This window comes from Balaenoptera musculus, chromosome 3, assembly GCF_009873245.2.
Source record: "Balaenoptera musculus isolate JJ_BM4_2016_0621 chromosome 3, mBalMus1.pri.v3, whole genome shotgun sequence".
In the NCBI taxonomy this organism is placed as follows: Eukaryota; Metazoa; Chordata; class Mammalia; order Artiodactyla; family Balaenopteridae; genus Balaenoptera; species Balaenoptera musculus.
The window spans coordinates 43,087,680-43,231,858 of record NC_045787.1 but is presented as its reverse complement, the minus strand read 5'-3'; the positions used below and the strand labels follow the sequence as shown (position 1 = coordinate 43,231,858).

General features: G+C 39.2%; 1 protein-coding gene across 3 annotated transcripts; it reads right to left on the bottom strand.

The window, feature by feature from the left end:
- Nucleotides 1–52,783: 52,783 nt before the first annotated feature.
- On the bottom strand, nt 52,784–125,917 carry GPBP1 (GC-rich promoter binding protein 1). 3 transcript variants are annotated; one of them, XM_036846307.1, is made up of 13 exons: nt 125,728–125,917; nt 123,524–124,489; nt 91,837–91,956; nt 79,559–79,682; nt 79,199–79,422; nt 77,614–77,680; nt 76,485–76,544; nt 68,471–68,655; nt 67,711–67,851; nt 66,156–66,323; nt 65,489–65,676; nt 60,791–60,893; nt 53,278–53,766 (listed from the first exon to the last, which is right to left on the bottom strand). In XM_036846307.1, exons 3-13 carry the CDS (start codon nt 91,897–91,899, stop codon nt 53,608–53,610), a joined length of 1,482 nt encoding a protein of 493 aa, XP_036702202.1. In that variant the 5' UTR covers nt 91,900–91,956; nt 123,524–124,489; nt 125,728–125,917; the 3' UTR covers nt 53,278–53,607. The 3 variants fall into 3 exon arrangements, with proteins under 3 accessions (XP_036702203.1, XP_036702202.1, XP_036702204.1); XM_036846309.1 differs by lacking the exon at nt 76,485–76,544 and adding an exon at nt 94,446–94,509 and having other exon boundaries at nt 125,728–125,912; XM_036846308.1 differs by lacking the exon at nt 76,485–76,544 and having other exon boundaries at nt 52,784–53,766; nt 125,728–125,911.
- Nucleotides 125,918–144,179: the final 18,262 nt, after the last annotated feature.

Sequence of the window (144,179 nt, the reverse complement as noted above, 5' to 3'; positions counted from 1 at the left end):
AAAGGAATGGATAAAGATGTGGTACATATATACAATGGAGTATTAGTCATAAAAAAACGAAATAATGCCATTTGCAGCAACGTGGATGGACCCAGAGATTGTCATACTGAGTAAAGTAAGTCAGACAAAGACAAATATCATATGATATTGCTTGTATATGGAATCTAAAAAAAGGGTACAAGTGAGCTTATCTACAAACAGAAATAGAGTTACAGATGTAGAAAACAAACATGGTTACCAGGGGGTAAGGGGAGGAAGGATAAATTGGGAGACTGAGATTGACATATACACACTACTATATATTAAAATACATAACTAATAAGGACCTGCTGTATAGCACAGGAAACTCTACTCAATACTCTGTAATGGCCTACGTGGGAAAAGAATCTAAAAAACAGTGGATATATGAATATAACTTTTTTTTTTTTTTTTTTTTTTTTCACACACACACACACTGTATTTTATTTTTACAAGACATAAATAGACTGACACCAAGCATTGTACATGGATGACCACAACAAAAGCAACAATGATTGCAATTACCAAACATGAAACACACTCATACTATGTCATAATATTGACATTCAGTCCAGTAATCCTCCACTGTAACAGCTCCTTTACTTTGCAGTGAAAATTGATTTGTTTGAATATAACTGACTCACTTTGCTGTACAGCAGAAACTAATGTAACATTGTAAATCAACTATACTCCATAAAAATTCTTTTAAAAATCAGATGTCTGCCACCTGTTACATAGAAAGCAGCAGTTGGGATCCTAGAAGTCTGTATTTTAACAACTCCCCAGGGCAGTCTTATGAACAGTAGTATACGCAAAACCCTGACAGACACACTCTGACCACCACCAGCCCATCTCTACCTGAACATCCTACTACAGACTGGGACGCAGAAGGCCATCGGAAACCTTCCCTAAACCCTTGCACTGAAAACGTGGTCCGTGCTCCAGCAGCATCACACCACTTGGGAGCTTGTTAGAAATGCAGAATCTCAGGCCCCAGCCAGACCTATAGCCACAGAGTGCATTTGTCCATTAGCGTTTGGAAACCATGTTCTGCTCCAGTGAACCCAGGCTGACCCCAAGCCTTGTGAATGCCTTCAGGATCTGCCTAGGAATTCCTACTGTCAAGATTTCAAAATCAAATTAAGGTACTCAGAAAAACACAGAGAAGAACCTAGCAGAGTGTAGCGTAGACAGTTAGAGAGGAAAATAATGTTTTCATCAGCTGGGTGACAAGGCTTGCCATTAAAGATCCCACCTATCCATTTTACCCCTATGGCAGAGACTACAAGTTGTCCCCTACTAACCATTCTCCTCTGCTTTCTTTTAATAGCACCCCTGGTGTTTAGCTGGTATTTAACTGCCCGAGATAGAAACCACATTACTCAGCCACCCCAAAGCTGATGGCGTGTGCATGGAAGTTCTGGTCAATGAGATGTAAGCAAAAGCGTCTTTTGCAACTTCTGGGAAGTGTCCTTATAGGAATGGGGCATGCCATTCTTCATCCTTTCTTTGCTTCTGGCTAGAATGTAGACATGATGGCTGGAGCTCAAGCAGCCATCTTGGAGCATGAGGTAGAAGCTACATGATGAGAATCATGGTTCCTAACATCATGAACTAGATATCTACTTCTGGACTTCTTAAATTTCTATTTTGTCCCATTTTCATTGGGGTTTTCTTTCACTCTCAGTTGAACCAATTCTTAACTGATTTGTACCCCCTTTATACTATAATATGGTTCAGGCAACATGAGTTTAGTGACCCCTGTGTCCTCAGACAGGCAGAGTATCTTGACTATAAGAAAAAAAATCCCGGGCTTCCGTGGTGGCGCAGTGGTTGAGAATCTGCCTGCCAATGCAGGGGACACGGGTTTGAGCCCTGCTCTGGGAAGATCCCACATGCCGCGGAACAACTGGGCCCGTGAGCCACAATTACTGAGCCTGCGCGTCTGGAGCCTGTGCTCCACAAGAGAGGCCGCGATAATGAGAGGCCCACGCACCGCGATGAAGAGTGGCCCCCACTTGCCACAACTAGAGAAAGCCCTCGCACAGAAACGAAGACCCAACACAGCCATAAATAAATTAACTAATTAATTAATTAATTAATTTTTAAAACAAAAGAAAAAAAAGAAAAAAAATCCCATTACTCAGGAGGAACTAGTACCATTCTGGGCTTGGCTGTGTCTCTTAGCAGGTAGCAAATGGAGGGGGGAAGGGGGAGTAGGGAGCAGAGCATCAAGGTCCTACCCCTTTCTTCTACAAGGGCTATGCTTAACCTTTCTGTTGCCATAGATATCTCCAGAAAGAACATTAACCCTCTTGAAGCTCTTACCAATATTTCTTTCTGCTTGCAGCTGGTAATTCTAACCTAAATTTCTCTTACTGCAATTCAGACAAGTCCCTCTTCACCTTTAGTGGAAAAAGAAGTACAGGGACTGCCTGCTACAAGCAACATTTCAATATAAAATCCTCTCCTCATTCATTAGACAAACGCTTATTTGAGGGCATGCTATGTGCAAGTCACTGTGGTAGGCTTGGGACAGAATAAAATCTTCCTGAAAGCTGTTTTTGGATAGCGTATTTGTCTCTAAAAACCAAACTCCTCACTCCAGGCAATAGGCCAATTAATTATCTCAAAGCCAAGTTTGGGCCTTGACCTTAAAAACATTATTCAAGGATTAGACCCTTCAGAAAATCAGGGAAAAAATGCCTTCTTTTGATACATAATTACCTTCTTTATGCTTCCTCTCAAACTCTTAAATGACTTTTCATAACACTCATATAAATTGCCCTTCTTTCAATGATACAGGATAAGTTCTCCAAAGGGATCTAATCTCTCTCTCTCTCTCTCTCACACACACACACACACACACACACACACACACACACACACACACTCACATACACACATCCTAAGGATACACGAAGAACTGAGTGCATTTCCTGGCACGTTGTAAGTGTTCAATAAATTTTCCCCAAATGTGACTTCTTCAGTTTTATGCTTTACGTTCTATATTCTATCTCTTGAATCATACCATGTAATAAGTATTTATATTTGTATAAATCATGACTATTTTTTTACTTCTGTGTTTCTGATACTACTGGAAATTACCAATTACACACACTGGTCTTCAGGAGATTCGTCCAGAAGGCACCATAATTCAAAGTACAAAGAAATCACATATAATGTCTATATGTCATTGAAATGTGTTTCTGTGGTTACATTTGAATGTGGAAATGTCTCTTCTGAAACCGTTGTAAGAAATCTCTTTGACTTAAGTGGAACCGTGAAACCATGAAGATCTGCACCAGAAGCAACTGGAAGGCTGGCTGGCTTCCCCGCGGCTGTGGTTTGGGTTGAAAGGAAGAAATCAGACAAACACTGTGTTAATGGGGTGTGAAATTGGTATGCTCGTGCCAACCAGGAGGCAACCTCCTTCCCAGACACAAGCCAATGGAACTGCCTTCTTCAGAGCTTGCCTCCCTAAGTCCCTGGCAGCTAACGAAATATTTTACTTCGAAAGGGCTTTTCCAGAGCAAAAGATGAAGCTGCTATAGAGCATTCACATGATGATAGGAAAGAGCATTAACTACGTGGGGCAGCCTGCATTCAGGAAAGGAGGAGTCCAAAATCACCCTTACCCCCAGCCCAGGGCCAAGCCCAACTCTCTTTTCTTGGAGTGGCTGAGCTGGGGTAGACCAACTTTTGTACCTTAAACTTGACCCACTCACCCTACTTTCCAGCCTGGGGCAGACAGGCACATGAGCCAGTAGTATAAGACGTCTCCATTTAAAGCCTGAAGGTAGAATTTCAGTGCAGGTCCCTGTATCTAAAAGGAAGCAACCAGGGTTAATTTCTAAAGGCTGCCCTTTGTATAAACAATTTAGCCACACTTAAGGGCATGTTCACTTAGACGGAAATTTTCTTACTCGTTTCTTTTTTACAATTCTGAAGTTATACACATAAAAAGAAACAGGGCTTTTTCCATTCATCTGGTTTCATGTACTATTTTTTCTTATCCCTTTCTCTCAACATCCTATTGGGCTTATGCTGCTAAGAAAGCCTCTTACATATTTGGGGTTTGTGGGGGGAGCAGGACACGGGGAAGGGAGGATGTAGGAAAGCTCTTGATGAATTTGAACAGGAAATGTCTTTAACAAATGAAGTCTCTCTTCCCTTGCCTAATTCTGAAATGCCTCTGGCTTGAAAATCCCCCATATGCTCGTTATTTATGTATACCACGCAAATTCTAAACAAAGAGTTCCATTCTAGGTCCCCCCTACATACCCTCGAGCTGTGAGGAAATTTTCCACCAGAGAGATATAGGGGGATCCGGAGCAGAACAAAACCAAGGGTCACTGCACAAAACATTCTGGGCAAAATCCAAATCTAAGGTTGTATGTACAATGTGCAGCTGATTAACCCTGCAGTGATGAATTTGTTTTCTTCCAGAAAGCCCAAACCTTCAAGTAGGTGCCTAGATTCATTTTCTAGGGCTACTGTAACAAAGTACCACAGACTGCATGGCTTAAACAACCGAAATTTCTTGCTTCACAGTTCTGGAGGCTGGAAGTCCGAGATCAAGGTGTTGGCAGGGCTGGTTCCTCCTAAGGCTGGGAGGGAAGATCTGTACTACGCCTCTTGCCTAGTTCCTGATGGTTTACTGTAATCTTTGGTATTTCTTGGCTTGCAGAAGCATCACCCTGATCTCTGCTTTCATGTTCACATGATGAATACTCCCTGTGTGCATGTCTATCACCAAATTTCCCCTTTAGATAAAGACATCAAGTCATATTGAATTAGGACCCACCCTAATGACCTAATCTTAATGAATTACACCTGCAAAGACCTTCTTTCCAAGTAAGAGCACATTCACAGGTACTGGGGGTTAGGACTCCAACATAAGAATTGGAGGGGGGGACCACAATTCAATCCTTAATGTTGCCCAGTGTAAAGCACCTGACCACAAGGCTGAAAACACTGCCCAGGGAACAGCCAGTGGGATGATTAGGTGTCAGCCTTTCAAAAAAAGCTGTGGCCTCCCTGGGCTGGGAAGAGCAGGTTTCTGGGCCGCAGGGATCCTCCGGGAAAAGCTAAGCGCTGAAAGGTTTTCTTGAAGAATAAGAAAGCGGACAACTCAAGAAGAGCAGCTCTCCCCGTGCCCTCTGGTTCTCAGAGTGCCGGTCCCATCTCTCCGCAAGCAGGTGGGCAAAAACTAGGCTACATCTGAGAGAGCTGCAGGTCTGCTGGGTGCTAGGCTTCCCCTGTTCAGAACCAGCCTTTCCCATTGCTTCTCAGAGATGCAAGGCAGGAGGGAAGGTAGAGATGGGGACTAATCACCAGCCTTTGTTGCCTGTCTGCATTCCACTCTGATTCCTCCCTCCCAGTCACTCCTTCCTGCTTCCTTCTCCTCCACTCTCTTCAACCCTGAATACCAAGAATGCTGACCATAGGAAATTCAAAGGAAAGTAACAATTCAAAGGAAATTCAAAGGAAAGTGAGACAGTAACAATGTTGCAGACAGCAACATGTTTGATGTCTCCAAGTCTCCTCTTGTTTGGATTCCACAGCCGTAGAGGCCCGTCTGTGCTGGCTGGTACGCAGGCACTGGGGACCTGAGGATTTTTTTCCTTCTCTGTTTTGATTGAACTTCCTCAGGACTTAAAGGAGTAGGCAAGCTATTTGTGGAGAATCCTTTTCCAAGTCATTTGTTTGTTTCCTTCGAAGCATCTGTGCCTCCCTCTGTTACGCAGTGCAAGAGGAGGGCTCTAGAGAAAGAAGGTGCAGGAGAGCCAGGGACAAGACGGAGAGGCCGGCCTCCTCTCCCATGGCCATGCCCGGGCCGGCTGAGCCCCAGCGGTCCCTGACCCGCCTTCACATCTAAGGAGAAAGCATTAAAACGGGGACGGGAGCTCTGGGGCACCAACACAGCTGGTCAACTGGTGGGCTTAGCTGTAGGGTAATCATGCCAAACCTCACTGTTTCATTGAGGGACCCCCAAATGCCAGTTTCCCCAGAGAGGATATCTCCCCTTCTCCTGGGGGATGCAAGCCTAGGATGGAGGATTCCAGGGGTCCAGAGGAGGAAGAGGGTAAAGCCCTCGCTGTCCAGGAGGTTGTGATAGAAGTGGGCATTAAAACACTCCACAGAGGCAGCAAATGCCCCTTCTCATGACTCCCCTTTCTCCACTGGATAGGTCAGTTGTCTGGTCTCTCCCATCACAGCTGACCATGAAGTTAGCCATGTCCTACAACTTAGGCCAGCTCCTGATTCTGCCCCTTCTATAGATCTTAACCACACCTTGACCCAGGCCCTGTCACCTCCTGCCTGAATTGCCGTAAATGCCTCCATATCAAAGGTACTGCAGGTTTTGTCCTCTGACATCCCAGGTTCCTGCTCCAGCAAAAATTCCATTTCACCCAATTTGCAGTTAGTCCAACACCATACACACCCAGTGGATGGAAAGGCAGACAATCAGTCTCACCTGATGAAAACCATCTGCTACTTTTTCCCAGGATATCTGGTAGCCTCAGCATGGGCACGCCTGAGAGGGTAGAACCCTTTGCCATCAATTAAAATCAGCCCTGGGGAAGCTGGGGGCTATTTAGTCAATACATATTAACTTTTAATATGTATTAAAAAGGAGTATATATGCTCCCTGTAATATGTTAGCTCCAGATTCCAAAATCTGTTAAGTTACAGTCTAATCCATGAATTTAGAGCTTCCGGTTTGTCAAACTGAAACTGAGCAGGACCCTGCGGGGAGCTTCCTAGAACAAACCCCCATGTCCCTAGCCTCTTGTTTATAGAAAAGCTTTAGCCTCCTAGGCCTTCCCGGAGTTCCAAAGAGCAAATATGATCAGAGAAGTGAGAAAATGCAGAAACAAAGGAAAACCATCCAGCAATACAAAATAATAATAGTATAGCCATAAAACAAAGTCAAGGACATTTAGTTCCTCATCAAGGGCTATAGATAATATCCTGAGCCATATCCTTGAGTTGTTTCGCAGGTACTAAAATCCCCGCCAGGTGGAAGAAGTTAACTGCATTGCTGACCACAAGCACGTAGACCCCAGACCAGCTGAAACCAGAAGGCTGATGACGTGGACTCCCAATTACCTCACCACCAATCAATTAGAAGAATGATCAGGCACCCTAAAACCCTCTCCCTCACCCTGTCTTTAAAAACCTTTCCCTGAAAGCCATCAGGGAGTTCGGGTCTTTTGAGCATTACCACCTTTATGCCTCGCTTGGCCTTGCAATAAACACTGCACCTTCCCTTACCATAACCCAGTGTCATTTGATTGGCTTTACTGCAAACGAGCCAGTGGACCCAAGTTTGGTTTGGTAACAAAAAGTCATTTTATTTATTTAGCAAATATGGTAAATAAATTTATTTAGCTAGCAAGTAACAGAGTCAGGATTTGAACCTGCTCCATCTAATATAGAGAGTCCAGGGTCTTAACCACCGCATGGAGGACCAACTGTAACTTTAATATGTCAAACGGAGCAAAAGACAGGAGGAAATAATTGAAAAGGTGTAGCCGAAATGGGGCCCTGTGGACAATGGGGCACTTGTGTTTCCCTGTGAAGCGTCTACTGCTCTTCAACACAACCTTTCTCTAGCTCAACAGGCTGGCCAGAGATTGCATAAAATGCGGCCCATTTCAGCACTGCAGTATAGCTACAACTATCAAAAGTGGTGCCTTTGCTCCTAAGTAGGATAGTACTGGACCCCTGAGGGGTGCTGGGCCACGTTGTATATCCTCTCACCGCTGAGAGCTTTTCCCCTGCTCTTCTTTAGAGGGGAAATCCAATGTGGCAAACAGAAAAAGTCTGGTACAATTTCTATTAAATGGTGTTTTCTCCACCTAGAAGGAGAAAAATAATATCCAAATCGTCCGTATTTCATTTTCAACTCAGTCAGTGACTCGTGGATTCCCCGCTGTAGCAGGGCCCTCCAGAGGCCGTTTCCACTCCCGCCCTCAGAGAGGGAGAGCCTTTAGACTTGCTTCCTTCGCTTGTAGGTTGGCTCTTCCCTGTCAGGGAGGGAGCCTGTCATCGATAAGTTCATCGTTCTCATCCTTCACCTGGAAAAAGGCCCTGCAAAGTGCTCCTCAGCATTTGGCAAATCCAGATTATAGCATCTGTCAGATGTGCCCACACATTTGTTGCTTCTCAACAATGGAAGAACCCCGGGGATTACGGCTGCGGACTAAAACCTAACAACCCAGTTTATTCCAGCAGGTTCCTGGTAAACAGCACTGCAGCTGAAAAGGCTTATCCTGTTTATGTTAGCGTGAAATAGTCTGGGTTAGGGCTCCCAGAGCAGGGCAGAGGCTGAGCTCCCTGAATGTCAGCTGTTTGAAGGCTTTGTGTTTAGACAAATGGTGTTTAGGTAAGAAAGCCGCTGTTGATGTGATCTTTTCTATGCACTTCGAGCATCTGACGTAGATGGAAGCTGTTCCGTTTCAGTACGTGCCAGACCTTCTCCGAGAGGGGAACCATCAGTGTGTGTGTTGCTTGAAAACTCTGTTGACTAAACCTACGTACACAGTTTGACCTTCTTGAGGTTCCGCCTCCGTGTCAGGCTTTCCCAACATGGGCACTATTAACATTCGGACCGGATCATTCTCTGTTGTGGCAGCTGTCTGTGCATCATAGAACGTTTGGCAGCAACCCTGGCCTCTACCTGCCGTATGCCAGTAGCACCCCTCCCCCAAGTCATGACATCCAAAAATGCCTACAGATGATGCCAAATGTGCCCTGGAGGAGGGCAGAATCACGCCCTGCCTGAGTTCAGACCACCACTCAAAGTTAAAAAGAAAGTTTTTCCTTATAAAGGCCAGCAAGGGAAGAGACCATTTGGGGACCATTCAGGAATTCTCACAGCATTTCAGCCTGGTCCCCTCCTTCACCACCATCCATGTCCATGAGGAATTCTAACTGGTCCTGCTTATTGGAACTTGGAAACACAAATACCTAAGAGACTTTAGGAAACGTTACCAGAAAAATAGGAATCATCCAATGAGTATTGAGTGCCCTCTATGTGCCCAGCTAATGTGGTCTGCTCTCTAGAATCTTTAAAAAACGTCTGTCCCATCAGCAGCAAAAAGGAAATTCTGACACATGTCACAACATGGGTGACCCTTGAAAACACTATGCCAAGTGAGGTAAGCCAGACACAAAAGGACAAATACTGTATGCTTCCACTCATATGACTATCTAGTGTAGTCAAATTCAGAGACAGAAAATAGAATGGGAGTTACCAGGGATCTAAGGGCAAGGGAAATGGGGAGTTGTTGTTTAATGTATACAGAGTTTCAGTTTCGCAAGATGGAAAGATTTCTGAAGATTGGTTGCACAATGATGTGAAGGCACTTAACTCTACTGAACCGTACATTTAGAAATGGTTAAAATGGAAAATCTTTTGTGGTTTTTACCACAATAAATAAATAACAGTAATACTGAAGTAAAATAGCAATAAATGGGGGTGGGGAGAAACGTTTGTCACTAACTATCCTCCTTATCTTCTAAGAGGGCCAGAACAGATGCTCCAGAATCCCGTAGATACTCGGGCGCAGCATGTTTCACACACTTCTAAGCCCCAATCTGAATCCTGATAATCACGTGAAGTCAGCCAACATCCTAACATACAGTTGATGAAAACTTCTCTTCATCAATTGTAACTTGCTTCTCCAATAAATCTTTTCAAGAGTAGTCAAATTCAGAGACAGAAAATAGATATGTACATTTAAAACCATGTCCTTTCCCTCTTTGGGCCAAATTTCTGCAGGAAGTTCTAATGAAGCTTGTAACACCTGAAAGCCTGAGGGTTGAGGGAATGGGAATTGATACTTTTCCAAATTGTTAATCAGGCCGCAAAGAAGCTGTGATTGAAGAAAGTGTGGCGCTATATTGAGAAACCCCCCTGCCCCTGGCAAGGCAGATTCCACACAGGAACAGAGCAGCAAGGGCACCTTGGGTTGAGAGGGATGGGGCCAGGGAAAGAGGGAGAGAGGCCACTGATTGGACTGGGTGCCACGAGAATCTGGCCCCTCCCAAAAGTTGCCCCAATGGCCAGGAAAGGGCTCCCAAATCTCAAAATTTGTGTGACCAATGGCCACCTGCAGCTTCCCGTTCTCAGATAAGCAGAAACAAACATGGTAAACAACACAAGATTCAGATACTCTTTTGTGGTGTTCAAAACAATTGCCCAAATTTTACACTAATTTCCTTTCGTAGGAACATTCCATAGGAGCAGAGTGGGCTATGCTTTCATACTGCTTACAGGGCCTTGAATATTTCAAACCTGCCTTCCTCGCCAACTTGGGTTCTTTGGCCAGTACCACTTTTATGAGGGTTATTTTGTTTGTTCCCTTTTAACTTACAGTGGTGTTTCTGAACTATGTTCCAAATAAATAAACAATAAATAAAATGTGTATAGATAAATAGGTAGATAGATAGACATAGAGATATATAAAGGCAATATTTTTCTTTTAGATATATAAAAATTAGAAAATGCTAAATACATGTGTATATATAGCTTTATCTTAGTTGTCTGAGATGAAGAATTTTTTTTGCATTTTAATGCTTCTGAAATCAGCCTGTACTTAGTAATTGACACGTGGCACTTAATTTTTTTCCTGAAAAGCTATTATTAAATCAATGGTGTGGCCACAGGAGTCTCAAAGCAATGAAATACTGTATCATGTAACCATATGAGAGGTCACATGAGCTGACCTCCAGGCAGCTAGGACTCTAGGCACCAGGCATTCATGAAAACTGTGAGCCCACAGGGCACTTCTTGGTGATCCTGGGCAGGGCAAATCATATCTCCAAGGCAGGTTGTCCCACCAACACTTGTCTCTTAAATTATGGCTGGTCTGGAATATTGATTTGATCTTAAAATACCAACAGATATTTTTCATTTTATTGGATACTGAACATGTATACCTTACACACTCATTTCCCACGGTGCTTTTTCTGAAAGAAAGATATTTTGCATAAAATGTAGAGGTTTGTGGCTCTCAAACTGTGTCTAAATCAAACACGTAAAAGTTCGAAATTCTCCAAAGTAAAAATGAAAATTTTCTGTCTTTGATTTGTAAGAAACAGAGATAGGTTGTCCAAGACAAAATAATTCATGAATTTTAAAGTAGTCTAGTTCATATTGACCTGAATATTATAAAACATACAAATGAAGTTCATCTTCCTTTTGCTACAACATTCCTAATGCAAATGGAATTTCCAAATTAGACTGTAATTTTAAAATATGTAAGAATGGACTCTATACTGCTTTTGATATGAGAATCTGACTCAGCAACATCAATATAAAATTTGGCAGACATGGAAAAATGGTCATAAACACTGCTCTCATACAGACTTAAAATTCTAATGCATTTGTTTACAAAGATAGAACAAACAATCCTAAAATTTGTGTGGAACCACAAAAGTCCAAATACCCAAAGCAATCTTGGGAAAGAAAAACAAAGCAAGAGGCATCATGATTTCTGATTTCAAACTATATTACAAAGCTATAGTAATCAAAACAGTATGGTGTTGGCATAAAAACAGACACACAGATCAATGGAACAGGATAGAGAGAACAGAAATAAACCCATGCACATATGATCACTAAATTTACAATAAAGAATCCAAGAATACACAATGGGGAAAGGACAGTCTCTTCAACAAATGGTGTTGAGAAAACTGGACAGCCACATGCAAATGGATAAAACTGGACCACTGCCTTATATCATATACAAAAATTAACTCAAAATGGATTAAAGACTTGCATGTAAGACTTAAAACCAAAAACTCCTAGAAAAGAACATAGACATAAGCTCCTTGACATGTGTGTTGGCAATGGTCTTTGGATTTGACAAAAGCAAAAATAAACAAGTGGTACTACAACAAAGTAAAAAGCTTCTGCACAGCAAAGGAAACCATCAACAAAATGAACAGGCAACCTATTGAATGGGAGAAAATACTTGCAAATAATATATTTGATAAATATACAAAGAACTCATAAACTCAATAGCAAAAATTCAAGCAATCCAATTAAAAAAATAGACAAAAGATATAAATAGACATTTTTCCAAAGACGACATACAAATAGACAACAAGTACACGAAAACATGCTCAGTATCACTAATTATCAGGGAAATGCAAATCAAAACCACAATGAGATATCACCTCATACCTATTAGAATGGCTATCATTAAAAAGACAAGAAATAACAAGTGTTGGCAAGAAAATGGAATCCTTGTGCACTGTTGGTGGGAAGGTAATTTGGTGCGGCTACCATGGAAAACAGTATGGAGGTTTCTCAAAAAATTAAAAATATAACTACCATATCATCCAGCAATTCCACCTCTGGGTATTTATCTGAAAACACTAATTCAAAAAGATCTATGCATCCCCATGTTCATAGCAGCATGATTCACAATAATCAAGACATGGAAATAACCTAAATGTCCATCGATGGATAAACAGATAAAGAAGATATTTTATATATATGTATGTATATATATATATACATATATATATATATATAGGAATATTATTCCATCATAAAAAAGAATGAAATCCTGACATTTGTGACAACATGGATGGACCTTGAAGGCATTATGCTAAGTTAAATAAGTCAGGTAGAAAAAGACAAATATCATATGATCTCTAATATGTGGAACCTTAAAAAAAGATGGAGCCCATGGAAATAGAGAACAGATTGGCAGTTGCCTGAGGTGAGAGGTTGGGGGTGAACAAAATGGGTGAAGGATGTCAAAAGGTACAAGTTTCCAGTTATAAAATGAATAAATCATGAGGATGTAATATATAGCATGGTGACTATAGTTAATAATACTGTATTACAGATTTGAAAGTAGCTAGGAGAGTGGATCTTGAAAATTCACATCATAAGAAAAAAAAATTGTAACTATGTATGACAATGGATGTTAACTGGACTTCTGTGGTGATCATTTTGCAAATATACAAATATTGAATCATTACATTGTACACCTGAAATTAATATAATGCTATGTTGGGACTTCCCTGGTTGTCCAGTGGTAAAGAATCTGCCTTCCAATGCAGGGTTTTATCCCTGGATGGGGAACTAAGATCCCACGTGCTGCAGGGCAACTAAGCCCACACGCCACAACTAGAGAGAAGCCTGAGCACTGCAACGAAAGGTCCCGTGTGCCGCAACTAAGACCCAACGCAGCTAAGCAAATAAATAAAATAAATAAATAAAATATTTTAAAATTCTTAAAATATATATAATGTCAATTATACTTCAAAAAAATACTTCTCTCAGTAAAAAATGCGAAATAAAATTTTGCTTAATCTTAATATAGTTTATTTTTTATTCTTAAAATTTTCATTTATCTAATTTTGTCCCATTATAAAAACTTTTTAAATTTGATTATTTCTTGCAGGAATTTATTCATATTGATTCCATATTTGCTGTCTACTATAATTCACATGCAAATTTTATTTAATAAGTTCTTTAGGTGCTTTTACAGTTCACTATAATTTGAAAAGTATCCTTTAGCCAAATGAGTTCAGAAACCCCACCTCAATATGAACTGTACAGTCTCTTGTTGATAGAACAGGCAGCCTCAGTATTTACAGTTATTTGTTAACATCAGGCATTGTAAAGGGTCATCCTGGTGGCAAGATGTTGGGAGTACCCACGTCTATTTGAGGACTTTTCTGTTGAAAGCAACTAGTAGCTATGTGACACCAGATACCAAGAATCCTAAAAATGGAAGGTAAGTTGAAACCCTAACAAAAACTTTTTTTAATGGAGGAGGAAGATCATATTACCATGTTGGTTTTCAATATTTCATGACAGGTCAGTGGTTTACAATAGGATATGAAGTGTTCTGATGATGTTGGGTGGTAGGTTGGAGAGTACACTTGAGAAGGGTTTGGAAAAGTGTTATAATTTGGAAAGGAGATTCTCCCATATAAACTTTAGTCAAATTTGAATGCTTTGAGCTGGTCCTATTCCCAGAAGGCCAGTAGCTCTTGTGAACCCCATAGATCATCCTATGAGATCTTGAGCTGTACAAATCACCCTCTTCGGTATTTTTAGAGAGGGGTATACATGGGTGTGTGTGTACATGATGCTCACATATGAGGGAAGTAGTTGTGGTACAGTAGCATCAACTTATGATTTCTGACATCCACTTTATAAGGAAGGGGAGCCAGATGGGGAAACTGGAACTCCATGAGTCTAAGAAAGATGGTTACCGAATGGTGATCACCAAATCCCAGAAGGTCCACAGAGGCCACCTGGATGGGGTGAGGGGGATCAGAGGAAAGGATGAGGGGGCAGCATTCCTAGGAGGAAGCCAACCCCACTTCCACCAGAGCAGCACCATGCCCCCATGCTTTACATACAGGCCTCCACCTAAAATCTCACTTTGAGGAAAGGTTTCAGCTTCTAGAATTTGAAAACCACTAGACTAACTCTAGGTCCCTTTCCCGCTTAAACATCCTGAGATCCCATTAGAGCTGGTTCATTATTCATTTGATGATTTAGCTGGCTATTCCCCCCCAAATTGGGGTCCCAGATATAATCCAGGCACAGCACTAAGAAATAAAAACCAATAAGACACAGCCTCTGTTCTCAAGAAATTTATGGTCCAACGGGATCCAACAACATATAAACCAAAAAAAACTTCTGTCCAGTACTCTAATAAAAGGACTTATAAGTTGAAATGGAAGCAAAAGGAAGGAAGTCTTTCTCTGTGAGGAGGAAAAGGAGGAGATTCAGGAAAGGTCTTCAGGTGGGGCTAGGTTGTTATAAACAACAAGAAGGAATTCTAGCTAGCTCAAGCAGAAATGGGATGTAGTGCATCTCGGAGCTAGGAAGAGGTCGAGGGTAGCTCACCAGATGGAGATCAGAACTGCAGGAGGCGGAGCCTGGGGATGAGACCCAGGGACTCAGAAACACGGCTTCCAGGGTTCACTCACTGAAAAGCAGGCCCTCTGTACTACAGAAAAAATATACAGTCATCCCTCTGTTACCCGCAGGGGATTGGTTCCAGGACTCCGGCGGGTATCAAAATGCTCAGATGCTCAAGTCCCTGACAGTCAGCCCTCCCTCTGTCTCTGCGGGTGCAGAACCTCAGATACAGAGGGTTTACTGTATATGGGTGCCTGCAGTCCCAGCTTAGCGGCCAGAGGGGAGAAAGCACCACCCCCCTCTGCTTAGTGCTTCCCTATCAATTACAAGGAAGGATCCTTTTTGCCTCTAAGTTATGTGCCGCTGTGCTGGGGGATGCAGTACAATGACTGGCCATGTCAGGGTCATGAGTACTTTGCCCATCCCCCCACCCATCATCAAAGGGGTTAAAACCAAGACAAAGGGAGATGGGAAAGCCTCTGAGCAGAACAGTCAGCACTGCAGGAGGCTTAAAACAATCCAGGCAAAGGAATCCACTGTGTGAAGGATGGCTGTCCCACCCTCCTACCAGCCCTCTTTCTATCACACCTATTATACCATCCAGGTCACCTAGAGCCATTTCTGTGAGTGACGCTTCCAAAGGAGGGAACCGCAGGCCCAGACATCATTAGCCATCAGTTTTCTAAGGCTACCATAACAAAGTTCCACAAACTGGGTGGCTTTATTATTTTTTTAAGGTTGTTTTTATTTTTATGTTTTATTTATTTATTTTTAAATTTGTATTTATTTATTTTTTGGCTGCGTTGGGCCTTCGTTGCTGTGTGCGGGCTTTCTCTAGTCGTGGTGAGCAGGGGCTACTCTTTGTTGCAGTGAATGGGCTTCTCATTGCAGTGGCTTCTCTTGTTGTGGAGCACAGACTCTAGGCTGTGGGCTCAGTAGTTGCGGCTCGCGGGCTCTAGAGCGCAGGCTCTGTAGTTGTGGCACACGGGCTTAGTTGCTCCATGGCATGTGGGATCTTCCCGTACCAGGGCTCGGACCCATGTCCCCTGCATTGGCAGGCGGATTCTTAATCACTGTGCCACCAGGGAAGCCCTGGGTGGCTTTAAACAACAGAAATTTGTGGTCTCGCAGTTCTGGAGGCTCGAAGTCCAAGGTGTTAGAAGGGCCATGCTCCCTCTGAAACCTCTGGGGGAATCCTAGCTTCTGGTGGTTTGCCAGCAATCTTTGGCACTCCTTGGCTTGTAGATGCATCACTCCAACCCTCCGTCTTCACAGGGCATCCTCCCTGTGTGTCTGTGTCTTCACATGGCCGTCTTCTTGTAAGGACACCAGTCATATTGGATTAGGAGCCCAGCCTACTCCAGTATGACCTCATCTGAACTACTTCCATCTGCAAGGACCCTATAATCAGATAAGGTCACATTCTGAGTTATTGGGGGTCAAGACTTCAACATATCTTTGGCGGGGGACACAATTCAAACCATAACCACCATCTACCTAACCAGACACTGGACTTTAGGGCAAAAACTCTGAAAGGAAAACCTTAAGCCTTTCCTATTTTGGGTGCACCCAAAAACATCTCTTGCCATAAGGTCCAAGACAGTAGACTGAGGTATAATCCAACCAGGGAAACAGAGTTCAGTCCTTACAAGAGTGAAAAAATGTTAAAAATACATAATGCAAAAAGCTCATATTAACATGAAACTCCAAGTTAGAATTCATGGTCTGTGCCTGCAGAGTCCACAGATTTGACTGCCGCATAAAATCAGTATTCTGCAATTTTCCTCATTATACAAGACCATACAGTAATTTATGGAAATATAAAATTGGAAACTCAGTCCTTAAACCATATGTTTTAATAAGTAGCAGCTAATCAGCCATCGTGTTTGCATGTCTGCTATTTTGGGACTGTTTCAACCTCTCCCAGGGACTGTAAATGTCCTTATTTGCAGCAAACTGCACCCAAAGTAGTAGCAAAATATAAGCCACAGCTCTGCAATTATGTTACTGTGAGAATGTGCTCTCAGCAGGTGAGAAAGTGAACCCAGGCAAGGCTTAGGAAAGAAACCTAGAAATGAAGTTAGCACTTGGGAGAGACCAGGTGAGGGACTGCAGCCTCTGAGTAGACATCACTTAGCTCTAATGCAAAGAATTTAGCTTTGTCTAAACATTGAGCTACATGATGAGATCAGCTGTCTCCTAGCCTGGGACTGCCCTTGTTACAACCTTGGCTGAAAGGTCAGCTTTACTTACTTCTTACTAAGAGAGAGAAAGAAGCATGGAAAGGATGAGGAAAGCGGGGGAGGGCAAGGTGCCTCTCCTTGTTTGTAAGAGCTCTGAGTGAATCAACTGACCTTTTATTTTTCTGAAATGAGGAACAGTGAACTATCAAGTGACTTTTGCTGCCCTGACAAATGATAATGCTTATTAAGCAAAGTAGGTCTAGTCACCCAAAGTAGTATAATTTGGAAGCTTTCACCCTATGCACTCACAGGGGTCATAGCACCCTAAATTCCACAAGCTAGCATTTGGGGGAAAGAGCTGCACCTTTTCCTGGGGTCCTGCTTTAAAACGCAAAAGTTCAGGACTTCCCTGCTGGTGCAGTGGTTAAGAATACGCCTGCCAATGCAGGGGACACGGGTTCAAGCCCTGGTCTGGGAAGATCCCACATGCCGCGGAGCAACTAAGCCCGGGCGCCACAACTACTGAGCCTGCGCTCTAGAGCCCGCGAGCCACAACTACTGAGCCCTCATGCCACAACTACTGATGCCCGCACTCCTAGAGCCCATACTCCACAACAAAGAGAAGCCACCGCAATGAGAAGCCCTCGTACCGCAACGAAGAGTAGCCCCCGCTCGCCACAACTAGAGAAAGCCCGCGGGCAGCAATGAAGACCCAATGCAGCCACAATTAAATAAATAAATAAATGTATTTAAAGAAAAAAATGCAAAAGTTCAGGCTTCAAGACACAACTCAAGCACAATCTCTTCGAAGTAACTATTTGGAATTCCACTCCAAGCCCCCACCCCTCAACCCACTGGCTAAGTTGGGCTAAACAGCCCCTTCTTGTTCCCATAGCCCCTTATAAGACAGGGTGACACACATCCTCTTTACACTTTTCCACTGTGACTTTTTACTGTCCCCTTTCACTGTCACAATTTGGATGAAGAAATACACAGTCAACTTACTCATTCTTGTCCCCTGCCTGCCCTGCCACAGTGCCCTGGCATCTCCCATTAGAATGAAAAGACAGAGTGTGTTGCATTTCCTTCTTTACTGCCAGTGGCTAGAGAAACCTGGCACTTTAAGAAATGCCAAAACACAAAAACAACAACAGCAACAACTCTGAATTTATTCAGTCTGTGAGTATTATATACACAGGCTCCACATGGGTCATAGCACTGAGCTAGTTGGGGAGAGAGACTAAGGAGGATAAGTTATAGTCTCCACCTTCAAGCGATGTATTGATATAATCTAGTTAAAGAATGAAGTAAACTAAGGGATTCTCAACGGGTGGTCCCCAAACCAGCAGCATCTGATGGAACCTCTGAGATATGCAAATTCTCAGGCTCCAGCCCAGACCCACTAAACCAAAAACTTTGGGGGAGGAGGGCAGGGGTGTGTCATAACAAGCTCTCCTTGTTAGCACCTCTGATGGCTCAGAGGATAGCTGGGCAAAAGGTAGAATGTAGACCCTGCCAAAAGGTGGCTCCACTGAACTGTCCAGTGCTTGGTGTTGGTATCTATCCTGCAACCTGCAATCTAGAAATAAGTGCAAACTGCAAATAAACCTGCTCGCATTTGCAGTGGAACTACAAGTCATTTGGGTGCCCACGGAGTCTCAAGTCCTGCGATTAAATCAACAGGATCCTGGGTTGCACCTCCAGGCACCTAGCAGAAACAAAAGAAAACTGGAGAAAGATATCATTCTAGGCCTCAAATTGTTTTTACGAATAATGTTTTCAAATACAGTGTCCAGCATACAATCAAATATAACCAGGCCTCAAGAATGCAGGACCAAGAGACAACTAATGAGAACATACTGTACAGCTCAGGGAACTCTACTCCATGCTCTGCGGTGACCTAAATGGGAAGGAAATCCAAAAAAAGTGGGGATATATGTATATGTATAGCTGATTCATTTTGCTGTACACTAGAAACTAACACAGCATTGTAAAGCAACTATACTCCAATAACAACTCATTTTTACAAATGCAGGACAATATGAACAACCAGCACAAAATGACAACAGAAATGAACACACGGGCAGTCCAGATGATGAAACTGCCAGACACAGACTCTAAAACTACTATGATTACCGTGCTCAGAGAGAGAAACACATAACTAAACAGTTTCAGCAAGGAATTGGAAAAGAGAAAAAGTGACATTGCAGATTTAAAAAGGAAACAAGTTGAAATTCAGGAACTTAAAAACACAGTAACCAAAATTAAAAACAATATACTGGTTTACCAGCAGATTAGAGGAAGCCGAATAAAGAATGAGTGGACTGGACGATATGTCAGAAGAAAACAGAATTAAACAAAAATAGTAAAAGGAATGGGATACAGAAAGGAGTGCGGAAGAGACAAAAAATCACAGTGAGAAGATCAAGCCTGTGTTTAGCTGGAGACCCAGAAAAAGGGGAGCGAGAAAGGGCCAGAAGCAGATAGGATGTCCTATTCTGTCAGGTGGAGTGAATCTCTCTCATGGGCTCCTGGAACAGACCCTATGATCAACCACTAAGTGACAGACACTGTGCCCGGGAAGGGGAGGGGGTGGGATAGAGAGGAACCAATCGCATTTATCCATTTCAAATAAATACTTTTTCAACCATTACAATTTAAATATTTCAATTATTTAAATAATTCCCTCATGCTTACTTTAAATAACAAATTCAACACCAGTGGTTGGTTATCACATTATCCAAAAAGGAAACACTCTAGTTTGGAAGAAAGGTTCTGAAGGGGTTGATTTGAACGTGGGTTAGCAGCTGAATGAGTACATCTAAGGCTGTGCCTGAGGGAAAAGACAGAAGAGGGGCCGTCAGCGCAGTCTGACACCCAAGACTCAGGGCTGGACCCCAGTCAGGGCCTCTGGGCAGAAGCTGAAGGAAGTGCTTTCAGGAAAGGCACAGCAGACTGCTCTGTACACATGGATGGCGGATAGCTCAGAGTTGGCGATGGAGCAGGCCCCAGTTCATCAAGGAACACAACTTGACATTTCCTCAGGCAGGACTTCAAAGAATGGGGTAGTCAGTCAGCAACTCGGAAACAGCAAACAAAGAGCTCAGGGTACAGCCCTCTGCAGCAGGGGCAGTGGCCATGGTGAAGCAAGTGCCCTCCTGCATTTGCAGCGGACACTCAACCCTGGGAATTGTGAATTGGTACCATTCACGTGGCTCCTTTATAGCTCGAGAGCAGGTGAGGCGAGCAATGCACAGGTGAGGTCCTCAGGAATCACCACGGAAAAAGGAGATCCCCGAGAATTAGCTTGCTGTGGTTTATCTACTCTGGTGTATTGACTCTGTTAGGTGTACAGAGAGCCAAAGACCAATTGTTCATCTGACCAACTTTCCTTCCAAGGACTGAATGGAACATTTCAATACAGAAATACTGTACAGCCTTTATTTTGTGCTCACGTCAAAACACTTCCTGTGAGAAGGCAACTGGTAAACAGAACAGAAGCCAGTGGAGAAAGAGGATTCACAATGTAAACAGAAATTTCTCACCCAGTTTTTTGGTTGTATTTTAGGGAAAATCCAATGCAAACCTGAGGCCAAGTTCTGATGGAATACAGTAAGATGGTCATGTTAGAGTGTTTCGGTTATAGATTTCAGCTTCAGGCTGATGACTTGATAAGAATGACTCAGTTGTTTGAAACATCTCACTAATATGTTCCACCTTCAGAACATGTCAAAACCTCAAATGTCACCAGAAATAAGATGATCTATGCTAATTAAAAGAAATAGTGTTCTTAGTCTAAGGGAAAATTTGGGATCGCTAGGGAAAAGGTACACGGATTAAATGAGTGTTTGCTGTTTTTTAGTTCTGACAAAACAGTTTATTTTAGATCTAAACATCCCCCTGCTGTACTGTGAGCCTAAAAATTGATGTATATTTTAACTGGAAAGAGAAACTAACCAGAAATAAAGAAGATAAACACATTGGCTCAACAGATTCTCAGTTTCCAAGCAAAGCTCCAGGCAAACTGTAAAAAAAGGCAGGAAAAGCAAAGGCCTGAAATGTTGCGGTTCCAGTGCACCTAAATGAGTCTGTATGAGAAAAGGAATGTCTTGCTGTCTAGTGAGGACAGCACGAGGCATGTGTCTCTGCCCTTACTCCCAGCTCGGCTCCCTTCCCAGGGACACGAACAGCCTCCAGCGTAAGGAGGTGGCTGCCAATTGAGACTGATCACACTGGGCTCATACGTTAATAGTAAGAGCGATGTTCCAGTCTGAGAACCCACTTCATCATCACAGCAGCTCCACGAGGCACCACCGTCGTACCCATATTCTATCTCCAGGTGAGGGCACCGAGGCACAGAGTGGGCTCCCTGTCACGCTCACTCGGTGGTCAGCCCAGGATGGCAGGCTGCCAGCCAAGCCCTCCAACAGCGCTTCCCAAAGCGTGGTCCACACACCTGTCCCAGGTGGAGGACTGTTTGTTATGGTTCCACTTCAGATAGCAACTGAATGTAAGTCTTCTGAGAATTTTATAGAAATGTGCCACAGAGTAATATTATTATTGTTTAAATTGAATCATTTTTTAAATGGGGCTTGTACTGGGTTTTTAAATTTTTTTTTTTATTTATTTGTTTGTTTGTTTGTTTATTTTTGGCTGCATTGGGTCTTTGTTGCTGCGCACGGGCTTTCTCTAGTTGCAGTGAGCGGGGGCTACTCTTCGTTGCGGTGCGCAGGCTTCTCATTGTGGTGGCTTCTCTTGTTGCAGAGCACAGGCTCTAGGCTTGCAGGCTCAGTAGTTGCGGCGCACGGGCTTAGTTGCTCCTCGGCATGTGGGATCTTCCCGGACCAGGGCTCGAACCCGTGTCCCCTGCATTGGCAGGCAGATTCTTAACCACTGCGCCACCAGGGAAGCCCAGTACTGGGTTTTTAATATCACTTTTCGCAAAGGTAAAAATTCCTTGTTACACAAGTATCAGTCTGTGGTAGACTGGGAAAGATAAATATCATATGATATCATTTATATGTGGCATCTGAAAAAAGGCTACAGAGGAACTTATCTACAAAACAGAAATAGAGTTACAGATGTAGAAAATGAACTTATGGTTACTGGGGGGTAAGGGGGGGAGGGATAAATTGGAAGATTGGGATTGACACATACACACTATATATAAAATACATAACTAATAAGAACCTACTGTATAGCACAGGGAACTCCACTCAATACTCTGTAATGGCCTATGTGGGAAAAGAATCTAAAAAAGAGTGGATGTATGTATATGTATAACAGATTCACTTTGCTGTACACCTAAAATTAACACAACATTGTAAATCAATTATACCTTGATAAAAATTTTTAAAAAATAAAGATAAATATCTATTTGCTTTAAAAAAAAAAAAGCAGGTTCTTCACCACATAGAGTGTGAGGAAGACTGGCCCCAAAGCTCAGGGACCCTTCAAGTTCAGGGCTGATGAGCAGGACCCTGCCTTCCCATCTGTCTCCAGCAGGGGTCGCTGTTAGTGGCAGAGCTCGTGTCCTGTGAAGGGGCCACCTGCCCACTGAGAATGACCACAGAGAAGACATGGGAGCCAGGGATGTTGGGGGTGCACGGGTTCAAGGCTGGCCATCTCTTAAGTTCTCTTTGGTGATCCCAGAACTCTCCTGCTGCAGTAGGTATGTAATTTTAGGAAGAAATTGTGTTTCAGTGTCCTGCAGAGATCCGTAAAAATGTTAGCGCTATAAGTGACCCTAAACAAGGTCGTCTAATGCCTCTCCTTTCCCTTGGGGAATGAAACTATGAGGGGGCAGGGCACCGTGTTCCTCAGGAACAACAGCAGTCGCTGTGGCACCTGCAAGCCCATTTCCTTGGCTCCTCTGATCCCAAAATGCCTCTCCCAATAAATATGATGTTTGTGTTCCCTCCTCCTTGTAAAACAGGACACAAATGCACCAACCCCTCTCCTCAGTCTAGAAAGAAAGAAAGGAGCGTGGAAAAGGACCCTCAACATCTAAAGCAAGAAAGGAGTAACTGGAAGCCCCAGATGGGTAGATGAAAGCCCCCCTGCCCCATGGGGGAGGGATGAGGAGGACAGTACAGGACACACTGGGGTCAGTGTCCCTCAGATTCACGGGTTTGTTTTCTTGGAAAACCTATCCCAAATAAACCAGGATGGAGCTTTTGTATCTCCAAAGCCATAAAACCTAACATTTACAGAGAAAGTAAACAACTGAAATGGGGAAGGCTTCAGCTGAGGTACTTTGGACCACAGGGTACATATTTTGGAAGATGAACAACATGCGTGTGAAGGGAGCTTTGGAGAGGAGGCAGCTGAGGCCAAGCATATAAAGACGTGGGTTGTTATGGTTCATGGAAAGTGAAAGAGAAAACCCAGAGAGGTCATTCACCATGGACAAACTAAAATCCAAACTAGTCTGTTGCTACCTTTAAGAGATGCAGCCTGAAAGGAAAAATCCCAACGCTTCTGCTCAATAGAATTTGTGATAGCAATAATGGCAATGTTAACATTAAGGTTTTATGGGTTTTTATAATTTACAAAGTCACATTATCTCATTTGATCCTAATCTTCATCCCGAGCAATAACCAGTAGAGTTTTTATAATCCCCTTTGGAAAGTAATAATGAGCAAAGATGAAGAAACTCAAGACACCTTGCCAAGATCACACTGAAGAGTCAGTGGCAGAGTAGCTTCTGGCACTAGAACTTCAGATTCTCTCTCCAGAGCTCTTCATGCATCAGCTACTTGATTCAATGTCACTCATTTCTCGGTTCATGTGTCCTAGGGGGTTTCATTTTGTCAGCTACTTACCAGGTCAGTGAGACTTAGAAAGTAAAATAATGATATTAATGTAACCTAACCAAGTGTCTATTACTATACGAATTGGAACAGTGGTTTGTGTGTGTGTGTGTTTGGCATAGTCGGTATAATCTTCCTAGCCATTTTTTAACTGGATCTGAATTGCAAATGGACTCATAAAGACCTCTACATCAACACATTTTTACTAAGTTTTTGATGAATAAACGAATGAGTGAATGAATGAATGAATGTCAGTTAGAAGGAATACTTGCTATGTTCTAGCCTGGATGTTCACACCCCGGGGAGCTGACCAGAATCACCTGTAGTGGGTTGAGTTCCCCTTCTCCCTCACCCCCACCACCCAAGTACACATGCCAGGGGCCCAGCCCCAGAGACTATCATTCTGTGGGAGAGGACAAGGGCCTGGGGATCTACATGCTTCAAGTCAGATTCAGAGGTATGCTTCTGATTAAGAGCCACTATCTAGGCCAACGCCTTCATTTTACAAATGAGGAAATAGAGGTTACATGACCTGTCAACATCACACAGCTCATGGGGGTGCAACACCATAGCCCACCCCTCCAGTTTATGCTGGAACCACCATTAGAAGCACTTATGAGAAAACATCACATGGTACCAAGGCCTCTATGAGTCCCAGATGAAGACCTCCACTCTCTTGCCAAAAACAACTACACCTGGCCACTTGAACAATCAGAATGCAGCACACCCCTTTTTTTCCTCCAGTTTGGATGAACTATGGAAAGTTCTAGTTAAGAAGATATCTTGGGTAATAATTCCCAGACTTAGCAGAGAAAACAGACTTAGGTGATTCAGAACAAAATATCTAGCCAAACGCAATTTAGCCTTTGACTAAACAGAATGTCCCTCAGGACAGTGCAGCACCTCCTGCTTGCCGCTGTGAACACACAGTGGACTTGGTCTCCTGGAGTCCCGTCACCTGTGAGGTCTTAGCAGACACTGTACTAACTGAGACACCCACGGGTGGAGACCAGCCCCTCATCCCTCAAGATACAGGAAATGTACTAGTCAAGCTGATTCTTTCCAGAAGAGGTGATGTGCCCTTGAGGATCAACTCTAGGAGTTTTTGGGAAAGGAACCAGGAGTTTCCTGAAAGGAAACAATTGAGTGTAGTGTGTGAATGTACTTCATGGGAAGATATGCGGATACTGAGATGATGTGGTGGGAAATGTTGAAAAGATTGAAACTGTAAGTCAGCTGAGAGCAGCTCTGACATCAGGGCTGCCCTTTATAGAAGACAGTTAACAAACACATCACATTTTTCAAGAAAACAATTTTTGTGTGTTTTTTTTTTGCCCTACTGAATTTGTGCAGCCCATCCTCTGAACGGTGATTTGCTGCCCCCTAGTGTTCATTTTCTTTTATTAAAAGTTTCACAAATTAGTCTTTTTTCCTTTCCCTCCCAGTCTCTCCAAAGAAAATCATCCCTTGACTGTCAGTGCAATAGCCAAATTAAATGATGACAAAGTTAACTTAAAGACAAGAGCCCTCTTATCACACACATGACAGTTGCTCAGCACAGAAACATGCTCTGTCTGCCTCTCCTCCTGTCGCCACTCACCAACCTGAGTCATCACAGATGGGAAGGAATCCAAGGACCCACACGACAAAGCCAGAACTACAAAGTCACCAGCATGTCACTCTGACTCGGTCTCTTTAAGGAGAGTGTAATTCTCTCCCTGAGGGAAGGCATCAGCCACCCCAGTGGTTCCCAAACCAAGCTGGGCATCTCAGGAACAGTGTTTAAAATACCGAGTCCTGCAAGGGATTAATCTCCAAAATATACAAAGAGCTCATGCAGCTCTATGTCAAAAAAATCAACCCAATCAAACAGTGGACAGATCTAAATAGACATTTCTCCAAAGAAGACATACAGATGGCCAAAAAGCACATGAAAAGATGCTCAACACCACTAATTATCAGAGAAATGCAAATCAAAACTGCAATGAGGTGTCACCTCACACCGGTCAGAATGGCCATCATCAAAAAGTCAATAAACAATAAATGTTAAAGAGGGTGTAGAGAAAAGGGAACCCTCCTGCACTGTTGGTGAAAATGTAAATTGGTACAGCCACTACGGAGAACAGTATGGAGGTTCCTTAAAAAACTAAAAATAGAGTTATCATATGATCCAGCAATACCACTCCTGGGCATATGTCCAGAGAAAAACAATTCGAAAAGATACATGCACCCCAATGTTCACTGCAGCACTATTGACAATAGCCAAGACATGGAAGAAGTCTAAATGTGCATCAACAGATGAATGGATAAAGAAGATGTGGTACATACATACAATGGAATGTTGCTCAGCCATAAAAAAGAATGAAATAATGCCATTTGCAGCATCATGGATGGACCTAGAGATTATCATACTAAGTGAAGTAAATCGGACAGAGAAAGACAAATTATCATATGATATCACTCATATGTGGAATCTAATTTTAAAAAATGATACAAATGAACATTTACAAAACAGAAACAGACTTTACAGATAACGAAAACAAACTTATGGTTAGCAAAGGGGAAATGTTGGGAGGGAAGGATAAATCAGGAGCTTGGGATTAACATACACACACTACTGTATATAAGATAGATAACCAACAAGAACCTACTGTATAGCACAGGGAACTCTACTCAATATTCTGTAATGACCTATATGAGAAAAGACTCTGAAAAAGAATGAATATATGTATATGTATAACTGAATCACTTTGCCGTATACCTGAAACTAACACAACATTGTATATCAATATACTCCAATAAAATTTTTAAAAATAAAAAATAAAAGGAAAATAAAATAAAATACCGAGTCCTGGGGCTTGGCCACAGGTCTTCTGAGTAAGTAGGGCTGGGACAGCTGTATTTTTTAAAACTCCCCAACTATCAATAACTCCACTACACTTTCTGGTTTGAGAAACACTGAACCACTACATGAGCAAGAACTGATGTGTACAGAACAGGCCTAAGAGAGAGGATATAAAAATCTAAGTCAAGTTTTGATGGCAGAGAAGGGTAAGGAAGCCTACTGGAGTTTGGGACTTTGTCTGGGACCAAGAAGGGGCCACATAGGGTAACACTTGGATTTGGGAGATGGCACCCAGGTGAAAGGAACTCCCTTATGGGAGGGGTGGAGGGCTCTGAAGAAAGAGGACTCATGCTGCTTGTCTGCCCCAAGCTGGTCCAGGCCCCAAGGCGCACACCCCTCACAGTTTGCTCTTCCGTCTTCTCCTCCACAGCTTGGCATCACCAAGTCCTGTTAGTTCTTCCTCATCCATCTCTCTGAAATGTGACTCTTCTGTGTCTACAGCTGCCACTTTAATTCTGGTATCAAGGCAGGAGCTAGGGTCAAAAGAGGAGCTTATTCTAAAGCTTTTCCCTTACAAAGCCATTTACTTAAAGATATTCTGCTGTTTCTGAGTATTTCAAAAGATACTTCCCACAGACTTACACTGGACTCCTCTTCCAATAAACCTTCACAAAGTGATGACATAAAGACACCTGGTTTACTATGGCCAACCGAGCACCCATATTACCTCCTCAACCCATCTGCAACTTTGCTAAAGTAATAGGAGAGGCATATGAGAGGTATAAACCAGCAGGGACAAAGTTACAGGGGAGGACATGACAGCAGATGTCCTGCTGGAGGGAAGAAAGTACAGAAACACAAGAAAATTTTCAAGAACTGAAAAGACCGCCTCACTGACCAGCAGAATTAAGTGAAAGAGATCCACACAAAGTAATATCTCAGAAAATTCCACGGGCCTAAAGATAAATAAAGCTTCTGGAAAGAATTAAAGCAGGTCGCATACTGAGGATCATAAATCAGAACTTCAAACTTCTCAGTTACAACGAGAGACTGGAAGGCAATGGAGAAATTCTGCAGGAAGAAGATTACCAACCTGGAAATACATATCCCACCAAAGTATATATCAAGAAGTAAGACATGTTCAGACTTGTGAGGAACTCAAAATAGTAACCACGCACGCTCTCTTGAGAAGTTCCTGGAAGATGTGCTCCAGCAAATGAGGGAATAAGCCAAGAAAAGGAAAACGTGTGGTAGAAGAGAAACTGAGGCCTATTAACAATTTTAAGTGTTGATTTGAGCAAAAACCTATTCAAATTGAGCAGCGCCAAACCAGAAGTGGTTAGGAGCACTCTGCCAACAGGAGCCAGGAGGAGACTGACACGGAGAAGGTGCAGAAGCAAAGCAAGATTATTGATTGGCTATAGCTGAAAGCCTGGTCAGCTGTTTGTGAGGAGTTGTCCTTAGGTTTCAATTTCTTAACCTTGAGGCATTTACAGGCTTAGGTTTTGGTTTGTTCACGTAGGCTCCAAGGCATTAGAGCCCCTCCGTCTGGTGGACTCCTTGATACTTAAGTTAACACATGGGACCCAGACACGAGGAGATTCCACAGGGTAGGGGGCGAAGGCAAGTTGGAGGGTGAGAGCTCTGTACAGGTTCAGAGCACAGGCAGATCCGTTTAGAGCAAGAAGACAGAGAGTGGAAAAAGATATGCAGTACATTTGGTAATTTGGAAAATGTCATTGGCATTTGACAAATCTGATGATATGCATGGAAAAATCAGTGACAAGGGCGTAAAAAAAAGCTAAGCCAATGAAAAAGTGAAGCAATGAACTCCAGGAAAACCAAATATTTTATAAAAAAGGAAAAAAAATTACTCCAGTATTTAGCTCAGCAGTAAGAATACTGTCTATCAAAACAATGTGATTATTATGTTTATATCAGGAGGTGGGGGAAGGGAGTAGGATGGGGAGTACAAGAGCAAACTTTCATCTGACATGTTATCAAGCCAGTAGCTAAATTCTCAGGCTGATAAGTGGAGACATAGGACTTAGTATGTGGACTCTGAGAGACACAGATAGGAAGGAGACTTTTCTTTGAATTCCTATTGGAAGGTTTTGAATTTTGAACTATGTGAATGTATTGCCTTTCTGGAATTATTATGTTTGTTAAAAGACTCATCACATGGAATCTCTCTGGCAGGATATTCAATGAACTAATTACAGTGGTTGCCACTAGCGAAGGGATTTGTACTTTTTTTTTTTTGGAGGGGATCTGTACTTTTTAAATCTGTACTTTGTTACTGTATTATTAAAAAGATACATATTTTTCCCCAAGGCAAAAGAAATACGAGTTGAAAATGATGGCCTCTGGAGAGTAGGACTGGAGAGAATGAAGGGGTTGAAAGGGTAGGGATATTTTATATCATTTTGTGTTTTTATTATATACAAAAAGGTTTTTATATTAATTTTTGGTATTATATTTTAAACAGTGTACATGTTATTCTACATGTAAATTAAAATTAATTTTTTAAAATGAAAACTATGGCATTGTTTCTTGAACACCAAGTTTAAACACGGTATATTCTGCACCTTTAGGCAGGCAAAGGTGATTCTGAGCCTCTCTTCCTATAGCCAGGGTGTTTCTAAATCATGGAAAGCTCTTTGGGCCCCTCTGCTGGTAAGAGATACACTTGTAAAAGAGTATTAAAGTCTTAGCTAAGAACCTCAGGTAAGCTAACAAATTCATTAACTGAGTGGTTTCATTTCCATTAAAAATCCCATTAAGCTTTCTGAGTATGTTCCACATTCACTGGTGATGTCATAGAAGGAAAAGTTTCATACTTTTCTGTGAATTCCAAAAACCTTTTTTCCCCTCAGCCAATATTTTCACATATTCGAATAAAATCTTATTTTCTGATACTCAGAGATGCTTTCCTCTTGTGCTAGAACAGTAAAGAGAACAGCAAATTGTAAACTTATGAATTTTTCAACCTTGTCAGGTAAGTTCCAGATGCCAAGTGGACAGAAACAAGCTGTCTGAGGACTTGTTAGTCTTTGCTTTTTGAGGCAACTTTCTCCACCTCCTGCCTCAGGTGGGATGGCTCCCTGGAGAGAGCCCAGACAGGTGAAAATCTACCTAGTCTCACCCACATATCTGTAGGACATAGACAGTTAAAGAAAGAATACCTTTACAGAATACCTTTACCTCTTTATTTTTGAATACCTAAGTAATACATACTTGCTTTAAAAGTTAGACAATATTTTTTTAATTGGCAAGATTCTTTTAAAGGAAATTCCAGATCTATTTTAAAACTTTTTTTTAAATTTTATACCCTATGGATCCATCAATTTCACTATTTGGTGACTCTCCTATAGAAACAGGAACACATGTACAAGGCCACAAGAGTGGCCACTGTGACACTGTAATAGCTAAAAAATGGGAACAATCTAACTGCCCATCAGCAGGGGAATAGCTAAACAGATGGTTGATTACTTATGCTATGGCATCTTATTCAGCAATTTAGAAGAATAAGATAGTTTACATGTTCTAACATGGATTTTTTTTTAAACACTGTTGAATTAAATAGTGTATTGTAGAAAGAGCCACACAGCATGGTATCATGTATTTTTAATACTATAAATTCTCTCCCTGTACATATATAACCATGTAAATACACAGAAAATATCAGGAAGGCCACATACGAAACACATAACAAGGGAATGGGAAGGGAGGAGGGCCAGGAGTGGTATTCAAAAGGGGCAACTTACAAAATATGGATTCATTAATTACTTGAGTAATTAAAAAGTAATGTAAAGATAATCATCTCTCCATCCTCATCCAATCCCACCTCCCCAGAAGTAATCAACCTTAAGAGTCCTTCCATAACTTTCTCTATTTTCATGCAAAGATATACAAATATACATGCACATACAATGTTTTCTTTTTTTAATTTTCTAAAATAGGATCAGACTATACATAATATTCTACAATTTTCTTTTTTCACTTAGTAATATTTCAAAGACACCTTTTCAGGTAATATATAGATATATTTCATTCTTTCTTAATAGTTTCACTATAATCCATAGTATGAATGCATCATAATTTATTCAAAATTCCCTTATTTATGAACATTTCAGTTTTTTCTAGTGATTTCTTGCTACCGTATCGCTTAAGTATATGACATATACACATGTATCATTTAAATATAATATGGCAGCAAAAATACAGATGTATATATAGAAATATAAACTCATATGAAATAGAAAAAGAAAGAACCAGAACTATTTATCTCTGCACCCTGGCACTCACACACCCACCAGCAATACACGAGGGTTCCCATTTCCCCCACACATGCTCACCAGTTTAGATGTTATCAATCTGCTACCAAATACAAGATTTGGAAGAGCATCTAAAGCAAGATCATCTACTACAACCTCCTTGCTTTACAAGTGCAGAAGCTAAGACCTAAAGCCATTAAATTATTTACCCAAATCACACAGCACCTAAATAAATGAACTGGAAACTAGATCCCAAGTCACTTGCCTGGCATTCACTCCGCCTTCACCTAGTAACAGCTCCCTGATCTGGCAGAGGGTGGTGGGCAGAATATTACCCACCCCGCTGCCACCAAAGATATTCATGTTCTAATCCCCAAAACCATAAATGTGTTACCTCACATGGCAAAGGGACTTTTCTGGTGTGATTAAGTTAAGGATTTTGAGATGGGGAGATGATCCTGGATTTATCTGGGCTGGAGTGATACGATTGCTGGCTTTGAAGACAGAAGAGGGCCATGAGCCAAGGAATGCATGTGGCCTCTAGAAGCTGGAAAAGGCAAGAAATGGATTCTCCCCTAGAACCTCTGGAAGGAATGCAGCCCTGCTGATACCCTGATTTTAGCTCAGTGAAACCCATTTCATAATTCTGACCTCCAGAACTGTAAGATAATAAATTGGTGTTGTTTTAAGCCACTTCGTTTACGCTAATTTGTTACAGCAGCAAAAGAAACTAGTATGGGGAAAGCACCAGCTTCCTACTCCATAGTTTGGATGGGGAATACAGAAAAATCAGCCAAGGGCATATGACCCAGGCTTGGGTAGTCAGCATATGCCATGCCCCAGGCCTATGTGACTCATGGATCGGCAGGTCAACAGTATTGGCCTATGAAAGTCAGACCTAAAATTTGTATTGGAACTGTTTGCTAAACAGAATTTCGATTTTTCACTGGACTTTACCTGAAAGCATAGAAGTTTGGCATTTCCCAGGACTACCATGAGGGGAAAGCCAGCCTGAGAACAGAATAACACAGAGATGGACAGAGCTAAGAGATGGATAGAAACAGCTCCCTCCTCAATGCTGTTTACACGCTTGATCAATCTGAGTCTGAAGACAATTTCAGTCTGTTTTTCATCATTAGTAGCCTAAAACAAATTCTGCCTAATTCACCAAATTCCCAGTCATATACTTTTGTCATTATGGTTCTTTCTGAAGATAATTTTAAGTTATATTTTTAAGGCAACTGATATACTAGAAAACTATACAAAACCATAGAGCTAACTAAAGGCACAAGATTAATAATGACCTGATAAAGCATTAGCCAAGATCCCAGGCTAGTGGGGTCCTTTCCTTAAGTACAATAAGGAGCATCACGTTTCAGTTAAAAGCAGAATGAATTTAAGTTTGACATGGAAAAAAAAGACCTATGGCCTTCATAGGTTGTAAGATATAAACATATTCTAAGGGACTTCCCTGGTGGTGCAGTGGTTGAGAGTCCCACCTGCCAGTGCAGGGGACACCGGTTTGATCCCTGGTCCGGGAATATCCCACATGCCACAGAGCAACTATGCCCGTGCACCACAACTACTGAGCCTGTGCTCTAGAGCCCATGTGCCACAACTACTGAGCCTGCATGCCACAACTACTGAAGCCCACATGCCTAGAGCCTGTGCTCTGCAACAAGAGAAGCCACCGCAATGAGAAGCCCACGCACCGCAATGAAGAGTAGCCCCCGCTCGCCGCAACTAGAGAAAGCCCACACGCAGCAACAAAGACCCAATGCAGCCAAAAATAAAAAATAAATAAAATAAATAATTTTTTTTAAAGAGCCTATTATTAATATTTTTTAAAAACATATTCTAAAATTACAGTGTTTTCCAGAAATCTTTGGGAATATGCAAGCCACTTGGGGACAAATACCAGGAGGAATAGTAAGTACCTCTGGCCTTTTGCTCTGACCCTTGGAAAGAAAATGCATGTTCTGTTGGTTGCAGATATAAGCCTAGTTGTCTAGAGCAGGGGTAGCCACTTGGTTTTGTAAATAAAGTTTTACTGGAAAATATCCGCACTCACTTGTTTACATATTGTCTATGGCTGCTTTCCCACTACAAAAGTAGAGTTGAGTAGCTGCCCACAAAGCCAAAAACATTTACATTTCTCTGGACCTTCAGAGAAAACATTTGCCAACCTTTGAACTAGAGAGTTGCCTTATTCTGGGTCAGGCTGGGGAATAATGGCTCCATGAGAAGCATGGTTAAAGGTATGAAAGCAACCTAAATGTCCATCAAAAGATGAATGAATAAAGAAGCTGTGGTATGTATATACAATGGAATACTACTCAGCCAGAAAAAAGAATGGAATTTTGCTCTTTGCAACAGCATGGATGGACATGGAGGGTATTATGCTAAGTAAAATAAGTCAGAGAAAGACAAATACTGTATGTTATCACTTATATGTGGAACCTAAATTATAAAACAAATTAATGAATATAACAAAATAGAAAAAAGAAGAAGGATTAAACCAGTCTACCAGGAGGGTTAGACTTCACATCAAACCAAACACTCCCTAATGCAGTAGTGCCTGTTACGTGCAGGCACGGGGCTAGGTGCTGGGAGTATAAAGATGAAGAGCATCCAGGCCCTGACCTCTAGGAGCTTTCTGTCTCTGGGGAAACAGATACATAAACAAACAGAGCACAGCACATATGGGATTTGTGCATTTAAACAAAGGTGCATTTAAACAAAACAATAAGCAGAGAATGCTTGGCACAGTGCCTAATACATAGTAAGCAATTAATAGATGTAGCTCTTAACTTTTAACAATGTAATTCCCCAAATGCTTTGAGAGCCACCTAACCCTAGCGGAGGTCAGAGGTATTTCACCAGATTAGGCACTGAAGCAATGGAGCAAGGAGGAACAGCATGACTCCAGGCATGCGGGATTAGGCTGTGAGTGTGAAAAATATCTATTTTGTCAGAGTGCAGTGAGTAATTTCGAAGTCTTGGGCTTAGCAGTTGCAGAACGGAAGAATCTCTTAAAGCATCTGAGACTCAATCGTGAAAGATTCCTCGTGTCGCTAACATACAAAGAGCAAAAGGAAGAAGAGAAAGACAGGTTCAAGGAAGAGTTTGTTTTAGGATAAAAAAGCACTAAAAGGCTTGTAGGCACAGCGGAGGGAAAAGAAGGGAGGGAAAAGGAGACCAAAAGCCCAGGCCTTGGGAAGTAGGTGTCTTCCTTGGAGAAAGCAAAGAAGAAGGGTGTTGCTTTGAAAACTAGCCCTGTACACTGAGGGTAAGGAGAGACGGAAGCAAGAGGCAGGCCCCTCATTCCAGATGGGCAGGTGGCAGGTTTAATAAGCAGGGAACTTACATACCAGGCTTGTCTTGGGCGCCACAAGATGGAGCAGACCTGCGCACAGGCCACCAGAACCTTAAAATGTATATAAAGGCTTTAATGGGGTTCAGTCACGTATACGGACCATCCGGATGGTCTCAGCCACCCGTCGTACTCTCAAGGCTGCGTCCTTGGGGCAGCTCCTAGTGCGAGGAAGGCAAGCGGATGCATATTCCAAGGACAGGGGAGAAGGGAGGGGCCGCCAGTTGCCCGGGTCCAGCGCAAGGGTCAACCCGCAGTCACGTCCTCTCCATGACCTCCTCCAACACTCCACCCCTCAGACAGGCTCTTAAAACCTTACACCCGCCCTCTTCCGTAGCAATCGATCCTTCAGCAGGGGGTCCGTCAGCATGGAGGCAGCTGTCAGGCAGCTGGGCCGGCAGCTCTCGGGCTACACTGGAGGCAGATCCCACAGCAGCAATAGAGGCACAAGCAAGAGAAAACACAGATCAAGATAACGATTTTGAAATAAGTAATTTTTTCCACCAACAGCTCCATGATCTGAAGCACTGATCACTTAGTCCACAGGGCTGGGGGTCAGATCAACCAGGGCAATCACTTGTGTCCTCATGTGATTGAATAAAGACGATACATTAGCAGACCCATCAGGTATGAACACATAACACTTCATGTGGATAATGGCACAGGTGTCTCCTTGTGAGGCCGTCATAGTGTCCAAGGCCATTCTGTTTTGAAGGACAGCTTTTCTCATTAGAGGCATTTCAGGGTTCAGTAAAAACAGGCTTTGATAGCTACAATTTAAGACTTGCTGCGAGAGTTTAGTAAGAGCTTCTGTGTGTGCTTTCACGTCCTCCAGGCCAATGGAGCAGCCAAATGATGGAACCAGTGGAAAACAGAACACCACCTGGCCTGAAGGAGAGCGAGGCTGGCGGTGTTAGGGGTCTGATCCGGTTGTGTCGATCATACGTGCTGTCCGGAGGAAGAGGCGGTGTCTGACGTGAGATATGCTGGGGGTGGGCAGAGTTAGGGTTCAAAGCAAAGCTTTCCCAACTCTAGTGTTAATTACCTTACCATTTCCCATAATGTTCTTCATGTGGTTAGCAATCATCTCCGGCCTTTGACAGCTTAACTCAAAACGTAGTCTTCTCTCTTCAGCCACTTGCCAGCATTTGACGCCATCGTCCACCTCCCTCCCCGGCTCCAGCATACCCTTCTAGTCTTCTTGCCTTCCTGCCCCGCCTGTTCACTGGCTTCATGTCCCCTGCACCTGGCCTTCCTCTGCTGGGCTACCCCTCTGCACATGCTCCTCTCCCAGCTCAGTCCTGTTGACACAGATCCTTGTTCATTTCTTGCTGATTTTAAATGAAATACTGACTTAAAGAAAATATATAATTTACATGTCATTATGACAAGAAAAATGACAACAACCTGGTTTATAAGTGTCACCCTTTTAAAGATTAAGATTAGTCACTGGGACTTCCCTGGCGGTCCAGTGGCTAAGACTCCACACTTCCACTGCAGAGGGCACAGGTTCAATCCCTGGTCAGGGAACTAAGATTCCGCATGCCAAGCAGTGCACCAAAAAAAAAAAAAAGATTAGCCACTGAACAAGAAAAATAGAAATGCCTAAAACCTAACAGTTCTCTGTGTGAAATGTGTGAAACACATTTGAGAGGTTTTCTCCAATTAACAATTCTAAAAATGTGTAAGTTATGAAACTAAAAGAAACTTTTCTAAACTATCAATAATGAAAGATAAATTTCAGTTAATGACATTAGGGGGAAGAGTAGATTCTCTTTCTATTCCACTTTAAAAAATAAGAAAATGGTGTCATATGAAAAAGAGATCAGAGAAAATGCAGCCAAAAACTGTACTGGAAAAAAGTATTATAGAGGTATGTCTGTGAACTAATTTTATTTTATTTTATTTTTTAACGTTTTTATTGGAGTATAATTGCTTTACAATGGTGTGTTAGTTTCTGCTTTATAACGAAGTGAATCAGTTATACATACACATATATCCCCATATCTCTTCCCTCTTGCGTCTCCCTCCCTCCTACCCTCCCTATCCCACCCTTCTAGCTGGTCACAAAGCACCGAGCTGATCTCCCTGTGCAATGCGACTGCTTCCCACTAGCTATCTATTTTACATTTGGTAGTGTATATATGTCCATATATACACTACCACTCTCTCACTTTGTCCCAGCTTACCCTTCCCCCTCCCCATGTCCTCAAGTCCATTTTCTAGTAGGTCTGCATCTTTATTCCCGTCTTGCCCCTAGGTTCTTCATGACCATTTTTTTTTTTTTTAGATTCCATATATATGTGTTAGCATACGGTATTTGTTTTTCTCTTTCTAACTTACTTCACTCTGTATGACAGACTCTAGGTCCATCCACCTCACTACAAATAACTCAATTTCGTTCCTTTTTATGGCTGAGTAATATTCCATTGTATATATGTGCCACATCCTCTTTATCCATTCATCTGTCGATGGACACTTAGGTTGCTTCCATGTCCTGGCTATTGTAAATAGAGCTGCAATGAACATTGTGGTACATGACTCGTTTTGAATTCTGGTTTTCTCAGGGTATATGCCCAGTAGTGGGATTGCTGGGTTGTATGGTAGTTCTATTTTTAGTTTTTTAAGGAACCTCCATACTGTTCTCCATTGTGGCTGTATCAATTTACATTCCCACCAACAGTGTATGAGGGTTCCCTTTTCTCCACAGCCTCTCCAGCATTTATTGTTTGTAGATTTTTTGATGATGGCCATTCTGACCAGTGTGAGATGATATCGCATTGTAGTTTTGATTTGCATTTCTCTAATGATTAATGATGTTGAGCATTCTTTCATGTGTTTGTTGGCACAATCTGTGTATCTTCTTTGGAGAAATGTCTATTTAGGTCTTCCACCCATTTTTGGATTGGGTTGTTTGTTTTTTTGATATGGAGCTGCATGAGCTGCTTGTAAATTTTGGAGATTAATCCTTTGTCAGTTGCTTCATTTGCAAATATTTTCTCCCATTCTGAGGGTTGTCATTTCGTCTTGTTTATGGTTTCCTTTGCTGTGCAAAAGCTTTTAAGTTTCATTAGGGCCCATTTGTCTATTTTTGTTTTTACTTCCATTTCTCTAGGAGGTGGGTCAAAAAGGATCTTGCTATGATTTATTTCATAGAGTGTTCTGCCTATGTTTTCCTCTAAGAGTTCTGTAGTGTCTGGCTTTACATTTAGGTCTCTAATCCATTTTGAGTTTATTTTTGTGTATGGTGTTAGGGAGTGTTCTAATTTCATTCTTTTACATGTAGCTGTCCAGTTTTCCCAGCACCGCTTATTGAAGAGGCTGTCTCTTCTCCATTGTATATTCTTGCCTCCTTTGTCAAAGATTAGGTGACCATATGTGCGTGGGTTTATCTCTGGGCTTTCTATCCTGTTCCATTGATCTATATTTCTGTTTTTGTGCCAGTACCATACTGTCTTGATCAGTGTAGCTTTGTAGTATAGTCTGAAGTCCAGGAGCCTGATTCCTCCAGCTCCGTTTTTCTTTCTCAAGATTACTTTGGCTATTCGGGGTCTTTTGTGTTTCCATACAAATTGTGAAATTTTTTGTTCTAGTTCTATGAAAAATGCCAGTGGTAGTTTGATAGGGATTGCATTGAATCTGTAGATTGCTTTGGGTAGTATAGTCATTTTGTGAACTAATTTTAAAATGCTATTTTTCTGGATTTTGTGAGTTTGTAGCACTTGTCATCTTTTTAAAATTTATAATTTGTTGTGATTTGTTCTCATTCTAAATAGTCTCTTCTGTAATTTTTAATTTTTCTTAAAGGAAGTCCCCCAAACTGCATAAGATTTAGATTCCACAAAGCCTGAATCACCTCAACTAAGCTGGGATGGTATATTAGTTTTGTACAGGCAAATTATCACACACTTAGAGGATTAAACAACACAAATTTATTACCTTACAATTGTGTAGATCAGAAGTCCGACATGGGTCTCACTGGGCTAAAATCAGTAGCGGGGCTGTATTCTTTCTGGAGGTTCTAGGGGAGAATCTGCTTCCTTGACTTTTCCAGCTTCTGAAGGCTGTCTGCCGTTCTTGGCTTGTGAGCCCTTCCTCCATCTTCAAAGCCAGTAATGACGGTCAAGTCCTTCTCACATCCCATCACTCTGACCTTCAGTATTCACAGCGCCCTGACTTACTCTCCTGCCTCCCTCTTCCACCTTTAAGGACCTCTGTGACTCCATTGGGCCAACCTGGATAATCCAAGATAGTCTCGCTATTTTAAGGTCAGTTGATTAACAATTGTAATTTCATCCGCAGTCTTAATTCCCTGTTGCTATGTAAGGTAACAAATTCACAGGTTCCTGGTCTCAGGACGTGGGCATCTTTGGGAGTTATTCTTCTGCCTTCCACAGAGGGTGTAAGCCTGGACCACTGTGCACCGGGCTTCTCCACACCCATACCCACACCCAAAGGCTGAAGCTATCAACAGAAGGGAGAATAAGGGTAAACCTCAGGAGATAGGCAAGGTGTGTACTGAAGAGAGGGAGAAGGAGAGGAGACAGGGAGAGAAAGAGAGAGAGGGAACACTCATAAGCCCTGGTAACACCGAGTTCCTGACTCCACCCCCTGTTCTTCCTTGCCCTTCTGCTTGAGCAAGCTAGAGTTCAGTTTCTGTCACTTGCCACCAGCAGAATCCTGATTAATAGTTCAGTCATTTATTGAGAGTCTACTATATGGCAAGCACTGCGAAACGCTTCACATGTACTTGGGCTTTTTTAATCCTCACAACCACCTGGCAAAATATTAGTTTTTTTGCATTTAAAAAATGAATAAGCTAAGGTTCTATGAGCTGAAGTTCCTTGCCCCAGGTCACACACCAAGGCTCAAACCTCAGTCTGTCCAAAGATTTAAACAGACTTCATAGATAGAATTTGGAGCTCCTCTTCTGTGGGTCTTTTCCTTCTGGAATTCGCCCCTAACTTTCTGTCCTGTGGTTATTCAGCCAGAAAAACTACAGGTTTTCTATTGGGGTTTTAGCTGTTCCTAACTAGGGCCTGACTCAAGACAGAAGCCATGAAAACAGGAAACTCAGACAGTGCCATTCATTTCTCCAGAGTCAAACTCCCTCCAGATTTTGCTGGCTGGTCTCTCTCCAGTGCCCCTCTTCTGCCTTCCAAATCTGTATGACTAGACATTGCCATTTGAACATCTCAAATCCAGCATCCAAGGCTGAATTCTTATTCCCAAGGTACAATGTTCCTTCTGTATTTCTTATCTTAATGGCTGACACAACCATCTAAGCCAAACACAAGGCAGGTATCTCTGACTTCTTCACTCCCTTACCTACCAAATTCTATTGACACTCACTCCTTAACACTTCAATTTCATTCCCATTGAATTGAATTGCCTGAGCTCCCTTCTTTTCCATTCTTTGCCAGTATTATTGTAACATCCCAAACTCACTCCCTATTCTTCAGTTTACCCCCTTCCCATCTTTTCTTTACACTGTAGCCAAAGTGATCTTTCTGAAATATATGTATCTGTTCATATGACTCCTCTGCTTAAAACCCTTTAGCAGTTCATTGCCTCCAGGAAAACATGCCAGACATTTAGTTGGATTGTCAAGATCTCTGCCTGCCACTTTAGCCTTTAGATATTCCTCCACACACAGTCCTCCGATACTGTCCACACACTAACCCCTCTGTTGAAACACCCTTTCCTCCACCATCCAGCTAACACCTAATTATTCCTCAAAAAAGGATCAGAATTTTACCTCTGCAGAGAATTTTCTGACATGCCTTTATGAAGAGCTTCATGAAGGATGAGACTCCCTTTTCAATATCTGTGTTCCCAGAGCCTAGGACAATGGCTGATATGTACTCGATTCTCCATAAATATTTGTCGAACAAAAAATGAAACAAAATGTTTAAATAATAGAAGGTAGTCATATTGTAAATATACTTTGTGGATGCTTCTACCCTAGACTTTTCCCTATCTAGATAAAGAATTTTAGTTCTTCCAAACTTTCAACACTTTGGTGAACCTCCACAAAAAAAAAAAAAAAAAGAAAAAAATCTCCAGCTTCATCATACTGCATTCAACCTGAAGTGAACAGCCCTAAAGCAAGTGTATTACTCTTGGTTCTTTCCACTACACTGACCATCAGCGTGATTGAGTGACCTGAAAGTTTTTTTTAATAGTTTGGGTAGGGGCTTCCCTGGTGGCGCAGTGGTTGAGAGTTTGCCTGCCAATGCAGGGGACACGGGTTCGGGCCCTGGTCTGGGAGGATCCCGCATGTCGCGGAGTGGCTGGGTCCGTAAGCCACAATTACTGAGCCTGCGCGTCTGGAGCCTGTGCTCCGCAACAAGAGAGGCCGTGACAGTGAGAGGCCTGCGCACCGCGATGAAGAGTGGCCCCCGCTTGCCACAGCTAGAGAGGGCCCTCGCACAGAGACGAAGACCCAACACAGCCATAAATAAAAAATAAAATAATTTGGGTAACAAAAGGAACTCAATACACCTAAGGCATGTCATCAGAATTGCCAAATTTCTTAATAATAACTGGGAAGAGCACCCACATTTTCCATTTACGTAAGAGTTCCCTGTGAATGTGGTCACCCTTGCTCTTTTGGTTAGAAGTATGCTAGTGAGAAACTATTCAGTAATGAATATTATCATTTCAACCTGTATCAACATGAAATGGCACGTAGGAATGGAATACATGCAAAGAATTTGTTTGACATTAGCAAGATAATTTGGAGTGGAAGAAAAGTCTTATTAATACAGAGAAGCAGCAACCCAAACACAAATTGGGCTCAAGATTAAAAAATAATGCATGCAGTATTTTTCCTAAGCTGCTTTGTAGTATTATGCCACTTGAGGGCACCAAAGATTTTAAAACATTTTCACGTTTTCTGATGAAATAAAAAGTTCTCAAATTTTTTCAATGAACATTTATTGAATTTACTGTTAATATATTTTATGGACAAGGAGCCGTAATAACGATACAAAGATAAACAAAACATGATCACTGGCCTTGGTGAGCGAGCTCAAGGTCTGGTGGGAGTGGCCTTAGCACTACAACGGATAATGTAATTTTTTGAATTAATTATTGGCATTAGGTATAAGCATATCTAATCTATCCTTGACAGTGGTTCTCTAAGTAGGGTCCAGACTCCTGAGACTCATCTGAGTCCCTTTCGGGGTTTGGGGAGGGCAGAACTACTTTCATTATAATACTAAGATGTTTTTGCTTTTGTAATTTCCATTTCCTGGTGCATGTACAGTGGAGTTTTCCAGAAGCTAAGTGACATGTGATAATGTTATTGCTCTGCTAACTAATGGAATGTGTGTTCGCATATTGTAATTTTTTTTTTTTTTTTTTTTTTTTAGAAATCTCTAAGGTGTAGTTGGTTTAGGGTATGAATTCATGCATTTTCTGAGATTAACTAAGTTTGTTCTCTATTCTCCTACTGGGCTCTTGCTAACTATCTTCAGTTATACTTACTGTGATCTCTGCAAACTCATTATCCAATAACATGGTTTTGAAGCCCACAAGTTTTTCTTGTACCTCTATGGAAACAACACTACTAAGTATACCTTGATATTTTTATATTAATATTGAATATAAAATTCAATATTTTTAAATTCCTGAAACTTTTAGATTTTTTTACCTAAAATATTATTTCATAACAATATTTTTATATGAAAATTAACTAACTATATGTTATGTTTCTTACGTTTAAGAATAGATGGCTTAAAATAGGGAGATTGAAAGACTGGTTTTTTTCAGTGCACAGTTGTGCCAGGGAGGCTCAAGAGGGAGGGGATATGCGGATATATGCATGTATAAGGCTGATTCACTTTGTTGTACAACAGAAACTAACACAGTATTGTGAAGCAATTATACTCCAATAAAGATCTATTCAAAAAAAAAAAAAAGAAAAGATGTTGAAAGAGCTGAAACCGACACCCAAGTGTTTTCTATCTCACTGAAGGGAGGAATTTACTCCAAAGAAACTGGGTAGGGACTTCCCTGGTGGCACAGTGGTTAAGAATCTGCCTCCCAATGCAGGGGACACAGGTTCAAGCCCTGGGCCGGGAAGATCCCACATGCTGCAGAGCAACTAAGCCCATGTGCCAGAACTACTGAGCCTGTGCTCTAGAGCCCGCAAGCCACAACTACTGAGCCCGTGTGCCACAACTACTGAAGCCTGCGCACCCTAGAGCCTGTGCTCTGCAACAAGAGAAGCCACCGCAATGAGAAGCCCACGCACCACAACGAAAAGTAGCCCCCGTTCGCCGCAACTAGCGAAAGCCCATGTGCAGCAACGAAGACCCAACAAAGCCAAAAATAAATAAATAAGAAAGTATGAGGCAAATAAATTATACAGAATATCTGAGAAGCAGTTGAAGTTATTTATGACCTTGTAATAAGTCACAAGGAAAAATGACACTTTAAAAAGCATGAGTTAACAAATTTCATCTATGTAAGAGCATACAATCTAAGCCAAAAGGGCCATTTCAGTTATCTAGGTCAAGCTTTTCCCAAATACAAAAAGTCCTTTATAATATCTATCAAAATTGGTCACCCAGCTCCTGCTTGACTACTGCCACTGCTCACCCCTCCTCAAGCAAACCACTTTGTAAGAACTCTAATTGCAAGATTTTTCATTCAGTGAGCTGAAATCTCCATCGTTCCTCCAACATTCTTCGCTTGGCCCTTAAGGTAGCCTGACACAGTGGAAAGCACACTAAATTAGGAAATTAGAAGACCCCATTCATAATTTCCACTGTACCCACATGCTAGCAGGGTGACTTTGGGCAAATTACTAACCTCCTAGGATTTCAGCTTGTAAAAATAAAAAGTACTAATCCTTTCAACTACACTCCAGTCATTGGTGCAAGGATCAGTGAAGAATATATTTAAAACTACTTGGTAAACATAAAAATGTTTATTCATGTGACACATTTTTTAGAAAAATTCCCTGGTCTGGGGAGATCCCACATGCCACGGAGCAACTAAGCCCATGCGCCACAACTACTGAGCCTGTGCTCCAGAGCCCATGTGCCACACCTACTGAAGCCCGCTAGCCTAGAGCCCGTGCTCCGCAACAAGAGAAGCCACCACAATGAGAAGCCCGCGCACTGCAATGAAGAGCAGCCCCCGCTCGCCGCGACTAGAGAAAACCCACACGCAGCAACAAAGACCCAACGCAGCCAAAAATAAATAAAATTTTAAAAAGACTTATTTTAAATAATCTTTGATAGCAGCACTTCTTGGCCTTAGAGGACACTGCATAGCAAGTTGTGAAGTGTTTCCTTCCTCTCAATTGTGAAACAAACCACGGAAAAGTACATACAACATATGAAGAATTTGAACATGCTTTAAATGTAAATTTAATGTATTTTTGGAAATACCTAAAGCACCTATTCAAAGATATTTTTTTAAACAAATTTTCAGGTACTAAGAATGTACCTAGGTATCTATACAAAGAATCTAAGACTTATGTACCCTGGACTTAGTTATGTATAGATATAAATACAGATATTTAGGTAAAAAGGTCATGTCTCTTGAGGAAGGGCCACGTCTTTATATGCTGAGCCTCCTCATTCACTAACACTACATTTTGTTTATGGTAATTGCCAAATAATTATTCAATTACTTGCTTTTTAGTACGAGTTACTTTGGACAAGAGAAAAAAAGGTTATTTATTAAAAGAGAAAAATTACTTATTAGAACCTCATTTTTGTGGGGTCATTACCTAACAAGGTATTATTGATGGACTGCCTTGCGGAACTTCTCTTGTACAGGCCAGATCCTTGTTCAACCTAACCCCCAACGTGCCAGTTATAGTTTCCTCTTCTATTGCTAACATGTACCCCTCAACCTAGATGACTCTTTACCTACTCACACCTGCATGAGGCATTTGCAAGTTTTCCCTCCTACCTGTAAGAACTCATACATATGAACCTTGATGTTAAAGGATTTTTAAAGTTCCAGCTTATACTGAACCCCATAAGGTTTCCTGAACTCGATAGTCTACACAGGCCTAAAATTTGCCTAAAATTCCCTTCTGCCTTCTGTGTGCCTTATTATTCGTTAAAACTGAGCTACGTGAGGCCGCGATAGTGAGAGGCCCGCGCACCGCGATGAAGAGTGGCCCCCACTTGCCGCAACTAGAGAAAGCCCTCGCACAGAAACGAAGACCCAACACAGCCATAAATAAATAAATTAATTTAAAAAAAAAAAAACTGAGCTACGACATCCTCTGGAAAGCCTCCCCTGAACCCTCTTACCCTGCCCTTAAGTAACCCTACACACTGCACATACTTGAAAACTCATTTGCAATATGTTTATCCTACAGCGCTGTGATCAATTTCAGCACAGGGGTTATCTTTATATTCTTTGTACTTTCAGCACAGGGCCTGGCCTAGCAGGCCCTCATTTTACTGACTTTACTATTTGTTTTAATTTGGGAGGTTGCAGATATAAGAAATATTTACTACTAAAGAAGTCACTGATCAAATGTAAATGTAAACTGGGGACTTCCCTGGTGGCGCAGTGGTTGAGGGTCTGCCTGCCAATGCGGGGGACACGGGTTCGAGCCCTGGTCTGGGAAGATCCCACGTGCCGCGGAGCAACTGGGCCCATGAGCCACAATTACTGAGCCTGCGCGTCTGGAGCCTGTGCTCCGCAACGAGAGGCCGCGATAGTTGAGAGGCCCGCGCACCGCGATGAAGAGCGGCCCCCGCTTGCCGCAACTGGAGAAAGCCCTCGCACAGAAACGAAACCCAACACAGCCATAAATAAAAATTAATTAATTAATTAATTAATTAAAAAAAAAAAACTCTAGGAGGTGGGACTTCCTTTAAAAAAAAAATGTAAATGTAAACTAACAGAGTTTGTACCTCCACAGTTTTTCACTCTCCATTCTGGATCAGATCCCCTTATTATCTAGGTTGGATGACAGAGCAGGTTAACTGAACCTGGAGCCAGTTAAGACTCTGTTTAGCCCTGCCTCTAGTGAGGTATGGTAGGGTTTCTTAGTCCTTGCTGCAGCAACTTATTCCTTATTCTTTTCTATGGATTTAGAGCCCACGTGGTACCTGTGGAATGGCTTAACTACATCGTTTTGCAGCTTCACTAGCTGAGGAAGTTTCCTATCTCTAGTTTCCGGGTTCAGATTCAATACACTGATTTTACCTTTTTCCCCCATCACAGACATGAGACCTTTCTCTCACTCCAACCTCAGGAATAATTTTGGTACTGTCCTCTGTGCCAAATTGTTGGCCTGAACATGCACTACTCAGAGATTATCTGAGCTATTATCTGGGCAGTCTTACAAGCATCCATCCACCAGACTTCAAATGCAGGCACCAAAAATCTGATGGGAACCTGATGTCTTGTAATAGTAACTTCCAATACCAAACCTTGGACCCTGACTTGTTTCAAAGCTCTTGTTCCAATTTATTTCCTGTTGCTGGTACAGAGATGCTTCTGATTCTCGACTCATGTCTAACAAAGAGGATAACATACTCTTCACCACAAACTCCCCCATCGCTTCAGAGAAAAGCTCTAATTTGTACCAAAGGCTTTGCCTAAAGGCTCTTCCTTTAAAATAACTGATTCATATTACTGTCGACAAAATCAAGAATGAAAAAGACTTTTTTTATGTTTATAAACACACAAAGTACAGAATGCTGGCAGAGTAACGGAAGTCAAGAAAGAAATTACTGCACTTTTAGGGGATAAAAAAGTTTGTCCTTCTGAAACTCTCCATGTTTTACTAAAGTTTCCCCACTTTCTCAGTAGAAGTCTCTATTTGTATTGCATTGATAAATCTGCATTTCCTTCAGTGTGATTCAGGATTCAATGTATTTTATCTGGATAAATACTACAATCATCTTTACAAAAACAGGAAAAATATTTTCTTAAAAGTATTTTGCAAGACTGAAAAATCATCCAGGTAATGGTGCAAAGATCAAATACCACAACCCAACTTTTACTTTACTTAAGTTTCCAAAGGTCTGGTCCTTAAGACTTAGAAGAGGGATCAGCAAACTACTGTCCCTAGATAGCTAGTTTTATTCGAACACAGAACACATCCAATCATTTACATATTGTCTATGGTTGCTTTCATGCTATAATGGCAGCTTTGACTAGCTGCAACAGATTATATGGCCTAAATATTTACCATATGCCCTTTATAGAAAGTCTGCCAACACGGAATTTTAAAAAAATCTCCCAGGGCTTCCCTGGTGGCGCAGTGGTTAAGAATCTGCCTGCTAATGCAGGGGACGCGGGTTCGAGCCCTGGTCTGGGAAGATCCCACATGCCGCGGAGCAACTGGGCCCGTGAGCCACAACTACTGAGCCTGCGCGTCTGGAGCCTGTGCTCCGCAACAAGAGAGGCCACGATAGTGAGAGGCCCGCGCACCGCGATGAAGAGTGGTCCCCACTTGCCGCAACTAGAGGAAGCCCTCGCACAGAAACGAAGACCCAACACAGCCAGAAATAAATAAATAAATAAATAATTTAAAAAAAAAAAATCTCCCGGAAGGAAATTACAGACATCTTAATAGGTGGCATGAAGCCTCTATGCCTCTCTTTGGGCATAAAGATGGTCCCTAGGGCTTCCCTGGTGGTGCAGTGGTTGAGAATCCGCCTGCCAATGCAGGGGACACGGGTTCAAGCCCTGGTCTGGGAAGATCCCACATGCCGCAGAGCAACTGGGCCCATGAGCCACAGCTACTGAGCCTGCGCGTCTGGAGCCTGTGCTCCGCAATAAGAGAGGCCGCGATAGTGAGAGGCCCGCGCACCGCGATGAAGAGTGGCCCCCGCTCGCCGCAACTAGAGAAAGCCCTCGCACAGAAACGAAGACCCAACACAACCAAAAATCAATCAATAAATAAATAAATTTAAAAAAAAAAAAGATGGTCCCTATATGCCTTACTTCTCAGTACCCAGGTTTTATCCATTCTGCCAAATGACTCACTCTATAACTCACTTCACCAAAATAATAAATGCTAAACATTGTCAGGACATTAAGTTCAAATTTGAGGGGAAATACTAACTCCAAATAAAATACTTTTTCACCTCACCAAATTAACTTCTTATAAAGCAACTACTACTATTACAGTATCCAGACTAGCCGAAGAAAAACATCAGTTAATTGCTAGTTTGCCCATTTCTCCAGTCTTTAAAGAAAACCACATTAAAGATGCATTAAGGCTGAATTTGACAACAAATTCCTTACTGAAAAGGCACTCTCATATCTAAAATGTCATTACAAGGGAACCCTCCTACACTGCTGGTGGGAATGTCAATCGATACAACCACTACGGAGGACAGTATGGAGGTTCCTTAAAAAACGAGAGTTACCACATGATCCAGGAATCCCACTCCTGGGCATATATCCAAAGAAAAACATAATTCAAAAAGATACATGTACCCCAATGTTCACTGCAGCACTATTTACAATAGCCAGGACATAGAAGCAACCTAAATGTCTATCGACAAAGGAATGGATAAAGATGTGGTAGGGACTTCCCTGGTGGCGCAGTGGATAAGAACCCACCTGCCAATGCAGGTAACACGGGTTCCATACCTGGTGCGGGAAGATCCCACATGCCGCAGAGCAACTAAGCCCGTGCACCACAACTACTGAGCCCAAGCGCCACAACTACTGAAGCCCACAAGCCTAGAGCCTGTACTCCACAACGAGAAGCCACTGCATGGAGAAGCCCGTGCACCATAATGAAAAGTAGCCCCCGCTCGCCGCAACTAGAGAAAGCCCGAGTGCAGCAACGAAGACCCAACACAGCCAAAAATAAATAAAAAATTAAATCTTAAAGAAAAAAAAAAAGATGTGGTATATATATACAATGGAATTATTACTCAGCCATAAAAAAGGATGAAATAATGCCATCTGCAGCAACATGGATGGACCTAGAGATTGTCATACTGAGTTAAGTCAAAGACAAATATCATATGATACTGCTTATATGTGGAATCTAAAAAAATGGTGCAAATGAACCTATTTGCAAAACAGAAATAAGAGTCACAGATGTAGAAAACAAACTTATGGTTACCAAGGAGGAAGGGCGGGGGGGGGGGGGGGGTGTTGGGAGGGATAAACTGGCAGATTGGGATTGACATATACACACTATATATAAAATAACTAATAAAAACCTGCTGTATATGTATAGCACAGGGAACTCTACTCAATACTCTGTAATAACCTATATGGGAATAGAATCTAAAGAACAGTAGATATACGTATAACTGATTCACTTTGCTATACAGCAGAAACACATTGTTAATCAACAATACTCCAATAAAAATTAATTTAAAAAAAGAAAATGTCATTGCAGAATCACAAACCTCTTAACACAAAAGTTGATACCTAAATCTAATTTTCTCAAGTCATCAATGTCTCCCAGACCTAATGAGCTTATTCCATGATCTAGTGTCCATTTAAGAAGGGTAAGCAGCTTTTAAAAAGTCATATTCCTCTCATCACCATCTCCAGCCCATTATCTGTTCATCTTTAGCATCCCAGAAAAAGGAAGAAACCTTGACAGAAATGGAGTTAGCAAGTCAAACTCCAGCTTTGAATTGTTATTTCCACAAATCACATGAAATGATGTCATTGTTGGAGGCAAATCTATTTTTAAAAGTTTGAAAGCACTGAAGCCCATCTTTGTAATTAGTTCACAAGAATATGATTTACCACTAAAGTTTGATTACATTTCAGAAAACTGATTTTACTTAATCTTTAAGGTGAGGTTTACCAAATTATCAAGCTTAGTTCATAACTGAGCATAATGTCAAACAAGTGAAGCAGAGATGAAACAGTTCAGTTTTAGTTCACTGTGAGAACTCAACCAGATGTTTCACACCATACACAACCATTTAAAAGTTTCTGCCTGTTTAATCTAACATAATTTTTTAAAATATGTACTACATGCTACTTGGAGTTCCTGTTGAATAACATGGTGTTAACAGCAGTGATTAAACAGCTAAAATTTATGGAACACCTACTATGTACTCAGGATTTACACCAAGTGTTAGTGATTCTCTTCATCCTTACAGTAACTCTACGGAATAAACATCTCAAGAAGCTATCTGGATTAAGATCACAGCTCACATAAAAGGCAAAACCAGAATTCAAATCCAGGTGTAACTACTTCCACCATACTGCATGTCAATACATTAGAATCGGGGCTTCCCTGCTGGCACAGTGGCTGAGAATCCACCTGCCAATGCAGGAGACACGGGTTCGAGCCCTGGTCCGGGAAGATCCCACATGCCGTGGAGCAACTAAGCCCGTGCGCCACAACTACTGAGCCTGTGCTCTAGAACCCATGAGCCACAACTACTGAGCCTGCGTGCTGCAACTACCGAAGCCCACGCGCCAAGAGCCCGTGCTCCGCAACGAGAAGTCACAGCAAGGAGAAGCCCACACACCACAACGAACAGTAGCCCCCTCTCTCCACAACTAGAGAAAGCCCACGAGCAGCAACGAAGACTCAACACGGCCAAAAATAAATAAATAAATTTATAAAAAAAAAAAAACATTAGAATCACCATTTTTTAAAGCTCTCTAATGACATCAATGTGCAAATTTGGAAACTACTACAACATGGGGTCTTATGTATACCAAGAGTTAGGACATGGCTGCATTAAACATGCTACAGTAATGTCCTAACACACCTAATGATTTGACACATTACAAATTTCAATCACTGTTTCAGATTAGGTTTCTACAAAACAAATATTACACATGGATAAGGTAGAGTGAAACGTACAGTTTAAGTTAAATGTCAGCAAATGATTAACTGCACAAGTTATGCCTCACAAGTACACAAGAGAACTTCCATTACAAAACCTTTTAAAGTAGGTGATGACTGAATTACACATATTCTCAAGCCCTTAACTACTAACTTTTCAGATCCATGTGTTAGATAGCACCCAGAATTATATATTAAAATAATCAAAGCTCTCTTGGGAGCTCCATCATTTTTCTAAATTCTAGCATTCAGCCCTAAGGCAAGGAAATTAACATTAAATAACAAAGTAGGATTGAAACTTCACTGCAGCACTTGGAGGTTTTAGGGATTTTACTATTGCTTGAAATGCCCTGCTCACTCATTCCTCAACAGCGAAGTAAGGATTATAACCTCCAGAAACACGACTGTGCAAAAGAAAAAGTCACAATATCCACCTCTCACAATTGGTGATGCTCTACTATTTAAAAGCCTAGCAATATATCTCTAAGTTTATAAGCCAAAATAAAAATCTCACTTTGAAGAAAAATTTCACAAGTGCCTTTTCTAATCCAAGTATCTGAATTCTAATAAAAGCACATTTTAATAAAACATCTTTTACAAACTTTTTGAGTAGAAGATTATGGATCATCCCAGTATAATGTGATGTCAGGTTAAGGTTAACTATGTTTGGGGGGGGGGGGGTCAATAAGTTATTTAGGACATTATTCTTTAACTTATTCCTAAATAAGTTTAAAATGTTTATATAATCATATTCTAACAACATTACATATAAACACTAGCAAAAGGAACTAAAAATGTTTAGATACCAAGCCCTTCAACATACTGAACTGTAATTAAGGTAAACCTATTATTATCAAATCGATCTGATTATTTTTAGATCAACACTTCTACATTTCAACTTTAATAAAAATATATTTACGGAAATAAAAGTTATTCTAACCCTTAATATAAAACAAGATATAATTTTGGAAATGCTATTTTAAACCCATTACCATAAGAATTTTGCTCATTTCAATTAAAAAAAAAAAAAAGGCAGGGAAGACAGAGTAGTAGTAAAAAGGAAGGATCACAAAGGAGGAAACACTAAAAAGCTTTTCAGCGTGACATGTATTCACTACCTTAACTGCAGCAATGGTTTCACAAGTCAAAGGTTATCAAATTATATGCTTTAAATATGTAGTTTATGCCAATTTATACCACAATAAAGTGGTTGTAAAAAAGAACGTGCTGCAGAGAAACTCTTGAGTTTGAAGCAATCAAAAGTAGTACATTTTTTTTTCAGGCCTCCACGTCCTGGGTTTGGCAATTTCACACTAGATGTACAATTTAACTAGTTTCTATACTACTTGTGGGCTCCCTTTCAAACAATACAGTTCAAACTCTACCAGCTGCCTGTATTTCAACAGCAACTTAAAATTATGCTAAGCTTTAACCATTCTATCAAAATACATTTGTATGGCTCCACCCACTCAGTAGCCAAACTGGTTAAGCCTATAATGTAACACATAATCACACTGTTGTATCTTGCCACACTAAACACATTCAATATAACAATGTGTGAATGCACAATAAACAATAACTGCTGATAAAGAGTTAAGGCAAAAAAAAAAAAAAATCTGAATAGAAAGCAGAAAATGCCAGAAAATTAAAAATTCCAGAATCTTTTCTGAAAGCTATCTAGAAAACACATTAGATTTCAAATGTAAACCACATTTCTCAGATCCCTTCTAGCTTGTGTTAGCAAATACAATTTGCATCTGATAGATTTTATTAACCCATAAACGAAATAGTGAAATCTAAGAGTCCCAAAAACATTCAATATATGATACTGACAGGCTTTGTGAAAGCATACTTTCAGGTTCTCTTGTGGCTAATGCTACATTTTACTTTAAGTGATTGGACTGACTTGTGGCATATTATATAATAAAAGCTGATTTTAAATGATAACTTTAAGATATATTTAATACTTTGTTACCACTCTAAGCCACCCTCCATAAGTTTTGTGGGGTTGAAATTGTGTTTTGTTTAAATTTCCCCAACATCACCAGTCTCAATGTGAACCAAAAAAATCTGGCTTCTGGTGGAAGCTGGGGAACTTGAGTAGGATTACTGAAATGGAAACAGCAAAAACACTGAAGCCTTCTGAGAAAACACAATTTAAAAATCTTGAGGATTACCTCAATCAGACATAAAACCTAAAACATTTTTGCTCTAAGATTATGCTCTTTACAATCAGAATGTATTTAAACATGGGAGTGGGATGGAGAAAGCTAAAACAAATGTGGATAAACAAAATCAGAAAAATCAAAAATACAAAAAAAAAAAGAGCAAAATTACTCTTCCAGTGAGCAGTAAACAGAAATGATTCTAAAATTAATGTGCAAATGAAAAATAAAGTGGTTAACATTCATTTAATAAACTTGTTAAGCAGTTGATAGTAAAAAAGCTATTTTCCATAGCTTTCTTTCTCTAAACTCAAAAGGTAATCACCATCTTTAATAAAGTTTAACTTTGTTTTAATAAGTGAATAAACCACATTATGTTTACAGACCAATACCTTTAACACTACAGAGAACGACAATATTCTGAAAATCCAGTTTATTTTTCATGTTGTGGACAGATCCAGTCAGTGTGATCAGTTTTTCTGCATGTGTAATAATTTATCAAAATAAGTTTTCCCACAAGACTCTTTTCCATCAACTCTGAAAATCCTGGTCTGACAACATACCCAAATAAAGCTCTTGAAAATCACCTCTTAAAATTTGGAAGAAAATGTGGCAAGTCTTTCCTGTAACATTTACTGAACTACAAATGGCTAAAGAGCAATTTATGTTTTAAAAGGTGACTAGTACAATAGTTGAGTTCAGGAAATTAATGTTTTAGTGCACTTTGCTCCAGTTTTAGCCAACATGCTACATTGTCCTTTTTTTGCAGGGGGGGAGGGGTGAGGGTGGGGGGAGCCGCACAAAGTGGACTTGAGGATTTCCACTGTACGAAAAAGATATGACTCTGCAAGCAAAACAGTGTAAGCTGCCTTTTTTCTTAAGACCTGGACATTTTAAGACAGAAGCTTTGCAAAACATTACACAATTTTTTTATTATTAAATGAGAAAATCTCATTTGTTACATCGTCACATTGCTAGTCAGAGAAATGCTGCAGTGATGAAGAAAGTCAATGTTGGATCAACCAAAGTCCTCATTTCTACAACATTCATTTAACAAAGAAATAATGTTCAACACAGCCCAACACAACATTCTTGGTTTTCTTCATATTGAAGTTCCCCAAAAAAATCATCTTCTAATGGGGTATTTTACTACATAAATTATAGTTCTTCATTTTTACAATTCACCCCAAACTGTATGAGAGATGTATCACACTAAAATTTCTAAAGCTGTTAGGAAATCCTTCACACATCGTCGTCATCTGATGTGTCACTGCTACTTGTCTCTGTGTCATCATTCTCAATAGTGGGTTTGAAAGTGCTGTTTTTCCAGGGTCCAAACTTGAAGTCACAGATCAGGCCATTTTTCAAAATACCATTTTTCCTCAGACCGTTCTTCTGTAACTAAAATGTCAACAAAAATAAAGTGAATAAATAAACTATCCTCCAAGAGTTACTACAAATTAAGAATGCTCTAATAATCAAATGTACCCATGAATGCAATAAAGGTAATAAAACTCCATAGATTATGATATCATTTTTGAAAAACTAGTTAGATATAGGTAATTGATCCAACCAATATAACAAAGTATTTCCTATGAATAAATCACTACCTTTGGGAGAACTGCATTTATCACTTACCAAACCACTATTAAAAATATATATATATATGGTGTATAGTACTAGTCTAGTGAAAAGATTTTGGATCCAGACAGGGTAGGTGTGAATTCTAAGTCTGTCACTTGTTAAGGAATTAACCTTCCCAAATTTTCATTTCCTTAATGAAAACTGTAACAAATATCTTCAGGTGCTACCTACAATATAATCAGCAACCATTAAGCTACAGCTGTTATTTTTATTATTCTGACCTAACTGGGCTATTAACATACCCCACAATCTGCTTTATTCATAATCTGCAGAATAACCAGAATACAAAGTACTCCAGTAAGTAAGGAGTATTCAAATAAGGTAAGTACAAGGTAACAAAATCAAACAGAGGCCTTTGCTTAACCACAGAGATTAAGATATTGAAAAAAATAATAAGTTATTTCTGAAAATCAGAACTGATGGGTTAGTATGGTATAAGTAAGAAAAATGTCTGAGACTCTGGTAATTTTTATCAAAATGAGAAATACAGATTTCTTTAAGACCAAATCCAGTTATATAATAAGTTAATATTTGGAACTATCTATAGGTGTCATAGTCTAGAGGGCTTTTTTAAGTCATAAGGATTAGGATAAGATCCAAACCCAAGGGGAAACTTAGATCATAGCTATTTTTGCTACAGACCTTGATAACTAGAAATAACAAGTCTAGAGTCTTATTAGCTCTGAGTTTTCCTTTTCCCCTCCCTATTTAGCTACCTCCCTTTACTTTGAACAAATGACCTCACCACCATCTTCACTAAGGAAAACAAAAGCCATGTTCTCAGTGTTCTCAGTCTCTGGCGTTCTCAGCCACTGTGATGGTTACAAATATGCCTCATCTCTCTTTTAAAGGTACACCTTTCTAATCCCTCAAAGTTCTATCCTTGTTTCACATGATTTATCACCCAGTGCCACCTAATCTTTCCACAGCTTAAAATCAACTGTGGACAATTATGATAAAAACCAAATCTGATCTTTATCTCTGATTTCTCTAAATGCCTGCACCCTCCCCCCACCCCGGGGTTGGGGGAAATACACACACACACACACGTCTATTTTACATATACATGTATATATGTAAAATGCATAGAATTACATATATACATACATATGTGTGTGTGTGTATACACACACACACACACACACAGTCTCCTAAAACCAGCTCCTCCTTCTCCATTCCTGTCTATAATAATGATATAATTATCAGTTCATAGGTTGAAATTTCAAAATCCTGCTGATTCTATTTCAGATCTCAAGTCTCATCAAGACCACGTTTTACTGTCATTTCTCTACTTCAGGCCCTCATTTACCCCTTCCCTAATTATTACAAAATATCCCCAACTAACCATCCTGATCCTAGTCTTCCCAATTACACTTCCAATATACACCTTACACTATACCTGTACTTCCACATACCTAAAAATACCTCAAAAGGTTTCCTATAATAAAACACAATCTATACTCCTGACATGGCAAACAAAAACCTTAATATGACCACAATGTGTTTTTTCAACCTTATATCACAGTTATAGGCACAGGCTATGAAGTTAGCCAGACTTGGGCTCAAATTCCAACTCCACTAATGATACACTGTATGGACCTAGAGAAAGTTACCCAACCACGATGAGCCTAATTAAGTTTTGTCATCTACACAGCAGGACTAATGGTATTACCTACTTCATACAAATACTACAAAAATGCGCTTAGCACAATTTCCTAGAGGGCATTAAGAGTTCACATGACGTTACTCACAATTAGGGAGGCCACGTTAATTTATCAAACTAGGGCACTTTTGAGAATGAGTAAACATGTGCCATTAATAAATACAGTGGGATTAACATGCATAAACTGGGACTCTCCAAGGCAAACTAGGACTTAGACTCACCCTACTTATTACTGATATCAAGATCTTTCATTAAAATCTTTCTACCCCATGCTCCAGCCACTCTGAACCCCAGCATACCCTGAACTCTTACTTTTGCCTTTGTTCACTCCCTACACCAGGAATGTCATTCCCTCATCTTACCTGACAAAGGCCAATTCAAACCCAACTCAATTATGCTCTTCCAGATCACTGCAACTAGTGTTGACCTCTAGATTAATTAATGTAAATTCTACGTGGGCAAAAATATTTTTGTTTTCCCAGCACTCTAGAATAGGACCTCAAGAAACATTTCATGAATTTGCATGACACTCTCTCTCCTGTCCTCACCTTAAATATTTTGAAAACTGCTCCCACATTCTGCTTTATATGGGAGTCTACCTATCTTCATTGAACTGCAGCACTATGAAGGAGCTCATCTCTATAAACTTTAAAATCTTGGGCATAGTGAACACTTGATAAATGTTTGCAGAATTTGAAGAGAAGGAGTTTAAACTCAGATTCTCAACTGTTACCAGATACAATAATGAATACTTTTATAAACAGCATCAGGCCCTAATGGTTTTTTAGGCATCTAAATGTCAAATGACATGTCATCATTAACATAAATATACCCATGTCTTTATCTTTAGTTTTTTAAAAAATGGACATTATACTTACAGGCCATTGCTCTCCAACCCACAGTATGCACAAATTTTTTGTATCAGTTAATTATTTTATTATCAATAGGGTTTTATCTACCTGCCCCAGTCATAACAGGGTTTTAAAGCCAATTATCTTGGTCAGGCAATATTATGTTTTCCTTGACTACTACCATATGGCAATGATACTAAGTTGTTTTTCTTGATGCCTTTCTTCAGATTCAAAACAAATCCTTCAAAGAGATACACAAAATGGCAAACCCACACAATGGACCACTACTCACCAAACATGGGTGAGTTTCAAAAGCATGAAAGCAACCAGATCCAGGACTATAACAATATATGGTTCAATTAGTAAAACACTGTGTAACTTGGGAGATTGGGATTGACATATACACACTACTATATATAAAATAGATAACTAATAATGACCTACTGTATAGCACAGGGAACTCTCTCTTCTCAATATTCTGTAATGACCTATATGGGAAAAGAATCTAAAAAAGAGTGGATATATGTGTATGTATAGCTGATTCACTTTGCTGTACAGCAGAAACTAACACAACATTGTAAATCAACTATACTCCAATAAAAATTAATGTAAAAAAAAAAGGTATTCAGGAAAAACAAATTGTGGAAAGGCAAAACTATAGGGACAGAAAGCAAATAATCAGTGTCTGCCAGGGGCTGGAGCTGGGAGTGAAAGAACTAAATGCAAAGAGGGACAATGAGGAACTTTTGGGGATCACAGTCATACAGCTATATACATTTGTCAAAACTCACCCAACTGTACACCTAACGTGAATTTTTTGTTTGTAAATTGGACAATATAATAAACATAACAAAAAAAATCCTTCAGAAGTATTACCCATAATCAGCTTGTGAAAAATAACATGGTTCACTAACTTCCAAATAAAAAATTTACATTAACTGGGAAGGAAGAAATATGAAAGTGGAAAAGAAGTAAAATTATCTGTTTACAGACAACATGATCTTATATGTAAAAAGCCTAAAAATTCTATTTAAAAACCTGTGAGAACTAACACACGTAGCAAAGTTGCAGGACATAAAACCAATACATAAAAATCAGCTGCATTTCTATAACAATGAACAATCCAAAAAGTAAATTAAGAAAACAATTCTTAAAAAGAGAAAACAAGGGCTTCCCTGGTGGCGCAGTGGTTGAGAATCTGCCTGCCAATGCAGGGGACACGGGTTCGAGCCCTGGTCTGGGAAGATCCCACATGCCGTGGAGCAACTAGGCCCGTGAGCCACAACTACTGAGCCTGCGCGTCTGGAGCCTGTGCTCCATAACAAGAGAGGCCGCGATAGTGAGAGGCCCGCGCACCGCGATGAAGAGCGGCCCCCACTTGCCACAACTAGAGAAAGCCCTCGCACAGAAACGAGGGCCCAACACAGCCAAAAATAAATTTAAAAAAATAAAAAAAAAGAAAACAATTCTACTTATAAAAGAAAAAATACTTATCCCTAAGTATAAGAAATGAACTTAACAAAGGAGGCAAAAGACTTCTACACTGACAACTACAAAACACTGCTGAAAGAAATTTTAAAAAACATTAACAAACATCCCATACTCACGGATTAGAAGTCTTAGCATTGTTAAGATGCAAATATTACCACAATCTACAGATTCAATGTAATCCCTATCAAAATCTCACAGGTATTTTTTGCAGAAACAGAAAAACCCATCCTAAAACTCCTATAAAAGCTCAAGGGATTCCAGAATAGCCAAAACAGTCTTTTGAAAAGAAGAGCAAAGTTGGAAGTTTCATACTTGCTGATTTCAAAACATATTACAGAACTTCCCTGGTGGCACAGTGGTTAAGAATCCGCCTGCCAATGCAGGGGGCACGGGTTCGAGCCCTGGTCTGGGAAGATCCCACATGCCGCAGAGCAACTAAGCCCATGCGCCACAACTACTGAGACTGTGCTCTAGAGCCTGCAAGCCAAAACTACTGAGCCCACGCACCACAACTACTGAAGCCAGCGCACCTAGAGCCCGTGCTCCACAGCAAAAGAAGCCACCGCAATGAGAAGCCAGCTCACCCCAACAAAGAGTAGCCCCCTCTAGCCACAACTAGAGAAAGCCCACGCACAGCAACAAAGACCCAATGCAGGCAAAAATAAATAAATTTATTTAAAAAAAAAAAAAAAAGAAAAGAAAAAGGTCCCGGCTTTCCCAGGGTCCTGAATTTAGCTGAACTCAACACTAAACATAGCCTCCTCCATCCTTTTTAAAACAAACAAACAAACAAACAAAAAAACAAAACATATTACAGAGCTGCAGCAATCCAAACAATGTGGCACTGGCATAAAAACAGAACTGAAGGGACTTCCCTGGTGGCGCAGTGGTTGAGAATCCGCCTGCCAATGCAGGGGACACGGGTTCGAGCCCTGGTCAGGGAAGATCCCACATGCCATGGAGCAACTAAACCCATTCGCCACAACTACTGAGCCTGCACTCCACAGCCAGTGAGCCACAACTACTGAGCCCACGTGCTGCAACTACTGAAGCCCGCACACCTAGAACCTTCTCTTGCTCCACAAGAGAAGCCATCGCAATGAGAAGCCCGTGCACCACAACGAAGAGCAGCCCTGCTCACTACAACTAGAGAAAGCCCGTGCACAGCAACGAAGACCCAACATAGCCAAAATTAAAAATAAGTAAATAAATTTATAGGGGAAAAAACCCCCACAAAAACAGAACTGAAGACCAATGAATAGCAAGCCCAGAAACAAACCCTTGCATATACAAATGATTTTTAACAAGGGTGCCAAGACCATTCAATACAGAAAGCACAGTCTTTTTCAACAAATGGTGTTGGGAGAAAAATACAAGAAATGAGAGGGAAGAGAGCACCACTGGTGGGAATGTAAAATGGTGTGGCTACTACAGAAAAACAGTAGGTCAGCTTCTCAAAAAGTTAATAATAGATAACCATATGATGCAGCAATTCTACTTCTGGGTAAATACCTGAAAGAATTAAAAACAGGGACTCTACAGATATCAATAGAGTCTACAGCTATCTATACACTATCTATCTATAGATATAAATGCTGCTGTGAACATGGGTGTATAGGTATCTATCTATAGATAGAAAGATATAGATAGATACAGATACCTATACACCCATGTTCACAGCAGCCTTATTTACAACAGCCAAAGGTGGAAGCAATCCAAGTGTCCATCAATGAATGAATGGATAAACAAAATGTGGTACATACACATATAATGGATTATTGTGTCTTAAAAAAACGATATTCTGATTGACCCGTGCTTCAACATGGATGAATCTCAAAGACATTCTGCTAAGTGAAATAAGCCAGTCACAAAAGGACAAATACTGCGTGATTCCACTTACATGAGGTACCCAGACAAATTCACAGAGACAGAAAGTAGAGTGGTGGTTTCCCAGGGTTGGGGGAGCAGAGAATGAAGTTATGGTTTAATGGGTACAGAGTTTCAGTTTTACAAAATGAAAAGAGCTCTGGAGGTGAGTGGTGGTAATGGCTGCATAACAATGTCAATGTACCTAATGCCACAAAACTGTACACTTAAAAATGGTTGAAATCGTAAATTTTATGTTATGCGTATTTTGCCACAAATTTTTAATTAGGACGATGAAGTCTATTTTATTATGAAGTAAACGTAACTAATTTCCTCAAAGATTTCATTCAAAACATTTAAGAAGTGTTTTGAAGATTATAATATAAATTATAATATCTCCATATAGAAAATCACTTCTGCATGACCAGAACTATTTTAAAAAACTATAATGGATTTGAAAAAGAAAAATCTCAACTCCCTGACACTCTATTGTACATTTTCTAAGGAATACTCTTTCAAAACGGCAACTATGAAGACATTAAAAAAAAGATGTTCTAGAATATAAAATATTCCTATGCCAAGAAAAGGATAAAAAAATGAAGCTACATTTGGCAAAGCTACTGTTGTTTTCTACTTCTTATCCCCAAGTCATTTTTTAAATACCTGAAAAGTGACAAATCATATTCTTTACACTAATTCCTAAGCACTGCAGATCCATGGATTTAAAGAAGTCAGCATTGCAGACCTATTTAAAACAAAGGCAAATCTGACCTACAGTGTGATGTTTAACAAATTCCTAAATAAAACTGTAAAACTTTCTCCCCACCCCCCAAAAATGCTTAGTTACATGTTGTTCTGATTAAGGAAGGGCAATTTTTAAAGTGAATTTATATGATTCAGCTCTTCTTACCTGTTCACTAATAACCTGGAATTCTCTCATTTCATCCTCAGTTAAGGGAGCACATGTTTCATCATTTTCACTGTCTTCTTGCCAGCCCATCTCCTTTAACAATCTGGAAAGGGGGGAAAGAATAAATTTAATTTAGAACTTACCCCAAGTAAGATAATTCCTTTTACACTGTGAGCAAGAAAACATGATCCATTTTTTGGGTTTGCCGAAAGGTTCGTTCGGTTTTTTCTGTAAGATGGCTCTAGTAGCGCTTAGTTGTCTTTAACTTCATTTGAAACAATTTTGTTAGACTGTATTGTAACAGCTGTCATATTCAGCATGCATTTTAAAAAAAGCTTATCAAAATTGGTGAATTTTTGTGCAGCCATTTTAACAGTGAAGATGGAACAAAGAACATGTTTGGCGTATTATGCTGCATTATTTCAAGGAAGATAAAAATGCAACTGAAAAGCACGAAAAGATTTGTGCAGTGTATGGAGAAGGTGCTGTGACTGATCGAACGTGTCAAAAGAGGTTTGCGAAGTGTCGTGCTGGAGATTTCTCGCTGGACGATGCTCCATGGTGAGGTAGACCAGTTGAAGTCGATAGCGATCAAATCGAGACATTAATTGAGAACAATCAACGTTATACCATGCGGGAGATAGCCAACATACTCAAAATATCTAAATCAAGCGCTGGAAGTCATTTGCACCAGCATGGTTATGTTACTCACTTTGATGTTTGGGTTCCACGTAAGTTAAGCGGAAGAAAAAAAACCCTCTTGACCATATTTCCACATGCGATTCTCTACTTAACTAACATAACGAAAACATTCCGTTTTTAAAACAAGTTGTGACGGGCGATGAAAAGTAGATACTGTACAGCAATGTGTAACGGAAGAGATCGGACAAGCAAAATGAACCACCACCAACCACACCAAACGCCAGTCTTCATCCAAAGAAGGTGATGTTGTGTATATGGTGGGATTGGAAGGGCATCCTCTATTATGAGCTCCTTCCGAAAAACCAAACGATTAATTCCAACAAGTACTGCACCCAATTAGACCAACTGAAAGCAGCACTCGACGAAAAGCATCCAGAATTAGTGAACAGAAAATGCATAATCTTCCATCAGGATAACGTAAGACCACGTGTTTCTTTGCTGACCAGGCAAAATCTGTTACAGCTTGGCTGGGAAGTTCTGATTCATCAGCCGTATTCACCAGACACTGCAGCTTCAGATTTCCATTTATTTTGGTCTTTACAAAATTCTCTTAACAGAAAAAATTTCAACTCCCTGGAAGACTGTAAAAGGTACCTGGAACAGTTCTTTGCTCAAAATATTAAAAGTTTTGTGAAGACGGACTTCCCTGGTGGCGCAGTGGTTAAGAATCCGCCTGCCAATTGCAGGGGACACGGGTTCGAGCCCTGGTCCGGGGAGATCCCACACGGCGCAGAGCAACTAAGCCGGTGCACCACAACTACTGAGCCCACGTGCCACAACTACTGAAGACCGTGCGCCTAGAGCCCGTGCTCCGCAACAAGAGAAGCCACCGCAATGAGAAGCCCACGCACTGCAATGAAGAGTAGCCCCCACTCGCCGCAACTAGAGAAAAGCCCGCATGCAGCAGCAAAGACCCAATGCAGGCAAAAATTAATTAATTAAAAAAAAAAAAGAATACATAAACAACAAGGTCCTACTGTATAGCACAGGGAACTATATTCAGTATCCTGTAATAAACTGTAATGAAAAAGAATCTGCATCAGTTTGCTGTACACCAAAAACTAACACATTGTAAATCAACTATACTTCAACTGAAAAAAAAAAAAAGATTAACAGGGAATCAACCACTTTCTCTAGTTGGGCAAACAAGAATACTGTAGCCATGACTGCTGCATCTGACTTAGAGCCTTTAAAGCTTCTGTTTCTTATATGGCCACATATCTTGTACTAGTCTGATTATACTGTTTTTTTTTTTTTAAACATCTTTATTGGAGTATAATTGCTTTACATTGTTGTGTTAGCTTCTGCTGTATAACAAAGTGAATCAGCTGTATGTATACATATATCACCAAATCCCCTCCCTCTTGCGTCTCCCTCCCACCCTCCCTATCCCACCCCTCTAGGTGGTCACAAAGCACAGAGCTGGTCTCCCTGTGCTATGCGGTTGCTTCCCACTAGCTATCTATTTTACATTTGGTAGTGTATATATGTCAGTGCCACTCTCTCACTTCATCCCAGCTTACCCTTCTCCCTCCCCGTATCCTCAAATCCATCCTCTATGTCTGCGTCTTTATTCCTGTCCTGCCCCTAGGTTCTTCAGAACCATTTTTTTTTTAAGATTCCATAATAACATCCCTTAAGCATACTCCTTTTTTTTTTTTAAACTTTGGTTGATTGGTTGGTTGGTTTTTGTGTGTGTATGTATGTATGTATGTATGTACGTATGGCTGTGTTGGGTCTTCGTTTCTGGGCAAGGGCTTTCTCTAGTTGCGGCAAGTGGGGGCCACTCTTCATCACGGTGCACGGGCCTCTCATTATCGCGGCCTCTCTTGTTGCCGAGCACAGGCTCCAGACGCGCAGGCTCAGTAATTGCGGCTCACGGGCCTAGTTGCTCCGCGGCATGTGGGATCATCCCAGACCAGGGCTCGAACCTGTGTCCCCTGCATTGGCAGGCAGATTCTCAACCACTGCGCCAAAAGGGAAGCCCCAAGCATACTCCTTTTTACACCTAACTCATCTTTCAAATTGAACCTGTCACATATTGGCTACTTTGTAGCCTTTACACATTTTCAAACAATCTCATAAAATAACAGTGCTCAGAGACTGGAAATAAAATGTAACACTATACCCATATTTTACAGATGAAGAACCAGGATCACTTAAGTAAAAACAATTTGCCTACTTGACAGCAAAGAAAGGAGGAGAATTCTGGTTTTTTGCCTCCTAAGTTAGTATACATTGCACCAAACTCTGCTGCCTCTGGACTAAAATGTCACAGTCACCATCACTGTTAATTACTATTTCTCACATTTCTTTTAATCATTTAATGCTTTGTCTTCACTGTAACCTAGATGGCCTCCCTGTGGAATGGCACTTCCATTCTCAATGCCACCCAGTCCAGAGTCTACAGATCTAGACTGGTAAAAACAATCTCACACCTTTCATTAGATCCTTACTTTTACTTGTTTCACTTTTAAAAACTGAATCATAACTAAATAATAATGCAGATGGAACAAATTATTTCAAATGTTATGAAAAACAAGTATTCCTAACTGTCCATTCTCTCCTCTTTCCACTTCCCTCCTCCACTTCCCTCCAAGGGCTGTAACTGTTAACTGTTTCTAGAATAGCTTTCAAAACAAATACTCTGTATTTCTCTATTCCCCACAATTAGGAATACACCACAACAGTGATCTGCACTTTGCCTTTTCATTAGCATTTCTTCCCATTCTCTTTCAAATTATTACCAAATCACCCTGATACCATTTTCACAATTACCACCCTCCACTAAATATTTTCAATGGCTTCCCACTTCCTAAAGAACAAACTCCTTAACCTTAACACCATGACCACAAATTCAAATTCCTTACACTAGAAAAAGCACAGGACTAGAAGTGGAAGACCTGGGTCACAAATCCTACTCTCCACAAACCAGGTATAAGACACAGGCTAATTTGTTCACTTCCCTATTTCTTCATCTGAAGCATTGAAAGAGCTTGAATAGATCTCTAAGGCCCTGCCTTTTCAATTTATCTCTAATTCCATTAAGGACTCCACACTCCTGTCAAGATATTCTATTCACTAACCCTAAAACAAACTAGGTATGTATTCAACTCTAAATATCCTTTCATGCCCCTTTGTATTCCAAAATGACTACCCAGTACCCTTGCCCGTACTGTCTCACCCTTTAAGATTTAATTTAGGTCCCAATTAAAACTCTGACTGGTACTCAAGCCATATGCTATCTACCCCCAAACTCCCTTGAATTTCTCTGGCACTCATTTCTATTAATTCATATGGTGCTTAGACAAGGTTATCAACTACCCCTCTGATGTTGAAGCTATCCTCAATACCTTGACGACATACTGAAACTTGATAATAATAGTAATATATGTGCCTATTTCATATTTTATATTTTTTAACAAAAAAATTGTCATCCTTGAGAACTGTATCACTGATGCCTAAGTTGTTAAATCAAGCAATATGAGTACTTAAATATGTATGTAACTTAAGAATCAGAAAGTTTACAGGGAGTTCCCTGGTGGCCTAATGGTTAGGATTCAGGCTTTCACTACCGTGGCCCAGGTTTGATCCCTGGTTTGGGAACTGAGATCCCGCAACCAAAAAAAAAAAAAAATTACATAAAATTTGAAGCCATGGAAAAGAAATATCACTCAATTTTCAGAGAAACACATGCTACAACATGGATGAACCTTGATAAAGTATTACTGAAAGCAGACTGGTGGTTACCTAAGGACAATGAGTAACAATGAGGAGTAACTGTAAATGAACACAGGGTTTCTTTCTGGAGTGAAAGAAATGTTCTAAAATTAGACTGTGGTGACAATTACACAACTTCAAATACACCAAAAATTAGTGAATTGAGTAAAAAATTTATAGTATATAAATTATATCTCAATGAAGCTGTTAAAAAATAAATCAATTTTCTATAATAAAATCAAAATTCTGGGTAGAGACAAAAGTAAAAATACTAACCTGTGTTCTGCTTCCAGTGAACTAGAAAGAACATCAGTTTGTGGGAAGGTTGAAGACCGAATGATCTGTTGGGAAATTACCGAGGCATTGCCATTCTCTTGTGGAATTTCATTTTCATCAAAGTTTCGGTTTATATCCCTTTCTTGGTGAGTACTGTTGCTGTTATGCAAATTAAATGAGTCGTCATCCTGATTTTTGAAGAGTTAAAAAAAATGAGTTAGACAATAGAATTGTTTAAAAAAAAAACTTTAATAGATCCTGGTTAGATTTTCATTGATAAAACAACTGTAATGCTTATATAATCATTTAGGAGACAGTTTCATAAGATGTAAAACTAAGTTGTGAAGCGTACCAACAGCTTTCTGACTCTATGTATTCACATCTATTCAATAAAGACAAAACTAAAAGGATAAATAAAGGTAGGCAAGATGGGGAAAACCAAAAACACAAACATCAACAGGAATTTTTTTTAATTTCATTTTTGCACAGGAACTACAGAGTAAGAAAAATCTATTTTAGAAATGAATTCATTATTTATGCAAATAGCTAGCTAGCCTTGCTTTCAGAAATATGAAAATATTCAAAGGTCCTAAATAAATAATATTGGCCCACCTATTCCAATGACATGCTAATGTCAAACCAAGAATTACACTGCAAGTTCAACTACCTTTTCTGAGCCCGCATGGCTTTCATCTTCATGTTCCTCTTCTACTCTGTCCCTTTTCAATGCTTTCAAAAATTCACTCTTCTTATCAGTGCGCATACGTGTCAGTTTGGTTAGACGAGGCTGCTGATTAAGTTTGTCAACAGGTGAAGAGGAATTTGAGCGATTACACTAAGAAAAGAAATCAAAAATGTTGATAAATGTAGACAGAGAACTAATATCAATATAAAGTTCACAACTACCATGACTTTCTATTTCACCTTCTTCCCAATACAAAATTGATTTTAAATTCTATTTTAAACCTGTTTTCCACTATGACTGCCATTTTTATCTATCCCACTGAATGAGTAAACATAAAAATTTTATCCCAGAAACAATTAAGGTCTGATAATACCAAGAACTATGATTCTAAATTAGGACTTTAAATACTATTTTATAAAATGAATCCTGAAATTGCTTAAACATTTCTATAATTCAAAAAAAAAGCAGTTTTTAAAATTGTGTTCCACAGAGTTCTAAGGTTCTAGTAACAGCTTCCCGTACGAACTATTATAATTCTTTACACACAGGTACACAGATAGGGTTTTACGAGGGAAAATTTTTGTGGAAGAGCAGGAGGGGACAGTAACAGAACACGTACTGGAGTCCTTTTTGTTTTTGATATTTTGACAGTGGAGTACAAAAGAAAAGAGAACGTTAGAATTCTGTCACAGGTATTTTAAGCCATGGGAATAAACCAAAATGCTTAACTGTTGGCAATAAAGTCTGCAGACTATAATGAATTTAAGCCACAACCAACCAGCTGAGAATGCTGGTCCTTCCATCACAGCTCTAAAATTCTATGATTGAGAACTAGCATATGAGGGGTTATAATGTTCCACTATAGTACCCAAACCAATCTCAGTTATAACAATACAGTCACAATCTCAGTCACAAGTGTCTTTTGACCCTGAACTGGTCAGGGAAGTCCCTGATCTAGAAGTTTCAGTCACAAGTGTCTTTTGACCCTGAACTGTTCAGGGAAGTCCCTGATCTAGGAGTTTCAGAAAGCTGGCCAAATGAGAAAGAAATACATAAGCTACTTCAAGGTCAGTAAAATAATAATATGCACCTTTCCCTCTTCTTCCTCCTCTCTGCCCTCTCTTAGTGTCCATCATCCCCAAAAGAAGATTATATAATAAAAATCCTTATTTTTAGTCAAGGTTCAATCAGACAGCATAGCATAACTCTGTGGCAAAAGTCAAAATACCCATTTTCACAATTCTTCTCTTAAAAATTACTCTTTCTGGTTGATAAGTATATGGGTGTTTCACTCTATGATTTTCTCTACATTTTAGGATATTTGGAATTTTGTTAGAAATTTTAAAAATTATCCCTACTTAAACTGCAAAAAAAGCTAGCAAACGGAGGGAAGTATCTGAATCAAGTTTTCTGAAAGAACTAAAATATCTCATTTTAATGCATTCATTTAATGCATCTATGCTTTTTGTTCACTGTTAATTAAATTACCATGATTAAGACACATTTCGCTCCTCAGGAGTAATTTTAAGTGCCATACCTCTTTCACTGAAGTTGTTGATGGACTAAAATTCTTGGCAGTTGATTTAAAAGTATTAAAGTTTCCGACACCATATGTAGACTCATGAGGGAAAGAAGTCCCAACTTTATTTTCTTTAGTTTGGCTTTTCCACTGTGTAGGCTAAAGAAAAACACACAAACGTTAATTTGTATCTAAAACAGAGTATATAGAAGAGAGAGAAAACAAACTGAACACATAAAGATGACTAAATGTGGCTCATAAAAACAATTATTTTTGTATTATACCTTAATCATTTCTACATGGTTCTCGTCCATCTTTTTTTACAAATAAAATCAAAACCTGGTATTCAGCTAAAACATCTAACTACATTGATGTTTTTTCAAAGTTTTATAAACCTTAAGTTAGGTTTCTTTTGCCTAATACCAAGAAAACACAAGTGACCGAGTTTCAAAAACCTAAAACTGAACACGAAGGACAGAGTATTTTATACATTATTATTAAGCAAATATATCACAGATACATCTTGCAAAACAAGTATTTATAGATTTCATTTACTACTGACTACTAAAATAAGAAAACATACATGGACAAACACACAAGCCACTTACAAGACAATTAAAATCAATGACACACAGTGGGCCAACAACACTTTCCACTTAGAAATCAGCAGTCCGCCAATACCCCCACACTTCGACGTGAAATCTTTAACATTTTTTCTGTCAAAGTAATTCAGTTGATATCAACTTAAAACTTGCGTGTTTAACAACTTAGAACTTACTTTTGTAGGTGGAGCGGCAGGCTTAGGGACTAAGCCTTTATAAACACTTGGACCAGTCCCATTCTTAACTGGCTGTGACTGAAGATTTCCTACTACTGGGAATCCAGATAGCTGTAAGTCTTTTGTATTACCTTTCTTAATGACCAGCATCCTTTGAGTTCTAGATTTAGGATTCGGGGGATATTCTGCATAAATAAAGCACGAGCAATAGTTACACAGTTTAAATTTTAGCATAAAATTAAACCACCAAAAGAATCGTATATTCCAAACTTGATTATATTTAAAAACAACAGCTGCTTCCTGAGTAAAATAATTAAGCTAAGTATGAACTATATTCCTGCTTGAGAAATGAAGCTAAAACAATCAAACAAGTGATAGCAAGAATTGAGCAATGTCAAGTAACAAAGACGAATTAAGCTACTAGATAGGTTCCTAGAATGGTTAACTATGACCCAGCCAAAATTAACTACATTCTAGCATACTTTTCATTAATTTTTTTAAATTACAAATTTCATCCTAATGGCTCTTAAGACTTAAAATATAAAATATATTATATTTTCCTCTTCTCCATTTTGAAAAGAGAATTTTCCTAATTCCTTCATTCTTTTTATCTCACTCATAAAGTTATTACTAATTAGAAAGAAACTACAGTCCCTCTATTTCTAAATTCCTACTTAAGTTATGACTAATGAAGAGGGGAATTGTTTTCATAATACCAATTCATTCAAATATTTACTGGCCATCCAAACTACACTGAAGGCATTGTGCAAGTCGTAGGGGATCCAACTCAGTCCTGGCTTCTGAAGATGGTACTAGAAATAATAGTTGCTAACTGAAAGCTTTTCTCAGTACACCCACAGTTGCTAAAATATGAAAAATTACTCCTAGAGTTTAATCAGTCAATGTGTAATCAAACAGATGTTACAGTGAGCATATTCACAATTATGGCAGTGACGTATGTCTTTCTTCCCTTAGAAAAACTCTGAAAGCATCAGTTTCACAGTTGGAGAGTTTAGAAGAAAAGAATTAACTCAAAGAAAGAAATCGCAGAAAAACTAAATTAAAATTAGCTTAAGATACGACTCTGTGAGATGGTGAGTAGCACAGATGTATATGATGATGCCCTGCGTCAAACAAACCAAACTTCCTACAGGATTATCTCAAAAACTAAACTAAACAAGGACTCCTAGGGACATGGAGGGACTCTCGAAGTCCATCTGAAACCGAACTCTTCAAACTATAGACCTGATATGGTATGTCATTTACTGTAATGCTAAAGGATTAAAGAACAAGGACCTGGCAATTCCTTGGCAGTCCAGTGGTTAGGACTCTGTGCTTTCACTGCCAGGGCCCAGCTTCAATCCCTGGTCAGGGAACTAAGATACCGCAAGCCATGTGGTGCGGCCAAAAAAAAAAACACAACAAGAACCTAAAGCAAAGTGAGAAAAGATTCATCTTTCTGAAAGTTAAACACTGAAAGTTTATCTACTAGGGCAAACATTCCAACTGCTCAGCTGCCTACAAAGGCCCAAGATATTAAGGCTAAGAAAGATATTTTCAGGCACATAAGGACACAAATTATATCACCAATATATAGTTTTTCTGCAAAACTAACAAAATGAAGTCAAAACGAAAATGAAGAATAATGATCTCAAACAGAGGCCAATGAAGAACACTAGAAATAGTGCTAAAAAATTTAAGTTACAATTACTTCTGGTAAACAGATGGTTACAGCATAACTAAAATTCTTGAAATTAGCAATGCTTTAAATTAAAATATAAGAGAAAATCTTAACAGTTTGGTACTCAAAATCTAAATGAAATGAAGCTCAGGAATCTGAAGAATGATTGACTGATGCTGGGAAATGCAAAAGGTAGTAAGAGTTTGCAAGGTCTGATCTCAGAGGAGTTCAAGTGTTAAATAACGCAAGGGGTGTTTCTATCAGTACAGCACAATTAAGTAAGTTCAAACATGACTGATGAAGACTTCTATTCCAATATTACGAACTAAGCACACAAGTTTATCTTCTTTCTCTTCTAGATCCTTATGTTAAAATTACTATAAGGGAGGAAAACAAATACAACAGTAAAAAAGAGGAGAAGGGGGGCTTCCCTGGTGGCACAGTGGTTAAGAATCTGCCTGCCAATGCAGGGGACACGGGTTCGAGCCCTGGTCTGGGAAGATCCCACATGCTACGGAGCAACTAAGCCCGTGAGCCACAACTACTGAGCCTGCGCGTCTGGAGCCTGTGCTCCGCAACAAGAGAGGCCGCGATAGTGAGAGGCCCGCGCACCGCGATGAAGAGTGGCCCCCACTTGCCGCAACTAGAGATAAAGCCCTCACACAGAAAGGAAGACCCAACACAGCCAAAAATAAATAAATAAATAAATAAATAACTTAGCATTTATTTAAAAAAAAAAAAAAAAAGAGGAGAAGGGGACTTCCCTGGTGGCACAGTGGTTAAGAATCCACCTGCCAATGCAGGGGACACGGGTTTGATCCCTGTTCCGGGAAGATCCCACATGCCTCGGAGCAACTAATCCCATGTGCCGCAACTACTGAAGCCCACACGCCTAGAGCTCCTGCTCTGCAACGAGAAGCCACCACAATGAGAAGCCCGTGCACCGCAACGAAGAGTAGCCCCCGCTCGCCGCAACTAGAGAAAGCCCGTGCGCAGCAACGAAGACCCAACGCAACCAAAAATGAATAAATAAATTTATTAAAAAAAAAAAAAAACAGGAGAAGGTTCATCAGCAATGGATGACCTCAACACATATTTCTAGAGAGTGAAGTAAAGGAAAAAACTTCAGCTTAGAGTGTGTGCACAAAGGAACCCAACAGCTGAGGAGGGGGCTAATCTGCCCTGTAGAATCCTAGATTGTAGAACTGGGACTTGGAAGTGCCATATAAGGCAGAAGACAGAAATGAAATCTTTTCAGACAAAAATCAATCACCAAGAAAAGATCTTTACTAAAGTAATTCCTAAACAACGTATTGATACTTTAGGCAGAAGTAAAATGATCCCACATTGAAGGCTGAAGGTACAAGAAGAAAAAGAAAATATTTTTATACGTAAATCATCATTCATCAAAACTAGAAGACAGAAGAAGAGAACAGATAAGCAAGCAGGCATTGTTTAAGCCTCAATATAATTCCTGACTACAAAGTTCACCTTTCCTAAAACAGGATTTCTAGACACCTAAAGGTACCTAAAAGATGATGATAGGGATTGGGAGGAAAGAGAAGCAGACACAGTGCTTGCTGATGTGCTTAGGAAGTATCCACAGTCAAGCAGTACAGAGGTTAAGACCATGTGTTTTTGTGCCAGATTTACAGAATTTTAATACTTGCTCCAACCTCACTAGTTTATCTCTCATCTGTAAAATGAAAAACAGTTCCTGTCTCAGAGTTGCAGTGAAATGTTTTCTTTAAACCAAATACTAGAAAAAATGTCCAGAAGTCATATACAATCTCCACTATACTAGGCTTCCAATTGTATTTCAAATTAAAGGTGTCCTTTTTCAAGAATTTTAAACCTAAAATTTAAACCTAAAATCCAAGAGAGTATGGAAGATGAGAAAAACTATAAAAGAAATAAACACCTTTAATAAAGACTAACCTATATCCTATATAACTATGCTGAACATACTACATAAACCTGCCTGTTTAAGAACAAGAAAAGTGTTCTTAGTCTAATGGGCCAGAATGGCGGCCACCAGCAGTGGTGTTCACGTTGTAGAGTGTTCCCAAGTGTGTGTGCCACCAGTGTCTATGTCCCCAGGGTGAGCTGCAGCCTCTCCAGAGAGATTCTCCAAGACCAGCAGCTGCTGGTTATTGAACTGCTGGTATCATGAGACTGACTGACCAAAATCGAGGACTTGGACTCCAGAGACCCTGCTTTTGATCGGGAGACACCCTATCTGAGAGCTTGAATTAATAAGAATGTGTTAAATATCAATACATGAACAAACAAGCCAAAAAGAATGAATGGGGGCAGGGGGAGTATTGGGGGGGGGGTGAGGGAGGGGGAGGAGGGGAGGAAGGAGGGGAGGGAGGGAAAGTTAGTTCTTGATGATAATAATCACATATAAGTAATGGAAAAGGTGATGGCAGCACTAGTAACTTAAATTTGCCTCATTTATATTACTTATAAACTGGCTCATCTATTCATAGATTATCTCTACAAATTCTCCTCACACAAACCTTCTGAGTTAAAGTGTTGAATCTGTTGGATTCAAACAGTATCCAATGACGACACCTACACTTTCTCCATTTACTTTATCAACTGGTAAACTACAGGAAAAAGACCCAAATTGTTCATTTTTTTAAAGAGAAAATTTATATATTGATGAAAGACTTTAACACTTATAAACAAGAATTAGAAAGTAAGTGACTTTGGTGACTTCCTTCTGTTAAGTCATATGTGCTTATTATCAAGCTCATATAAACAGCTACTCTTATTCAAACTGCCTTCAAAATACCTCAAGGCAAATGTTTTGGATTTTCATATCATTATTTCCCTCTATCCTCACAGACAACTGTGACCTGATAATAACTGACTTTAAATATCCTTTTATTATCTTGTTACTTCATGCTCTCCCAGTATCTTTGAATGTTACAATTAGTTTTGTTCCTTTAAATCCAAAGCCAATGGTGGAGGGGAAAGGCTCAAGCCTCTGAAGAAAGATTAGAATTAAAATACTGCCACATATAATACTGATACAAAGTAAGCTGGCCAGACATAAGTCAGAGCTGACATCTCAATTCCTCATCTTCTTTTCTGTCTTTAACTATACTCTCCATATAGTTGCCTTATACATACATATATACATTCTGATTCAATCAGTTTTTACTTTTATTTTTCAATCTATCACTTAGGACATTCTTTTTTGCCTTTTATTAAATAAATCTACCAGAAATCTCCCTCACTTATTGGATTTGAACATAATTAGCTAACATGTATTAAAAACCTGTGACATGACCAAGGATATGACACAGTAGACAATTTAATATTAACAGTGCTTTTTCCATTAGTGTTAGTATAGTGATCCTCCTCATTTCACAGACAAGAAAATTCACTCAGACATTAAGTAATCTTCCCAAAGTCTAAATAATTAATAAGTAAAAGACCTAACATTAGGGCCCAGACCTATCTGATTCCAAAACCAATGCACTTAACCACTATATTATACTACTGGAGAAAATGGAAATTAAAGTATTGCTAGGTCAGATACTTCAAAATGTATACTATCTCCAACTAAAAATACTAATAACAAGCCTGTACTGAATGGTCAAAATTAAGAGGCTTGTAAGTATACACTACTAAGTCAGGGGTCTGCCCTTTCCCTCACCATCACAGTGATGCCAGTTAATATATTTTTCTTTTTAATCAGCCAGTTAATAATTTAATTTGCTCATCTTGACATAAGAGGCAACTTTAATGTGTGAATAAAAGCATACAGCCAAGGGAATGATAAACAGTATTTTAATTAAGTTTTCACACTAATTCGAAGAGGAAACTTGACCACATAAGATACAAAAACATACAAATATCAAAAGCAAACAATCAGTACCACAGCAATTAAATCCAGTTGAACACTAATTTTAAAACAGAAAAATATTTTTAAGATTATTTTTATACGGATTAATGTTGTTTGAATTTTGCTGGTTTTGAATTTTTTATTTAATGTACAAATCTTTTGTTTTACAGTAGTATGAGAGTTTTAATCAAATGAGTTTCACTAACATAATTTATGTCAAAGCAGGAGTATGCTATTCTTTCCTTTAACAAGGTCCCCATGTTACTCATATGAAAAAAGAGTAGGCTTAAGTAAATATATTTCTAAAACAAAAACAACTTAAATGAACGCTACGTGTAACTCTGACCAAATAAAACTTACTTGTGTCAAGTTGTCTAATCAAACTATTAACTTTTCCTTCTCAACCTTGAACACGTGTTGCATTACCTTTTCTTCTTGTTATAATGTTAGCAATTGTTTTCATATAAGAAAGACATTGAAGGAAAGTGTAGTCATAACAATATATAAACAATCTACCAACAGAATGCTTTTATACAAAGAAATTTGATAAAGATTATTCCCTTCTCTTAATCCTTTTACAAAGTCACTTTAAAAACTTCACTTGTTTCATGACCTAAACGCATTTAGTGCAATCATGTCACTCAACCTGTATTGCTAGTGGTTAATACCATTAGAATTCTCTCTAGAAAACAACCCACCTTTAAGAACTGGTCACCAGGGACTTCCCTGGTAGCACAGCGGTTAAGAATCCACCTGCCAATGCAGGGGACATGAGTTCGATCCCTGGTCAGGGAAGATCCCACATGCCACAGAGCAGCTAAGCCCGTGCACTACAACTACTGAGCCTGCGCTTTAGACCCCACGAGCCACAACTACTGAGCCCGTGCACCACAACTACTGGAGCCAGTGCGCCTAGAGCCCGTAATGAGCCCCTAGAGAAGCCCGCACACCACAATGAAGAATTGCTCCCGCTTGACTCAACTAGAGAAAGCTAGTGCGCAGCAACGAAGACCCAACACAGCCAAAAAAAAAAAAAAAAAAGAGCTGGTCACCAATTTGCTTTGATTTAGAAGGCTAAAAAAATGAATAAAGTTCTTAAAGATGAGCCTTGATGCTCTTAAGTACTGTATCAAATATGAGAAAAACTCAGGAATAAATTCATCAAATTCTCAAGGAATAAACACAAATATATATGCTGAGCTGAAACAAGACTATGCTTAAGTTAATTACTAGTGACTGAAGTTTTTCATTATTTAGTATCTTAAGCACAAAACGTTAGGCTCTGCTAGTGATATGTTCCTGACATATTACGCCAACACAAATAGACAGCAGGACTTCTAAAAACACACAAATCAATTTGATAGTCACTAATGTCTCAAATTGCATACAAACACACAAACACATCATTTTCTCTCTTTCTCACTACGCAAATCAGTCACCCAGGTAAATTATTTTAAAATTCTCACAGGCACGCTGAAGTGCCCTAAATTTTTGTTTACTTTTAAATCATTAGGTATATGAGATAAATTAATTAGTAAATATTAATCTTATGCATCAAGCAACAGTGATCCTGGTTAAGATCAAAACACTACAGAAGTTACAGATATAAACTGTAGGGTGTTTCCAATAAAGCTAATTAAGATCTAAGTAGAATTAAACTTATATTTAACTATAGTTTAAATAGCGTGACTACTTTCACTCAAAGTATTTTTTATTTGGGATATTATGTTTAGACTCTTGCAATTTTTGATCTACAAAAGGACAGTTTCAGGGACAAACTGGTGGTGTTTGCTTTTTAATACATATTACATTTCCGTTATTAAATTTTGACTTACCTGGAAGGAAGTAGCACTAGAAAAGTTCTACTGAAGTCCTTCCTAAAATTCTCTCATGTCTTCCTCAGGAACATAGCTATTTTAAATGTTGCAATGGGGAAAACAATATTTGGGAACCCAGGGGGTAAAGTAAGAAAGGACTAGTGAAGTGTGATACAATGAAAGTTTCATTGTATTCCTATGGGAAGTACTGGGAATTTAACAATTAATCAAGCCACAATTAACCATTTTCTTTTTTCTAATGCAGACACACTTTTTAGTTTACCTAAGACACAGTAAAGAGTACATCTTCCTTTTAAACATCTTTTCAACTAGTGCCCAAAATCCTTAGACCAACCCTGAAACAGGAGAACCAAAATCTTTATATTAATACATTTTATTCTCAATATTTTCAAAGATGTATTTGCCTTTAAATCATTTCTAAAATTATTATATTAACCAAGGATCAGTACCAATAGTATCTATAGGTAGTTTTATATGACAAATGCTCACTAACATTCTTGATTTTTTATTTACTTTCATTTTAATCAAATCCAAATTATTCCTAATTTCTTAGATTTTATTTAACACCTTCCAGGTGGTTCTATATTCTTATGCAATCAGCTGTTCCCAGAAAAACTGAATAATAAGGAAACATACCTAAGAGAGGAGCTTGGGAGATTTTTTTGGTTGGGTATGTGTGTGTCTGGGCGTGTAGGCCTGGGGAGAGTGGCAGAAATACTAATTTGCAATACAGAAAAAACAATGCCATTCACATGGTTCTAACAAAAGTGTCTGACCACCCCCACCCCCACCCACAAGAAGCCCTTAAATTGGGAGATCAAAAGAAACAAAATAATTCCTCCAGCGTATCACCCCATAAATACAATAAAGAACAGCACAGGAAGTGGCAAAGTTTAAAATAATGCCTTTACTGTTAGGACTAGTATGCTGTCATAAGCCACAATCCTTTTGTTTTGGTAAGTTGTTGATTTTCAATAGAAAACACAAATGAACATGTGTACAAGTTCCAAAGTGGATACATCACCTCTGAATTTGGTATCAAATAATTAAATTTATTTTTCAGATATCAAATCTTCATATTTTAAGTTTTTTCCATTATTTTAAACTTCACTTGAATCTCTAAAAAGCTAACTAAGTTGTACTATATGAGTGCAGTTTAATCTTCTGTAAGATGCTATCAAATTAAACTCTCAGCAGTTTTAAAGAAAAGGGAGTTATTACCAGAAAAACTCATTAAGATCTGACAATCAAAAAGGCAAATAATTTCAAACAGACTAGTTCCGTAGGCAAAATTTATACAATTATTTTTTAATACTGTCTATGTGTAACCATTTTCATAAGTAAAAAAAATTAATTTTTTTATATCACACTATGATTGATTAAAAGTACTTATCTTTCCAGTTAAGTTTTCAACTCTGAAAAACTACAGATTAAGTTAAACTAAATTTTTTGTTTCGTTAGATTATCAGGCTGCTCTCAAAATGACTTTAATTCATTACATTAACTTACAACCATTTTTTTCAAAATGCGTATTTGAGTGTACTTAATGGTACTAACATGTAAATCAACTATCCAAATCAAGATCTTCTCCTATCTGCAATATCTTGGTTTTTAAAAGGTAAGTGCTACCTTTTTTGTAGCTCAGCACATCAAAAACAGGTATTTAAAAGAGAAAGTTTAATTCTAGCCTATTTATTTTAAACAACACAAATGTGAAACCTAAAAATAACATATATCCCTCAAAGATAGATCAAGAATTACTTACCCCATACACCTGCAGCTAAAGATTTATTCTGATTTGGTTCTCTCTCATACTCAGGATTTAAAGATGGCTGAAAAAAAGTTGGAATAAAAAGAATACAATAAATGTTTAAACTGCTCACATTTAAGAAAAAAATCCTTTTAAAAGTAATCTCAGGGACTTCCCTGGTGGTCCAGTGGCTAAGACTCCATGCTCCCAATGCAGGGGCCCAGGGTTCGATCCCTGGTCAGGGAACTAGATCCCACATGCCACAACTAAAGATCCCGTGTGCCGCAACTAAGACACGGCACAGCCAAATAAATAAATATTTTAAAAATAAAAAATAAATAAAGGTAATCTCAAAACTATATGGAAAAATCTGACATAATATAATGAACTCTTTACTACTCAACACTAATTATTCATAAATCTTACTTTCTGCTTATTCTGCTAACAATTAAAATGGTTACTATCTACACTCACTCCAAGTTGTAGAAAACAAAGGAAGGGTCTTTAAATATTCTCCTCATCCCCAACTACGTGAGGAAAAAGTATGAATTTTTAAAAAAAGCAAATGTTAATAGAATGTCTTTGCATCAATATGAGAAATCATCCTTTCTTAGCATAAGGTCAAGAGCAGGGAAGAGGAAAACCAGACCATTCCTCAACTCTTCTGTTAGGTTTGCATCACTGAATGCATGTTTAGTTAAACATGCTCATTTTCAAAGCAAAGTACAAATTTATATTTCAAAAAGTGATGCTCAGGGTATTAAAAAGAAAACTGAGCTGAGCACTGAATGTGTACTCTAAAGCTAATCTTATTAGATGTTTACTCTCTAGAAAAGGGAAATTGTTTAAATTGCTATGAAGAATAAAACGACATAAATTTATCCAAAGTTTTAAAAAACCACACGGTGAGATACAGGAATATAAGTAGGAGGGAAGGAGGAAGAAGACTGGGGAAGGGAAGAGTTATGTACAAAAAGCCTCACAAAATGTAAGGATTAAAAATAATTGAGAGGGGGCTTCCCTGGTGGCACAGTGGTTGAGAATCTGCCTGCCAATGCAGGGGACACGGGTTCGAGCCCTGGTCTGGGAAGATCCCACATGCCACGGAGCAACTGGGCCCGTGAGCCACAATTACTGAGCCTGCGCGTCTGGAGCCTGTGCTCCGCAACAAGAGAGGCCGCGATAGTGATGAAGAGTGGCCCCCGCTTGCCACAACTAGAGAAAGCCCTCGCACAGAAACGAAGACCCAACACAGCCATAAATAAAATAAATAAATAAAATTAAAAAAAAAAAAATTGAGGGACTTCCCCAGCGGTCCAGTGATTGGGACTCCGAGCTCCCAATGCAGGGGGCCTGGGTTCGATTCCTGGTCAGGGAACTAGAGCCTGCATGCCGCAACTAAAGATCCCATGTGCTGCAACTTAGACCCGGTGCAGCCAAATAAATAAATAACTATTTTAAAAATAAATAAATAAATAATTGAACCTGTCAAGTGTGATCTCTGTAGAAAATGAGCTGTACTGATAAAATCTGAGAGAGACTTGATGCTTACATAGCACTTACAGAAACCTCATTTGTATTAAAATTATAAGAAACTTACAAAATCCTCAGCCTCAAATTGTTTGCGTTCTCTCTTGTCTTCTTTCCTCCCCGTTTCACTGTCAGGTATGCTGTTTTCATGTAGGCCTTGGCTTTTTCCAGAATGGAAAATACTGCTACGAGAACGGGAACTTCCACCATGGTATCCCCCTCGATGATTTATGTTTTCAGTACCATTTCTTCCATGTGTACGCCATCCATTTTTTTCTTTCCTTCCAAAGTTACCTTTATTTAATAATGGTAAAGTATTATAAATTCAAAGAAGACGGTTATGCTTAAAGATTTAATCACAATCAAAACATTCTTATAAGAATGCGAAGAAAATTATTCTTAAACTCTACTGTTCCTTAGCAAATTTTACCTCCATTAGGACGTCCAATTCCAGAATCAAAGCCATCTGAAGAGTTGTGTCGTCGACGATTCACATCATAACGATTTTCTGTCCATGAAAAGTTTTCAGAATGCTTTTCAAAATTCAGTGACGACTGAAACAGATTATAAGCATACAGGTAAACATACATATAAAACTTGACTATAACTTGAAAAACTAGTAATACTCTGGCTTAATTTATTTCCAAGAATTTTAAATCGTTAAGAAGAACATTTTATAGTTATTTTCAATGTGTTTGGTAACTGGTAACTTGTGAGTTCCATTGTTCATCTATTTTTTTCTACCTAAGAGAAACAAGAGCACCATTCTGAGCTCAACAACTATATTCATCCAAAAACTTTAAAGGTAAAAGACCGCTGTAAGGAAATCAAAGCAAATATAGTACCCTTCTTTTATAACAAAATGTAATATTGTGTATCACACACTATTTGATTTAAATAGCTCAAGGTTTTCTTCAACATCAGAAAATTATGGCAAATGAAGCTAGTTCTATTTTAAGTTCTGTAGATTTATTTCCAAACTCCTCTTCTCCAAAGCAAATGTTTTAAGAAGAATTTATCAAAGGAAGAATGTGTAAAAATGATTTTAAAGAATTAGAAATATATAAAAACATAAAAACTCACAACGATTCATAAAGGTTGCTGTTTTTCCCCAATATTAACCCATTAATCTGATAAAATCACAATCAGAACTCCAGAACTTTTTTGTTTTAATGCCCTGACCATTCCTCTGGGTTGTACTAATATTACAATTCTCTCCAGGACAAAGAGTAGAGTTCCTCAGTTACAATACAAACCCACTGCACATACCCATTTCATCCAACTGGGCCCCTCCACATGGCTGCTGTGGGACTTAACTGGTGCAAGTTCCCCTACTGCCCCTGGCTTCATCCTCATGCTGCTTCTGTGCATGAAAGGTAAAGCCTTTGATTATCTGTCTTCTGCCAGCATCCATGAAACAGTAACAGGCTAGGCTTTTAAGTAGGGTAAAAACCCAAGCCCTTCACAGACCCTAACAGTTTTGGTGATGAGGATGTCACGCTCTCAGAGTTAAAACCTTCTGGAAAAAGAAAAACAAGGGTATGGTCTCTTGGGCCAGACTGGGGCATAGGAGAAGACTCCCCAGAATCTGGCAGCAATTGCTCTCACCCAAGTGATGGGTGGAAGTAAGGGTCCCTCACTGTTTAGCGACCAAGTGGCAAGGGGCAGGACTGAAACAAGGTGTCCATACAGTGCTCTGATTGTTGCAAATCTACTCTGAGTAGAAGGAAGGGATGTACTGTCATGAGATGGGGTCCCACCTGAAAGGCAATATGGCTGTGGCTGCCGAAGTCAAGAGGTCTCCAAAGCGGAACAGCAATGAATATAGAGAGTTTTGGAAAGACTGAAAACGTTAGAAGTAAGTTTGTTAAGGCTGAACTGCTGCTACTACTGGAGACAAAGAAAAGGCAGAGTGGAAGTATTCTGTGCTCTTCGTACTCCCTGATCCCTTCCTTCCCCACATCAAACTCAGCTGCTTTAACAAGAAAGTCAACTGTGCGAGAACTTAAGGAAAGAAAGAGACAAACTCTTTTAGTTCTGTTGCACACACGTACCCAAGATACCATCCTAACCACTCCCATGGAGGGGAGACAGTACTAAGCACAAGAGTGGCTGGAAGTTTTCAGTATGGGGCAAAGCCATGGCAGTATGGTACATGGGGGCATGAAAGGCCCCAGCCTGAGTGTCTGCTGGGGCCAGGAGGCACACAAGAGAGAAGGCAACACCAATCTTGGCTTCAGAAGCCAAAACAGCAAAAGCCTCCAAGCCACCCATGCAATCCCCAAAGGGGTAGTCTTTCTCTCCACCCTGTACTTTCCCACATTCCAAGCTGAAGAAATCATGTAATCTCCTGAAAGCTTAGACTGTAACTCTGATATGCATGTACTAAACTCCTTAGTCTGTGTCCCCATAGTGGGAAAAGGGACCTCAGTGCCCCAACGTGGCCGATAGTTTGCAAAAAACTCAGCAGTAGGAGAGAGAAATTAAAAGCAATCTTGCAGGTGGGGCTATTAGGCCAATTCAATGTACTGTTGTGTTTTACAGTTAGTGCTAATGTTACATGCTTGTACTGAAAATGCTCAAGATTCTCCCATTCAGGAAATGTCACAGGTTGACAGGTGATTCCCATCCCCTTCCAAGTGGTCTAATAAAAAGCACAGCTCCCAGAAGGAAAGAAAAGAAAATCAGATTATGTGGCTGAAGACTTGACGGCTCTGGAGTATTCAGAGAGGCTATTTCCCAGTACGGCAGTGCCATCTGCCTGACACACGCACCAAGTACACTCCTTTTTAAAATGGAATGCAGGGAGTTCCCTGGTGGCCTAGTGGTTAGGATTCTGGGCTTTCACTGCCGTGGCCCAGGTTCAATGTTCAATCCCTGGTCAGAGAACTAAGATCCCAGAAGCTGCACAGCCAAAAGAAAAAAAAGAAGAAAAAGTGGCTCTTGCCCTAATGCTGAGCTCTTATTGAAAGCAAACAACTCAAACTAAGGACTCACCAATAAAGTGGTACACCAATAAAGAGCCCAAGAGGGCTCTTGACTAAATGGAAATCGTGTGTTCAACAGCACAGCTGGCCTAGCCCTAGAAGTGGCAACTACGCTTTGGAGTAAACTTTATTCCCCCGCCTGTCACCTGTAACAATCCACTGTTTCGATAAGGCTCTCAAATCAGAAAAGTTCCCTTAAATGCCTGAGCCTGGTTCACTGATGCTTCAACTAAGTTAAAAGATGATGGTGCACACAGCAGCCATCCAGCCCCAACAACTCTGGAAAACCAAATGGGTAAGTGCTAATCAGCTAAACAGAATAAAATAAAAGCTGCGACCCTCGCCTTAGATAATATTCTTAAGGACAAGACACTTTATATTCTTCTAACTCTTGGTCTGTTGCCAATGGCCTAGTCATCTTGTCTGTCACCTGAAAAACTACAGACTAGCAGATTAAAAACATCTCTTTAGGGTCACACACTGTGGGAAATTGCAGCTGTTGCTGAGGCAATCTGAGTCACTCATGTTGATTCAGTAAGGCTTGTTGTCTGATGAGAGTGAATGGCACTGAGAATGACTGAAATTACAATGCTGATCAAGTCTTTGGCATACCACCTAGATCCATCATCACACCAGACATGGAACACATCCACTATCATAGACTGACTACAAAATAAAGGACTTTATCTTTCTGATGCAGAAGCCACCACTGCATGCCAACTTGTGACTCCTGCCAAAAGTTGGTCCATTTGTCTCACTGTGAAGAAGACCATATCACACGAGGAGAACTACATCAAACCTTTGACTACTTCATGGAGCTCTCAACGGAGTCTCACTACCACTGAAACTTTCAGGCTACACTGTTACTGCTGCAGTCTGATGGGCTAACTCTGGTCACACTATTGTGGCTCTTGAAATTAATTCATGTAATGTTTTTGGCATATTCCAGACCACTAACAGTCCACTAACAGTACATCTTTTGTCAAAAAGGTCATCCCTGAAATGAGCCAATATTCAAGGTACTCAATGAACATTCCATATTCCCTATCTACAAGTACTGACAAGCATTTTAACACATCCCTCATCTCTTCTCACATCTTAGTAAGACAGTCTGGTCAATGAATGCAGCATAGCCAAAAAAGGATCATGTCCTCTTAGCCACTTCCTGGGTAATAATCAGGATGAAATAAGTGGAGAGTTATGAGATTATACAGACCTACATTAAAAATTCAAGATTCTGCCCTGATTATCTTGACATGTTTCCTTCTTTCCCCTAAGAACAACTGCAGGCCAGGCCACCCCTCAGGCTGATGGCCAACCAAAAAGGAATTCAAACAATCTGGTTTGGCCACCTGGATTCTCTTGTTGAATTGGCATGGTCCTACACATACAGACAATGACCATTTGCTTGTGTACACTTCTCACCAAGTCCCCACTACAGTGTCCAATGTGGACCAAGGTGAGGGTGAGACACCTTTATAATGGGTCTCTGAAAATCATTTTAAAATGCCCCTCTCCAGTCACGTCCAGTCCCTCTAGATAAAAAAACCTGGGTGCAAGAAGGGTGTCCGTTTTGTTTTGTTTTAAGTGAAGTTGGAGCTATGGGAATGGGACATACTGATTTCATGGCTGTAGAGGGAGAGCAAAAACCCTAGCACTTGGAGAAGTAACATCTTTGACCCCAGAAGGCGCAGGTAGGAAGGAGAACAATTAAGGCTCTCCCTGTCCCCTAGAACCAGCACTACTGCCTGAATCCAACAGCAGCTGGGGATAAGATTCTGACCCACTGGTCGATTTGTCATCCCCATCCATGTGCTTTGAAATCAAAAAAATTAATGTGGCCATGGACAGTCCTTAACTATTCTGCTATACCTGATGTCAACATCAGCTCCTGAACATTAATGTGTAAAAAACACCCTTGAATTTAATCCATGTTATGAATTTGGCGTTCCAGACCGCTAACAGTTCAATTAACAGTACCTCTTTTGGGACTTCCCTGGTGGCGCAGTGGTTAAGAATCCACCTGCCAATGCAGGGGACACGGGTTCGAGCCCTGGTCTGGGAAGATCCCACATGCCATGGAGCAACTAAGCCCATGTGCCACAACTACTGAGCCTGCACTCTAGAGCCCGTGAGCCACAACTACTGAGCCCCATGTGTCATAACTACTGAAGCTTGAGCACCTAGAGCCCGTGCTCTGCAACAAGAAGCCACCACAAAGAGAAGCTCAGCACCGCAACGAAAAGTAGCCCCCGCTCGCCTCAACTAGAGAAAGCCTGCGCACAGCAACGAAGACCCAACGCAGCCAAAAATAAATAAATAAATAAATAATTAAAAAGAAAAGGAAAAAAAAAACAGTACCTTTTTTGTCAAAAAGATAAATAACCTTGCCATGGGCCAATATTCAAAGTACTCAATGGACATTCCATATTCCCTACCTGTACAACCTGTTTCATTCTGACTAATAAAAATTCATATGATTCTCTTAACACTTAAGTGGTCTTAGGTTATGCCATGTATGGCAACTGAGGTTGCAACTAATGATGACACTGTCCCTGTCTCTTAACCAAACCAGTGTAATAGTAATCCAAATCAAGTTTAACAACAAATTGGAGTGATCTGTGTCCCTTTGGACAAACTGGAGTGATCTGTGTCCCTTTGGGTGGTATGTTTGTAAAAGGAGCGGGGGAGGATAAGCCACAGAATGTCTTCTATTGAGGATAAGTGTTGCTTTTTGGCCCATCTTATTGCCCCTGTAACTGTAGGTAATAACACCAAACCTCAAGTCAGTTTCCCTTGAGTGGATTTGGGGGGTGGGGGGGTGCACGCTGCGCAGCACGCAGGATCTCAGTTCCCTGACTGGGGATGGAACCTGCACCCCCTGCAGTGGAAGCGTGGAGTCTTACCTTAACCACTGAACTGCCAGGGAAGTCCCTCCCTTGAATGGATTTTAATGGCTATAACAGAGTGGTCTTAGACCATATACTGGTTGGCTGAAATAAATCATTTACTGGCCTCCCCCCCCAAGTTATTCACAATTGGCTAAATCCTGGTCTCACTCACTGTGCTGCTTGGGACACTGGTAGTAGCCTTCATTAAATGCTGTGTAAAACAAATTAAATGGATTTGGTTCTAGCCTCTGTTTGTCAGATTAATCAGAGTAGTTGAGTGAGTGGTACAACCATGTGAAAGTTCAAGTTTGGCCAAAAACATGTATGGCTGATGGGTGGACTGTTGGGACAGGCAACCCATCATGGGCCCTGAGCATCCCTGCATGTTCTTATCGTATGCCAAGAATGCAAGGCTTTGACAGCTCTTTGTATGGCTCATTTCTCAGGGTCATGTTCGCAGAGAACACTGAGGAACAGGTAACGTCCTACTCTGAGACAAAGAGCAGGTTTCTTATAAATGCGGTAGATTTCCCTCGCAGTGCAAGAATAGCATCCACCTGGGCCCCCTCCATGTCAACTCCCAGAGGTTTTAAGGGACATGAAGAACCAGTGCCACAATCATGCTGTGCTGCTTGTTGTGCTAAGAGTAACAAAGCTCTCTGGGACTTCCTTGGTGGCGCAGTGGTTAAGAATACGCCTACCAATGCAGGGGACACGGGTTCAAGCCCTGGTCCAGGAAGACCCCACATGCCGCGGAGCAACTAAGCCTGTGCGCCACAACTACTGAGCCTGCACTCTAGAGCCCACGAGCCATAACTACTGAGCCCGTGTGCCACAACTACTGAAGTTGTGGCACTATACGCACCTAGTGCCCATACTCCACAAGAGAAGCCACCACAAGAAGCCCGCACACCACAACAAAGAGCAGGCCCCACTCGCCACAACTACAGAAAGCCCACACGCAGCAACGAAGACCCAATGCAACCAAAAATAAATAAATAAAAATAAATAAATAAAAAATAAAGCTCTTTGTCTCTGACCCGGAAGTCTCACGTCTTTTGCCAGCATCCATGAAACAGTAACAGGCTACCTTGTTACAGTTACCTTGAAAGTAGGATAAAATTTCAGACCCTTCACAGACCCTGACATATAGCCAGCACAATAAAATATGAATAAGAAACACAGTAAGAGGACTGAAAATGCAGAGAGAAAACTGATATTATTTGTGAATGAACGTTTTTCCACATTAAAAAATCCAAGACATTAGAGTAAAAACTACTAAAGGTTGCTAGAAACAATACTAACACAGGAGACAATATATCTGCAACAAAGACTTAATATGAAAGCTTTTTAAAACAGCATTTAAGATAGCAACAAGTACTATAAAGTACTTGAACATATATCTAGTGAAATACATGGGAGACAAAAAAAAGAACTATGTGACTTCACTTAAAACATTAAAGATCTCTCTCTCACACACACACACACACACACACACACACTTCCTAAACCAATCCCCCCCCAAAAGGCAACCCAAAAGAAATAACAAAGAATGTGAACAAGCAATTCAAAGAAATATAAGCCAATGTCCAAGAAACAGTGAAAATACATTTCACGACAAAGATTGGCAAAAATGTTAACTGATAATCTGACAAAGTTTTGGCAAGAGTACAAAGTAAAGACAATAGTTATGCACAGCATACAGGGGTATAAATCAGCATACCACATGGAAGAGGAATTTAGCAATATAGAACTAAATTCCAGCAATTTTTCTTTTAACTATAGGTTAGAGCCTTGCTATTCAGAGTGTGGTCCACAGACAAGCAGAATCAACAGCATTCTGAAGACTATTAGGACTAGGACCCCATTAGAGACCTACTGAAATTAGAATCTGCATTTTAACAAAATTCCCAGGTTATTTTCATAGCCATTAATGTTTGAGAAGCAGAGGCCAAAAGAATTCTTATCCAGGACTTCCCTGGTGGCACAGTGGTTAAGAATCCACCTGCCAATGCAGGGGACACGGGTTCAAGCCCTGGTCCAGGAAGATCCCACATGCTGCGGAGCAACTAAGCCCATGCACCGCAACTACTGAGCCTGCAAGTCACAACTACTGAAGCCCACGTGCCTAGAGCCCATGCTCCGCAACAACAGAAGCCACCAGAGAAGCCCGCGCGCTGCAACAGAGTAGCCCCCGCTCCACGCAACTAGGGAAAGCCCGTGTACAGCAATGAAGAGCCAACGCAACAAACAAACAAATATAAGAATTCTCATCCATGTATACAAGGAGATAGTACATGAATAGTCAATACAGTTCTCTCTAGAATAGCCTAAAGACATAAACAATCTCAAATTAATGAGACAAATGAAATGTGATATAGAGGCACAAAACAGAATACTGTACAGAGTTTTAAGATAATTACAGCATATCTACAGATATCAATGGGGGAAAAAAATCTCAAAGATATAATGAATATAAAAACAAGGTGCAGACATAAATGATAATCGTTTATATAAATGTTTTTAAACATACAAAACAATACTATTTATTGATATTCACATACTTAGGAATAATATAAGAACATGCATCGAGAATACCTCTGGGGAAAAAATGAAGACAGAAAAAGGACTGTGATGAAGTATACAGCAGACTTCAATTGTTTATTTCTAGAAGAGATACAGAACTAACATGACAAAATGTTAAGATTTGACTCTTGGATGGTTAAGTGTTTGTTTAATTATTCTTTATGCTTCTTTGTATGTTTAAATATTTTATTAGAACCATCCACATGGTTCTTTTAGAATTATCAAGACAAACACACTGGAGGAAAATATCTGCAGAATATATAGCAAACAAACCCCTCAATATGAAAAGAGCTATTACAAATAAATCACTAAGAAATAAATTACATGAATAAGCAAGTTCTTAAAACAGTTCCTAACACAAAAATATGCTCAACCATAATAATGCAAATCAAAACAATGAAGTGCCATTTTTCATCCAATTTCACAAAGATGAAAAAAATGGGAAAACATCCAGTGTTGCCAAAACTGAAAAAACTGGTCCCCCCTTATAAAATTTTTATAAGGATTATAAGTTGGTACAACCTTTTTGGAGAGCAATTAGGCACTATCTACCAAAATGTATAAATCTTCCAATTCGCTGATTCTGCTGCTAGGAATTTCCCCTACAAATATATTCAAGAGATGCCCAGGCATTCCTGTGGCTTAATCCACTAATAAGTAACCAATTAATCTCTGTAAATTCACTCAATAGAAGATTACAGTTGACAGCTGAACAATGCAGGGGGTTGGGGTACCGACCCTCTGTGCAGTCAAAAATCCATGTATAACTTTACAGTCGGCCCTCTGTATCCACAGATCACACAGTACTACAGTACATATTTATTGGAAAAAAATCCGCATACGTGGACACAAATAAGTCAAACCCATATTGTTCAAGGGTCAACTGTACATAGCCACTTAAGAGTTAGATACCCATGTACAAAGTATAGAAATATACTGGAGATGCTATCCTTGGAAAAAAAAAAAAAAAAAGCAATTTCATTTGTTTATCCAAACCAGGATAAAAATATATTCTGGTGTATGCATAAAAACATCCTGGTATTTCACTTCTAAAAATTGGTCTACTTAATAATCAAGAAAAGAAAGTTATTAAGCTGATTAATCTTTAAAGTCAGGCACACATGGGCTCCTATCCTAATTCTAGCATTTTGGGTCAGGTTACTTATCTCGCTCAACCTCAGTTTCCTCATCTGTAAGTGGGGGGAAGAAAACCGTACTTTACCTCTTACGATTTTTGTTAGCCTTCTTTATAAAGTGTTTTACACAGTGATTGGTATGCAGTAATGACTCAAGAAACACTAGTTATTACATTTTAAATCTTTTTCTGAATTCTTTTTCAAAATATAGCACCATTTTCTGATTCCCAGAATACCTAAATCAAAAGTTAACAGAAACCACGTAGTAAACAAAAGTTTCAATGAACTCAACTACAAGTCTGACTACATTTTCTCATCCTCTCTTAGCCTAAAGCACACATTTTCAATGCAACCCGACACTGCTTACGTTATTGAAGGAAAATAATTACAATGTTACTTTTCAAACTGCAGGTCAGGACCTATTATAAAGGATATGAAATTAGTAGCAATTTGCATTTTTTATTGGAATAAAAAAGAAGACCAAAAGAGAAAGAAGAACACAGGTATATGACTTTTGTTTTAGTTATATCAATGTGCATATAAAAACATTATGTAAAATTTCTTACTGGGTCCCAATCAACAGTTCAAAAGCCAATGCCCCATTTCATAGACATAAACAACCACATGCAGTTTAAAATTTCACCACATGATGGGGCTAAACTTCTGCACACCTCAGAAAACTGCTCAGGTGCAGTGCTGAAAACACTGCTACCCTTAACTCAAGTGCTCCTATCATCCCTTCAAATAACAAAGAAAAGACTTAACACTAAATTGAGGGGGGGTGGTGGTGGGATGAATTGGGAGATTGGGATTGACATATATACACTAATATGTATAAAACAGATAAGTAATAAGAACCTGCTGTATAAAAAAAATAAAATAAAATTCAGAAAAATATCCCGCTAAGTTGAAATAGAGAACCCAACAGTAATTTAAGTCTATCTTATTTATTCAGGATAAGATTAAAAGGGCTCTGGCAGAAAACAAGAGGTTAATTATAACTGAGAATCCATGAATAGTGATTTTGAGCGATACAAACAGTATAAGAAGTCATTACTAAAAGTATATACTTGTTTGTGTTCGTCAAAACCACTTTGGGTAAGGTCTAAGGAGATAGTTTCAAATACTGCTAGTTAAGAGTTCAAACTGATACTACTTTCTGTAGATAATTTAAAATAAATTAGAATAATTGATAATTTAGAACAGGCAATCCCAAGTCTCAAAATCATCATCTTCATTCATGATCTATATATCCAGATCAAGAGTCTGGTTCTAGAAAGCAGTAAGGATTCAAGAGTCTGGTTCTAGGGCTTCTCTGGTGGCACAGTGGTTAAGAATCCGCCTGCCAACGCAGGGGACACGGGTTCGAGCCCTGGTCCAGGAAGATCCCACATGCCGCGGAGCAACTAAGCCTGTGCACCACAACTACTGAGCCTGCGCTCTAGAGCCCCTGAGCCACAACTACTGACCCCACGTGCCACAACCACTGAGCCCGTGCGCCTGGAGCCCGTGCTCTGAAACAAGAGAAGCCACTGCAATGAGAAGCCCACGTACCACAATGAAGAGTAGCCCCCGCTCGCCACAACTAGAGAAAGCCCGCGTGCAGCAACTAAGACCCAATGCAGCCATAAATAAATAAATAAATAAATAAATAAAACAGGCAAAGTACATAAATAGACATTTTAAAAAAATGAAAACAAGTCTTATACTCATTTCAGAGAAAATGAACTAAAGAGAAAAAGGAAATAAAGGGAGGAGCAAGAAACTCATATGTATCCAGGCTCTGAAGTAGGCCTGGAAAAAAACGAACCCAGGAAAAGCATAACTGAGAGCAGCCTGGGGGGTGGGGGGTGGACACAAACAACAGCAGCAACAGCGAAGCAAATTCCAGAGACCTAAACAGAAGAGGAAAGGGGGCAGAGTCTGTAACTAAGAAGTGATCTCAGTTGCTTCTCAGTAATAGTCTACATTTCCTAACAACTATGATCCCATTTTATGTCTATGAAATGAAATGTTCAATCATTTCATGAAATTCCAAAATGAGTCCTATGGAAATATTACAGAATAGAAAATGCATCCTAGATTCTAGTCTAGGCTCACACTAATTACATGAAAACAGGCCAGTCAATTAACCTTCCAGAGAACCATCTGTATAAAATAAAGTCAGTTCACATGATCATTAAGAGCCATCTTCAAACTTTAAAATTCCCCTGTCTAGGAGAATTTTCTCTCTCCAATGCAGCTTTTTCAATATATTATGATTTGACAAGTCCTTACTGGGGAACAACCTTCCAAATTGTAAAATTGTTCCTATAAGAGCTGTTTTAGTAAACTCTTTTATAAGAACTGCCTGTACCCCCAAAAGGTCCTAGATGAATGCCTAGCATGGCAGAGCTTGATTAACAGGCAAGCAGATGATCAAGACCCCCTCTTGATTCCTTTGCACTATGGAAAAAACAAAGTGGAAGACAGCTATTGAGCCAGACAGATTGATTCTAATCAATTTCAAGGTCCCTCTTAGCATGCCTTGTAAGTGGGTGACAATTTCAATGTCAAGCAAGTCTTATACAAACCATGTTCTGTTTTGGTTATGTAAAATGAACATTTTTAAATTAGTGAGTCACCTGATACGTAACAACACTGCAAAGTTCTCAGAACTCCTAAAATTTGAGTAATATACCATTCACAGTCTCATTTATTTGAAAAAGAAGTCTTCCGGTTATGAGAAAAGACTTCAAAAACTTCTGATTTTTTTTAAAAACATTATCTATAGGAAAGTAAGTAAAGCAAGTTATCAGAAGAATAGTATAGGAAAAGGTAAGATGCAAAAGTAATGTGCAATGTACTTACCTGGTTTGAATTTTAAAATGCAGAGCTTTCAAAAGACAACTTTTGAAAAAAATGGTCTAGTATGTTGATGGTATATTGAAAATTGACTTTTTAAATAATAAAAACCAACAGATTAAATATAAAATAACTTAGAAAATAATATAAAAAGTATTTTACGACAAAAACATTAAGCTTTAGTTTAGCTACATCTGTGTAAGAACATGAACTAAACAGAGGCAGACAGAAAGACAAAAAGAAAAGAGATGCAAGGAAAAATACCTTTGTTGATGATGGTGGGGTAGGAAAATTAAGCCAGGCTGGAGCAAAGTCATGCTGCGCCATTTAGGTCCAGTCTCTCCAACTCAGCGAAACAAGGCTTCAACACCTCATGGCAAGTCCCTGTCGTATAAAAATAGAAGGCATTAGATCTATACAGCTCCTGGCCCAAATTATCTTCTTATACCTCCTTTAAAATTACAATGATCTGACCACTACAAGATTTCAATTATAATGAAATTCTAGAAAAGGCAAAAATACAGTGACAGAAACTAGATCAGCAGAGTGCAGGTGAAGGGCCTGGGGAGGACGGAAATGACTACAAAGGGAAGGAAAAAATTTTCAAGGGTAATTGAGTATTTATCCTAATTGTGGTGATGATTATACAAACTATACACTTGTTAAAACTCATCAAATTGTGCACTTAAAACTGGATAATTTTATTATAAATAAACTATCTCAATGACGCTTATTTTTAATTACAATAGTCTTATCACAAATAGATGAGTTATCAAGTGTCTCCTGATGTGACACAATAGGATGCATGCAGCACTATCTATGTACACAGCACAAGTTATTCTTGTGGCCAACCTATACAGAATCTGAAATCTGATTTAACTAACAATTTGCAGGAAATTCAACATAGAAAAACAAATTAAAGGACAAATGAAGGAAGTAATCCACCAAATGCAGATCACACGATACTCTTCGAGTCAAATGATCTGGTTTCTTCAACAAATAAATAGCTTTCATAGGCAGAGCAATCAAATACAACATGTGGCCCTTACATAAATCCTTACTCAACCAAGTTTAAAAAGTGAAAATTATGAAACAGTCAAAAATTTGAACATGAGCTGAGTATTAAATGACTTTAAGAAATTACTAATCATTTTAGATGTGATGACTGTTAGTGCAATGCTGGTACAGTGGCCCCTTAAAGAACAAGGTTTAGAACTGTGAGGGTACACTTATACATGGATTTTTTTTTTCCCCACTAAATACATACTATAGCCCTTCACAACCTGAGGTTGGTTGGATCCAAAGATGTGGAGCATCACGTGTGGAAGGCCAACTGTAAAGATCTGACTTTTCAAGTCAGACTTTTCAACTGCATGGATGGACAGCACCCCAACCCCCACCCTGATCAAGGGTCATCTGTACATAAAAAGACATACACAGAAGTCTTTGCAATTAAATCAGTACATCTGGAATTTGCTTTAAAAAAACACAACAGGGAATGCTGAATACGGGTGTCACTGAAACAAGGTTGTCCATATGTTTATAAATGTTAGTACAAGTAGGTGTATAGTCTTTCTACTTACACATATGTTTGAAAATTTCCATAATTAAAAGGTTTTTTTAAATTACAATCATCACAATGGGTATCCACTGCTCTTGCATTCTAAACTTAACTTTTTGGAAGCCTCTCTCAATTGCATCAATAAAAATTTCAAGTTGCCAGCCCAATCTAAGCACAGTAAACTCATAGTTTTTTAAAATGAGGGAGAAGCCAACTGGGCAACTGTACTCATTTCAATACAGAGCTTACATATTAGCCAATGAAGAAATCAAATTTTCTGAACATTAATGTCTAAGTTTACTAATAAATGTTTCATATTTACAACTGCATAATAATCTCAAAAGTGGAACTTTAAAAAGCAAAATGATCAATACCATTGTTAATCTTACTTTTTCAAAATTCTTTCAAATATAAGTAAGTGCCATGGCAGAATTCGTCATACCAATTTCCTAAAATACTTTAAAAATTGTCAAGATACTACAGAAACATTCTACTTCTATCCCAAACTGTACTGGTTCATTACAAGAAAGGTTAAGGAAAAAAACCCAAAAAAACAAAAAAAAACCCTGATACAATTTACCAATACCAATAAAACACTTATGAAACAAATGCAATATTTTAAGGCTGTACCTAAATCAAAATGAACTACACAAAAATCTGGACATTTTGAGCTCTAATTCTACCACCACCATACATTATATTTTAAAGTCTTCTGAAATAAAAATGAAAACTCAAGTGTTTTAGGATGTATAAAAATTTTTATTATCTATTTTGACATGAAGCTAAATACTGTTTTGACGTGTCTGTGATAGGATGTTACTTTTCCAACAACTTTTTAGAAACTTTTTGTTGGAAACTCTTAAAATTACAGGTCCAATAACTCAATGAGAATGAAAAATTATTTTTATAGCTTGTTCCAAATAAAAATTCACAAAAACTCCAAAGGACCTAAATAAAATAACCAATAATTTAAAGCTTTTTCATTTTATACAGGGTCTCATCCCAAATGATGGTTAAATGAGAAGTTATATTCTAAAACTTATCCCTAGGAGGCAAACCACTACTACTGTCTCTGTTTCTGCAATGTCCTTATGAATTCTAATTTAAATCGAGTTCTTAAAGAATAAAGCATGGACAGCCAATGGCATAGGTCTTCCTGTTCTGAAAAAAGGTAAAGAGCAATACTAGCTAAGTTAGGACATTTACACAAGTGTGTGAAAGGATCAGGATATGCTATCCCCAAAATATGCCACTTGGACATGAGAAAAATTTTGAGCTGAAGGCATGTGAGTTCCTGAAATCTCTTACCTACCTCAAAGCAGAGCCTCCCAAAAGAATTTATTAATCCAGTCCCCTGGAGCAACTCTAATCTTCTCCTTTTGGGAGACAAAAAATAAAATAAAATAAAATCCAGCACCACCACACCCAGACATTGCCACAAACTCCTAAGGACCCAGTTATCTATCTTTTCTCAAAAGTCATTTGCTTTTTCTATTAAGTATCCTTTTTCCCTGTGAAGTTAGGTATAGAGATCCCAAATTCTACTCATCTCTTTGAGTTACTCATCTCTAAGCACTGCCAGGTGTGAGGACAAGCTAATAAACTTATGTTTGTTTTCTCTTGTTAATCTGTCTTTCCTCAGTCTAATTTACAGGGCCCCAGCCAGAGAACCTAGGAAGGTAGAAAAGAAATTTTACCCCCTACACATATAAAAGCAAATTAAAGTTTAAAAGCTCCACCCTATCCATTTTCTCTTTTTTTCCTTTGAATTTCTGAATTTTATTTATTTTTTATACAGCAGGTTCTTATTAGTTATCTATTTTATACACATTAGTGTTCATATGTCAATCCCAATCTCCCAATTCATCCCACCACCACCCCCCCTGCCACTTTCCCCCTCCATTTCCTTTTAACTGTGCTTTATGCCATCTGATTTCATTCCATCTTCCTTTCCCTGTATGTTATAGGCTGAACTGTGTCCATTTCCCAGCCCCCCTGACCAAAATTTCATCATGTTGAAACCTAACATACCTCAGAATGTAGAAAGAAAGAAGGAAAGAGAGAGAAAGAGGGAGGGAGGGAGGGAAAAATGTTGCCAGTATGAAAATCCTAATTTCTCATCTCACCCAATTTACAACTTGTTCACCACTGACAATAAAAATCCACCAGGGGAACACTGGTTCTGAAATAACCCAAATCTAAACTCTATACGTTCTAAGTGTACATGCCTGACTTTAAAAAGAAAGACCACTAACTACTTATAAGTCCCAAATATAGTTCTTTGAATTGAAAACTAATATACTTTGGCAAGAAATACACAAATAGATGGGACTTTCCTATTTCTGGTAATGTTTTACTTCTGAATCCACAAAATTTGTGCCAAAGAATGAGCATCAAACTTACATCTTTATAACGGTTTATATTTCAGATAAATAAGCTTTAAAAGTCACGAAGCCTATCAGAAACACCCAAATCAACCAATAGCTAAAGCATTCTAACTAAAGGCAGAATACAGATCATCGTTAAAAAAAAGAACATGGGGGGACTTCCCTGGTGGTCCAGTGGTTAAGAATCTGCCTTCCAATGCAGGGGACTCGGGTTTGATCCCTGGTCATGGAACTAAGATCCCACATGCTGCGGGGCAACTAAGCCCACACACCACAACTACTGAGCCTGCACCAGAACTAGAGAGCCCGTGTGCCACACCAAAAGATCCCACATGCCACAACTAAGACCTGACGCAGCCAAAAATAAATAAAATATTTTTTAGAAAAAGAAAAATAGAACATGGGCTTCAGAGTCCAACAGGCCTGGATTCAAATCAGCTCAACCAGTTACTAGGCTGAGTCTCAGTTTCCTCTCTTCATTAAAATTAAGATAACTACTACTTACTTACCTAATAAAATTCATCCTGAAAACTGTTAAAGTTATTTTAAAAAAAAGAAAAAAAACTAGTACCCTTCACCACCATAATAGTTTTATAACAACCCTTAAATAAGGTTAAGTTTTTCCAACATTAAACAGCTAACATTCCTTCATTAGGAAGGCAAGAATCAGAAGACCACTATTCATAGTCATCTTTAGTTCTCTTAATAGTAAACCTGTGGAATACTCCTTTAGTAAGCTTAGTTTAATACATTAACAGATTTCCTTTAAAAAGTAGTCTTCTTCCCAATTCAGGCCTAAAGCCATTATACAGGGCAGAGCAAAGGAGCCAAGGGTCTAAAACTAAGTGTTAGAGCCAGAGTAGGGATGAGAGGGTATCAACACATGAAACTGGCCCAGCACAGGATGTCAGCATCAAAGCAGGGCAACAAAGGACATCCATGAAGAAGGGACAACCAGGGATGGGGCAGTGAGCCCAAAAAGAGGAAGGCATCCATGCAGCAGAAAGGAAGCAGCTAGAATAAGGAGTTATAAGACTAAGCAGGGAGAGAAGGGTATCCACATGGAAGTGGCAGCTGGGGCTACAATAAAAAATTGGTTATATACAAGGAGAACGATCAAATAAATATATTTAGAATGATGAAAGCTAATAAGTTTCATACTGTTGAAGAAGACGGGAACTAATAATGGAAAGGATGAAAACTAGAGTGAATGATGTGTTGTATGATTAACACAAGTCACATATTAATAAAATACTAATATTCATATATATCATAAAGATAAATATTTTCTGGGTGTGTGGTGTGTGTGTGTGTGTGTGTGTGTGTGTGTGTGTGTGTGTGTGTGTGTGTGTGTGTGTGTGTGTGTGTGTGTGTGTGTGTGTGTGTGTGTGTGTGTGTGTGTGTGTGTGTGTGTGTGTGTATCCCTCCTCTTCCCCAGCTCTGAGCACTGAACGGGCCAGGCCTGAGCATAGTGACACTCCAATAGCAACAAGCATACTTAACATCCAGGTCTTGTCTTCCAAAAACCATTTTCCAATGAAAGAAACCAGGGCTTTTTTGAGAAATGAACAGCTGATTCCAGGGCTAGGAAAAGATGACAAAGTCAGTCTGGAATATTTTGTTGTGGCAAAAACCAAAGAAGTGTCCAAATAACGACTGGGAAATATCAAAAGGACACAGAAACCAGCTTGAGTGAGCTCCCATTGGTCAAATCAGGGACAATTTGAGCATTAAAAATGAGAAAATATATGGGAAGGACATCAACACAAATGGTGAAATACAGAACTCCAAGAGCCTACCCCTCCACACAAACACCAAAAAATCAAGCAAAATCTGTCAGAACCAACTTTATCAGACCTCTGAAAAAGTCAAAGGTTTACAACAATTAGGGTAGCACTGAATCAAGAAAATGGAAACTTTAAAATAATAGTAAAGCTTTATGGCATTTTCACTTGCCCTTGACCCACATCTTCTCCGGGGCACAATGGAGGTTTTGAAGACCCAGTGTAGGGCTCTGGTCTCTGGTTCCAGAGTGAGCAGAGTAGACCTTATTCTCACAGAATTATGTTTGTCTGTGTAAACCTGTCTGGGGGCTACGTGAGGACCAAGGAGAGGCACTTGCCTTCGTTTTGCCTAACAGGGAAGGAAAATGTGTCAAGCAGAGAGCAATCCTCCAAAACATTCTAAGGCAAATGCAGAGCCCCCTGCCAAGGACAGAGGTTTACAATTCAGTGAACAATAGCACACCCAAAGCCTGGGAGAAAAGACTGAGAGGGAATTGGGTGGAGGGTGGGGGAGAGTTATGGCATTGCCAACAAACTCCCTCATGCCCTATAAGGGAAATTAGAAAACCACACCAACGCTCCGGGCAAGATGCATGCTCAGGAAAAAAAAAAACCTGAGAAGGTCCTAAGCTTTCACCCCTGGCTGATCATTAGGTTCAGCAAAACCAGTACATGAAGGCTAAGACAGTTATAAACAGTGTGTAAAGAAATGCCCTAACACAGATATAATAAGAAAAAAGTGGGAGAGTTCTTATTTTTTTCCTTTCCCTTTATTTTTATTCCCTTTTGGCTCCAGGCATGCATCTGCAACAAAACACTAGCTGACAAGGTAAAGATGGCTCTTGTTTGAAGAGCTCGGAGAACAGCAGTATCCATGGACAGCTGAAATAAAACTGCTATTGTATTGCACTGAAACTACTTTTTGTAACCACTGAACCTTTAGTAAAGTCTTACTAAAGGCTGCAACCTGTCTCACCTGTGCTGTGAGCACCAAGATGGTTTCTGGCTTGGCCCATGTGTGAAGGATTTGCAACCTTTAGACAAGGTAATATATTGACCCTGATAACTTTTATATTTTGTTCATCATGGATTTTTTTGCATTAATTTAAATTTCATTAAAATGTTATTTATCTCAAACAACAACAACAAAACACTAGGTGATCGCAATCTAAGGGACAGAGACTTCAGAAACTAACCAACACAAAGAATACAGACTTTCAGAAATAGTTTAGAAAAGTCACTAAATGAACAGAAAACCACAACCCACAGCAAGCAACCTCCAAGGATGGGGGAAAAAAACATTTGATCCCTAGAGTCTCCAAATTACAATATTCAAAATGTTCGATTTTCTAACAAAAATTACAAAGCGTGCAAAGAAACAATGAAGTATGGCCCACTGCGGGGGGGCAACGTGGAGGGGAGGTTGTGATATTAACAGACACTGTCCCTGATGATGAACAGACATCAATTGTCTTAAATACAAAGAGCTAAAGGAAACCAGGAGAACAATGTCTCAACAAATAGAATATCAATAAAGAGACAGAAATTACAGCAAAGAACCAAACAAATTCTGGAGCCAAAAAGTACAATAACTGAAATGAAAATTTCACTAGACAGTTTCAACAGCAGATTTGAGCTGGCAAAAAGAAGAATCAGAGAACTTGAAGAGGTCAATTAAAATTATCAGTCTAAGGAGCTGGAAGAAAAAAAAAAGAAAAAGAAAACTGAACAAAGTCGAAAAGACCTGTGGGACACCATCAAGCATACCAACATACAGATAATGAAAGTTTCAGAAGCAGAGAAAAGGAAGGGGGCAGAAAGAGTCTCTGAAGAAATAATGCCTAAACACTTATCAAATTAACTAAAGACACAGAATATACTTATCCAAGAAGCTAACCAAACTCCAAGAAAGATAAACACAAAAAGATTCACACCAAGACACATAACCAAACTGTCAAAAGCAGAGAATCTGCAAAGCAGGGAGCCAAAGGCCAAAGGCAACTGGTGGCATAAAAGGGATCCTCAATCAATAATAGGCCACACTGTAATGAACAAGGACCTACTATATACAGCACAGGGAACTATACTCAATATTTTGTAATAACCTATAAGGGAAAGAATCTGAAAAGGGATATTTATATGTATGTATACTTAATCACTATGCTGTACATCTGAAACTAACATGACACTGTATATCAACTGTACTTCAATTTTTTAAAATTTTTCAATAATAATAATATGCCACATTAACAAAATGAAGGAAAAATACCATATGATCATCTCAGCTGCTGCAGACAGGCACTGGACAGAATTTAACACCCTTTTCATGATAAAAACACTCAACCTGATAAAGAACATCTATGAAAAAACCACAGCTAACATCATATTCAACACAACTTGTGTATGTATTCAGTGGAAAAAGACACATTCTATTAGGATTAACCATGAAAACATGCTAAGAAGAAGAAGCCAGACACATCCAGAAGCCAGATCACATGTTGCAAAATCCCAGTTTTTATGAAATATCCAAGATAGACAAATCCATAGAGACAAGAAGCAGAGACAACCAGGGACTGTTGGGAGGGAGGAACGAATGGGTACTGGTTGCTAAATGGATACAGATTTTTCTTTTGGGGTGATGAAAATGTTCTGGAACTTGGTAAAGCTGGTGATTTCACATCATTGTGAATGTACTAAATGTCAGTGAATTATACGTTTTAAAATGGTCAATTTCATGTAATGTGACTTTTGCCTCAATAAAAATAAATAAAAGTGCTGTATTACAACACCTTGAATAAAGCATATGAATCCAGAGAGATGAATACATACACTGAAAAATTTTAGGAGGAAGAGGTTATTTATTCAATTTCTAAGAACCTCAAAAAAAGAAAAGTTACTACAGTTTTGCAGTGAAATGGCCTGGCAAATAGCCTGGGAAATCCTTAATCAACAGATCAAAGTGAATCATCAGTAACAGAACAAACTGAAATTGTGTGCCAATGAGCAAAACAGAGCACCACTTCACTTTTATAATACCCTAACCAAAGATAAAGAAGCACAGCCTGTCTAAACAAGAGAAAAGCTAACTTGAGAGACATTACATGTACTAAAACAACTGGCCCATAATCTTCAAGAATCAGGTTATGCAAGTCAAGAAAAATCATTTTTTAAAAATGATGACGCTGTGACACATTTATTCTATATTTTTATGAGTCATGTTTTTAACTTTTGAAAGTATACTTTGACATTTTATTCCTCAGTTTTGTTTGCTTCACTACTGCAACACCATTAATAAAGTTTTATTAATATTTAGTAAGGGGCTTCCCTGGTGGCGCAGTGGTTGAGAATCTGCCTGCCAATGCAGGGGACACGGGTTCGAGCCCTGGTCTGGGAAGATCCCACATGCCACGGAGCAACTGGGCCCGTGAGCCACAATTACTGAGCCTGTGCGTCTGGAGCCTGTGCTCCGCAACAAGAGAGGCCGCGATGGTGAGAGGCCCGCGCACCGCGATGAAGAGTGGTCCCCACTTGCCACAACTAGAGAAAGCCCTCGCACAGAAACGAAGACTCAACAGAGTCATAAATAAATAAATAAAAGAACGTGAATTTCTTTTAAAAAAAAAAAAAAATTTTAGTAAGCACTAGGTGATTTCCAGACTTCCCTAATAAAAAGTAAGAGGCCCCTCCCCTATGGAGTCTGATTCAACAGGTCTTAAGCAAGGCCTAGAATTCTGTTCTTAAACAAGCACTTAAAGTAATGATAATCAGGAAAAGATGGTAAATACTGTAATAAATATTTACCAAGAAGAAAAAAAATCCTTGCCTATGGAACATGACCTCTAAAGGAAGCAAAATAATCTATTACTTTACTATTTTTTGCAGTTTTGGTCATGACACAGTGTACAATATCTTCTGTTATCAAACTCAAAATTACAGATTAGACTCTCTCAAATATAAAACAACATTAGCAAATTTCAGAAGAAATCTAGACTATTAGAAATTTCCATCCTTTAAGAAGTTTCATATTATTAATGCTTGCTTTAACCTGGAATTTTGTTAGACCCCCCTATCCCCCTCAGCTTACCTCATTAAGCTGTTCAGAACCTTCCTATGCTTTACTTACGTGAAAAAAAAAATCATAAAAAAAAAACAGAAGAGGAATGTTATGAGAATTGTTATTATTTGTTAAATTGCTACATATGGAAAATTGCTACTTTCACCCCTACAAAAAAGAATTTTATTTAAGGAGAAAAACACATTACTGGAAACAGCATGCTTTCAATTCTCAAGTTTTTAGATTTAACACACAAAACGTAACTGAAGTACTCCAAAACTTATAATGAGCTGACTTAATTTTCATATAAAATGCACCACTACAAAAAAATAAGCCTTACTCTATAAACAAATTTTTACTCATTGAGCTTCTCTTTCCCTCACAAAACTAAACAGTTTAAGTCATCCCTGAATGAGATTTTTTTTAAAGGTTGGTAAAGGTAAACTTTAATTCAGAATTATACTGCAAACAATATGGACTAAATGGCATAAAATTTAATTCAAATCAACTCATTTACTAAACAGCCAATGTAAGCAAAAACAGGTACTAAACACTGAATATACAAGGGCAGTTTTCCTTCTAACAGCTAACAAGCTAACAACTGGAAAACAAGGTTGCTGCCTCAAATCCTTTATCAGAAAACGTATAAGCAAATTATTTATCTGAAGCATTTAACCATAAGAAAAGTGCCAACATTATCAGGGTTCAAATAGAGTAAACATATACACGTAAAAAAATATATATGCTGGGATCAGCTTAGATATGTTCTCTGAAAAGTGGGCAGAATCAGAAGAGATAAATAATTTACCGCTAAGCTACACAGCCAGTAATATGAACTCAGATTCTTCTACCTCAAAAGCCATGTTCTTTGTTCACTACCAGTATATTTCTCAAACTTTCCCACAGAAATTACTTAAAGCTAATAACAAATCCATTCTCCTGCCCCACCAAAATGTATTTTCAGCAAGTAATCAAAATAACTCATCCTCAAGTCCTATTTTTTTACAAACTTATGAAATTTCTGCATTATACTATAATATATCCATGTATGTTTTAATATAAAAAATTTTAACTTACCATCAAGTAAAATAACCTTGCAGCAAGAGATGACTGGTTTACCCTATGTGTTTCTTAAACCATGTGTGTGAGAAAACACTACTATAACAATGTAAAATCCCAGCGATGACTTAGTTCAGCTGGAATACCAACATGAACAAAAAAGAACGTAAGTATATATGACTATGGTTAAGAAAAAATATCTTGGATACAACTGACAATGTCTCATATAATGTAGAATTGGATTTTTTTAAAAACCAGGATATTATATACTACAAGAAACTTCTAAATTACCGTCCCTTAAGATTCAAAGATAGTCTTTCTTACTTAATATGTTCAAACTTATCTTATTTAGCCCAAGACACAAAACCATAATGCTTAATGTTTTATTTCAATTAAGCAGAAAACAAAATTACCCTCTCCGGCACTGATGCAGGAATGAAATGGAATTTATCACTGTTTCTCCCCACCTGCCCCCACACCTTGGCCAGTAACATAATTCTAAAAAATAAAAAATCTGAAGCAATCAGTCACTCTGTGTGAAGAATTTAGAGTAAGCATGGAATATCTCTGAACAGGTCTCTTAAAACTATTGGGGGCTTCCTTTCTAAACGGTACTAAACCATTCTGTTACAAATATATCTGAACTAATGAATCTAGTCACTATACTCTCAACACATCAAGCCAGTAATGAACAGGTCAACCAAACACCACTTAATATGCCAGGTATATCTAAAACCGAGTAGAGAAAATACTCTGGGGACAGTAAGCAGCGTGCTTTGAACAGCACACAGGAATAAGAAATCTGAACTACATTCAGCAGGCAAGGGAAGTACTCAGAAGTTTTAAAGTTGCAATTACATGTGTGGAAATGTGCTTTCAGAAAATAAATCTGGTAGCTTGTTGTAAAATAAAGGGGGTGGGGATGATTCAGTAAATCACCTGGAGAGGAAAAGGTATTAAAATCTAGAACTTTAGTTCCCATTACCACCCATTCATAACAAATGTTTTCAAAAGTTTCATTACTTAATTTTTTTAAAGGACTATTCATGAGTTCAATTCCAATGGAAAAGAACTTCCCTCAACTTTCTAAAAACTACAATATAAAAGCCAAACTCAAAGCTCTCTTATAAAAAATGGAAGTAAAGAGAGCAAGAGTAAGGGAGTAATACAGGCAATTCAATAAAGTTGGAACACTCCCTCACACCATACACAAAAATAAACTCAAAATGGCTAAATATAAGACATAACACCATAAAACTCCTAGAAGAGAACATAGGCAAAACATTCTGACATAAATTGTACCAATATTTTCTTAGATCAGTCTCCCAAGGCAACAGAAATAAAAGCAAAAATAAACAAATGGGACCTAATTAAACTTATAAGCTTCTGCACAGCAAAGGAAACCATAAAGACAACCTATGGACTGGGAGAAAATACTTGCAAACAATGTGACCAACAAGAGCTTAATTTCCAAAATATACAAACAGCTCACACAACTCAATAACAAAAAAAAACAAACAAACAACCCAAACCAAAAATGGGCAGAAGACCTAAGTAAGTTTTTCTCCAAAGAAGATATACGGACAGCCAACAGGCACATGAAAAGATGCTCAACATCATTAAGTGTTAGGAGAAATGCAAATGAAAACTACAATGAGGTATCACCTCACCTGATCAGAATGGCCATCATCAGAGTGTCTACAAATAATAAATGCTGGAGAGGGTATGGAGAAAAGTGAACCCTCCTACACTGATGCTGGGAATGTAAATTGGTGCAGCCACTGTGGAAACAGTATGGAGGTTCCTTTAAAAACTAAAAAGAGTTACCATATGATCCAGCAATCCCTCTCCTGGGCATATATCCAGAAAACAGGAACACTCTAATTCGAAAAGATACATGCACCCCAATGTTCACAGGAGCACTATTTACAATAGCCAGGACATGGAAGCAACCTAAATGTCCATCAACAGATGAAAGGATAAAGGAGATGCGTGCACACACACACACACACACACACACACACACACACACACACACACACACACACACACACACACACACACACACACACACTGGAATATTACTCGGCCATAAGAAAGAATGAAATAATGCCATTTGCAGCAACGTGGTTGGACCTGGGATTATCATACTAAGTGATATGTCAGAGAATGACAAATATTATCTTATATCTCTTATATGTAGAATCTAAAAAAACAGTACAAATGAACTTATTACATAACAGAAACAGACTCACATAGAAAACAAACTTAGGGTTACCAAAGGCAGGTGGGGAAGGATAAACTGGGAGTATGGCATTAACAGATGCACAACACCATATATAAAATAGATAAACAACAAGGATGTAAACAACTACACTTCAATTAAAGAAAAAACTCAAAAAAATAAAAATAAAAATAAGGGGGGTAGTAACAATGGATATGGAGTGGGGAAAAAATGGCAGAGAGAGGGAGACTGCAGAAACAATCTACAGGTGAGTGATAGTAGATGACTGGATGTGGAGAGCTAAGGAGGCTGAGAAACCAAAGATGAAAAACATTTCAAAGTTAGGAAATGAGGGGGACACAAAGAAGATATGGGGATGCTAGTAAATGGTGTTAACATCGTGTGTTCATTTTGTGAGAATTTATCAAGCTGTATATTTAAAATCTGTGCACATTAGTGCATGTGTGTTACAATTAATAAAACATTCAAATGCAAACCTTTTTTGAACAGAAAACCAGGAACAAAGTTCCCAAGAACTATTTGGTAACTTGGAGTGAATCACTGAAAGTCAGTGATTTAACCATTCATGCCCAGGTACTAGAACCTCTGTAAAAACCCTAAAGGAAGGGGTACAGAGAGCTTCCAAGTTGTGGTACACCCCAAACTCCACAGGGACCCTTCCAGACCTCACCCTATGTACCTCTTCATTTGGCTGTTCAGTCGTGCCCTCTAGCATATCCTTTAGAATAAACCAGTAACAGTGGTGTTTCCTTGTATTCTGTAAACCATTAAAGCAAAATACGGAACCTAAGGATGGAGGAGGGTTTTGCGGGCATGGGAATCTCCAATTTGCAGCCAAATCAGACAGAAGTGTGGGTAACCTGGGAATCTACTACTTGAGGTTGGTATCTGAATTGGGGGCAGAAGGGCAGTCCTATGGGACTGAGCCCTTAACCTGCAGGGTCTATACTAAAGGGTCTATACTAACTCCAGGTAATTGGTGTCAGAAAATCCTAACTGAATTCAACTGTAGGACACCCAGTTAAGTGTGTCCACAAAAAATTGGAGAACTGCTTGCTGTCTGGTATATGAATGCACACAAGAGTATCTAACTATCACTCAAAAAAACAAAAAAAGGAATCGGGGTAGATTCTCCAAATAAAGAGCTAACGTGAGCGCTGACACGACAAAGATATTTGGCTTTTCAGAGTCTTTCAACATAACAGTCACTCAATAAACACTGCTCACATACAAAAAAGTCCCAAACAGCTTTTTATCACCTCATTCTTGAATATGAAATAATAATCAAACATTTTAAGGAAAGTGGCAATAGGAGACCACTAAAAACCACGAACACAAAGGAAACAAATAATTCAAGAAATAACTAGCGAAATGGAATTTTCAGAACCCCAAAGATAAATAGCAACTTCAGGAGAAATAAAAAAGAGAACACTCCTGTAAAGGAAGGAAAAAAATCAGAATGCATCAAACTTCTCAAAGATCTCCTGCTATAACACACAACAAAATAGCAATCAAAGTGCTGAGGGAAAAAGTATTTTGAATCATGAAAGCCATACCCAAAATATCAAGTGTGAGGCAGATAAATACATTCTCAAACAGTTCCTAACAGCCAGGAGGAAAGAGAAAGACCAGTGAGACTTCCCTGGCGGCACAGCAGTTAAGACTCCGCGCTTCCACTGCAGGGATTGTAGGTTCAACCCCTGGTCAGGGAACTAAGATCCCACATGCTGCATAGTGTAGCCAAAAGAAAAAAGAAAGAAAAAGACCAGTGACCAACATTTTCTAGTCAGTCCATTAAAAAATTAACTATTAAACAGGAAAAGATGCCCTGCTACTCTCATAACAAGAGAAGCACAAATTAAAATACTGGAACTACTCACCTACCAAACTTGCAAAAATCTGTTAGGGTGGGTCCAGAAAAGCTTGTAGTCTAGAGTTAATTTTTGCCCCACTAACTGGAGCTAATCCTTTTGAAGACTTTGCCTATACTCCATTTACTGCCGGTGCTCCATCTATTAGGTGGTCTTTCCACTGAGGCTGACGGAAATAAAGACTTTTCCTGGTCCTATGTAAATCTTTGGAATTGTTTCACCTACTCCTTTCTGGTGGTTCTATTCCCTGGCTTCAGTCGCTTCCAAATGCGCATGTGCAGGTCAGTCCTAAGTGAAAGCCTTGAGTGGACCCTTTTGAGTTCTCTCTCCTGCCAAGTTTCCTATTATAATACTTTGCCCCACAAATTCTACCTACTTCGACCTTTTCAAATTTTCAGTTGTCTCCTTAACTTTTAGTAAGACCACCAGACTATGCTTGAACTCACCCTCCCTGTGCTGTAACCTATTAATTTTCTTCAAGCAATGAGCTGGGGCATTTATAACATTGACCACCTCCTGTCAACCAGTATCTAAAAGCCTGTTTCATACATTTTGCCTGGCTTTTTAGATTTCTCAGATGAGTGGGTAAATGTGGTTATCTGGTTGCCTGTTAGTCCATCACAGCCAGAAGTAAAAGTCTGCATGTCAATTCAATTTTTTTTTTAATTTTTTACCAGACAGACACGTGTCTATTTTATTTTATTTTAAATATTTATTTATTTATTTGGCTGCGCCGGGTCTTCGTTGCAGCATGCAGGATCTAGTTCCCTGACCATGGATCAAACCCAGGCCCCCTGCATTAGGAGCACAGAGTCTTAACCACTGGACCACCAGGGAAGTCCCTGCCAACTCAATTTTAACACTACAGGATTTTCACTAAATTGAATGTTTACTTGTGTAAATTTTCCCATGGAATTTTCCTTTAAAGGATCCAACTAATTCCAATTTAACTGTTTCCCAAAGCAAAGTCCAACAACAAAATCTAGCACTCAACAAAATGAAATTCATAATTTTCAGCAATCAAAAATTATCAGTCATGCAAAAAAGGGGGGGCGCTGCAGGAAAATGCTACCAATAACAAGAAAAAAAATCTATCTTTATAGAAAGATATCCAGAAATGATGGCTATGATAGAATTAGCAGACAAGGTAATTAAACCAACTATATGTTTAAGGAAAGGGAAAATAGGAACACAAAGGAAAAACAGAAGATACTGCTAAAGATAAAAAAAAGTAATATCTGAAATGAAAAACACTGAAGAGGATTAACGGCAGATTAGACAATGCAAAAGAAAATGATCAGTAAGTGTACTGCTATGGTAGCGTTCAAACTAAAAAGCATTAAAGGAGACAGACACTTTATAACTGAAATGTACGTTTAGCAAGATAATTCTAATATTTATGCACCCAATAACAAAGAAACACTTTTATAAACCAGAAAATACAGTTGATACAAGAAAAACATAGAAGACCTGAACACACCTTGCTCAGTCCAATAAAAATCTAATGGATAAAAAATTAGTAAGAGTATAGAATATTTAAACCATACTCATTTAGGTGTTCACAGATTTTATATATCAAATACTAAACCCCCAAATACAGAATGTATATCTTCTTCAAGCACCCATCTTAGGCCACCAAAAAATCTTTAATAAATTTCAAACATGCCTACAAACAGCATTATCTGACCACAATTCAATGAAACTAAAAATAACAAAATCAAAACAACAAAAAGACTCTTCTACACATAATTTTAAAACAAAGTAAGTGAAAAGAAGCAAATTCACAAAACCAATAGTTAACAAACTGGAAAAGCTGAAGAACTACAAATAAATCCCAAAACTGTTCTGGGGGGGGCAGGGGGGAGCAGAGATCAATAGAGAAGCTACTAGAATATAAAATCAAAAATGACAAAAAATCATAAGAAATCATCTGAACGACTCTATGTAAATAAAGTTGAAAATATAGAAATGGACAATTTTTAGAAAAATACAAGTTACTAAAAATATCCCCAGTAAAGAGAAAACCTAAACAAATTACCATGAAAGCGTTCCATTACAAAAAACAAACAAAAAAACAGTCCAAAAGTCTCCTTGAGAACCAAGATTCTAAGCACTGAAGGAAGGAAATGCACATGGTAAGACAGTAGGCAATAAATAAAAACCCTGTGGTCCTAAAATTGAAGTGGAAGTATCAGTATGAACTTGTGCAGTACTGTAGGGTAAATACACATTAAGACTGGCTTAGAATTTAAATTCTACTTTAAATATCAAGCATTCAAAATTTAATTCAATGCGATGGGCTTCCCTGGTGGCGCAGTGGTTGAGAATCTGCCTGCCAATGCAGGGGACACGGGTTCGAGCCCTGGTCTGGGAAGATCCCACATGCCGTGGAGCAACTGGGCCCATGAGCCACAACTACTGAGCCTGCGCGTCTGGAGCCTGTGCTTCGCAACAAGAGAGGCCGCGATAGTGAGAGGCCCGCGCACCACGATGAAGAGTGGCCCCCCGCTTGCCGCAACTAGAGAAAGCCCTCGCACAGAAATGAAGACCCAACACAGCCATAGAAAATAAATAAATAAAATAAAATAAAATAAAATAAAAAAAAATTTAATTCAATGCGATAAAGCAACTATCACTTTTAAAACTCTTCCATCCATGGATGAATGGATAAAGAAGCTGTGGTACACGCTACAAAACAAACAAACAAGGAAACCCTGCCATTTGCGACAACACGGGTAGACTCTGAAGGCATTATGCTAAGTAAAATAAGTCAAAGAAAGACAAATACTGTATGATCTTACTTATATGTGGAATCAAAAAAAAAAAAAAACCAAACTCATAGAAAGAGATTAGATTTGTGGTTAGAGGTGGACTGAGGAGGCCAATGGATAAGGGTGGCCAAAAGGTACAAACTTCCAGTTACAAGATAAGTACTAAGGGTGTAATGTACAGCATGAGATAATGAATAATAACTAAACTTAAGGTGGTAATCATTTCACGATATATGTTAAGTCAAAACATTATGTTGTACACAAACTTACTCAATCATATATGTCAATTACATCTCAATAAAACTGAAAAGATTCAAGGCATAAAAAAATTTTTAAAGAAAAACCTTAACCATTTCACTTCAAATTACTTATCAAAAGATTCAGCATATATATATATATATATATATATACTATTCCATTAAACACAATTAAGCTTCTCATAAAAAAATATTTGACATATGTTTTCTGAATAACACAATTCATCAAGAAAAATGACATTTATGGAGCAGATACTCCAAAACACCACTTTAAACAACTTTCTCCACAAGAACACATACTAGTATGGAATGAATGAACAGGAGGGAGGGAGGGGGGGAGATCAGCTCATTCTTCCCAGGTATCAGAAATGGCAATTACACGTAAAAAAACAGAGGCGCGATACTGGTAGTGATTATCCTCAAACTACCAAAACGTGAAATCCACCAGACTAAATTACAATGAATGTGGTATCAATTTAATTCCATAATTGGTTACTTTGTGCTGAAACTCCACGTAAGTAGATTTATTAGCAAAGAACAGTAGAAATCTTTAAGAAGGGAAGTAGAGATAAAAAATTACTGACAAAAGTAAACATTACAGAGAAGGGAAAGAGAATACTTACTGAGCATCTACAATGCAGATACCATGTTAACACTTTACAACTCAATCTTCTTAATAAGAAAAAGTATTTTACAAATTAAAAAAAAAAAACGTTAGCTTGAAGAGGTTATACCCATGGTGTCACAGCTAGTTCCAAACCAGCTGTTTGGAGTTACAAACACAAAAGTCTTACTCAGTCTTTTCATCTAAATTACAGCATAGAATCCATTTTTTAAAATACAACTGTCCTATTTACAGAATAATGGGCTTGATAATTTGCATTTCAAATCAATTTTCTAGAATTAGGAAACCATAAATTTAAGAATATAGTTTCTTTAATTCCAGATTAAATAGTTCTTTACCTCCTTTTTATCTAACGTAACTCCACTTTAAAAGCCACAATTTCACCATAACATTAATATGTGAATTGAAAGAAACATCATTGGTAGACAAAATATACCCGACACATACAGAAATTCAGTATGTGAGAAAAGCTGGGACAACCCTACCTCAAAGCTTACTCAATATAATCATCAAATGGATCAAAGACTTAAAGGAGAAAAAAGCAAAGTCATATAAAAAGTAGAGGAAATTTTTATTATCTCAGAAAGAGGAAGGAAGGCCTTTCTAAGTATGACACACAAAAACAGAAGTAATAAAAATATATTTACATATGAACTCAAAAAGCGATCTGTATGATAAAATTCACGACCAAGATCAAAGAAAACATCATGGGGGGGGGGCGGGGGGGGGGGCAGGGAATACTTGTCACATAAAGCACATACAAAGGGACTTTTCCCTTCCTACATAAAATGTTGCTACAAATCAACAGAAAAAGAACTCAATAGAAAAATGAGGAAAGAATATAAAGAGTTCACAGAAAAAGATCTTACATATAAAATTTTCATTCTCGGGAGTTCCCTGGTGGTCTAGTGGTATTAATATGGAATAAACTTCCAAGATAGTTCCTTAGTAAAACAGGTTACAGAGCAAAGTGGACATCATGCTACTACTTGTATAAGAAAGAAAAATATAATGTGCTTATATATACATAAGGTCTCCCTAGAAAAATTCATAAAAAAGTTTCTTCAGACAAGAACTATTGCCAGACAAAAGGACAGAGAGGGTGACTTTTCCATAAAAACCCTTGTACTATTTGTAATTTGCAAGAGGTGCATGTATCCAAAATAATTTTAAATTCTCTTTAGTCTGACTCAGCTTTACCACTTCTTGAATCCTCAAACTCTTTAGCATAATCCACCTTTTTCTGAAGCCAAGTTAGGCTGAAGAGCAGGATCCCAAGAGCAGCAAACAAGTTTCAACAAATGAATTTATAAAGCCTAACCCTATGAATAAGTTCACCAAGGGCTAAGAGATACAGGACCCTTGATATGAAATGAAAAGGTCTGGGGAATTCCCTGGCGGTCCAGTGGTTAGGACTCCGCACGTCCACTGCAGGGGGCATGGGTTCAATCCCTGGTCTCAGGGAACTAAGATCCCACATGCCTCGTGGTGTGGCTAAAAATAAATAAATTTTTAGAAAATGAAAAAGACTGGGAAATTCAGGTACCTTAATTTAACGACATAAATGGCTGTAAGACAAAAATATACACTGAATATATATATTCTCTCACACACGCACACACAGACACACACACAATCTGCTAGGCAATTTGCTTTAGGGCTTTACAAGTACTATCTCATTTAGTCCTCACCACATCCCCAGGAGGTTGATATTGTCTTTTCTACAAAACAAGAAAAGCAGGTTTTTATATAGATGTGAAGCACATTTTAAAGTTCCCAGGGTCACAGTACAGTCAGTGGCAGCTCAAATTCTTAACCACTCTACACACCCTACACATGCTGTAAATAACCCAGGATACATTAGGTAGAGACCATGCATTATATAAAATATTAGCTTTAAGTTTAACAAGCACCTAGGTCAGTCTTTAAATTCTGAGTTTTAAGTTTTAATCTTACCTGTCAGGCACTGTCTTCAGCTATAGCTTTATATCAAACCATACAAAATACAGACCTCAATCTGCTAGACAAAAGTCTCTTACGTGGCAAAAAAACAAAAAAAAAGACGAGTAATTTGAACTACCACAGCAGTCACAACTTGCTTTCCACTAACCTAGCCAACTTTGTCTCCAAATAAGACTCTTGCCCTCTCATCAAATTCAGTCTTCAGAAGGCCCTAATTTTAAGGACTAAGGTGACAACATTTTTACTCACTTTTCCCCATTTCCACAATGTGCATATAAAAGGTACTCATTTTAAATGAAGAAAGACCAGAGACTACAAATCTAAAACTATCAGTTGAGTTAAAAAAACTTGAGGCAACTAAGCTTGCACAGGAAAAGTCCTTAAGACATCTTGATTATCAGGTAGTTTTCAACCTAGCTAGCGTGCATGAAGCAATGATTTCATTATTCACCTAATGATACTTGCTGCAGTAGCCTCAAGTTTAGCATCCTGTTAGAGCTTTAGTAAATAAGGCCCCCTGCAAGGGATCTGTAAGATCCAAAGCTAGACCAAACTGAGAAAATTTGTAATAATACCAAAAATAATTAAAGCTCTATGGACATAAATCTGCATTTGCATCTTTGAGGAGACAATGTAAAAGGATTATGTTTCCTCAAATAAAGACATTAGTTAATATAAGTGAACTATTATGGCCTTCCTGATTTCCAAAAATGAGGAGTCTCAATTAGTCACCCACATATTTCAAAGTCACTCCTTGAAATCTAAAGTGTGTTTTATCTTTTTAAACCTGAGAGGGCAATTTCACTAGATTTCAACCCCTCTGACTGAACACTTCAAAACTGGGGAAATTTTTTGAAAGGCCAGGGTCATAGTAAAGAAGTCTTTATCAGGCAGTCCCCTCAGAAAGGCAACAGCAAATCCAAAGCCAGCCTTGAATCTAGCAAACAGACTAGAAGCTCACATAACAATTTAAGTCTAGGCAGATAAAACCGCTTCTAAAGGATCAGACAGCAAAGAAACTCGGCTGTAAATAATCTCCTAACAAATTTTACCTAGTCCCCAAGCAGTTAAACAGCAGTTCTATAATAAAAATACCAATTATATATACTCAATTTGGGGGGAAAAAGAGTTAAGTTACATTATCTAAGATGTTAACAATTCTTTTGCTGTTAACAATTCTCTTGCTCTGCAAGTAACTGCACTGAGCATATAACAATAAACAAATGAGACAAGGTACCTGCCCTCAGAAGTTTATGCAATAAACATGGGTGAGAGTAAATAAGGTAACTAAGAGACTGACCTGAATGAAATAAACAGGATAATATAGAGTAAAGAGAAATCAAAGGATACAGGAAGGGGGTTGACCACTTTACATAGACTGGTTAGAGAAAGTCACCCAGAATGTAACATGAGGCAAAACTGAGCTAACAAGGGGAAAAAAAGAGGCAGAACATAAAGGCCCAAAGACAGGAAGGAAAATGCTTGGTGTAGTCAAGGAAGAGAAAGAAGGCCAAAGGTCAGTGGTCTAGGAAGACAGTAAACAGGTTGCAGAGAAAGGAAGGGGACAAACAATGAAGACGCTGGTAGGCTATGAAGTCTGCATGTTATTCTTAGGGTCCAATGGAAAGACACTCTGCTCTGCGAATCATGAACTACAGGAGTGTAAGAATAGCACAATAACAAAGTTACAAGGCTATACAGCAAATAGTTCAAATAAGAGACGATGGCGGCTTGTATAAGCCCAGTGACAGAGGAATAGAAATGGACATATTTGGGAGAGCAAATAGATTTGCTAATTGATTAGATGGAAGGAAAAGAACGAATCAAAAGTGAGCCCTGGTTATTTAGCTCGAATAGGTGGATACTGTATCCATTTATTGAGCTAGGGAAGAATGGAGAAAGCATGGGGCTGTGAAACACTCAAAAAAGTTCAGTTTTGGATATGTTAAATTTGTAAACTAAATGGAGAAATCAAGGTTAGTTAAATTACAATAGTAGAATATGGGGAAGATCTTTTGCATAAAGATGCCATTTAAAACTACGGTACCATACTGCAGGTTAAACAATTACCTCAGAAGAGTGTAATGCATTATGCTTCAACAATTTTAAACTGGTCATAAATGCAACCTAAATATACCTGGTTTCTGCTCAGTTCTGTCCCTTCAACTTACATTTATCTATTTTCCCTTATCCACAATCTTCCTCCTGGTTGATCATATGATCCTCAAACACTACTATCTATCTGACCCAGCCATAACACTACTACTACTACTACTGTTTGTTATCATCTTACAATTTCAAAGCATTTAGCATTCATTATTTCACTTGATTCTAATGATAACTTTGTGAAGCAGGAAAAGAACCAGTTTTACTACAGCAGGAAATAAAAGTCTTACAAAGGCTGGCCTGGCTAACAACAAATAGCTATTATTTACTAGATGGGATGAAATCAGCGTTCAAATTTAAGGACTCTGTTTACTCTGTATTCACAGAACTTCAGAGCAGACAAACTACATGAGTTCAAGAACCTTACAATTTTGCCTTGTTACTAAACAAGAACCAGTGGAAGTACAGGCACATAGACAAATATCTACTAGGCAATGAACATCTCTAGCCTAAACTTGTACTCAAGAAATAAAAATCCCAGATCCACTGTTGAGCCAATGTTTTACAGTAAATAAAATGGTATGTTTGTATCCTACTTTCTCATTTCCAATATAGAAATGTTGTCATTTATTTTCCAAGTATGCTCAAGTATAAATTAGATAATATCTAACATTTCAAGCCACTCAAAAGAAGATTGCTCTATGAATTCAGGATGGCATTATTTTGCAACCAGTCTTACTTCACATATCCATAAAAACAATTTCCCCTTTTAATCCAAATTTCCTATAAAAGATTTTAGGAAAGAAAAGATGTCAAACAGGCTTTACAATAGAGCAGAAAAAAAAGATCAAAAACTACCATTTGTATTTATCAACTACTATTTTGTGGAACTGACGTAATACATACATATCAAGGAAGAGGCCACAAATAGTTCCACATGCCTAAGGTCAACTGATATTCAACAGAGGTATTCCAACATGATTCAATGGGAAACGAAGTCTTTTCAACAAATTGAACTGGGAGAGTAGAACATCTAAATTAAAAAAAATAATAATAATAAAGAAATGAACCTAAACCCTTTCACAGGCCAAAAAATCATTCAAAATGGATCACAGACATAAAAATATAAGCTAAACTACAAAACTTTTAGAAGAAAGCTAAAAAGCAAGAGAAAATCCTGTGACTTGGGGTTAGGCAGAAATTTCTTATGACACAAAAAAGCACAAATCAGGGCCTACCCTGGTGGTTCAGTGGGTAAAACTGCGCTCACAATGCAGGGGGCCCAGATTCGATCCCTGGTCAGGGAACTAGATCCCTCATGCATGCCGCAACTAAGAAGCCACGTGCCGCAACTAAAGATCCCACATGCTGCAACTAAAGATCCCACATGCTGCAACGAAGATCTCACATGCTGCAACTAAGACCCGGCACAGCATGCATACATGCATGAATAAATAAATAAATAAATAATTTTTTTTAAAAAAAAAGCACAAATCATGAAGAAAAAAGTAACCAATTTCACTACAAATTTTGAACTGCCTGCTCTTCAAAATACACTGTTAAGAAAATGAAGACAAACCATAGATGGGAGAAATGTGCAAAACGTGTATCTAATACACTTGTAGCGAAAATATATAAAGAATTCTTACTATTTAATAAAACAAGCCAATTTTTTTTTAATGGACCAAAGACTCTGACACTTCACCAAAGCACATAAAAAGATGCTCATCATGTCACTACACCATATGATAGCTTTAATGTTGGATAACTACGCACTCAACTACCCTGGTAGTAAATACTATAAAAATAAAGGAAACGTACTCCAATTAATCACTGTATTATTAATCAACTTGAAGTACTTTTCTTCCTTAAAGGACAAGAGTACTTAAGAACAATAGATCATCTGCTTCTTTTAAGAAGGGCAAATAACCTGTACAGGGTGTTTTGGAAAGTGGGGGGCAGAGAGGTGGGTGTCTGTGCTATTACATATTGAAATACATTATTATAAATGTCTTTTTTTTATACCTGTATATCATTGTGATATTATATGCATAGGATATTTTATTTCAGGATAGTATACACACTTTAAAAAGTGCACTTTAAAAAGGTCAGGGATCTGACTGGATTCTGTACCACTGCTCTAGAGCTGTGCTTTCCAATATGGCAGCTAATAGCCATACATTGTAATTTAAACTTAAACTAATATTAAATCTTAAGATTCAGATCCACATCTGCACTAGACACATTTCAAAACTCCACAATGACATACAGCTAGTGACTATTATACTGAACAGTATAGACAAAAAAATGCTTCCATCTTTTCACAAAGTTCTACTGGACAGCACTGCTCTTACACTACAACCTACTACTTAGAACACTAAGGAAAGTAACTGTAACAGAAAAATGAAGATAAACAGAATTCAAATTATGGTTCTGTCACTTACTGAGAAGCCTGGGTAAACTATTTAATTTCAGACTGAGTTTCTCAAACCATTGAATGGAAATAGCATTTCTTCTACATGATAATTGGGAAAAGCACTTTCTAAATTAAAATATTATATAACATTAGTTATGAAGTGATCCTAAAGGAGAATATTCCTGAAAAAGAACCCATTAGAACATTTTATTATAAACAAGTCACAACTGTATCATATTAAGGAAAATAAAATTTAGTTGCTGGCTAAGAATAAAATATCTTCTAAGTTCCTGAAACAAAATAGTATTTGACTTTCTTTATATTGTCACCCTACAACTCTAACTATGAGCCATAATGGGTGAGAATCTAGGTTCTGGATACAGAATGTATGGATTCAGAAATACCACTCACTTACTGGCTGTGTAACCTTAGCAAGCAATTTAAAATCTGACTTCATTTTCTCATCTATAAAATTAGGACAATAGAACCTTCCCACACACCGTGTCTATGAAGATTAAATTAGTTAATACAGTTAAAAAGCTTAGAACACTGCCTGGAACATGGTAAGCATTAATAAATATTAGTTATTAAAATCCACTCATTATGGTAAATGCTGATATCAAGAATAAAGAACTACTACTCAACAACAAAAACAATCTGGTTTAAAAATGGGCAGAACACTTGAATAAATATTTCTCCGAAGACATACAAATGGCCAATAAGCACATCAGACATCACTAATCATTAGTGAAATACAAATCAAAGCCATAATGATACCACTTCACACCCATTAGAACACAAAACGTGGAAAACAACAAATGTTGGGAAAGAATAAAGAGAAACTGGGACCCCTGTGAACTGCTGATAGGAATAAGAAATGGTGCAGCCACTATGGAAAACAATATGGTGGTTCCTCAAACAATTAAAAATAGAATTACCATATGATCCAGCAATTCCACTTCTAGGTATCTATCCAAAAGAATTAAAAGCAAATCTTCAAACATATATTTGTACACCCATGTTCACAGCAACATTATTTACAATAGCCAAAAGGTAAAGGCAACCCATGTGTCCATCAATGGATGAATGGATAAGCAAAATGTGGTACACACATATAATGGATTACTGTATCTTAAAAAAAGGATATTGACTGACCCATGCTACAACATGGATGAATCTCGAAGACGTTTTGCTAAGTGAAATAAGCCAGTCACGAAAACACAAATACTTCATGATTCCACTTATATGAGGTACCTAGTCAAATTCATAAAGACAAAAAGTAGAGTGGTGGTTTCCAAGGGTTGCGGGGAGCAGGGAATGAAGAGTTATGGTTTAATGGGTACAGAGTTTCACTTTTACAAAATGAAAAGAGCTCTGGAGCTGAGTGGTGGTAATGGCTGCATAACAATGTCAATGTACCTAATGCCACAGAACTGTACACTTAAAAACGGTTGAATTGGTAAATTTTATTGTTGTATTTATGCATAATATGTCATGTGTTATTCTGCCACAAATTTTTAATTAGGACAATGAAGTCTATTTTATTATGAAGTAAACGTAACTGATTTCCTAAAAGATTTCACTCAGAACATTTAAGAAGCGTTTTGAAGAGCATAATATCAATAGGTATGAGGTACCTAGAATAGTCAAACTCATAGAAAGTCGAATGGTGATTGCCAGGGGCTGGGGAGAAAGGGAAATGGGGAGTTAATGTTTAATAGGTACACAGAGTTTCAATTCGAGAAGATAAAAATGGTTCTGGAGATGGATGGTGATGATAATTGCACAATAATGGAAATGTACTCAAGGTCACTGAACTGCACACTCAAAAATGGCTAAAATGATAAACTTTATGTTTATTTTACCATAATAAAAAAGTTTCCTTATTACACAGATTGGGAGATTAGTGCAAGGGGTGGAAAACCTTACATTACATATGGTTCATATGATTACATTACATGTAATCATAAGATTACATTACAGTGGTTCATAAGATAGAAAGACTTAAATCTTCTATAGTGATACAAATTTAGAATACACTTTCTTCTCTAAACTTGTAACAACTCAACCTCCTATTTGTGGGGTGAAGACTTTTAGCTAGTTATACTGACACAACTACTGGTTGTAAAGAATTACCCCTATTGTAGTTTTTAACTATGTCCACAAATTCTTTGACAAAAGGTGGAGCCTAACTCCTCACCCCTTGACTGTGGGTTAGACTTAACGACTTGCTTCTCATGAAGAAAGTGTGACTGAAGTGACTTCTGAAAATACGTCATAAAAGGCATCACACTTCTACCTACCTCTCTTCTCAGATCACTTCCTCTGGGAGATGCAGCTGCCATGTCAAGAAACTCAAACAGCTACAGGTCTGCATATGGTAAGGCATATGGTAAGGACATTGAGTTCTCCAGACAACAACCAGGATCAACCTGCCAGCCCAATGAGTACACCTTCTTGGAAGGAGATCCTGCAGCCCCAATCAAGCCTTCAAATGAGTGCAACCCTTGAGATTTTCATGAAAAGACATGGAGGGAGCCAGAACCACTCAGTTAAACTGCTACCAAACTTCTGACCCACAGAAAATCCATGTGCGATACTATTTTTCTTTAAACTCACTGGTTAGAAGAATATACAGTTGACCCTTAAACAACAACACAGGTTAGAACTGTGCAGGCCAACTTATATGTGGATTTTTATCAACAGTAAATACTACACTATCCACAACTGGTTGAATTCGTGGATGCAGAACTGCAGATACTGAGAAACCTCAGAAATGGAAGGTCAACTATAAGTTATGTGTGAATTTTCCACTTCAAGGGTAGGTGCCCATAATCCCCACATCATTCAAAAGTCAACTGCGTATTTATGTTCACTGAAAAGCTAACTTTTTACTAGTACACATATGTAAAGACAAAAATGACACTTTTTCAGTTGAAGAATGTTTTCTAACATATCTGCAAGTTGACTTTCAACAGAAAAAAACCTATGTAAGATTTTTAAAATTCTTATTCTTGCTTTAAAAAATTGTTTTAAGTATGGAAAAAACTTTTAAATATGGTTTTAAAAATATATAACCTGAAAACTGGATTAAAGGGTAGAAAATGAAGATCAAAACACTGCACTCCTCAAGCTGTGAACAGAAAGATGACTAGAGAACAAGGAACTGAGTAGGATATCTTGTATAAAATGATGCAGAAACCAGCAACTACTTGAAAAGATACAGAGCAAAAGCCTATAACTATTCTGCTAGGTGGGGCAGCTAACAGAAAGGGAAAAAGCAAGCAGGTAAAACTGAAAAAGACAGACCCAACCACAAAGGGTCTTCAACAATTTTAACATTTTGTTTCTCACGATGCTACTGTTGAAAGAAATGAAGCTGCTCTCCAAGAAAATACATGGAAGCACCACCAAAATTATCAATTTCGGAGACTTCTCAAACCACATAGCCAAAAAGAATTCATGTTAGGAGCCCCTCACACATACATCATTAAAAGCAGGGAGGGCAGGGAATACATCTCTTTCCAACCTACTCTTCCCTAAATATTCCAAATACATGACCCTAAAGGCTGCTAAAGCAACAAGACCAAGAACTATAATTTAGTAGACTTCTCTGGCCACAGGAGACTTTGTGGAGAACTGAATGTAACTAAAGGCTAACACATGAGTTAGGAGGTTATTTCCTTAGTCAAGGACCAAAGTAGCACAATAAATGAAACTGGAAATGAGTAGGCAGGGCATGACTGGCATGCAGGTAATGCCATTAACAGAAACAAGAGATAGAATAATTTCAGAAACTAAAATACTGGTTTGACATGTAAAATACATTAAGCAGAATTTTAAAATATTACAATTAAAATAAAACTTTACCTCTATATTACACCTCACAATTAACAAAACCATCAATTTTATGAAGAAACTAAGGCCAAAAGAGATAAGTAAATATACAAGGTCATACAGGCCCTTTTCTAGATAGTCCAAATCCCAGACCAAAAATCTCCTAACTTCCAGAAATTACCCTTTTTCTACATCACTACCCTTACCTGGATCTAAATTGTTATCAAAACATTTTCATCAAAAATTAAGCAAAAAAAGTGGTTGACTCAAAGATAATCTGGCCTGGGTTTAGGTTCTATCCTCACTTGTAATTTTACTTTCAGATTAGAGGTTCCCATCCTTATTCCCTTCTCTTGTTAACTTCAAATTTTATCTTTTTCTCTCTTATGTTCACTCCATAACCTGAAACAACATTTTAATTTTTAGCTAACCAAAGTTATCACTCAAATAGCTACTAACAAATAGCAAAACTAACAGTAGTTTATCTTCTTTCAGCTGGCCCCCAAGCTCCACTAGTAATCAATATTAACCAAAAAGAAGCAGTAAATAAGAAGAAAAACAAAAACATCAGTGATAATGCTCAAACAGAATGAGTTAATAAAGTTAAATCCACATGAAGGCAGTATTAAATATGACTAGTGATTAAGCATTTGGGACTCTGGAGTCAGACTTGGAAATTTGGTCAAGACTCCAACCTAACCTTGGTCATAACCAAGTAACTCTCTCCCAGTCTCAGTCTCCCTAAAATCTTAAATTTCTCACCACTGTAACAGTAGTACTTTCCTCTAAGATATACTATGTACACAGCAAAATACATGACACAATCATCTATAAACGTTAGTCATTATAATTGTTATTTTAAACCTATATATTGTTCAGGCACATGAGGGGAAAAAAAATGGGAGTGGGGGAGACAGAGGTACTTATGGGGGGAAAAGAAACAACCCAGCAATTGTTCCAGTTACTACTGGTACTGTATATTTCAATGCAAAGAAAATAATGAAATATTTATCAAAAACTCAAGTTGAGTGAATCTGTCCTTGAACAACTGCTGTAAGCAAATTTCACAAACGTCAGACTACCCAAGGATTAAAGTTAATAGAACCTGGTCGGGCTTCCCTGGTCTCACAGTGGTTAAGAATCCGTCTGCCAATGCAAGGGACACAGGTTCCATTCCTGGTCTGGGAAGATCCCACATAACGCGGAGTAGCTAAGCCCGTGCGCCACAACCACTGAGCCTGAGCTCTAGAGCCTGCAAGCCAAAACTACTGAGCCCACGTGCCACAACTACTGAAGCCTGCGGGCCTAGAGCCCGTGCTCTGCAACAAGAGAAGCCACAATGAGAAGCCCGCACACCGCAACGAGTAGCCGCCCCCGCTCACCCCAACTAGAGAAAGCCCGCGCACAGCAACGAAGACCCAACATAGTCATAAATAAATAGATAAATAAATAAATTTATATTTTTTAAAAAAACCCTGGTCACGGAATAATCGTTATCCTGATACTACTCCTTGGAGTAACAACATCAATAGGAAAAATTTAAAGAAAAATGATCACAAATAGTAAATGTTATGTGGTTCTTTTCTATAAATAAAGGCCATTCACTTCCAGTTCAACTTCTCAATCACGTTTAAAACGCATGCTCTTAAACAAGTAACTTGAACATCCACTAAGTTAAGGAATACATAAAATACAGGCTCTCCGAAGCATAAAAAATAAGGGGGGGAGGGGGGAAGAGGGGTTGTTCTTACCATAATTTTACATAAATCAAGGTGGAAACTCAATTAGAAGTACTACACACAGCTCTGACCCAGAAAACACAAATATCCTATTCTATTCTAACAGATTTATTGAACTCTAATCTCAATTTTACATCAGAAAATAAATACCATATATGTATATCTAAATACCTACAATCTTTCGGACTCGCCTACCTCTTCTGCTCTAAGTGAGCTAACAAGATACAACAGTATAACAACAACAAAAAGTTCTGGGTTCAAAATAAATGAGCAACTGACCAGTTATTAGACCATCTTGGCAAAGTGTTCAAAAATTACAATTTTTTAATGTCAGAAAAATAATTAAATGAAATAAACTCTAATTTTAGCTACATTGATCTGTTAATATAAATTGCTTTAAAAATAAACTTTAGTTAACTTTTTAAAAACAAACACTTCTACTCAATGCCTATGATTCACTGAAAAACTAAATGCAGTAACAAATCGTAACACCACTCAATACTCAAATATACAAATATTATTAAAACATGATACTCTTATTTGTCAAAAGATTTCTATTACAGCAATTAACATTCACAACTTTTTTAACAAGCTTTGTTTATAAACTTAAGGCAGTATAACCTTCCAAGGGAGAAAACATACTCGTTTTTTTTTTTGAGTTATTTGAAAGGTTCTTAGTGCACCTTGCTCACTTCCTCTCAGTTTCTGTTCCTAGTAATGAACTGACTTTTTGGAACTCAGATCTTAAGGAATAATTTGAAATACAAAACCACTTCAAAAATTGTTTCAAGAAATTTCTATAATGGATTAAAAAGTTAGGAACTGTTACCCCTTAAAACAATTCACTTCATGAAATACCAGATTAAAAGTCAAGCCCTATAATTTGTTTTAAACAACTACCGAACTCTAATTTGGAACACTGAACTGCATTTAGAACACAATTTACACTCATATTTAGAAAAATAAACTGGCTATTTGTTATGTTTTTCTCCTACCTTTCTACCAATCCATAAAGCCATACTGACCATATGGATTGTCTTTTACTTTAGAAGCACGAAAACTTCAAATTTGGACTGTTCCATCTGAAATATTCTTAACTTTTAATTCTTTCTGCATTTCAATTTACTTAATAGTTGTTTTCAGACTGCCCAGGAAACTGAAGCCAAGCAATCTTACTGCAAGAAACTGAAAGGCTTCCAAGAATAACACAGGGATAAAGTTGACTCTCGTAACAGTTTACAAACGGACATTTGATTTGCTCACCATACGGTACTTACAAATTCCAACAGGACTGCACAGGAAGGTGTTGGGTTTTTCTCTGTAATCTTTATGTTTTCCAGTTTGTTTTTTTATTTTGTATCCTCTGAAATAAAATCCAAGTTCTTTGAAGATACTTAACCTATGGCTACTTGACATAGAGTTACTTCAGTCAGCTACCCATACTTCTGTTTTAAAGTTTTCATATGGCTATCTCCAGAATTAGCCAAGTTCCTTGGATTTAAGATTTTAAAGTCTTCTTTATTATTCCATGTACTTGTCACTGTTGTACTTATCCACTCCAGATGAAATATCCAATTTACGAGCCAAAAAGCAAAAACAAAAAGAAAATTTCACATCTGAAGAGCATTCCTAAACATCAGCATAAACAGAGACACACAGCTATCTCAATACTACCATGCTGCTGGGAAACTGCAACATCTTAAATTTCCATGTAAATAAAAGATAAAAGCAAAAAAACTCTGTATTCGTTCAATGTCTTCATTTAGAAAAGCTGTCCCATTGTGACATGAAAAGGGTTGAGGTCAAAAATTCCTACAACTTTAAATAAAGGTAAAAATAAACTGCCATGAAACTTCAGCAATATTTAAACAGTAATTTGAAACTGCAGAGAAACTACTCAGTACACAAATCAAACATATCTTACAGTTCTGGCTGAAGAACACCAACAACAGGGGAGGGATTGGGGGGTGGGGGGGAGGCAAAAATACCACCAGCTGAAATACTTTAACCAGTTATATAATCCGTCTGAACCAAAATACTGAAGAAATGCCTGGGTCTCTTTAAAGCTTGTAGAATTGTTCACTACTATCAATTCACTTCAGAGATGATTCTTGCCAATTTTAATAAACTTCTGGGGCAAAATTATCCAGAAACATTGTAATTCCAAAATGGCCACTTGAAATATCCGGGGCCTTTTACACAAAACCTAGAAGATGATCTTCATATCTGAGTAATTCAATCACCTGTAAAAGTTATAAAAAAACAATTTAAATTACACAGTGAGCTTTAATTTTGAGCTAAAAATTAATCCCCATCCTAAACAGTCAACCTCTGGAGAGAAATGCACTTCTATACCAAGCAAGCACCCAAAAAAAGTCAACAGTATGAAAAGGACTTCAGGATATGTAGAGACAAGGGAAAAACGATGGGAGATGGTATTATGGAGGGCAAGCGCTGATTTCAACTGGGAAGGGGGTGCGGATATAAGCTAACAGGATTATATAAGCAAACCTCCTTATACTTTGAGTAAATATTACAAACTATGAAACAAGCAAACAATCTTACAAAAGACCTTCTGTATTTTCTATTCAATCTACCAAAGGAAAACGAATAGAAAGGTGTGCTGCCACCGAGCATTACTAAATGCAACTTAGAGAATGAGGGATATAAAGAGAAAGACGCTCCCTCCAAATCAGAATGTCCAAAAGAAGAGGCATGTTTTCCCCGCTCAGAGTAGGAAGGTTAGTGCCTGAGAAGTGGGGCGAGAACATTCCTTAAATTCGCCCGAAGGTGAGACTTACCCGGCTTCTAAGGGCAGCAAGGAGATGTGAGGGCTCCCAATTTCCTTGAATTAAGGAAACAGATTTCCTTCTCACAACACTGAGGGGGTGGAAGAACCTAGCCCTTCTCGTAAACCGCGTTCAGAGTGGTTTCTCTCCCCCAAACAGACCAGTCCCCTCAGACCCCACGGGAATCAGAGGGACTAGGCAGCGCTCGCCTCAGTCCACAGCTCGGGCCACGGACCTCGAGAGGCGGGCTGACCGGGCGCGCTGAGAAACCACCGAAGGCCACAACTCGGCCTCGACTCCCTCAGCTCTCCGAGAGCGGCAGCGGTGCGGAAGGAGGCGGGCGCGTGCGAGAGGCCGGAGGGGGGAAGAGCAAGCACGGACGGCGCCGGACTCTTTCCCAGCCTCCGCCAAACAACACCCCCCCCACCAGCCGCCCAGGCTAAGCCACCCACCCCCTCCCCACGACTGCCACCTCCGCTCCACCCGGGCCAACACCTAGAGGGGCCTCCCCGCGCTGTCCTTCCCTCTCTCTCCTTGCTCTCCCGCCACCTCCCCCCTCGCCGCCGCCCGCGGGCAGCCTCACACCTCGCGCCGCCAACGCCGCTCCCGACCCCTCAACCCTTAACGCCGACACGGGCACCCCCCCCCTCCCCTCCCCAGACCCCGGCGCCGAGCCCAGAGGACGCTGTTACCTTCTGCGACACCAGAGGTGCCCCTGGCCTGGGGGTGCCGCTGCGCTCGATCCCGGGAGGAGGTTTTCGGTACTTTGAATAATCCCCTTTTGCCGCTTTTCCCTCCCCCACGACCAGTCTCAGTCCCAAAATGGCGCCGACCCGATCCGCAATGTTCTGGGCCAAGTCTCGCGAGATCGTGGAAGGTGGCGAGGCGGGGAAGGAACTAGAGGAGCTGAGGAGAAGGGAGGGGAAAGGCGGGGCGAGGAGAAGGAGGAGGGAGATAGGGTGTGGAAGAATCGGTACGAACAAACCTACTGGGAGGGGCAGCAGGAGGAGCGCCTCCACCAAAGAACCTTCTGGCCCAAGCAGCCGTTCACGCCCCGGCCAAAGAAGCTCCGCCCTCTACGTCGGGCGGCTGGGGGGAGGGGAGGAGGGCGTGGTTATGCCTAGGGGCGGGGCTTCGAGGAGGTCCCGGAGGCAGGGGCGCGCAGGGGGCGGTGGCTCCGCGCGGTGACGTCAGGAGCAGCTGGAGTTGGGGATTACCCCCTGCTGCTGACGTGAGGACGGTGAACAATCGGGAAGGTTCGGTGGAAGGGGGAATTCCCCGCTGCTCCCTGAGGAGCCCCTCCTCCCGCCCTTCCCCCAGTCCGGGGCCAGCCCGGAGCCTGGGATGGTGGAGCCGCCGGGGTGGGGGTGGGGGTGGGAGTGCCAGAGGGGAACGATGCTTCGGGAGGCGGCCGCGCGGGCTCGAGTGGCGCGCGCCGCGGCGTCTTCCACTGCTCGATGTTCGGAGGTGCCGCGGCGCGCGCGATGCGCCGAGTACCGCGCTGGGGCCTGGGCGGCTGCGAGATCACATGCTCGCCTGTACACGGCCGTTCCGCGGGCGGGGCGCCGGCAGGGTTGGCGCAGGGCTAATCGGGCGCCCTGAAGCAGTGGATCCACTACCGTGTGCAGATATTAGAGGGTGTCGGACATAAATAATATACGTATGGAAGGCTGGTGACTGAAGAGGCGAGACTCGCTCGTTGGAAACGAAGCCCAGATTCTCAAGGGATAAAAATGGCTGCTGGATATAATCATGCTAATTATCGTTTCTCTCTTTATTAAATCTACAGCAGGGGAGAATTATTTCAAGTGTCTCGGTCCCACACAGCTCAGACGATTTTGTGTAGAATTCTGTGGGCGTCACCATTTTCTAGTTGCGATACCTTTTCGCGTTGTAACTGAAGGCTCACTTTGAAACCTGTGAAATTAGCCTTCCAAGAGGAAGAAAAGTAACCATGTTTGTTTACGGATTACGTGGGGGGAAGGTGTCTTAACGAGGGAAAATCCAGAGAATAAAAAGTACTTGGCTCTTCGCCCTCCTCCAAGCCACGAAGACTTCATACACGGAAACTTTATGGTTCTTTTATATGCATTATGGGGTTTGTAGTTTAATGGACTGCTTCTAAAAGCTCCTTGAAAGAATATTTGAATGTAAACTCACCAAAAATTACACCTCCCAATCTTTTAGTCTTCGTAGGGGAGGTGGACACTTGGCAATTAATAATGCCTCGCTGAGTGCAAAGAAATTAACACTTGCTAGATTCCTTGTCTGTGCCAAGCACTTAATCCTTATTCCAGTCTCTGAAGTGGGTGTTACTTTCCTCATTTTGTAGATGAGGAAACTGGTTCGGGTTACACGACATGGAAGTTGGGTGCCACAACTTGCCTGTACCAGACTTTATCGCAAGTCCGTTTGGGTCTGAATTCACCTTCTTTCCACCACACCACATTGCTTCCGTAGAAGTAACTTATGTATTGGGACAAGACCTGCTTCTCCTTCTGTTTCTAAGCATGATGTCAATTCAATAAACAAAGGAAAATTATTGATTTAATTTAAAAACACGAATTGTGCCTTTCCTATGGCGAAAGACATTGTGAAGTTGAAAACCAAATAATGAAGTAGAGAAACAGTTGTAACATGGATGACAAAAAGGTTAATACTTAATTATAGACACTTGGCTGCTATCCTTAATATCTAATAATGTTTAATTTACATAATAAATACATCAAGAGCTCTTAGAAATTAAGGAACAGATAACCATACTGACTCTTTTAAAAAGTCAAAGGACATGAACAAGCTAATCATGTATGTGTCAGTAATTAATGGAAAGATGCTCTACCTCACTAAAATCAGAAAAAACGAAAATAAAACTAATAGTGACCTACTACTTTCTCCTAGCAGATCGGCAAATATTTAAGAGTAAAACCTAGATGAAGGTATAAGGAATAGGCATTTGCATTAACCCGTATCAGCTGATCTTCTACATCTTAGTCTTTTTATTTGTAAAAAATAGGAAAGGTGTCCAATAATTTATAAAGATACTCATTGATAAGTTGCTTAAAATTACAAAAAAAAAGGAAACAACCCAAATGCATATAAATACAGTGAGTAAATAATGGTACATCATAGATGGAATATGAAGCCATTAAAAATGAGGATATACTTCTTTGTAAAAAAAAAAAGGTCACATGAAAAGATGTTCACAGCATACCATTAAGAAAAATAAGAGGTAGATTACAGGACTGTCCATTTTTTGTCATCTAAAAAAAGTATATATCAAAGGATAAAGTCTGACTGAATAGATACCAAAATGTTACCAATGCTTATTTCCAGGTAGCAGAATAATAGAGGATCTTTATTCTTCATACCTGTTAAGGGCCTATGTTACTTTTCTAATCGTTAGGAAAAAGCTAACTAAAAAATTAAATACAAGAACTTGTCTCCAACCAGTAACATGTTCTCCATTATTTTATTCATTTAGTGAAATCTAAACAAAGGATTTATCACATAATAGAGTATTTTAATTTATTAATGAACATACATTATAGTAGTTTGAAAGAACACTTTTTTAACCAAGCCCTATATAAGAAATATTGAATAAGTTTGGTAATTCTTTCAATGGTTTTATAAATATTAGTCACAAAGAGATTAAGTAGCTTGCTCCAAAATAATGTTAGCCCAAGTATATATGATGTGTAAATGAAGGTATTCATTTCCAACTTATTTGTAATAGTGAAAATCAGAGAACCTAAATGTCTACCAACCGAGTACTGGTTAAAAAACTAAGGTACATCCATATAGTAGAATACAGTACAGCTGTTAAGAATAAGGTAGGCCAACATATGCAAAGATGTTCAATATGTTAAGAGATAAAAGTATGTGGCAAAACAGTATATATAGCATCAGAATCTATTATTTTTTCAAAGTAGGTATATTTATATAGAAGTAACTAAAGAATAACTTTAATATCATCAAATCAGGATTTTTTTTGTTTTCTTCACTGCTGTACTATTTGAATATACTATTTTATAATAACAATGTTTAAAACTTTATTGCCCCCAAATCTGCAGCAATTGGGGAGCAAAATAAAATATTTCTGTAGGAAACCATGTAACTATATCCAGTGTTCCTTTTCTGTGTTCCCATTGTACAACCCTGTGCTTACCTCTATGATTATCTACCCATTTTTACCTCTACCTTGATCCTGGAAAGTGTCCAGGAGCTTGCTTATCATCCCCCTACACTTATTATACTAGATTATAGTTGCTGATTTTCTTACTTGTCTCTACCATGGAACTCAAAGATCCCTGAAAGCAACAACTATGTCTTTTTTTTTTTTTTTTTAGAAATACAACACAATAGAGACATTAGAGGTAAATAAGCAAGGCATCTTTTTTTTTTTTAATTTATTTATTTATTTATGGCTGTGTTGGGTCTTTGTTTCTGTGCGAGGGCTTTCTCTAGTTGCGGCAAGTGGGGGCCACTCTTCATCGCGGTGCGCGGGCCTCTCACCATCGCGGCCTCTCTTGTTGCGGAGCACAGGCTCCAGACGCGCAGGCTCAGTAATTATGGCTCACGGGCTTAGTTGCTCCGCGGCATGTGGGATCTTCCCAGACCAGGGCTCGAACCCGTGTCCCCTGCATTGGCAGGCAGACTCTCAACCACTGCGCCACCAGGGAAGCCCCAACAACTATGTCTTATTCATACTTATTCATAGCAACTAGTATAGTTTCAGCCACAGCATAAATATTTAAGTGCATGCCTTCCCCACCTTTAGTCTTTGTTTTAGCCACACAGTACTCACAGTTCTCAGAATTTCCCTTGTTCTTGAACATTCTGAGCAGATATTATTCCCTTTTACTAGATTACCTTTCTCCTCTCCACTCTCTACTTTGCAAATTCTTTTTTTTTTCTACTTTGCAAATTCTTATTTCTTATCCCCAGAGACCCTGTTCAAATGGCACTGAGGTAAATAACAATCAGATAAAGGTTGGAACGTCCTTCTCTGGACTCTCACATGGATTTACACTCACTTTTATCACTTTGTGTCCCCCCTTTCTAGACGGTGAGACTGTGGTCAGGGACAGTGTTCTATTCATCCTCTGCCCCTAAATCAATGCTCAGCCCATAGCACATCCTCAGTGAATATGACTGGCTGGGTGGTTGAATGAAGGGTCCAGAACCCACTCAGCTCCGTTCCTATGCACCAGCACAGCCTGACCAGTCTCTGAGGTCACTGCCGAGGTACAGAGGTCCTCTCATATTCTCTGTTTACTGCCGATTGTGGTCCTACTATTGCACTCTGGTGGTTCACAGACAATCCGAGTTGAGGCTCAAATATCTTGCTTGAAGAAAATCAGAGACTCACACAGGTTTTCTCCTTGCTATCATCAAAAATATTTGCATGCTTCTCTTTTTTCTTGGCAAATTTCAAAACTTTGTGCTGATCTGATTAATGGGTCCCTCTCCTCAATGGGTTTGATAAGTGGAGAGCCCATTCCCATTTTGTTCATTGCTGTGTCCCCAGCACCTGGCACGACGCTGGGCACAGAGTAGGCACGCCATAAATATTTCCTGGATGAATGAAGGATTGGTTAATGAAAATAAAAACATTTTGAAGAGAAATGTTTCAGGAACAACCCTGCTCTACAAGAAATAAAAAGTTCTTTTTTTCAAGTTATGTAACAAATGAAAAAATGATAGAGTATAATTCTAACTTTGAAAAGATCTGTTTTGTCCTTAATCTTGATGACATTTAAAGATAAATTTGATTGATAAATTTGGGGTTCATTAATAAAAATTTTTAAGTACAGAAGTTGTACATGTAGAAAGTTTGACAGACACAGAAGAGTATAAACAAATGAAAATTACCTATAATCCACCACCCAGAAATAACGGCTTTTAAATATTAATGTACTCCTTTTAAGTATTTGTTCTTTGTATATCTTTGTATCATAGCGTATACAAAGCTTTATATCCAGGACTTTCCCGGTGATCCAGTGGTAAAGAATCCGCCTCCCAATGCAGGGTACGCGGGTTAGATCCCTGGTCAGGGAACTGAGCCCTGTGCACCGCAACTACTGAGCTCGCGCACCTCAACTAGAGAGCCTGCGTGCCGCAAACGACAGAGCCCCCGCGCCCCGGAGCCTGCATGCCACAACTAGAGAAGAGAAAACCCGCACGCCACAACTAGAGAGAAGCCCGTGCGCCACAACGAAGAGCCCGCGCACTGCAACAAAGATCCCCGGTGCCGCAACTAAGACCCAGTGCAACCAAAAATAAAACAAAATAAATAAGTAATAAATAAATAAATCTTAAAAAAAAGAAAACACATTTATTAAAAAAAAATTTTTTAATAAACCTTTATATCCATTTTTTAATCCATGTGTTCAAAATTTCCCATATTAAAAAAATTCTTCCTTTTGTCTATGTCCCATTTTAAGGATTAACATAACATTTGATTTGTAAATTTAAAAATTTTGTACTAGTCTTTATGCTCTCTTGATTTTAACACAGTAAGGATGGTTACTATTTTTGAGCCACTTTTCTAACCTGCCTTCCACTAGAAAAGGTTCCTGATCCTATTAAGTTTTACTCAATTTAATTCATGATTATAAATTTAAATTTACCAAGCATTTTCTCCTTTTGATGAGTTTTTCAATTGTACATAGAATTAATTACTGGAGAATTGACCACTTACTCCTTAATCAAAGCCGATACGTGGGTTGACAAGTATTCCTCCCGGGTCCAGTTATGGGTGGCCCAGTTTTCCTAATTGGCACTTCCATGTCTGTATTCCTCCCTCTGTCCTAGAAGGTATGCAGGAACACTATTAGCATGAACACAATTATCAACAAAATTTTTAAATGTTCTCTCCAATATGTGACTTCCAAAACTTCTTGCATGGCATCTATAATTTTAAAGCTACAGCAGGAATAAATGCATGTAAATCGTTGTAGATAAAGTGAAGAAAACGTTTTGTAGAGTTTTTAAAAGATTTGTGATCTATTTCAATATGTTGTTTCCTCTGTCATCTCTGGAGATGGAATACGAGGAACCCTGGAGGTGTAATTGCCACCACCCCCTGCACCTTGTTACTGACCGAGTGACATGAGAGAAATTCAGTCAAGAGCTGGGCTACTCTGCTACCTCTTGATTCTAGGTACAATAAATATGTGGGGCACTGCTTAGGAATATTCTCTGTGATGGAATTTCCCGGATATTTATCCTCTTAGCTTTCCAAATTCATTTTGGGGTAGCACCCTCCAACACTTTTGGCTCTGAATACCCATTTTGTGAAAGGGAATCCATCATGTACTTTAGAAAGTTTATTGAATCAATAGCTTCCCAGTGCAATTCAGTGGAAACCCCTGCCCCTCCAAATAATACTACTTAAATGCATTAATGCCTCTTGTAACACTGAGTCTAATTGCCTAAAGAGCCTATAGGGATACAGACTGGAGGCTAAATGGCATGATCAAAAGCCAGTCAAAGGATATCAGATATGGAAGTAAAACTAAAGATTTCTCATTTTGATACCTAGTATTAAGCCTTTAAGTTTCAGAATTAAACAATCATAGATCACTTCAACTTTACTAAGACCAGAAGCTGTGTTCACACTAACTGGCTTTTAAAAAATTCATAGGAATTAATATGGTAATAGTTTATGTTATCAGAGCATCTTTTAAATTTTAACCTTTTTCTTCCTTTTTAATTATGAAAATGATACAAGTTTATTATAAAATCAAATAATACAAAAGTATATAAATTAAACAAGGTCCTACTGTATAGCACAGGGAACTATATTCGATATCTTGTAATAAACTATAATGAAAAAGAATCTGAAAAATAATACATATATATTCTTTTTCAGTTGTATACAAATATACAACTGAATCACTTTGCTGTATACCAGAAACTAACACAGCATTGTAAATCAACTATACTTCAATAAAACATTTGAACATTAAAAAAAAAAAAAACCTATTGGAGATAAATAACATTCATGGAGGACGTCCTAAGCATCAGTACTCTATATAGATGGCTCAATTTATTTTAGGTCAAGGATCATTGTGAGAATCTAATGGTAATAATGTACACCGTCCCCAGGGGGAAAAAAGTACATTTCTACATACATACAAAAGGTACATGCTCTGTCAGAGGGTGCACAGCCCCCTGTAGCCTATCTGACAATGATCTAGGAGAGTCAGGGGTGTCTCTAAATTAAGAATCACTGTCCGACCCACAGACATAGAAAACAAACTTATGGTTACCAAAAGGGAAAGGAGGGAGGAGGGATAAATTAGGAGTTTGGAATTAACATATACACACTACTATATATAAAATAGATAAGCAATAAGGGCCTACTGTATGGCACAGGGAACTATAGTCAATATCTTGTAATAACCTATAATGGAAAAGAATCTGAAAGAGAACAGATATATAAATATGTATAACGGAATCACTTTGCTGTACACCAGAAACTAACACAACATTGTAAATCAGCTATACTTTAATAAAAAGTTGTTTGTTTTGAAAAAAAAGACTATATAAATTAGAAGTGGGCTTCCCTGGTGGCACAGCGGTTAAGAATCTGCCTGCCAATGCAGGGGACATAGGTTCGAGCCCTGCTCCAGGAAGATTCCACATGCTGCGGAGCAACTAAGCCCATGCACCACAACTACTGAGCCTGCGCTCTAGAGCCCACAAGCCACAACTACTGAGCCCACGTGCCGCATCTACTGAAGCCGGCGCGCTGTAGAGCCTGTGCTCTGCAACAAGAGAAGCCTGCGCACCGCGATGAAGAGCAGCCCCCACTCACTGCAACTAGAGAAAGCCTGCGCGCAGCAACGAAGACCCAACACAGCCAAAAATAATAAATAAATAAAAATAAATAAATAAAAAATAAAAGCATTCCTTTACGAGTGGACATCTGGTTTAAAAAAAATAAATTAAAAAAATAAATTAGAAGTAAAATCCTACTATACCTCCAGAGTTAAGCTTTTGTGAACAGTTTGTTGTGATCCTTGTAGATTTTTTCCTATGCATACGTGTTGTACACATATATATTTTAACAAATTGGACTATACATACTATTCTGCAATTTGTTTTTTCAACTTAGTAATATATGGACATCTTTCTATGTCAGTGCACTTAGTGCTAAGTTACTTTTAAGAATTGTGGGGGCTTCCCTGGTGGCGCAGTGGTTGAGAATCTACTTGCCAATGCAGGTGACACGGGTTCGAGCCCTGGTCTGGGAAGATCCCACATGCCGCGGAGCAACTAGGCCCGTGAGCCACAACTACTGAGCCTGCGCGTCTGGAGCCTGTGGTCCGCAACAAGAGAGGCCGCGATAATGAGAGGCCTGCGCACCGCGATGAAGAGTGGCCCCCACTTGCCACAACTAGAGAAAGCCCTCGCACAGAACCGAAGACCCAACACAGCCATAAATAAATAAATAAATAATAAATAAATAAATAAATAAATAACCCCCCCAAAAAAACCTACAGAAGTTAAGAGTTTATTGAACTAATTAAAAAAAAAAAAAAGAATTGTGTAATAATCCATTGGAAGAATTCACCTTAACCAGTGTCTTATGGAAGAGCATTTAGATTGTATCTAATTTTTTCTTCTACAAACTGTAGAGTAATAAATGTTTCTGAATTTAGAGAGTGTGTTTGGAGAGGAAGGAGAGAGAAGTGGTGGAAAAATTATGGTAATATGCCAGAGGGTGACCCATTGAGCCAAGGATGGTAGTTTAAAAGGAAGATTTGGCAAAATAACATTATTTATTGAACATTTATGATGAACCAGGTCCGAGATAGATGCAATCCATGCTGCAATTGTTCATTAATAGTGTTACTACTTTTACTTTAATAGACTCAGGTTCATCTGGATTCCACATAGTAATGGAAAGATCATGGGCTTTGGAATTAGGCAGACCTTGGCTTGAATACTAGCTCAATTCAATTCAGATTTAATTATATTAGGCACTGCTGTGCTGTTGAGGATACAGAAATGATTAAAACACAATCTGTCCTCCAGGCTCTTACAACCTGAGGGATGAAGCTGACATAATATCTGTTTTCTTCACTGCTGTATCCTCCAGCGCCTAGAACAGTGCTAGCAATAGTAACCACTCAACATTTGTCAAGTGTATGGATCTCAAGACTTTATCCCAAGTGCTATGTTAGAGGTATGCAGACTGCTGTGAGGTGGCTTTCAAAGAAGCCTTTGAAAAACTGAGTCTGATGAGTTGAACAGAATTCCAGGAGGCAAGGGCCTTCCAGTTAAAATCTGTTGCAGAGCCAGAGGTGCAAAGATGAAAATAAACCAGAGCAAGGCATTTCCAAAGATGCAAAAGAAGTGACTGCCACCACACAGACTGCTAGGAGCCATGAGGGAGGACCAGAGAACAACACAGAGAACACGTCCCAAGAGCCTTGACCCTGTGCTAGGGAGATTAGGTATTTATCCTGAAGGCTTTGGAGAATCTTTATTTTAAGTAAGAAAGAGACATGTTGGATTCATGTTTTACAAAGAGCCTCCTTGTGATCCTCTGAAGAAGAGATTAGGAAAATGAAACTCCATGAAGGGAAAAGCTAAAATGCTATGGCAGTGATCCAGGTGAAAGATGATGATGTCTTGAGACTGCCGTGGCCATCTTTCAGTTGCTCCTACACACCATAATTCTCCTCCATGATTCTTCTAACACACCACGATTGTGTAAAGGGTCATCACACAAACTGTTCCTTTTGGCTGGAACATACATGATCTCCCACTCTCTGCCACCAGTTCTTACGAGCTTTCAAGTTTCAGCCTAAATGTCACTTCCTTAGGTAGTCGTCCCTGACCCCCTAGTTCCCCTTGTACTTATAGCACTGATCGTAACTATAAGTTAAACAGCTACTTTTATGGTTATTTGTTTGATATATGCCTCACGCACTGGACTCTGGATTTCATGAGGAACTGAGTGAGTGTATAGGTGAATGGACAGAGAAAGATATGAACAGATTCAAGAGTGGATACAGAAAATGTTATGTTTAAATGTTTGTGAAGGTAAGGCAAGAAAAAACTAGTTTCTAATTTGGTCACCTGTGTTGATGCTGGTGGCGTTTTCTGAGCTATGAAATTAAAGCAGAGAAACAAATTAGGTGGAAGATGGAAATCACAATTCAGATTGGGACATGTAGTGAGTATGAATCTCAGATCACAAACTCAAGTGGGCAAGAAATAGAACTCAGCTAGGTTTCCATAATAAGCCCTATATCTCAGTGTTAATTTCAGTCACCTCCAGCGCCGACTCCAGTGATAACTAAGGCTACTGATTGTCTCAGTCATAACTATCCAGCTTCACTCTTGGAGTTATTTTGCATCTATTTTATTTGTGTCTTTTCCTCCTTTTTTTTTCTTTTTCTTCCTAATTTTCTCTCTTTCCAAGCCATTAAGTCATTAAAGCAAAGTTATCACAGTTGTTTGACATCTCTGTCAAGATTCCAACAAAAGTATGTGTGCTTATAAATTAGAGCATGAGTGATCTTGATTGGAAATAAAGAGATGATTTCTGGCAGAAATTTACTAAATATTAGAATGGCTAACAGAGTAGTTTGAAGAATTGCCATCTTTTAAGTTTCAGACTTGAAAGAAGTTTAAAGTGGAGACTTTAAAAAAAAAAATGGTGGGGGAGGACTTCCCTGGTGGTGCAGTGGTTAAGAATCTGCCTGCCAATGCAGGGGACATGGGTTCGAGCCCTGGTCTGGGAAGATCCCACATGCTGCAGAGCAACTAAGTCCGTGAGCCACAACTACTGAGCCTGAGCTCTAGAGCCCGCGAGCCACAACTACTGAGCCCACGTGCCACAACTACTGAAGCCCATGGGCCAAGAGCCCATACTCCGCACCAAGAGAAGCCACCGCAACGAGAAGCCCACGTACCGCAACGAAGAGTAGCCCCTGCTCACTCCAACTAGGGAAAGCCTGCGTGCAGCAACTAAGACCCAGCCAAAAATAAATAAATAAATAAATTTTAAAAAAATGGTGGTGGGGCACCTAGCCAGCACTTCTTCCATTTGAAAATAGAAAGCCTTCTCTTTCTACTGGGGTTACTAAAAACTGAGGGGGTGTAAATCTGGGATTTCCAGTGGAGGAACTCTGGAATTTCCATCCTGCCTACCATGTAGCTCTCAGAGGCAAACATAATCAGAATCCTAACATCATTTTAGTCCTTGGATCTAGTCCTTCCTGAAGTAATGACCATCTCTGGACTTCATAGTAATGCAAGCAAATAAATTTCCTTTATTGCTTTACTAGTTTGTGTTACATTTCTGTCACTTTCAGTCTAGGAGTATCTGTGAATTCAGGGTCTTTGTCCTTTAGGCTGGCTGATACTATGCAATGTTTTCTTTCATCCATGATATCCAGAGTCAATTGTGAAAGACCTTTGGTTTCTGGTAAAGGAACTGGCCATCGGAAACAACCAATGGGGTAAATGAAACAATTCTGGTGTTTTTCTCCCTTCTTGTGTCAACACTGTGGCTAGCCCAAAGAAAAATCAACTTCACTTATTCTATCTATAAATAAGTTTCCCTTTAAAGCAGGATTTCTTTTGTGGAAAATAAATTGAAAAGGAAGCAATTTATCCTATCCAATTGTCCTCCATCATCCAGGGCAGAAGCTCTTTTCACTTCAACAGAATGAAAAGGGAATCTGAGAAAGACTCTGGGAAGTCTCCCTACAGTTAACATTCTTTTCTACAGCAAAGGATGAATTCAACCAGACTTCTAGAAGTGTAAAATGAATAGGTGAAGGAAGGCAGTCACTTTGAGGGGAAAAAGTTGGTGACTCAAAGAGTGAGAGAAAAGCAGAATTGGAATGAGAAAATAAATTGGATAAGAGAGAAAGAAAACTGAAACAGAAAAATAACCTGATTTAGAATTTTCTTTGTTGTTCTTTGCTTTAACTTGCATGCAAAAAATGTATTTATTGATGCCATAATCATTCATCCATTAAAAAAAACCAAAGTCATATAAAGCCTACTCTGACCTAGGCACAGGCTAAATGCTGAGGATGCAACAGGAATAAGATACACATGACCCCATCTATATTTATGAAAAACAAAGTTTGATTGTAGGCAGGATTGAGGAGAAGAGAGAAATAGTTGAGGGAGATTAAGAGGTACAAATTTCCAGTTACAAAATAAGTCATGGGTATGAAATGTACAGTCATGGGTATGAAATACAGTTGATAAGTATGTAATATCCGTGTATTGTAACAGATAGTTAACTAAATTTAACATGGTGATCATTTTTTAGCATATTATATGTAATATATATGTAACATATATTACATAAAACATGCATTGTATAATAATGTAATCTAGTATAATGATACATAATTATGTGATCTATTATATATAATAGATTATATGTGTATGAATCTTTATATATAACTTTGTACCAAAAATAAGCAGTATTACACGTTCTTGCATATACTGAACATCACTAAAAATCATCAAGTATCATCAAGTAAAAATCATCAAGGAAATTTTCAACAAATTACAAAAAAACTGAAATCTCGGTCTTAAGTTTGTTTGGGTCATTATAACAAAATACCATAAACTGGGTGGCCTATGAACAACAGAAATTTATTTCTCAAATTCTAGAGGCTGAAAAGTCCAAGATCAAGGCACCAGCAGATTCAGTGTCTGGTGAGAGCCTGCTTCCTGGTTCACTGTGTCCTCACATTGTAGAAGGGTCATTGTGATCATTTTGAAATGTATAGAAATATAGAATCACTATGTTGTGTACCAGGGACTAACATAGTGTTGTAGGTCAATTATATTTCAGAAACAAACCAAACAAACAAACAGATCAGATTTGTGGTTGCCAGAGGCCGGAGGTGGGGGAGGTAGGGGGAGGGGTAATTGGATGAAGGTGGTTAAAGGGAACAAACTTCTAGTTATAAGATAAGTAAATCCTAGGGATGTAATGTACAACATGATAACCATAATTAACACTGCTGTACTGTCATCCATACCAGCCCCTGAGAGCTAAAGGATCCTTGCCTTAATTTATCCCTGTGTTGGTTTCTAAAGCACCTGGTATTTGACGGAGATGTTTTGCAGCTGTGCTTTAAGAGAAACGTTGTGGTCAACTGCTCTGAACCGGCCAGCTCTGACCTGACCACAGGAACATGCCTGAGCAGATGAGACCTGGAGGTGTCCAAAAGTTACCTTTGCTTCATTACCATGCTAAGGTCTCCGCCCAAGGGGAGATGTGTACTCTGCTAGGCACAATTTGTGCCATGTGCAAAGAATCGTGGAAGACTGCGCAAGCCCCAGTTGCCTCTGGCTGCTCCAGGAAATCTCTGCCCCTTTCCTAGAGCCCTGATGACAAGTCTGCCTCCTACCCCTTAAAATTCCCTTAGTCCCCTCCCCTGGGGGAGAAGGTGTTTTCAGAGCATGAGCTCTCCTGTCTCCATTCCTTGGTCAATGAATAAAGTTTCTGCTCTGCTATGCCAAACCTTTGATTGGCATTTGCAACTCCGGGCAAAGGACCCATCGACGGGTCATTGATCCATTGGGGGTCAGTAACAGTATGTTATATATGAAAGCTGTTAAGAGAGTAAATCCTGAGAGTTCTCATCCCAAGGAAAAAAATATATCTATATATCTATACATATCTGTATTTTTTTCTATTTCTTTAATTTTGTATCTATATGAGATGATGGACGTCCACTAAACTTATTGTGATAATCATTTCATGATGTATGTAAGTCAAATCATTATGCTGTACACCTTAAACTTACACAGCACCGTGTATCAATTACATATCAATAAAACTGGAAGAAAAAAGTTCAAATAGGGCTTCCCTGGTGGCGCAGTGGTTGAGAATCTGCCTGCTAATGCAGGGGACACGGGTTCGAGCCCTGGTCTGGGAAGATCCCACATGCCACGGAGCAGCTGGGCCCGTGAGCCACAACTACTGAGCCTGCGCGTCTGGAGCCTGTGCCCCGCAAAGGGAGGGGCCGCGATAGTGAAAGGCCCGCGCACTGCGATGAAGAGCGGTCCCCGCACCGCGATGAAGAGTGGCCCCCACTTGCCGTGACTGGAGAAAGCCCTCGCACGAACCGAAGACCCAACACAGCCAAAAATAAATAAATAAAGTAGCTATAAAATAAAATAAATAAATGCTTAAAAAAAAAAAAAAAAAAAAGTTCAAATAAAGACAGGATGAGTAAGAAAAAATTGATTGTAGGAAGAAAAGAGAAATGAATAGCAAGAATCTACTATATTATTGCGGTGATATTCTTCCTCCCCCCCCCAAATGCTCTGGGTACTGGGCAAAGGGAGGAGGGTGCTTAGGCCATCCTCAAACCAATGAAGAGGGAAGCTTGGAAGACAGGACACCTGACTCAGGCCTGAAAGTCTCAAAGTTGTGGTGACCTGCTTTTCCGACAACAGAGCTAAGCAGAGAACTGTGTTGGGAATGGCCTGCACCTGAAGCTTGGTGGGGTAGGGGATGCATGAGTGACCCACAAACCAGATGTGGACTCAGGGAAGGGAGCTGGACTTGACCCAAGATGACCACCTGAAAGGGCGTGGTGACTTCAGCAGAGAGGTGGGCCACTGGAAATCCCTGAAAACGATCAAAGTAAAGCAAAGCCGGACGCTAAAGTGGTAAGGACAAATTTTAATCAGTACTATACTACTGCAATAGGAAAAAGAGTCCAGTGTGAACTGAACTCAACTTTGAGTTGAGTTTGTTCAGAGGTGGCTGGGCAGTTTAAAGGGAGAATAGTGGAAGAGGGGAGAGCAGGGGCTCAGTAGAGTCAAGGAAGTGAAAAATTATAAAAAGCTGGGAGGGCAAGTTGGTGCCTGTGAAACCCATCCGTGTTTGTTAACTGGCCCTTATCAGTTAGACGTCTATGCTTCCACAGAGACTAGGAGGCAAGGCTCTATCTGCAGGTGTTGGCTGGAACAGTCAAATCTTTTGGCAGCCTTGAGGTTTCTAGGGAGGCACTTTAAGGGAGTAAGGCTCATCCTAGGGATGCGGCCTTGAGCTGTTAGAAACTATGTTTGCATTTGTTCTAATCTTTATAGGCCAAGGTCGAGGCCTGCTGGAGAGAGGGCTCAGAGGTGCCTGGCTAGAATGCAGTCAAGGAGAGAATCTTTGTCAAAACCAGGGGCCAAGGGAGGATCACACATGGCCAGTAGAGGAGCCAGTAGGAGCCTACGAATATAGTTTTTAAGGTTAGATATTCTCAAAGTGGGAAGTTTACTAAGTTTTTAGAAAAGCACTCTGTGGGAGAGAATCAGCATTTGGAATCTGTCCAACCCAGAAGGCACCAACACCAGATTACAACTGTGTAACACCTTTCAGCCCCTTGTCCCAGTTTCCTCTTCCCAATCCCCTCTCAATAAAACAAGAGGCAATGCAACCTTGACATTGGGGGTAGGGGAGTAGAAAACAGGGAAGAAACTGACCACACCCCACCCCCTACTAAATGTTTAAAATCTGAAAAGATTAGAGCCTGAGGAAGGAGGGAGCTTGACTTGGTGGGAGCTTGAAATATAGATTATTGGACCGAATTGGCCTATTTATTATCTGAAAGTGACAGTGAAAATACTATGGAACATGTCCAAGATTTTGTGCTGAGACAGATAAGAACCATTCTAGAGAGTTTAAACACAGGCTGCAAAAGAATAAGGGCTGTTTTCTGTTTACACCCTAGCAAGTCTACCTTACTTATTAAACTATTCACACACCCTCCTCCAGTACCTCATCTTCCAAATATCCCTTAAAAATGACTCTATTTGCATATACAAAGCATAGGGTGCTTATGCAAATGTTTATGCTTATATGTAGAAATTAAAAGAAGTCTCCTGGTTTTCATGATGTTCTGAAAGGGTCTATTGATCCCAAAGTAAAAAGGTTTTACACTAGGCCAGTGGGTCTTAGCTCTACGTATCTACTCCCTCCTCCCTCCGTTTTTTAAATAATAAAAGTTTTCTGTTGCCCCCTTTACTCTAATAAACTGGAAGTCATTTATAATAAAACACAGTTCAATGTGGAAATGCTTAGTCACAGCTTTACTAAAAGGAATGCATAATGGGATACTCATATGTCTGTAGTGTTAAAAAATAAGATAACAGGCCCCAAATGGAATCACTTATGCTAAGGCCCATGTTGCCAAACCAAGACTTAGTTACAGTTTCTGTTCTCCTTACAGTTTCTGTTCTCCCAGAAATGGAATCTTAAACCAGTTAATCAGGCATCATCTGATCAGCACTAGTTAGGTACTCTGCCTGATAGATTCCTGCCACCCCCTGAAGGAAAGTAACTTTGCAATAACAAAAGGCTTTTTTGCCTCCTGTAACTTCCTTGTTCCTACACCCTTCTGTTCCTGTTTCATATTGTACAGCTCCTCAGAGCTCCTTTCTACCTGCTAGATTGGATGCTGCCCAATTCTAATCAATTTTTGCCTAAACTCTTAAAATTTTTAATATGCCTCAGTTTATCTCCTAACAGTTCCCATATGTGGAATTATTGACTGCAAAAGCTACAAGTGCAGACTAAAACAAGTGTATTATATTGATTTAAATAACATTAGCTGACATGTTACTAGTGGTATTATTTGGAAAGTTCTGAATGCTTCTTGGTAAAGTTCTCCATAAAAGGAGATACAATTTTCCTTCAGTTTATTCAGTAGCTGCATTCCTAGAAAATTCAGCTTACCTTAAAGCCAAGCAAGAGAAGTGAGGTTGATTAGATTTTAGCTTTACTAAATGCTATCTTTGTAACAATCAAGAAAACACCCTCACAAATTCCCAGCTCACCCTCAGGGGCTATCCTGCCCTTGGCTGTTGTGGTACTGGGAGGGTCTGTGGTGAAGGGCATCTACTCCCACTTCTCCCTCAGGCCTTCTCAGTTCCTGCCTACCCCTCCCTCCTGCTTTTCTAGTTTAAGGAGAATTTCTGGATTAAAGAGAAACCTCTTTGTAGTATTTTTCTTTTAGAAAAATTGAGATCTGCTAGATTTCATTATCTAATAAAGCTAAATCTTGATTGTATTTTGGATGCTCTAAAACTCCCCAAATCACTCATGTTCTCAACCCTTCCTTTGTAGTGATTTTGTTTTCAGAGGGTTCTCTGTCTGTATTTGGGGACTCTCCTGCTGAAAATCCCAGAACCATGCTGACTGACCCTATTACAAATTTACAAGTCTCCATTTCAGGTCTCCTGGAGCTGCGTGATCAGCTTCTCCCATTTCCCTCAGCACTGATCCCCACCCCTACCCCTTTCTTCAAGCCTTCTAACCAATCCATCACTCCAGCTGAACCTCAGTTCCTGCCTCACTGAGATAAAGTTATATAACCCTTCCATTTCCTTGCTTTTCTCACAACAACTTTCCAAAGTTGCCAAAACAACAACTTTCTACAGCAGCATGCATCCTGGCACCCTGTTATGGAGGAAAAGGTGGAGTGCTGAAGAAAGTTTTTACTGCCAACAGGAGGGTCCCAATCCAGTTGAGTCTGGTCTCTAGGGGATGAGGTTTAGGGAGAGAGAAATAGTGTAGTATTTTAAAGCCAAAACCCACAAACTGTCTCTATCCTGTATTAGGACAGTTTTGCTGTGAGCAAGCACTGGGTGGGGCTGGAGGACATCCTCTGCATTTGTGGGGTTCCTGCCTCAGGAGCAGAACTTTCATCTGCCCCTGTTTCAAGCTAGGTGGCCAAATCACGATTTGAAACCACCTTCTTTTTGGTGCAATCTCCATGCCATTGCCTCCATCTAGAAAGAACCAGGAGTATAATTTTAATCACCCAAGAGGTCCACTTGGGTCAGAGGAAACCAACTGGCAGAAATTCCTATAGAGATAACTTTATCATTCAGAAATTGGATGAAGAAATAAATTTGCAAAAAGCATTTTGCTACTTACAGAACCAAAGGAAAATTGTTTTATGAGAGTGTTTTTTAATATATATAATTTTTAATTTTTAGAGAGAGGATTTTTTTTTTTTTTTTTTTTAAATATGGGGTGGTTAGTATTTTTTTTTTTCAATTTTTATTTATTTATTTATTTATTTATTTATGGCTGTGTTGGGTCTTCGTTTCTGTGCGAGGGCTTTCTCTAGTTGCGGCAAGC

Excerpts from the sequence above, each read along its gene's own strand:
- GPBP1 (XM_036846307.1), bottom strand. The coding sequence starts at position 91,899 with ATGGCGCAGCATGACTTTGCTCCAGCCTGGCTTAATTTTCCTACCCCA. Across the intron at positions 68,656-76,484 it reads CTCCCAAGCTCCTCTCTTAG|AATATCCCCCGAATCCTAAA; the intron begins GTATGTTTCCTT and ends TTATTTATGCAG. Across the intron at positions 67,852-68,470 it reads CTGCCGCTCCACCTACAAAA|CCTACACAGTGGAAAAGCCA; the intron begins GTAAGTTCTAAG and ends GTTTTTCTTTAG.